This window comes from Armigeres subalbatus, chromosome 2, assembly GCF_024139115.2.
Source record: "Armigeres subalbatus isolate Guangzhou_Male chromosome 2, GZ_Asu_2, whole genome shotgun sequence".
Lineage (NCBI taxonomy): Eukaryota > Metazoa > Arthropoda > Insecta > Diptera > Culicidae > Armigeres > Armigeres subalbatus.
The window spans coordinates 172,956,217-173,100,395 of NC_085140.1; the positions used below are offsets into that span (position 1 = coordinate 172,956,217).

The 144,179-nt window shown below is 38.9% G+C and overlaps 2 protein-coding genes across 2 annotated transcripts; both read left to right on the forward strand.

Annotated features, from left to right (window-relative positions):
* Positions 1-4,615: 4,615 nt before the first annotated feature.
* LOC134209382 (uncharacterized protein DDB_G0271670-like) lies at positions 4,616-84,089 on the forward strand. Its single transcript, XM_062685366.1, has 5 exons — positions 4,616-4,745; positions 34,549-34,766; positions 71,391-71,485; positions 71,551-71,992; positions 83,225-84,089. The coding sequence occupies exons 1-5, from the start codon at positions 4,616-4,618 to the stop codon at positions 83,948-83,950; spliced, it is 1,611 nt and encodes a 536-aa protein (XP_062541350.1). The 3' UTR covers positions 83,951-84,089.
* On the forward strand, positions 43,900-44,484 carry LOC134215503 (uncharacterized). The gene is made up of 2 exons (XM_062694683.1): positions 43,900-44,288; positions 44,351-44,484. Exons 1-2 carry the CDS (start codon positions 43,977-43,979, stop codon positions 44,378-44,380), a joined length of 342 nt encoding a protein of 113 aa, XP_062550667.1. The 5' UTR covers positions 43,900-43,976; the 3' UTR covers positions 44,381-44,484.
* Positions 84,090-144,179: the final 60,090 nt, after the last annotated feature.

Here is a 144,179-nt window from a genome sequence, read left to right on the forward strand (position 1 = left end):
TTATTTACTCTATTATTTAATGTGTTTTGTTCCTCCTAAAGGTGTTTTTAGTGGCCATGCAAAATTTGAACAATTTCTCCCGATAATGACCAAAAATGCGTCGAGGTCGAGCGTTCAATTCCAGGCTCGTTGTTCAAGAATCTTCATAATTTTTGTTTCGTTTTCTACCAAAACGATCCGTACACACTACGAAAAAGTCCTGTAACATTATGTCATTTAAGACCGACATATGCAAGCGAACCAAAAGACGCATTATTGCTTATTATTATTGCGCATTATTGCGTTCAAATTAATTTTTACAAGGCTCTGAAAATGTGTATCCTAAATTTTACACAGCCAAAAAAACTAGTGTATGTTGCCTTATCTTATGATTGGGAGTCTCATACCACTCCACCATTCCCATTCCTGTTGCTTGGCAGAAGGGAGATCGAAGCTTAACATGTTCTACAATTTCATGAATATGGGGAAGCATCAGCCCATCTATTGCTTGTTCCTTGCAACTGCGCTGAAGGTGAAAAAGGAGAAACGAAAACAGTGCTCAGCTGGTGCGTAAAGAATCTTGTATTCATGAGTCACTTTGTTTGTTTCGGGGCGCTTTGGATTTCAGTCATTCTTACTGTAAATTTAAGCCATTTGGTAATGAGAAGCATTTAATGGCTAGCATTCGGTATTTGAAGACAGAATGATACTGCAAATATATTGTTTTGGGTGTCTGAAGCAAATATGACACAATATTATGTTATGATTGGATATGCATCTCAGTTGATTACGTCAGCTTAAGGATTGCGTCCTTTATAAAAATGAGAATTTTTTGGTGTGTACTGTTGTTCCTGTCACACTAAAAATTACAAAAACTTCCGTGGCACAAGTGACAAATCGTAGAATTCTCTGCTCTATCTAAAGTAGGTGTTCAGCTAATCCAATGATGGTAATTTTTACTCATTCTCAAGAGAAGAGAATGCTCATTCTCGCAGATTTTCGCCGAGAAATCATTTTCGGGAAAGAAAAACAGGTGTTACAAGTGATAACCATATTTTTTTTATTATATATTTGATTTGCTTGCAAGACTACTCATAGTTTTGAGTAGTCCTGCTTTTGGTTTTGACTGATATTGAGTAAAATTTCCGTGGGGTTAAAAGAAAGGGCAATAAAATTTTACTTAGTCAGATAAAAGCTAGCGTGTACGATTTTCGTTTCTCTTCTGAGTTTGTTCTAAGATAAAAGAGTGGTGAGTGAAAGATGTTTTCCGTTACAAATTACCCAAAAAAATTCTCCTTCGACCCAAAAATGATTGATTTCGTCTCATTGAACTTGCAACTGAAATTGGAAGTCACTATTTGGTCACTTTTCCTGCAACTGAAAGTCACTATTCGGTCTCTTTTTTCGTCAGCTTTGGTCACTAAAGTCACTATTTTGAGTGGCTTCGGTCGCTACCAGCCCTGATATTGAAAGCTAAATTTAAAAGAAGCTTTTATTCCAGAGCCCTAAGCCTTGCGTAGATTCTCAATGCGTTGGATCTGCAATGCTTTAAGAACAGGACAGCTGATTCAGCGTACCGGAGAAAAAAATCATACCCGTCATGTGTCAAATTCGATGGTGAAGCCCAGTCGATTTGAGCTATAGAGTGATTCAGTGCTGTGAAATTAAATTTGTGGAGGTCAAATTCAATAAAAATTCAATTCACACTCTTTGTCGTAACGTAACGTTAAATATATGTCTAGTCATTCTGACAGCCATTTCGATGTCTCATCATATCAGTCTGCACCTTATATGTCTGAACAAACTTGCAAATATTTGATGATTAGATAAAAATTGTACTACGACCTTATGTTCATCGGCTACCTCCAGTTGAACAACCTAATTATGCTTAAGAATTATGCGGTATTGTATTTCGACCTCAACAGTATGGTCGTCTTCAGTGTATCGTACTTGACTCGACTGTCGAGTCGAAAAACGTATCAGTCAAGGTACAATTAAGAGGTGGAATTAAACGGGACTGTACAAACGCGTCTTATGACAAGTGAAGATATTTCACTAAAAAGCTCAAAATAATTTTCTTAACAATAAATGACAAGCCATTTGGATCAAATACAATTTGTCAATTCGATCAAATAGAATTTGTCATCATGAAAAGCTGACCATCTTATTGCGCTTATTTGACCAATTCATAATAGACCTTCTACAGTTATGATGCCAGGACAATGTTCGTGCTGCGTCATAATTGCTACCGACCAGCATTGATATCAATTTGTCATTAAAGTCAGGTGATATCAATCAAATAATGGTGCCACTAATCTATCATTGTTCACCCATCAAGCATTCTTGCTAAATGATTCAGAAGACAAAGTTGTTTTCTATGTAATAAAAATCTGTTAAATCTCGCCCAAGATCGTCGATAGTATTACTAACCCATCTGAAGAAAACATAAAAAAATCCATTCCCAACGTATAGGTAGTCAGTTGATAGATAGGATTTTTGACCCCTACACGCCCAACATAAAGCGCACCAAACAACACACAACGGCCAAACATTTCCGCCATCGAAAAAAAAACACGAGACCTGCTTCTAATGTAGCTGACTGGGCCTTTTTTTTTCTTGTTTTTACTCTCCGGTCCTCCTTCTTTGGTGCACATACTTGGCTGCTACTGGCGGAACAGGCCTTCCTCGTAGGATGAGCATTTTCCAAGCTCTGACTAAGGAAGCGGAAAAAAATCTAAATCAGAATAGGCCGGCTTAGAGGGCAAGGAACCTTGAATGAAAAGAGCAAACGAATAAGAAAAAGCTTGCATATAAACAAACGTCTTCTTTCTACTGGGTTTTCTGGTGGCTGAGTAAATTTTCGTCAGCGAAAAATGGGACTTTGAATTGTTTTTAATCAAAGGCGTTCGGTAGAATTGTGGAAAATTTTATTTCAAATTTAAAAAATATATTTATATTGTTACGTACAGAATGTTTGATTGATTTTTTCCAGCATTCAAATTTCGAAAATCTTCCTTATATACACTTTTTAATCAATAGTCTGCAAAGCGGGAATCGATTCAAAATCATTTCAATTATGTGTTGAATAAGAAAAAATGTATCCAACAAGTTGAATCATATAAACATCTTCGACACAGACGCTTCTCTAGTTTTGGTCAAAACATCCCACTCTAGCCTACCTATCCCATTTTGTTTCGTCAAACTGCTCAGTTTGTGAGTTGGTAACAGCGACTGGCGGCACGGTGGTGGGCAGAAGCGTTTAGAAAAAATGTTCGTGTGTCGCCAGCCATCCCTAGGCCAGTTGGGCATCCGTCAATTTGGAAACGGCGAGGGGTTAGATGTGGGTGACGTGGAGCCGGAATGTGAGGCAATAAAGCAATGACCGTGATCACGGTGGGATGATGCCTACGAATATCCATAGAAATTTAATTGATCCAATACGATGAGTGTTGTGGAAATTGAACAAAGACTAAACGATTACTACTCCATACCGAACTTCACAGAGTTGGCGTGTTGCGACCTTCGTCAATGAGAATTACATAGGCAGGGGTCTAGCATCAACTAGCTTCCAATATCAGTACTATTCCACCTAATACAAACCCACCGTGCACCACCTTACTAAGCACATAAACAAGTGTCGACCAATCTCCGCTAGGCCTGAAAAAGCGCTTTTCCATGCCGCCGATAACCGTTGGAGCCCCAACACGTGAATGTTGGTAGGTACCCATCACGACAGGCCATTGAGGGCCATCCGAAAGAGCATGCCCATAAAAGCGTGAAGAAAGCCGGGAGGAAAACCCCGACAAAAGCGGCTGCTCCGCCGGCGACAACGAAGACCGGCCGACCAACATGGACGCGACGGCAGTAAAACCAAAACGATGAATGGGTGACGTGAGTTGAACCTCGTGTAGGTAGAGACTGGTGGCGTAGTTTTGCCAAGCCTAGAGAAGAGGAAAACCGCCAACAGCAAAATTTATGGACCATGTTATTACCGCAGATGGGAGACAGCTTTTCTAGCAGTGCCATCTTCCAAACCAGGAGGCCAAGTAGGGGTTAGTCGGTATGTGTGGTGGTGCGCTGCCTGCATGCGCCTTGTTTTCGGCGTTATCTCCGCAGAAGCGCAAAAACAACAACGCCAACGGATGACTCAATTTCTTTCTCTACGACGGACCACATCGCCATATAACATAGCTTGTACGGCGATGATGGTCCTCTTTCGGTGGCGGAGCTTTGCCGAGGCAAAAATGAAGGTTTCTCCTATTTCTTGGAGTTTTGTCTTGATGTCATTGAACTTTGTGTATTATGTTGGTCGTAGCATCAGATCCGAACTGTTTTTCCTCGCAAATTGGTGCTATGTAGTAAAAAGCAAGATGCACGCGACCGTGGATCACCTGCTTTTGCGGAGCGTTTCCATTTGAAAATTGATCCAAAAGAGTATTTGAAACTTGAGCTTGATGAATGCAGAAAATGGAATCTGTTGAAAAAATGTATTTGTATTTCACCTTCTCAATGTTTCGATTGTTTTCTGACTTCCCAACCAAATTTATCCTCAAATCACGAACTCACCCCAAATACGTGAGCAATTAAGGTGAAATCAAACACCTCTTCACTAGAAGCAGAACTTTTTTGTTTCGCCATGTCCTACATCAAAGCACTTTCGTCGGTCGGTCACGACGGCGACTGTCCTCTATTGATCTGTACAAAATGGCAACGAGCATTCCTCAATCACATCTTCCCTGTTGAATGGGGTTGTTGCTTGGGCTCAAGTAGGTACGCTGCGCACAAAAAGTTTAAACGAATCATAGAAGTTTTATAGCGCCGAGCTCGCTGTCAATTGGTTTATTGGGAATGGGTCTGTGTCTGTCACAGATTATGTTTTTTTTTCTGTTTCGTCTATCACTCTTGGCGGCGGGCGACAACGACCGACGACCACTCAATGACGTACGAACACACTGACTGTGGGCCGCAAGGAAATGGCACAAAATCGGAGCATATTAGATGAAGTATTAGTCTAATATTAGATGAAATCTAGACCAATATTCGAAAAAGCGTAACAATCCATATTTTCGTCTGCATATTTAGCATGGTAAATGTAAGAAAAGCCTTTTCAAATGAGGGTCTAGAAATAGTCTGATTTGCTCTCAATCCGTCAACGGTAGAATTGTTTCATATTTTTTCAAGATTTTGTTGACTTTCTTCATATTAATAACTTATTCTAATATTTAAAAAGAACTGGTAGTTCAGTTCTTAGGGAAAATCATTTCAACCAGAAGTCATTTTTCCACCAGATTTTTCAAGATTCAAAGCAGGACATTCAAATGCATCTTAATGAATTGCTTAAAGAAGTCCTTAAGCATACACGATTGAATCAACTAACGGCTGCTAAAATGGCAAATATCACCTCTCGTTTTCGAATGTCTATCTAAATAGACGATCAACACAACTGAATTTTTTTTCATGCATGCTGCATTGCAGAAAAGGCGAAAAAATGGTTTCCGTCGTGTTCAGATTTTACTTTGTAGAGATGTGCGCTTCTGAAATTGTGAGGAGAGTTCGCACCTTTTACCTTAAACAATTCATCTGAGTTTTTATTTGGGGAGTTCTTTAAAAAATCTTCTAAATGTTTTAAAGAAAAAGTTTTCCAAGAGATTTCTACCTTCAAATGGTTTAGGGTCATTTGGCCGTACGCCATTTGTTCGAATCCCATCTGACCGGAAGGGTCATTTGGCGGAACGCCATTTGACCAAATACCGTTTATTCGGCCAAACGGTAGTTGAAATTTGTTTCCTTATTACATGTGAAAAGTGTAGAGTGGATAGTGAAAAGTGAGTTGTAAATAGTGAGAAGTGAGATGTTTGAAGTGAGAAGGGAGATGTGAGTACTAAACGAGAAGTAAGTAGTGTGTAGAGAAATGTGACTAATAAGAATAAGAAGTAGGATGTTCGAAGTGAGAAGTAAGAAGTGAAAAGTGAAAAATGAGATGTTTGAAGTAATGAGTATCGAAAAGTGAGTTGTTAGAAGTGTATGTTGAGAAGTGAGAAGTGCGAGAGAAAAAAAGTTAAAAGTGAGTAGCGACCAATATGAAGCGAGAGGCCTGCAAGGAGTAGAAAGGTGAGGGGTGAGAAGCGTGGCTTAAGAAATAAGATATGAGTTTTTTTTTAATCTTTGTTAAGGTGTTTTTTTAATCTACAGATTTAAGTTCAACACCGGTAAGATATGAGTGGAAAGAAGTGAGACAGAAATGAGGAGAAAACCCAGACTAATCTACCTAGCGGCGATGATGCCTTTCTCGTGCATCGTAAAATGTACTGAAAAAATCTCATAAGGAAGGTCAAAAAAGCACTTTAGGGGAATAGATCGCATATTTTCTATCATTTTGCATGTTTTTGCATTAATTACTATGCATTCCCACTATCCTTGAAAAAAATTTTTTTTTTATTTTGAAATTTTTTTCCAATGGGGGACCCTTGGGAAAAAACAATGATTTTTCAATAATTCCGAAATGCAATGTCCGATCGGGCAATTTTCAATAGCAAACAATGGGACCGCATTCCCCGTCGAATGCAACTTGTTGCGAGTAAATCGGGTAATGCTAAGTTCCATAAAGTGTGTTAAAATTTGTACACATACTCACATACACACACACAGAAAGGAAAAGGAAGAAGGCAGAACGAAGAAGGAAGGAAGAAGGAAGGAAGAAGAATGAAGAAGGTAGAAGGAATAAGAAATAAGAAAGAAGAAAGGTATGAAGAAGAAAAAAGATGAAAGAAAGAAGTATAAAAAAAGGATATGGGACAGTGCCTGCAATGACAATAAGCAATGATAAAGAAAGAGAAAATTACAAAAAAAAGATAGAATGAAGAAAAACAAAGGAAACAAAAAGGAAGAATAAAGGAATAAAGAATGGAGAAAAACGAAGGAAGCAGGGAGGGAGAAAAAAGAAGAATGAAGAAAAAATAGGGATTGTTCTGATTTCTTACTTTTTAATTTTCGATTTTTGACTACTCACTTTACACTTCACACTTAACACTTCAAACTTCTCACTGCACATTTCTCACATCTTACTTTTTACTCCTCGATCCCCATTTGTCACTTCCGACTTCTCACTTCTTATTTCTTATAAGTAATGGAAAAATTCTCATTCCTTACTTGTCACTTGACACATTACAGTGTCACTACTCACTTCTCATTTCACACTTTTCGCTACTCATAATCTAAGGACAATTATTTCACCTTGAATGGCGTTCAGCCAAACGGAATTCGGACAAATGGTCTGCCACCATTCAGTGAACTCCAACAGAAGGATTTATATAACTATGAAAATTACATTTCTTCAGGAGAGTTTTTTTTTCAAAAAAAAACTGATCGCAAATATCCACAATTTTCGATCAATTCTGAAATTCTTCAAAACTCCTCCTCGAATTACATGGTTTTCCTGGTACTCTTTTCCATATTTTTGACGTAATTACATTTGACATTTATCGATAAGTAATTCTGAATTCTTCTGGGCGTTGCTGTCAGATTTATTTGAAATATCACTTCAGGGTAGGCTTCAAGTGAGGTATTTAAGGAGCTCTTTCAATAATTCATTTCTGAGTTATTCTGTGCGAAGTAGTCCAAAAAGTAGGTCATAGAGGAAGGTTCATGAAAATTGACGATATTTGATAATTTTTCCTAAAAGCAAAATACTTTGAACTCCCCTTACTCGATGGTAAAGCGAATGTATGTTGATACCACGACTATTTCAGCAAATGTATTCAATTTTCAATTTTTGTATTTCCTGCTGCGCAATTGCTTGAATTTCGACACGGAACGTCAAAAATTCCACTCCATTTAAATGCCATGCGGACCAAAATCTTGCGGAAAATCTACCCCAGTTAGAAGACGACCTTTGCTGTGCTGAAATTGGATATCGATGGCAGTGTTGGGAAAAACTTAAATTCTTAAATCTTTTCCAAAATTTAAATCAAGCATGAGTCAAACACCACCCGACTCATGGCACAGAGAATCGTTCATGATTCGACTCGCGGTTTGCATCATTGCTTGATTTCTGCGTGTTATTCTCCGTCGAATTAATCGAATTTACTTTCTTTGCTTAAAACAATGGAAAATAAATCTATAGGTAACATAAAATACGCTTTTACTGGGATTTGGTGCTTTTGAAGCGAAATCTATTTTGGCAAATGAGCGGAACGATGCGATTCTGCATGCAAAACTCAAGCACGATGCTCTCCCTGCAGAATTGCAAGCGATCTGAAATGGGACGGAAGTTTTGATTTTCTGAGCAGATATCTATTCAGTATCACCTGTTTGGAAATTATAAGGACCGTGGACCATATTCCTGAAGGTGAAAGCTTCAGCCAGAATAGACTTTTAAAAAATATGATCTAATTAATTCATAATCACAGTATCTACTTTTGATTATTTATTTTTATTATTATTTATTATTTAATCAGACTAAGGCCGAAGTGGCCTGTGCGGTATATAAGAGTCTTCTCCATTCGGCTCGGTCCATGGCTACACGTCGCCAACCACGCAGTCTACGGAGGGTCCGCAAGTCATCTTCCACCTGATCGATCCACCTTGCCCGCTGCGCACCTCGCCTTCTTGGGCCCGTCGGATCGTTGTCGAGAACCATTTTCACCGGGTTACTGTCCGACATTCTGGCTACGTGCCCGGCCCATCGCAGTCGTCCGATTTTCGCGGTGTGAACGATGGATGGTTCTCCCAACAGCTGATGCAATTCGTGGTTCATTCGCCTCCTCCATGTACCGTCCGCCATCTGCACCCCACCATAGATGGTACGCAGCACTTTCCTTTCGAAAACTCCAAGTGCGCGTTGGTCCTCCACGAGCATCGTCCAGGTCTCGTGTCCGTAGAGGACTACCGGTCTAATTAGCGTTTTGTAGATTGTCAGTTTGGTACGGCGGCGAACTCTATTCGATCGGAGCGTTTCGCGGAGTCCAAAGTACGTACGATTTCCAGCCACTATGCGTCTCCGAATTTATCTGCTGATATCATTTTCGGCAGTCACCAGTGAGCCCAAGTACACAAATTCTTCTACCACCTCGATTTCGTCACCACCGATGCAAACTCGCCTTGGGTAGCTCACATTGTCTTCTCTTGAACCTCTTCCTATCATGTACTTCGTCTTCGACGTGTTGATGACTAGTCCGATCCGCTTAGCTTCCCTCTTCAGTCTGATGTAGGCTTCCTCCATCTTCTCAAAGTTACGTGCCATAATATCTATGTCGTCGGCGAAACCAAATAGCTGGACGGACTTATTGAAATACGGGCAGCAGGGACTATGTCCAAGGGCTTGACGATCCCTCCCCAGGCCATCTGCGAGTTGTGGGGCTTGCCTAGGATGTGGTGGGGTTTGACAGTGGGCCCTGTTAAACCTGTTAAATGGAATTGCATGTCGCTAGGTTTCGCAGGTTGCGACAGGATGATCTACGATGAATTACATCTACTTTTGATAGGTATTTTAAAAAGAGTTATTTAGGTTATTCGGAAAACAATTTTCCGGGTTCGATACCTATCATTGCTTCTATCATTACATACAAACATATTTTCTAACGAAATTCTATACACCAGACGATCAACAACTGAAAGTCATTAAACTTCAATTCTATAGTTGCAACAGTCTTGCAGATATTGGACAGGGAACCGCTGAACTTCAAAACTATACGAAGCTCCATGGCAGCTACATTGAGCTGCACATTCAACGTTTGAAAAAAGCTTTGACTTCTAAAATGAGTTGCCGTTAATCGAAAAGTTAGCAAACTAAGCATTGGTAACAAATTAAAAATTGAAAGATTTGATTTAAGCGTTTTTACTAAAACATATTAAAATATGAACTTTAACTCACATTAACTATGAACATAATTTGTGTTGTGACCGCTCGAATCAAATTTAAATCCATCGAATCACGCAAACAATCTGCGTACTGAACAGAAGCACGATCAAAGACGCACTAATAAATTTCCATTACAACTACATAAAGCCGAACGAAAACTTTATGCTAACGATCTGCGTGATTATTAGTTAGCCTAATGATTGTTAAATTTCTGTTCAGAATTAACAGCAGTCAATAGAAAAAGGAATGAAATATTTCTTTAACATTTGCTGCTACTAAACCCTAGCGTACTGGTTTCGTGGGACCAAACCCCAGGGAGTGGTTACCCTCCAATACTTTTTCCGAACTAAATCTATCACATGTTGTGCATATGCACACCCAAAAAATAAATCTGACAATTATTGTATAAAATCTGGGCATATACAATTCTGTAAGCTTTTTATACAAATATTGTATTAAAATAATACAAATCTGTATTATTTCAATAAAATAATTGTATTAAAATCTTCCGAAATTGTATATGCCCAATAATCTCTGATTTCTGTAAGGTTCTTATGCAGAATTGTATTAAAATCTGCCATCCGCTGGTTGGGTGCATAAATAGAGTCCTAAAATATTTGTTTATTATTAAGAAACCTACCAAACTTCAAACATATTTCTGTCTACTCAGTACATTACCACCTAGAATGCCCACTGTAAAAAAAAATCAGTGAAAAAAATTATAATTTTCAATTTATTAAGTCGCTCCATAACCAGCGCGAATTGGCCCATTGTACATCGATGAGTCGGAGATTGATCGAGACGCTGCAGACGAGTGTTGAACCAAGCGTATATGTGTCAGCATCTATCTAAACATCACGAGTATGACCAGACATGAATGGGAATCAGAATTGCGTGTTCATGTAGATTAGGGTGTCCCAGTGCGAATATTATTCCAATCACTATTACTTAAGCACATTTGAATGTTGAAATAATTTGTAAAATGATGCTCTTTATTTAAGAAGTTATTTCGAAATCGATTTCATTAACATCACAGCATTGCTTCAATGTCAATCAGACCACTATTGCACATAAATTAGCAACACAAAGTAAAAAAAGGGATCACCTTAATACACATATTGTCGACAATTCGCATACATGTGAGCACGGCCAAACAAACTAGCGGATGGCACTCGAAGTCGCGAAAGATGTCGAGGTCATGCCAATCTAATTTGTGTGACAATAATAGTCGGCCCCAGCCAGTTGAGAATAGCACCACAATTGAATTCACTGCACGTGCGTTCCAATTTCTGCTGGTTACTAATGGAGATTTCTTTTCTCTTTCCATCTCTTTGCAGGTATCTACTGGTTAATTTTGTAAATTATACAGGGGATGCTCATTGTTGGTAAGTGAAAATGACGGAATCAAGCGAAACAGGATACTTTTGCGATGTTCATTACTTCCAAGAATGGTGCGACACTCACTGGCAAAGTTTATGCACCTACTGAATCATTTAAAAAGGCTATTTATAACAAGTCGTTTTAGATTTCACCTCCAGTTGATTTCAACATATTCATTGAAAAAAAACCCTCTGTATAAGTTTGATGACTCGTCAATTTTCTCCAGCCAAGCATATGATGTTGCAGCCCCGGATCGAATCACAACAGCGCAAAATGTCTCCTAAATATTTGATGGTCCCTTGGGAAGTGGACGAACGACCGACTAATGTCAATTGCATGCATTCCTGATTTCGCTTTACGCTCCAACGGCTATGATTGGGCGTCGTCGTCACCGCCCGACCAGCAGCCTCGATGACGACGGTGACCAACATAAAACGCGATGGATGCGCGTGTGCCCTCCATATCCCTGTTCACAAATCAACCTGGTTCGGTTGGCAACTGTCGTCTAGATGTATGTCGCGTTATGTAACCTGCATTTGAAATTAGTCCACGGCATGATGGATGGGATGCAGATGGAGGTTGCTTGAAGGAAAAAGCATTTCGTCTACCTGAATGAACGCAAGCTAATTGGATAGAGGGGAGTATTCCAGGAAGAAACAGAAAAGTTCGAACAAATATTGCAATCGATACAGATCAATCACGAATTGGTGAATTAATTATCAATTCGGAAGAATTCTGTGAAAATACACTTGATGCATTTCACATAAAAAAAAATATTTCACTTACCTCAAGAGTGTATAGCTCATCAGTTATATTTCAAATCAAATCAAAAAAATCCTGAAGATTAATTCAATCGCAACAGAATCCTTCATTGGTGTCTAGGTTGTTGCGACTAATACGTAGATTGTGTAAAAACAACAATACCGCGACTATGAGAATACCCACGCACGACACGACTATCGGAACCTTTACCCTAAAATTGTTTTTTGTTTGTTTCAAGTTGTTTTTCTTCTCTGCAGATAGGGACAAAGACAATATTAGCAGCCTCCTTTGTTTTTTAGTATTCTAGTAGCTTTCTAGCAACAAATACACTCTTCTTTTTTTGTTTCACAGTTTTACAACTTAATGCTTGTACATGAGTGTTAGATAAAGTATTGTACTTCCAGTTGAAAACCGAAGTGAGCTCTCGCGACAATCGAATTTTCTCCCGTTTCCTTTTGTCGCAACTACGTCGCGACTAGTGCGCATCATGGCGCATGGCGGTGGCATAGATGCGCACTAGTCGCGATGCAGTTGCGACATCAGGAAATAATGAAAAACTCAATCGTCGCGAGAGCTCACTTCGGTTTTCAACTGGAAGCACAATATATGGTTAATTCAAGGATAGAAAATATAATATTACGTTAGGAGAGATAACAAATCAAGATTATTTTTATGTTGGTGATGTCTTTTTCATTAGTGGATTTGTGCAAACATTTTCTTGTGACGGGAAGAGTAATTTAATAAAATATCGAATATAAATGCCGTATTTCGGTAAACAATACAGCGAAACTAAACAATATGAGTTCCATTCGAAATAAGTCGATGAAAAAAAATGTATAATAATCCGGATTAGGATCCTTCTATTGATTTAACCTTTTATCAATTTTAATGACGAACACCACAAATCTAATATGGGCGATACATTTTGTCAAATTTTCGTGTAATAAAAATGTTTGTCTTGGAAAAAAGAGCTCGATGAACACAACACAAAACATTATAATTTATATTTTAATTTCACATTTCATCATGCTAGCCTCATGTTATACGAAGATATACGAAATTAACCATTTTAAATTGTCTTAGCAACCTCGCAGGTAATAACTGTGGAAGTGCAGTTGATTCAAAAGTATAAGATTGCTAATGTCGTTCCTGTTCGGGTGACTAACATCTAGGTTAATTTGACCAAGTGTCTCACATATATTTCTCATTTCCTCTTTTTAGTGTACACTTCTCACTTCTTACTTCTCATATTTTACTTCTTCCTTTTTGCTTTATATTTCTCACATTACATTTATCCCTTTTAATGTGTCAATCCTCACCTCTCAATTTTGACTTTTAACTTCTTGTTACTCACTTTTTACCAGGCATTGCAATATCATCTGAGCACAGGATATTATCTTTGTTTATGCAGAGATATTATCCCTAATCAAAGAGCGCTCTGGAAATATATTATCATTTGAGCATTAGATGATGATCCTGATACCCTTCTCTTCTCACAACTAATTTCTCACTTTTCGCTCTTGCTTCTCACACATTTCACTTATTGCTTCTCACTTCCCAAATCTTATTTCCCACTTTTTGCATCTTACTTCTCATTCTTCTGTAGTGGTCGCTTTGATGCCAACAGAAGATACACATTTCATTCGAGTAGGAATGTTTTTGCAATGTTTCGGTTCCTATGGATTGCATTGGCCAGTCCAACTAGTTTTCCGTCACTTCTCTAGCATGTGCGATCTTCTACTAATCCTATAACGCCACTGTTGACAACTTCGATTGATTGCATGCAAGTCTGTACAAGTTACACGATTTGTGTTATTGGGTGTTCCATGTTCTATTGTATCAAAATTTCTGAATTTGCATCTTTTGAATATTGAATCTAGAATCATTATATTTAACAAAGAAATTTATATTTACAATTAAAAAAACATATTTACAAAATAATGCAAAAACACTTCTCGCTTTTCTTTTTTTTGTCTTCATTTGAGAGGTTTTCAGCCCTAGGCTGGCTCACCTCTGACAATCTCGCTTTTCTGTTATCAATTCTCCAATTTCAATTCTTGCTTCAATATTTGCTCCCACCTATGCAATCAAAAATGATAATTTAAAAAGGCAACGCTGACAAGTTCAAACTGGAAATAAATATTTTGGCTCTTTAAGTACATTTCTCCACGAAAAATTCTTCGGAATTTCCACAGGATTTTTTTATCGGAATTTCCACGGGAATTTCCACGGGAAATTCTTCGGAATTTCCACGGGAAATTCTTCGGAATTTCCACGGGAAATTCTTCGGAATTTCCACGGGAAATTCTTCGGAATTTCCACGGGAAATTCTTCGGAATTTCCATGGGAAATTCTTCGGAATTTCCATGGGAAATTCTTCGGAATTTCCACGGGAAATTCTTCGGAATTTCCACGGGAAATTCTTCGGAATTTCCACGGGAAATTCTTCGGAATTTCCACGGAAAATTCTTCGGAATTTCCACGGAAAATTCTTCGGAATTTCCACGGGAAATTCTTCGGAATTTCCACGGGAAATTCTTCGGAATTTCCACGGGAAATTCTTCGGAATTTCCACGGGAAATTCTTCGGAATTTCCACGGGAAATTCTTCGGAATTTCCACGGGAAATTCTTCGGAATTTCCACGGGAAATTCTTCGGAATTTCCACGGGAAATTCTTCGGAATTTCCACTGGAAATTCTTCGGAATTTCCACGGGAAATTTTTCGGAATTTCCATGGAAAATTCTTCGGAATTTCCACAGGAAAATTCTTAGGAATTTCCAAGGACAATTTTTCGGAATTTCCACGGGAAATTTTTCGGAATTTCCATTTTTGGGAATTTTCACGGGAAATTCTTCGGAATTTCCACGGAAATTTCTTCGGAATTTCCACGGAAATTTCTTCGGAATTTCCACGGGAAATTCTTCGGAATTTCCACGAGAAATTCTACGGAATTTCCACGGGAACATCTTCGGAATTTCCACGGAAAATTCTTCGGAATTTCCACGGGAATTCTTCAGAATTGCCACAGGAAATTCTTCGGAATTCCACGGAAATTCTTCGGAATTTCCACGGAAATTCTTCGGAATTTCCACGGAAATTCTTCGGAATTTCCACAGGAAATTCTTCGAATTTCCACGGAAATTGTTCGGAATTTCCACGGGAAATTCTTCGGAATTTCTAAGGGAAATTCTTCGGAATTTCCAAGGGTAATTCTTCGGAATTTCGACGGGAAATACTTTGGAATTACCACGAGAAATTCTTTGAAATTTCCACGGGAAATTCTTCGGAATTTTCATGAGACATTCTTCGGAATTTCCACAGGATTTTTATCGGAATTTCCAAGGGAAATTCTTTGTAATTTCCACGGGAAATTCTTCGGAATTTCAACGGGAAATTCTTCGAAATTTCCACAGGAAATTCTTAGAAATTTCCACGGGAAATTCTTCAAAACTTCCACGGGAAATCCTTCGGAATTTCCACGGGAAATTCTTTGGATTTTCCACGGGAAATCCTTTGGATTTTCCACTGGAAATTCTTCGGAATTTCCTCTGGAAATTCTTCGGAATTTCCTCTGGAAATTCTTCGGAATTTCCTCTGGAAATTCTTCGGAATTTCCTCTGGAAATTCTTCGGAATTTCCTCTGGAAATTCTTCGGAATTTCCTCTGGAAATTCTTCGGAATTTCAACGAGAAATTCTTTGGAATTGCCACGGGAAATTCTTCGGAATTTCCAGGGGAAATTCTTCGGAATTTCCAGAGGAAATTCTTCGGAATTTCCATGGGAAATTCTTCGGAATTTCCACGGGAAATTCATCGGAATTTCCAGGGGGAATTCTTCGGAATTTCCAGGGGAAATTCTTCGGAATTTCCACGAAATTCTTCGAATTTCCACGGAAATTCTTCGGAATTTCCACGGAAATTCTTCGGAAATTCCAGGGGAAATTCTTCGGAATTTCCTGGGGGAATTCTTCGGAATTTCCAGGGGAAATTCTTCGGAATTTCCAGGGGAAATTCTTCGGAATTCCCAGGGAAAATTCTTCGGAATTTCCAGGGAAAATTCTTCGGAATTCCCAGGGAAAATTCTTCGGAATTTCCAGGGGAAATTCTACGGAATTTCCAGGGGAAATTCTTCGGAATTTCCAGGGGAAATTCTTTGGAATTTCCACGGAAAATTCTTCGGAATTTCCACGGAAAATTCTTCGGAATCTCCTCTGAAAATTCTTCGGAATTTTCACGGGAAATTCTTCGGAAATTCCAGGGGAAGTTCTTCGGAATTTCCAGGGGGAATTCTTCGGAATTTCCAGGGGAAATTCTTCGGAATTTCCAGGGGAAATTCTTCGGAATTTCCAGGGGAAATTCTTCGGAATTTCCACAGGAAATTCTTCTAATTTCCACAGGAAATTCTTCGGAATTTCCACGGAAATTCTTCGGAATTCCAGGGAAATTCTTCGGAATTTCCACGGGAAATTCTTTGCAATTTTCGCTGGAAATTCTTCGGAATTTCATGGGACATTCTTCGGAATTTCCACGGGAAGTTCTTCGGAATTTCCACGGGAAATTCTTCGGATTTTCCACGGGAAATTCTTCGGAATTTCCACGGGAAGTTCTTCGGAATTTCCACGGGAAGTTCTTCGGAATTTCCACGGGAAATTCTTCGGATTTTCCACGGGAAATTCTTCGTAATTTCCAAGAGAAAGTTTTTGCAATTTTTACTGGAAATTCTTTGCAATTTTCACTGGAAATTCTTCGGAATTTTCATGGGACATTCTTCGGAATTTTCACGGAAAATTCTTCGGAATTTCCACGGAAAATTCTTCGGAATTTCCACGGGAAGTTCTTCGGAATTTCCACGGGAAACTGTTCGTAGTTTCCACGGGAAATTGTTCGGAATTTCCACGGGAAGTTCTTCGGAATTTTCACGGGAAATTCTCCGGAATTTTCACGGGACATTCTTCGGAATTTTCATGGTTTTTTTTCGGAATTTCCACGAAAAATTCTTCGGAATTTCCACAGGATTTTTTTTTTCGGAATTTCCACGGGAAGTTCTTCGGAATTTCCACGGGAAATTCTTCGGAATTTCCACGGGAAATTCTTCGGAATTTCCACGGGAAATTCTTCGGAATTTCCACGGGATTCAAAATTCTTCCACGGGAAATTCTTCGGATTTTTTACAGGAAATTCTTCGGAAATTCCACGTGAAATTCTTTGAATTTCCACGGAAAATTCTTCGGAATTTTCACGGAAAATTTTTCGGAATTTCCACGGGAAATTCTTCGGAATTTCCACGAGAAATTCTTCGGAATTTCCACGGAAATTCTATACAATTTTCACTGGAAATTCTTCGGAATTTTCATGGGACATTCTTTGGAATTTCCACAGGATTTTTATCGGAATTTCCACGGGAAATTCTTTGGAATTTCCACGGGAAATTCTTTGTAATTTCCACGGGAAATTCTTCGGGATTTCCACGGGAAATTCTTCGGAATTTCCACGGGAAATTCTTCGGAATTTCCACGGAAATTCTTCGGAATTTCCACGAAATTCTTCGGAATTTCCACGGGAAATTCTTCGGAATTTCCACGGGAAATTCTTCGGAATTTCCACGGGAAATTCTTCGGAATTTCCACGGGAAATTGTTCTGAATTTCCACGGGAAATTGTTCTGAATCTCCAAGGGAAATTATTCTGAATTTCCACGGGAAATTCTTCGGAATTTCCACGGGAAATTCTTTGCAATTTTCGCTGGAAATTCTTCGGAATTTCATGGGACATTCTTCGGAATTTTCATGGAAAGTTCTTCGGAATTTCCACGGAAAATTCTTCGGAATTTCCAAGAAAGTTCTTCGGAATTTCCACGGGAAGTTCTTCGGAATTTCCACGGGAAGTTCTTCGGAATTTCCACGGGAAATTCTTCGGATTTTCCACGGGAAATTCTTCGGAATTTCCATAGGAAAGTTTTTGCAATTTTTACTGGAAATTCTTTGCAATTTTCACTGGAAATTCTTCGGAATTTTCATGGGACATTCTTCGGAATTTTCACGGAAAATTCTTCGGAATTTCCACGGAAAATTCTTCGGAATTTCCACGGGAAGTTCTTCGGAATTTCCACGGGAAACTGTTCGGAATTTCCACGGGAAATTGTTCGGAATTTCCACGGGAAATTGTTCGGAATTTCCACGGGAAGTTCTTCGGAATTTTCACGGGAAATTCTCCGGAATTTTCACGGGACATTCTTCGCAATTTTCACGGTTTTTTTTCGGAATTTCCACGAAAAATTCTTCGGAATTTCCACAGGATTTTTTTTTTCGGAATTTCCACGGGAAGTTCTTCGGAATTTCCACGGAAAATTCTTCGGAATTTCCACGGGAAATTCTTCGGAATTTTCACGGAAAATTCTTCGGAATTTTCACGGGAAATTCTTCGGAATTTCCACGGGAAATTCTTCGGAATTTCCACGGGAAATTCTTCGGAATTTCCACGGGAAATTCTTTGCAATTTTCACTGGAAATTCTTCGGAATTTTCATGGGACATTCTTTGGAATTTCCACAGGATTTTTATCGGAATTTCCACGGGAAATTCTTCGGAATTTCCACGGTAAATTCTTCGGAATTTCCACGGGAAATTCTTCGGAATTTCCACAGGAAATTCTTCGGAATTTCCACAGGAAATTCTTCGGAATTTTCACAGGAAATTCTTTGGAATTTTCACAGGAAATTCTTCGGAATTTCCAAGGAAAATTCTTCGGAATTTCCACGGGAAATTCTTCGGAATTTCCACGGGAAATTCTTCGGAATTTCCACGGGAAATTCTTCGGAATTTCCACGGAAAATTCTTCGGAATTTCCACAGGAAATTCTTCGGAATTTCCACAGGAAATTCTTCGGAATTTCCACAGGAAATTCTTCGGAATTTCCACAGGAAATTCTTCGGAATTTCCACAGGAAATTCTTCGGAATTTCCACAGGAAATTCTTCGGAATTTCCACGGGAAATTCTTCGGAATTTCCACAGGAAATTCTTCGGAATTTCCACAGGAAATTCTTCGGAATTTCCACGGGAAAGTCTTCGGAATTACCACGGAAATTCTTCGGAATTTCCACGGAAATTCTTCGGAATTTCACAGGAAATTCTTCGAATTTCCACGGAAATTCTTCGGAATTTCCACGGAAATTCTTCGGAATTTCCACGGAAATTCTTCGGAATTTCCACGGAAATTCTTCCGGAATTTCCACGGAAATTCTTCGGAATTTCCACGGAAATTCTTCGGAATTTCCACGGAAATTCTTCGGAATTTCCACGGAAATTCTTCGGAATTTCACGGAAATTCTTCGGAATTTCCACGGAAATTCTTCGAATTTCCACGGGAAATTCTTCGGAATTTCCACGGAAATTCTTCGAATTTCACGGAAATTCTTCGAAATTTCCACAGGAAATTCTTCGGAATTTCCAAGGAAATTCTTCGGAATTTCCTCGGAACATTCTTCGGAATTTCACAGGAAATTCTTCGTATTTCCACTGGAAATTCTTCGGACTTTCAACGGGAAATTCTTCGAAATTTCCACGGACATTTCTTCGGAATTTCCACTGAAAATTCTTCGTAACTTCCACAAGAAATTTTTCGGAATTTCTACAGGAAATTCTTCGGATTTTCCACGGGAAATTCTTCGGAATTTCCACGGGAAATTTTTTGCAATTTTTACTGGAAATTCTTTGTTATTTCCACGGGAAATTCTTCGGAATTTCCACGGAAGTTTTTCGGAATTTCCACGGGAAATTCTTCGGAGTTTCCATGGGAAATTGTTCGGAATTTCCACGGGAAGTTCTTCGGAATTTTCAGGGGAAATTCTCCGGAATTTTCACGGGAAATTCTCCGGAATTTTCACGGGACATTCTTCGCAATTTTCACGGTTTTTTTTGGAATTTCCACGAAAAATTCTTCGGAATTTCCACAGGATTTTTTTTTGGAATTTCCACGGGAAGTTCTTCGAAATTTCCACGGGCAAATTCTTCGGAATTTCCACGGGAAATTATTCGGAATTTCCACGGGGAGTTCTTCGGAATTTTCACGGGAAATTCTTTGGGATTTCCAAAGCAAATTCTTCGAGGTTTCCAAGGAAAATTCTTCGGAATTTCTAAGGGAATTTCTTCTGATTTTTTTTCCGAAAATTCCAAGAGAAATTCTTTGGAACTTTCACGAGAAATTCGTTGGAATTTTCACGTTAAGTTCCTAGGATTTTTCACGTATTTTTTTTTTTTGAATTTTCAAGGAAAATTGTTTAAAATTTCCTAGAAAAATTGGTGATGCTGCACGTCGAGCACATCTTCACTTACTGTCCTTTCCAGATAAGACTGATTTACGATTAACTGCAGTATGGGCTCATTAAACATCAAAAATTAATTGAGCTTCCGAAAAATTCTGAACAAGTTAGTCAAATGACACGCAGATGAAATTTTACAACACAAGGGCTAAAAACCTCACTAAGAAAGATTATGCTGATTATGCTGAGGGTGGCTGGGTTCGATTCCAGGTGCCGGTCTAGGCAATTTTCGGATTGGAAATTGTCTCGACTTCTCTGGGCATAAAAGTATCATCGTGTTAGCCTCATGATATACGAATGCAAAAATGGTAACTTGGCTTAGAAACCTCGCAGTTAATAACTGTGGAAGTGCTTTTAAAGAACACTAAGCTGCGAGACGGCTCTGTCCCAGTGAGGGATGTAATACCAATAAGAAGAAGAAGAATAAAGATTTAAAAAAACACATTTCACAACACTGGATACCACTCTTGTTTCATCCCAAGCTACCTATTTTTTATTGAACAAAATAGAAAATTTGTACTACCTCTACAATATCTTGATTAAGAGGGTCTCCGAGTCTTATAAGGACGGACGCAGTATCAGTTTTAGTACAATTGCTGTGATGCGTTCTTTGTGAATTGAGAGCTCGTCTGAAACTCATGAGGACGGACGCATTATCCTTAGTCTAAGGTCTAAGCCTAAATCAATCTAAGGCAATAATTGTAGATTGTCAGCTCGTCGTAGTCCCATGGTGGCAGACATAATATTAGTTTGAGTACAATATGGCACTAAAATGTTGAAAGAAACCCCCAAAAATGTCTAAACTACATAATACAGTTATGGAATCTGTAATTTTCGAATATTATTGAAACTTAGGCTGCCCTAAATTATTCTGATCCTCATATCTTAGTTGATGCCTTTAATTTCACAGAAGTTTTGCCTGGTATTCGTATGATATGTACCGCCTATCCTATTTCCAAGTTCCTACTGCTTTTCGTTATCTAATGAGTACTGGCTTTTCCCCCTGAAGTTATGGGCAAAACCTATGGCGTATTCCACGTCCACCCAAACAAATTTTCCAAGGTCGCAACGGACAAATGCAGCAGACAGCAGTCCGCGACGACGGCGTCAACGTCGCTGAAGAATGACGCTAATCGTCGATAATGAAAGCAGACAGAAAACGAGCCGCATCGTGTACCTAACCAATGTTGTTTGATGTTCCAGTCGGAGTACAAACAATAAGCCCCCAAACAGACGCCTCGCGCATGATACGACGATGAGTGTTGCTTCTCTTTTGCAGCGTCTGCATCACGAGCAAGCAGCGAATAACATCGCACTGGAATGATAATTACGGCATCAGACATTTACTACTGGCATGTGTAGTAGCAGCTCCTCCCTCGCTTCGCCATCGTGGAGGCATCGTGGTGCTTGCAATGGATTTTGCATTCATATCCGTTTCGATGCATAGGTAGCGAATCCGCGCGACTAGCGGCAGTTTGAAAATCGGAACACGCCACAGACAGATGGGTTTAGGTTTAGGTGCATGCAGCTAAGTTGTTTTGTTACTATGCAGTCCCAGGGCTGTTTCGAAATTCTTGAGAAATGTAAAATCGTTATTGTTGAGTCTGTAACGCCATACATGGCAATACAAATGATGGTCTATAAGATCCTACATAATGAAGCTTTGGAATGTTTGCTTAAAAGATAATGTAAAATCAGAATTTTAGTAAAAAGAAGAAGAAAAATATTGTGCGCGTCATCAGCATTTTTACGAATCCAAGTATGGCCGCGTTCCAGTAAAATTGGGAAACTCGTCTGGGTATGATGCTAAAACAATTCGCCTCTACTAGGAACTGTTTTGACCAACTCAGTCCAACTCCAATGATCTGAATTAAATGGTGATTTGATACGATAAGGGAAACGTTCCATTTTCCACCTCATCGCAAAATAAAAGAATAAATCACCCAATTCGTCTATCTTTCGGTTTCTTTACTTTTCATTGTTCGTTTCGTTGTTCTCGAATTAGGAAAATATACGTCTCTTAACAAAGACATCTCAATAAACCACCAGTTATAATAGCCCTGCAGTTTGCCAGCCGCATTAGTTGCGGTAGCAGTATATTTTTATTGGTTGGTAATGACCAAACTTTGGACGTGTGTCACGGTTGTCTGCCCCGGAAAGTGAGAGTGCCACCCATGTGTGAGGGTGCCATTTTTTCATCTGTTTTTGATTCTACGCGGCAGACAGGTAACTACTCTCCGGTCAAACGGGTGAACGCCCACAATTGTCTGCCACCAATATTGCGTAGATTAGTTGCCGACAGCTGTCGAATGAATTTTTAATGAGGGCTGACGGGGACAAATCCTTCAAAATAGACTGACAAAGCAAATTATTCAATGAATCCCAAGAGTTTAATACAAAAATCTTATTTTCCACTATTTTAGTGGCCTCTTTTTACATCCAACCAAAACCCGTCTCTACCGAGGCGAGCAACAACGGTCGCTACAGCAACACCTAAATGCGACCTGAATATTGATTTTTCCATTCCAGGCATTTCATTCGCCAATCCAAAACCTATCCTTTCGCAAATTTTCCATGCAAAAAAATAAAAATAAAAGAAAAACCACCCGCTCTATCCGATCGACATCCTTGCAATGACGTTGTTGGCGGTAATGACGACAATGATGATGATGTTGGTGATGATGACAGTGAAAAATGGGTGGAGAAGACTTCTACGACATTATCCCGCCGCCGGCACATATATCCAAACTTGGCTTCAGTAAAGTAGAATTGCCGGAGCGGAGGTCGATAGACACAGAGAACGGATAACGCAGTGGGTGGGTGGTTGGTTATTGGAGGGACATTCTCAGTCGCAGACGGGCAGGACATTGCGCAAAAAACGCAAGCCTGGCACCAACACAAAGAATTGCTGACGTAGGTATGGAGCAGCATCACGGAGAAAAAGGCCGCCCGAATGTAATGAAGTTTTACAAGGCTCAGTTTTGCACTATGGGACGTAATGGAGAATTGCCGTCTCATATCCACATTTGAATATGTAGTATACGTCGATGAAACGTTTTCGAGCATCCATTCCATTGGATGACTATAACACTATAAGCATCATTCATGCACGGAGTCCCTTAGAATAAAATAACAACCATCTCTGCGTTCTTACTACTTATGAGAAAATTGCATCCTTGGTACTCTGAGATAAGCACGGCATACACTTAAAATTCCCATTGCTACGATTGTCGCGAATCCACCAGCTATGATCTCGGCAATCATCTCGAAACATCTCGGTAAATATTTTACCAATATTTAGGCAAACTTCAACAATACAACAAAACATTGTTGTAGAATTTAGGTAAAATATGCACAAAGCTTTTGTTAAAAGATTGCCAAATTTCAATAAATTGATAATCTTCCAAATGATTTTTATGCTTCTCTTTTTTGTACTTACAAATTATATTGCTGCCGCAAGCATCCCATATTAATATGGATTACATGGGTTATGCTTTCAGCGTCAGTACAGTGCTTCACCATACTTCCAAAGTCCCCTTTCTCGCACTCTGTAAAAGTATTTGTATTTGAGGTTGAATTACATTCGACACATTGGACGCTTCCGTCCCATTGTGCAGCTTGGGACTCCCCAAGTATCCTATACGTCTAGTCTGTCACGTTGTTGGGGCTTGCGTGGCACTGGCGTCGGCTGCCGTTTGCTGTGTGCGTGAAATTCGTGGAACCGGATGGGAAGCTGCCAAAAGTGCTCGCCGGTTGCGGTGGTCAGGGGCAGACAGCGATGACTAGGCATGAAATTTCCCTCGCCAGTGCAACATTGTTGAGTTGATTCTGCGCCAAGGGGCCGATCGATGGAAATTCTTCCGAATGGGAAGACAATCATGCTGTATTATTTGTTCTATTGAACCAATTAGGATTTCGGAACTGATTACTAAATACGATTGAATTGAAATGAAGCAAATAATAAAAACCGGAAGATCTCTTCTGTTATAATTAGTTCAAAGGTGATCGTTGCATTAAAATTTCCACCCCGGTCCATATTACAACTTCAGCTAGCCAGAGAAGTATAATCGATCCAGGAATGTGGTGTTGCTTCCCTTTATCCAGATTTCAGGTTTGTGGTGGAGACAAAAGCGCAAACCACCCGTCGTCGTCTGTCTGTCGGCATAAATTTTTCGGGACGAGTTTTGCTCATGCCATCGCATCGGATCGGCCCGAATGCGTGCACAAGAGCGGGTAACCGCATCGTTGCCGGTGTCTCCGTTGTCGTCATCCGTAGGGTAGAAATGTTAAAAAAAATCGCCCATGAGATAAAATGTCCCAACGCATAAACTTAGAATCAGATATGATTTTCAATTAATTTTAACGATTTGCCACTTTTTCAGCTTAGGCGCTGGCTTTCAATTCCGTTTTCTCCGGGAAACAAACAACGTAGCTTCAGCAATTCGCTAAATGGCTTATTGTCCCACTCTTGACCCGTTTTGAAACTGGCTCAATGTTTGTAAACCATAAAGAATCATTGGTAAATATCACATCTTTATTTCTATTATTTTATTTAGTGTCCGCTTTTTAAGCTTAAGAGTTGCATTTGGCACCATCTTTCTCTAGAGACGACGTCTGATGCAGCTTGCTATGTAATTAACTCTGTCTACTGTTTAGCAGGAGTCTATACACAGAAATCCTAGTGTGGCGTAACATCTAGAGGACGTGTGTATTGTTATCTGGGGCAGCCCTTAGACGATACGCTGATTTCGTCTCATGGACCACAACATAAGCCCGATGATTAATGAATCGTTCGTGTAACCGCTCCAAAGGTGAATATGATCCATAAAGGCCTCGTGATCTAAAATACTAGACAATTGCACCAATAAAATCATAAACTTGAAAATTGGCCGGAAATAAAATGTATGTGGAAAAAAACGTTTTGCCGTTATCTGGCCGAGCTGATTTTTAATCTATCTTTGGTCAATCGATGGGGTTCATAAAAACCATCATTGGTGTACAATTGTTGTACGAAATCTGTTTTGCAAACGTAAAGAGGAAACTTATTTATTCACATTACATTGACAGTACTTCCACACGTATTTACTGTGAGCCAAGTTACCATTTTTGACTGATGTCTGATTCAAATGATCTGATATTGATCCAACATGAATCTACAATAAATAAACTTAAGATTATCAAATGATGTTATTGCTGCTCAGAAAACGTGAAATGACCCATTGGACCCGACTCCGCAAAGCATGTGAGCCAGATAATATTTGTTTGTTGACTTCCAAGTCCTAAGCCACGCAGTGTGTGTTTTCTATCCGCATCCAAACAGTGTCGTTATCAAATCCTGTTATCGGCATTTGACCTATGATGGAGCACTAGATAAAATGGTCCTCTGTGAGACCAACATGAACAGATTTTAATCTACTTGCCCGGAGACTTTATTCAAGATGTTGATTGAAATTAAGGGGTGGCACTTGGAATCTGTAATACTTTTCGAAATGGTGAACAAATCCAATCAATATGAAATATGTTGATTGTACTTAAAAATTTGGCTTTTTTTTAATTTTTATTGAGGTCTGTTGGAAATATTAAGGGATGAAATTTTTTACGGCGAGGGCCATACTTTTGAAAATGGTGAACAGGTCCAAATCTGATCTGTTACTTATGTCCTTTTGTAAAATTGAGTTAGAATCTCCCTATGGCATTTGTTTATTTTTTTATTCTTTTATTGGGAGCAGGGAAAAGCCCGCTAGAGTTGAACAATTAGAAATTCATTAGCTCTCACTAAAGCGAGCGCAAAACATTCTAATCTTTTATATGCATCAACATAGAAATCATTTGGATATCAATATTATACTTTAAAAATATTAAATTAAAATATTAAATTAAAGTATTAAATTAAAATATTAAATTAATTTTCTTTCACTCGTAATTTTACCTTTATCGTATACTAAGTATACGTAAAGGCTATATGTTCGCTCCAAAAAGAAACTTTTTATAGAAGACCCGGAGACCCATAGTGTTATATACCGATAGTCATTAGGCCGAATGGCCATAAGGCCGAATTAGCAAAAAGAAGCTAGAAGTGAAAAATGGAAGTGCTTTCTGCACCTTACTCCCTTCTTGTATCTTCCTTCTTCTTTCTTCCTTCTTCTTCCTTCTTTTTTCTTCCTTCTTCATTATTCCGTCTTCCTTCTTCCTTGTTCCTTCTTCCTTCTTCCTTCTTCCTTATTCCTTCTCCCTTCTACCTTTTTCCTTCTTCCTTCTTCCTTCTTCCTTCTTCCTTCTTCCTTCTTCCTTCTTCTTTTTTCTTCCTTCCTTCTTCCCTATTCCTTCTTCTTCTTCCCTCTTCCTTCTACCTTCTTTCTTCTTCTTTCTTCTTCATTCTTTCTTCCGTTTTCTTCCTTTTTCCTTCTTCCTTCTGCATTCTCTCTTCTTCCTTCTTTCTTCTTCCTTCTTCCTCCTTCCCTCATCCTTCTTCCTTCTTCTTTCTTCCCTCTTCCTTCTTCTTTCTTCTTCCTTCCTGCTTCCCTCTTCCTTCTTCCTTCTTCCGTCTTCCTTCTTCCTTCTTCCTTCTTCCTTTTTCCTTTTTCTTTCTTCTTTCTTCTTTCTTCTTTCTCCTTCTTTCTTCTTTCTTCCTTATTCCTTCTTCCTTCTTCCTATTTCCTTCTCCCTTCTTCCTTTTTTCTTCTTTCTTCTTCCTTATTGCTTCTTCCTTCTTCCTTTTTCCTTCTTCCTTCTTCCTTCTTCCTTCTTCCTTCTTCCTTCTTCCTTCTTCCTTCTTCTTTCTTCCTTCTTCCTTTTTCCTTCTTCCTTCTTCCTTCTTCTTTCTTCCTTCTTCCTTCTTCTTTTTTCTTGTTGTTACTTGTTCCTTCATTTTTTCCTTCGTCCTTTCTTCCTTCTCCCTTATTTCTTCTTCCTTCTTCCTTCTTCCTTCTTCCTTCTTCCTTCTTCCTTCTTCCTTCTTCCTTCTTCCTTCTTCCTTTTTCCTTCTTCCACCTTCTTTCTTTTTTCTTCCTTCTTCCTTTTTCCTTTTTCCTTTTTCCTTTTTCCTTCTTCCTTCTTCCTTCTTCCTTCTTCCTTCTTCCTTCTTCCTTCTTCCTTCTTACTTCCTCCTCCTTCTTCCTTTCTACTTCTTCCTGATTGCGCACTACTCACTTCCCATTCCCCAGTTCTCATTCGGCCTAATGTCCGTTCGGCCTAATGGCCTTCAGCCTAATGACCTCCGGCCTAATGACCCAGCATCCTTATCCTTAACCGATTTGCTCACAACAAAATGCATTCAACGCAGACACCATCACCGCTAGGTGGATTAATCTGGGTTTTTTTTATTCATTTTGTATATAATACAAAAAAAACTATTCAACAAAATTCGGCGGAAAAAAAAATTTCGACTTCGTTTTGTTTCGTAAAATTCCGAATGAAATGGACCTCGATTTCGTTTCGAAGTCTAGGAAGTAAATCTGAATTTCGTTTCGTTTCGTTTCGTAAGGAAAAAAAGTGTTATCGTAAACCCTTAGAAGTAACAAAAAAGAGTTCAAAATGTAACGGTAAATGCCTCAAATCAAGATACGATTTTCAAACGATTCTCAATCGCTGGGTAGTTTTATCACTTAATAATTAAACAGTAAGATCGTGGGTGAGTGTTGATCATCCTCGATTTTTTGAAAATGAGATTTTCCTCATCCCTGCATTGAACCGATAGGATTTCACTCATTCCTTTAAAAGCTATTACAGGTCTTTTCGGTTCTCCAAAACCTCCTGGAATTCAGAATATGCGATCTACCCGATCAACTATGTCCAGAATGATATATACGTGCATCGTTAAACATCCCAGAAGTTCCATCGAGCTGGAAGGTCTAGCAGCACACATATTCCTCATAGGTTACTGCAAATCATATGTGACCATATTTAGTCGCAATCAAGTTGCTGCAACCTCATTGCGCATCCCCTTTCGACAGCTCTTTCGTATGACAATTTGCATGGTTTGCTCGTTTCGAATCGAGGTGCGCAATGCCACCCCTGATTTGTCTGACTTGTGCTGCTCGGGGAATTTTACTTTTTTCTTATTATAACAAAATTATTTTGAACTTTTAATGGAATGTCTTCACTTTTCATAAGACGAGCTCGTTCAATTCCATTTAATTTCACCACTTTATTGTACCGTGGAAACAAATGATGCCATATTGAAATATTTTCTCGGTTAATTTGAAAGTCCTTTCGAACAATCTTCCAAGAAACTTCTTTTCCACATCACGATATAGACTGTATTACATTTCGAGGGTCGACTGTATTGCAAACCCTTCTTGGTCCTTCGAAACATCCTGGAGCTCAGATCATTTGACCAATCCAACGATCCAACCTATGAATGATTTTAGGTATGCTATTTCAGTAGGACCATTCCCAAGCAACATTTTAAGTTTTATAACGCACTTGAAGACCATTATTTACTCGACAATAGTGTTATAAAACGAAAATGTTACTAGGGTTGAGCTTATATGACTTCAATTATCACTTGTTCTAGCCATTAAAGGGCTCTATGGTTCGTAAAAAAATCATAGAATTCGTTTTGTTTGATGAAATCATCCAAGTTCGCGAAAGCAGCGGTTATAGTCCACAAAACAAGTCCAAAGCCACATTCAAATGGCATTCATCGACAAAACATGTCCTTAGTTATTTTGCATCTGGTTGATATCTTGATCTCAACTCAAGTTCGTTTTGAAGGTCCTCGGACATCTTATATTCATGGAAATCAGGATCATATATCTTTGGACTACATTGGGTACATACTAACGATGAGAACATTGCAAAAGTCATGATTGATTTGGAAGATACTGAAACTAACTTTTGACCCCGGGAGTTACTTCTGCCTCAGAAGGGGACGAGCCTAGACTCCGAACTGTTGGTCTAGAGCCAACGATAGCTCATGGGGTGGCCAAAGGCCTCTTTTGATGCCGGGTCCCAGGGCGTTGTAAGCGTGGGGTAGTTTTCGGCAAGTGATTCTTTGACTAGGGGAGAATAATCAATTTTACTTACCTTTATTATCGGGGTGGACGAAAATTGGCAAAGCACAGGACTAGCTGGTGAGTTATCCGGCGATTTGATGAGTTGGTCGTTCCGGTGTGCTGGCGATCGTGATAGAACTCCACCCCACATGGTTTGTTCTTGGTCAAACAATGGCGTTCACATACAGGCTGGGTCTTAGACGTCGAGCGGTGAAGGGGAGGGGCTTGTTGACACTGTAGCATGGTCGTGCCTGCCACCAAGTAGCAAACACTTTCTGGGCTCTCGGTCACTACCGATGGAGGCAGGTATTGTTTAACGCCGAAGTGAGCCTAAACTTCGGACAGACAGTTGCGAACATCAACCGAACGTCGACATGATCGACGTTGTTCACCGCACATGAGTATTGGTATTACTCAACCGACGTTGCCGACGAACCGATACCTACTGCCCTCTTCGCACTTTCATTCTCTCAGCATCCGCCACTCATCCTTATGTGCGTTATCGGTATTCGATCGGCTGCGCATGTAGCCAACTTCAGGGTGTTGTTCATCCTCGACTGCTTCAGCGACTTGAACTATTTAGCCCACACCTCCGTTAAAAGGACTCACGCAAAATTATTACCAATATTTTGATGGTACCGTTTAGGACGGTAACAAAACAATGGACTGAACTCGAAAACGTGTTCGAGTATCATGCAAACCTTGTTTTAATGGTAATCAGGTTTACATTATGCGCATACGCCCATTGAACCGGATTGGGTCTGTATGCGTGTTAAACCATATTGACCCATTCGGCCAAACAACCCTTTCGGCCAAACAACCCTTTAGGCCAAACGACCCTTTCGACCAAACGACCCTTTCGGCCAAATGACCCTTTCGGCCAATTGACCCTTTCGGCCAAACTACCTTTCGGCCAAACGACCCTTTAGGCCAAACGACCCTTTCGGCCAAATGACTCTCGGCCAATGGTCTGTTCGGCCAAATGATATATTCAGCCAAGCAACTTTCATTCATCATTCAGTGCTTTCGGCCAAATGACCCTTCCCACAAAAGTTGATCAAATCAGGTATCAGGTATCAGAACGTCGGCTCCAGGGGCACGTCACCTCAATTTGGGAGATTTGTGCCATCGCCTTCACAGCCTTTTTCATCACACACCTGACGGAAAAGGAAGTGAACAAAAAGGAAAGGAATGTGGATGGGAGAACAAATGGAATGTTTGGAAAAGGGCCCTAGAAGAGGGCATACAACGCATAAGCATACAAGAGCTTATAGCTCCTTACCACAACGGGTTATGAACAACAAAACACTCTAAAGGTTCAGGTTTCTGAAGTCAATTTCACTAAGTAAGTGTTTACCAAATATTTGGAAGCGCAATTGTGCATAGACTGGACAGTTACATATTAGATGATAAGAAGTTCCATAATCGGACTCACAACTATTACAAACAGATGATTCAACGCGTTGAATATTTTCCATGTGATAGTTCAGTCGGCAGTGACCTGACCTGCCTTGACTAAGACACTGCAATTCTGTTTAAACAGATTAGCTAAATAGCTTGCTACTACCGGAGATGGCTCCCGGATGTGTAACATTTTGAAAAGACATGAAGTCTTAAGTTACTTATTAATAAACAAATAATAATAATAATAATAATAATAATCCAGACTACTCCAATACCATTTGTGCTGAGTGACAGCCCAAGAGTTGATCAAAAGCTTCACCCAACACTTGGGGCATGTTTTCCAAACAGTTATCACGAATGTGATGATCGATAATACGTTCTAAGCATTTCAGAAGAAATGAGGTCAGACTGATGGTTCTAAAACTCATACGAAGCACGTCCTCCTTTTGGGATAAACTTTACAGTGACATCCCTTTTGGCTAAATGACCCTTTCGGCAAATTGACCCATTCGGCTATATGATCCTTTCGGCCAAATGACCCGTTCGGCCAAATGACCCTTTCGGCCAAACGACCCTTTCGGCCTAATGGCCCTTTCGGCCGAATGACCCTTTCGGCCAAATGACTCTCGGCCTAATGGTCTGTTTGGCCAAATGATATATTCAGCCAAACAACTTTCATTCAGTGCTTTCGGCCAAATGACCCTTCCCCCAAAAGTTGATCAACTCAAAATCAACCAAAAGCTGTAGTTCGTCCAGGCAATCGCGGAGGAAGTCCTTACAGCGAAGCAAGACGAACTGGAGGATGCTTTTAATGAAAAGAAAGACCGATTCCATGCGGTGTATATGAAAATCCGTCGCCAAACGAGACAAATGGCACTAATTACGTCTTCATCCCGATCAATCGACAAGACAACAACAAAGCAAAACGGACGCTGAATAAGGTTCACCAACATTCCCGTCGCGTCAGGGAATGAACTGCTCGCCATTCACGAAAGTGAGTGACATCGTATTCTGTCAACTGGAAACAGGTTACAGAGAACTTATCAAGACGGCAGATCAGTTTCGAAGTAGGAGGATTTGAAATCTCTCTGTTAATAAAGCTTTTAATGCTTTGTGTTCGATTTCGCCTATGTTAGTCAATACGCTCCAAACCGATTGGGATGTTTTCCCGTAGTTTGGCTAGTTGAGATAAGTTATAAAGATAAGCAGATGTTGTGAAGATGATTTGGCAAGTATTCTAGGCTTCCGGTAGCAATAAGTCCATTTGATAAGTTTGAGCGCGATTTGCTTCAAAATCCGCCGGAAGAACAACTGTCGTTATCGTTGGAAACATGAAAAAATAATCGAATTTCTACCCTTTTTGTGGAAGTATAACTGATGCAGGATGATGGAGCATTTGTCCATGTAATTTGACGAATGAGCGATTGTACAGCGAATGATTGCCGAAACCGTTTCAAAAGATTGGAAAAAGAGCATTTTCAATACAGTGTCAATCTTGCGAACAGGAAAATATGTTCAATAGCATAGCTTTGTCTCCCGATGAATATCTGGAATTAATAATAAAAAAAGGTCTCGTGCTGCAGACATAAAACTCCTACGAACTCTGTGATATTGAATTTATTTTGAATGCCATTCATGCATTCTGGTACTCTGCAACTGTTGCCAAGAACGTAGGCAACACATAATAATAATATACCACCACTTGAAGATTCTTTCTGCTCCCCACTTTCTGCCCTTCTCTGAATTCGCCCATATCTGTAAATTGACCATTGTACATAATCTATGCGATAATATAAGATTCTGGATGCAATTACAGCTAATTTTAATAAAATTTGATTCATTTTAATCAATTATTATGGATTTTTATTTGAATTTTGCCCTCAGTCAACATTGTCAACTAATGCTAATTGAAAATCAATCTACATTCGTGATATGAATATTAAAAAATTAGCTATGTTATGATGCTGAAAGCTCATGCATAACTCACGTCTGCTGTAATTTATTATATAACAAGCTACCATGCGTTCGCTTTCCTTGTTTATGTTTTATTCTTAAAACGATTGTATCTTCGATGGTTTTGTCACTCCAACCATGTTCTCTAACCTCAGATTTGATAGGTAAGACCTATTTTTCGCATAGTTTTAGTTATTTTATCAATTTTTACACCAACAAATTAATTTAAAAAAACCATTCAGCTTGGTAACGGCAAAAAAATAATCAATTTGTTTCAAGGTAACAACCACACACAGAGTTTAGTTTTGCGAACTCCATATTATGATCTTTTTAGTTTCAGCAAAACAAGTTTAATTTTCTTTACGTTACAATCAGCTTGCACCTGAAGGTCAGACGGTAAAGTTCCGTTTTACGCACTGCAGCAACATTCTGACGTGGGCGCTTCTAAAGCTTTACTTTACCCGTTTCCAACGCGTTCGTTCCATCGTCATCGGATGAGGAGGTTGGGGTGCCGGTGTTTGTTTTTTTTTATATAAATTTCATACATTTGCTTCGTCTGGTCTGGGCTTGTGGTGCGGCAGTCAACCACCAGCGCGCGGTGGCCGTCGCTCGTGATAAGATAAGCATTAATCTGTCTGTCTGGCTGCGGCTGAGCTCCGACCAACAACCGTCTGATGATGGTGCGGTGCCACCTACCTACCCACTTACTTGTAGAGTGTCGGTCGATTTCCACTGGCTGTCGATGCCGGCGCGCTCTATCTCTCTCGCTGGGGGAGAGAGGGGTACACGTGTGATGGGCGGCTTGCAAATTGATTGTTCAAGTGCACATGTAATTGTTATATTTTTTTGTTCAGCTTCAAACATCAACATGTGATACCTACGTGCCTGTATGTGCGCGGCCGCGCGGTTGCAGGAGGCGCCTCTCCGAACGGGAGTTGGCAGCTAAACATCTCGTGCGAAGCGATTTTTGATGGTTTTAGTCACGCATTTTACATGCAAACAGTTTTGCCATTTCGAAAAGTTGGTCTTGTTTCGCTGCCAACTTTAGTCGCCCCGTCTGTCTGTCAGCGGCGGTGGCATAGCACGTGGAATTTACGAGCAATTAGTTTATGAGGTCTGCTGCTATCATGATCAGCTTGAAACATGAGCAAAGAGGTGTGAAATTTCGACACAGACGCCTTGAAATTTTGTTACTTATCACGAGAGTATAACGTCTGGGGCGTAGCACGAAAGCAGGTCAACCGGAGAGCAAATTCTCCCAGTTTGGAGTGGATCATGAAATGGGGAAGATAAAAGAGAATTGCCGCAAAAATCCATTCTATGAAACCGTGTTTATCAATATAGACCAGAAGGTGTATATTTTTGAAAGGGTTTGCGTTATCTAATGGCAATTAAAGTATGGTCGATATATTCAGAAAATCATTTATTTGTAAGATTATAGATTGTAATTATAGATGTGATTATAGATGTGACTAAGAAAAGCGTTTTAGATTTTCCATGTTATTTAAGTTATTTTTAGTATTTGAAATTAAACTGGATAGGATTTTCTTATCTATTTCTTTTCTTATCGTTTTTAATAAATCGGAAAAAAACGTTTCACGTGCTATTAATGAAAAGTACAGTTTGAATTTTTTTGATAATTTACAGACTACTATTACACTAATTCCCCCAGTAGATGGATTAAAGAGCTCATGCTATGAAAACCCAAGCCAAGTCTTATTTCTGAATCACCTATACAGTCTCGCCTCTATTGTGTACAACATGCGAGCTTTTTCGCTAGTGTTGTACTTTTTACAATGGTACGAGACCTCGAGGATTACCGCCATTAAAACTTAAAATTATGTTTCTGTCTAGATTGACCAATCTAACTTTTTGCTTCATTTTCCTTTTTTTCTCAGGATACGTCTACTTCCTGCTGTCGTTTTCAGTAATCGGCGCCATTGTGTTGGGCCTATTTGGTGCGTATCGGTGTCTCCGTGTGGCCGCTATCCGGGCACCGCCACCCGAGGCTCTGGCCCGGCCGATTCAGTTCATCAGCGACGAACTAGCCGCGGCGGCCGCGGCAGCAGCTTCTGCAGCACCTCTAAGCGCCGACCCGAACCATCTGCCTGTACCCGTAAGTTTTGATAGCAGTTTTTTTTTTATTTTTCAGAATTATCCAAGAACTCAGCTATATGGAAATGAAATGCAGTTTTTATTGAAAAGGTTTTGCTGGAGAGGTATAGCGATGGCCTCATTGACCCCGAATGACATTTTGCGGTGGAACAATAACCCTCGTCTATCTATTTTACTGATTCGCATTTATCGAGCAACCAATCTACAACCACCACCACACCGACCAGCTTCTGCCCTGTCATCAAAGAAAGACTTTCTTCTTCTCTCAGATTGTCGATTTATTCCTGAGCGCAAAAACATCATTTGGAAGATGTTGGAAAAACCACAAGCTTGGAATCAAACCATCAAACCCGCGCTACCCATTCCGATCCTCCCCGACATTTCTTTGTCGTCATAAATTGTGTACTACCGATTTCCAGAAAGAGCAAAAAAGATTTTCCTTCCATCTTCCATCGCCTTCAAATGAAATGCGTTGCGATGGTCTTGTTTGAACCCTGCTTCTGATAAGATCAAACAAAGGCTATGTTCGTTGGAACATAAAAACGGCCTTTGTGGCAAGAAAAAAAAAATAACGACACAAGGACTTTGACATATGTCCCAAGGACGGTGCTCATGGAACAAATAGGGCTGACGTATCTGGCTGTGGGTCATTGAACTTTGCGTTTAGGATGAACGGGTTGAAAGTTTCTGAGCAAAAAAATGCTTATTTTCTTGTAAAAAATATAATACTTTCTTGTGGTCAACAAAAATACGCTACTCGATATTTGTCACTGTTTGGACCATATCCCCTTTTAATACATTTTAATAATATTTTTGTATGGATCGTTATGCTAAGAATCCCCTCTTCTTTGAAAGCGTAGTATTATTTAGAAAAGCGCAGAATAATTATGATTCAGAATATAGATAGAAACACTTTCTTTTAGGAAAACAAGAAATTCCTAAAAAAAATGCTTATATAGAAATCAAGGTATGTTCAATTACTAAATGTAAAATATAGGATTCTATAATCTACATAGGAATCTATAAAAACTAGGCATATGCGGAAATACTAGATTCTTATACAAATTACACCTTTCAATTTTCTTTACAATTTTTCAAGCTTTTCTTACAACATTTGTCAGCTTACATTTTTTGTATAAGAATCTAACAATTTTGCATATGCCCAGTTTTTATACAGGTTTGGGTAGGATGTTACCGTGAGGCGTCGAAATCCGTACACTTAAGCACCTTAGTATATGAAAAAGTCATTAGAAAATAGGAATGTAAATAAAACGTTTGTCATTGACACAGGCGCATGAAGGCTTCTACTTTTGAAGTGTTTCACATTTTCTCATTAAAAACTACGAAATGATGATAAAATAATGAATTAAATCAATTACTCCTGACACGAAATCCGTCCACCGTGAACGGATTTCGAATCAAAGAATCAAAATCCGTACAGCTATTTACTATTTACTATTTACTATTAACTAAATATTTAAATTGAAACAGCCTGATTGACTAAACTACCACTGTAAATAGTTCGTTACGCACCTTGAGAAGCGATCCCTTCGATTTGTATTCCGCTTAACTTGTGTAATGATTTGCAATTAGAAATTAAAACACAGTTACTTTTGGTGCAATTATGCTCTACCCGAAAACAAAATAGCGGCACAAACTCCGCGTTTGGTGGGTGGAGATTTGTTTTTGATTTTTGTTTTAATTTCAAAGCCTTTTCTTCAATTCTATGCCCTTAAAGCTTACTGTCAAGTATCTGAACAGGATAAGATTAATTATTCCTACATTAATTACCTTTAACCTCCTTTAATTTATTAATATCTCATGAGGTGGACGGATTTCGGTGCTGTACGGATTTCGGTTCCGCACGGTATACAGAATTGTTAGAAAAGAAATTTTTGACGAAATTTTGAACTTGCCGTGTAATTTGCGAATAATATATCGAGGGTATTGCGAATTGCCGAAAAAGTAAAGAAGAATTTGCTGAGAAGATTCCGAAGAATTTGACCAAGAAATTTAGAAGATTTTTCCTAACAATTTGCCGAAGAAATTAGGAAGACTTTTCAGAGGAAGTTCCGAAGAGTTTGTCAAGGAAATTTTGCAGAATTGTAAAGAAACTGCGAAGAATATATCGAGGGTATTGCGAATTTCCAAAGAATACCTTAAGAATACTTTGCTGAGAAAATTCTGAAGATTTTGCTGAGGGAATTGCTAAGAATTTTCCGAAGAAATTCCGAAATATGTGCCAAAGAAATTCCGAATAATTTGCCAAGGAAATTGCGAAAAAATTGCCGATGAAATTGAGAACAATTTTCCGAAGAAAACCTAAAGAATTTGCCGAAAAAATTTCGAAAAAAAAATCCTACGAAATTTCGAAGCATTTCACCAGAAAATATTAACGAATATGTCGAGGAAATTTGAAAAAAAAAAATCCGAAGGAATTAGGAAGAGTTTTCCAAGGAAATAGTAAAAAGTTAGCCGAGGAAATTTCCACCAGCTTGCCTGTGGGCTTGTCTCCGATTTGACGTTTGTGAAGGTCAACTGCACCCACCGTTCCGAGCATTTTGATCAATGTGGTAAATGAGAAGGCGTGAATACACTACACCAGCACCTTATTATATGCCACGTTGGTCAAAATGATCGGAACGGTGGGTGCAGTTGACCACCACAAATGCAAAATCAGAGACAACCTTAAGGTAACAATTGTAGGCAAGCTGGCGGCCATTACCGCTCGTGGAAAACTGGATACAATTTCACGTTAGCAAACTTCGAAGGATTTCCCGTTGAAATCAAACAAAATACTCGTAGAAATAAAATTTTTGAACACAGAAGAGTCTTTTGGCAGAAAGCTATTTTACTGAAGCCCAGAATCCAACAAACATTGAAGGTGAATAAAGCGCTTGTATTGCCAAAAATAGTCCTGTATAGCTTATATAGCAAATATTGTCTGTTGGTAAGGCTGAAAATTGTTTGGCCCAATATGTGGTTTGATCAAACAAACCTTAAATTTATTAAAATAAAATTAAAAATTATTTTACCGTAAATGTCATTTAGTCAAACAGTTCCTTTGGCTGAAAACACATTGGCCGAATGAATTGAAGTCGAGGCATGTACGCATGTTTGTCATTTGGCCAAAAAAACGTTTAGCCGAATAGGTCGTATGGCAAAAATGCCGTTTGGCCGAGATGATTGGTTTGCAGAAAGAACATTTTCGGGCCAAATGACTTTTTCTGCCAAATGGAATTTTTAATCGAATGACTTTTTCGGCCAAACGATTATTTCGGCCGAATGATATTTTCAGCCAAATGAACTGTTACGGCAAACAACCTCTCGGTCAAATTACCAGCTCGGCCGAATGTGCCTTTCGGCTGTTTGCCGCTATAGGCCAAATGTCATTTTCGTTCAAACCATTTTCAACCTAATACCGTTTCGGACAAACGTTTAATTCGACCTAATGGAATTTGGCTTGATGGCTTTCGGCCTAACCAAGTGGCATTCGAATTAATGGATTTAGGCCAGACGACAGGTAGGGCCATTTGGCCGAAAAGCCAAAAACCATCTGGCCGACGATTTTATTTAGCCGAAATGGACATACGGTCAAAAATGTCGTTCGTCCGACTGGTTATTTGGCCAAAAAAGTCGTTTGGCCAAAAGTAATCAACATTTCTGACGAAAATTGAGTGGAATTTTGTTAAGGATTACGTCAAATTTTAGGACAAATTTATTACACTGCTTAGTCCTTAAAAGAGGTGAAATTTTAAACAAAAATACTTAGTTGGAATGTTCGATACTGCCTTCTTCTTATCTCATCCTATTAGGATTCAAGTATAATCTGATTTTAACCAGAAACTCGACGAACAATTGGTCTTTCCATCTCTGAAAAACCCATTCATATCAAAACAGTCTGATGTTGAAGAAAGAATCTTGCACATTGAGGACAGACGAATTGAAATTTGGTGAAAAGTTTTGATTGCAAATTATCATAATTTACATTAAAACTATATAATTATATATAAAATATCCATCAGGGCACCTGATTGAAGCGATTTGGATAGGAAGAGTGAAATTGCCAACTTCCTATTGTCAACATTTCGAAGGCACATGGGACATTTAAAGGGCGGGCTCTTCTCCCCATCTATTGAGTCAATCTGGGAAAAGAGGGCTAGATTGTATTATTGTGTGTACGAACTTTCTTCTGGAAGGAGATTCTCTATCCATCCCGTGGATTCGCATAAGTATCTCTGCTTATGGAACTACTCCACCCATGTTTGGCCCTTCATACAGGAGTTTGATGAAATACAAACAATAATATAAACATGATCAAATCATTTATCAGATATGACCAGTGCTACTGGCAGGTGCCTTGCTAAAATAGATGGTAGCATGTAGCATCATCATCATCATCATCATCATCATCAAAAGTAATCAACATTTGGTCGTTGGACCGTCGGTTGGGTCGTCGGTCAAATGCCCTTTTAGTCCAAAAACCATTTCGGCCAAATGACATTTTCGGCCAAACGACCATTTCAACCAAACGACGTGTTAGCGAAGAGTGCCAAATTACCTATTCGGTCATATGTCGCTTTGACCAAATGAAATTTTTGGCCCAACTTTTTTTCGGCCAAATCGAATTGCATTTGCTTGATGATTTTCAACATAACGTATTATTCGTATTATTTGGTTCTCGGTTAAACGACCCTTTCTCTTTTTTTCAATAGCTTTCCACTGAATTTCCGAAGAATTTCTTATAGACAATACAAACAGAAATCCAAAGAAATTCATTCAAAATTCATTTTTTTGCCTTTCTCGTACAACAAAGTTGTACCGAAAGGCTATCATTTCACTCTGAAAACGAACTTTTTATAGAAGCCTCGGAGACCCATAGTATTATATACCAATCGACTCAGCTCGACGAGCTGAGCACATGTCTGTCTGTCCGTGTGTATGTGTGTGCACAAAAGCTATAAAAAACATTAGACAACTTTTCGTATAGTAATCCTAAACCGATTTTCTCGCAAACAAGTTTCATTCGACAGGGGGCAAAGCCTTGTTGATCACTATTGAATTTTATAACGATCGGTCATTGCGTTTCAAAGTTATGAAGAAAATTGTACATCGGACCATATAAACCGCATATAAGGTGGGTGTCCTAACTAAATGCGAGAAAGGCACCACCAACGCTAGGTGAATTAATCTGGATTTTTCGTTAAAATATTGAATATTAAAAAAATCACGTAGAAATTCTGAACAATATTAATTAAAATTTCGTCAAATTCGTGGAAATTTCTTTTTCTTTATTTTGTTGATGTCTACATTTTGAATAATCTCCAACGGTAAATCTGAAGAATGTTTTTTGAAAATTTCAAATAATTCTCAACAGAAGGTTTACATAGATTTTGCGAACATTTTCCTGTAGACATTTTGAACAATTGTTGTTGTCCACATTTTGAACAGTCTTCCGCGCAAAATCTGAAGAATTTTCTTTGAACATTTCAAAGAATGCTCAAAAGAAGCTTTTCGTAGATTTTGCGAACCTGTAGACATTTTGAACAATTGTTTCGTGAAAATTATGAAGAATTGTTCAAGTAATTTCCAAAGATTTTTCTACGGAATTACTGAATAATTTTCCTTGGAAATTCCAAAGAATTTTCAGAGTTTGAGAGTTGGTTTATTGAAGTTGAATTTTTCATTTGTCGTTGTGTTATCATCATCAGTGATACAGCGAGTCCGATACAAATACAAAACTTGTGATACCTCTCGCATGATTCCAAAAGTTTCGTCAGGAAGCGCGTACTTAAACCATTCTCGCTAGTATGTACCAATAAATTTACTGTACAAAGCTCGACAACATTCAAAACTTGTGTTACCTCTCTGTAGATAAAGTTCCAAGTGATAAATTGGGGACGTGATAAACTCGAATCGAAATCTACTATTAACAGATCAGTATAAAAATTGTTGATTGCAGTACAAAACTCTGTTTTTAAATGGTTTGTTAGATCCGTTTGAAATGACAGAATCAAGGCGCGTTTTTGATGAGTGAGGGCTCAGGAGTGTTGCTTTTAACTATATGGGTTCTATTTTTGCTGGCGCTTGGTGGGGAGGCTCTGTTGTAAATTTAATGGAAGGAATATTTTTTCGTACAAGCTTCCATACAAACGTAAAAAGGCTTGTGCTTAGTCTTTTTTTTGTGCAAATTGGTTAAGATTTTCGGAGGATCATCGGAGCATGGGACAAATCGAGTGGAGGTGATGGAGCAGGGTCGATTTTTGAACCACTCTACTAATAATCTTTCTTGTAACAAATGCTACACCAATACTACTACAGCATATGAAGGTTTTTATTTCACCAATACTTTCACAGTTTTGTTTTGGGTACTCTACCAACCTTCACCTTAAAAATATATACGTTTACGGAGAAAAACATTTAAAAAAATTTCCCATGGATAAGCCTTTCTTAAAAAACGTTTGTTTTTCAAATTCAATCGCTGTTATTGTTTTTGCAATTATTTTTTGTAATTTTGATTAATTTATTGGAATATTTTAGCCAAAATTCATTTCACTCTTTTTTGTGATTTAAAACTTTAAAATATAATATCTCCTAGTTTTTAGAATTCACTTTTATTATTCTATTTCTTTCTATTTCTTTGGAAAATTGACAATTGTTTTTAGAAAAAATACTGCTCACAAAGCTTTGAACACATTGCGTTGTTTTTCATTATAACAAAAAAATCGGGTTGATATTTTCCAATTTACTGTCATCATTTTTTTTTTTTTCAATATAAATCACTTAACTATGTGAGGAACGATACTTGCACAATTAATGAAAGCCTTATCTGATTGGTTATTAGAATTGAGTGCCACATCGCTGGCGGAAGCACCTCAACTAACTGACCAACAACACCGCCACCTTTTGAACTGCGCTTTGAACCGAAGCCTGTCGATTATATGCAAGGTTGTTCTCTTTTCTATTTTTTCTAAAACAAACGATTCACAGTGGAAAATTTTCCGAAACGTAGACTCGATGCATGTTACATACATATTTGCACGCATACGTTCTTTGCGGTCACGATACGCATTTGCCACGGAATCCATGATGCATATCCAAGACATTGGGCTTTGTTTGCCCAAAGTTTCTTTTTGTAATGTCAAAGTTTCAACGAGAAGTCATGTTTTAATGTGGTTTAGAAATTTTCGCCCAACAATTGTTAATTAGATTTGCACAAATCAGTTACGCAATGTATAAATAGTAGCAACACTGATCATAATGAATCAGTCAAACTGTTGTGATTGATCAGTGGTGAAGTTCAAATAAAAAAAACAGCCGATGTGGTGTAATATATAAGTGCTACGACTCGAAAATGAAGTTCTCCGTTATTTCTCTACTGAACCTGTAGACATTTTGAACAATTGTTTCGTGAAAATTATGAAGAATTGTTCAAGTAATTTCCAAAGATTTTTCTACGGAATTACTGAATAATTTTCCTTGGAAATTCCAAAGAATTTTCAGAGTTTGAGAGTTGGTTTATTGAAGTTGAATTTTTCATTTGTCGTTGTGTTATCATCATCAGTGATACAGCGAGTCCGATACAAATACAAAACTTGTGATACCTCTCGCATGATTCCAAAAGTTTCGTCAGGAAGCGCGTACTTAAACCATTCTCGCTAGTATGTACCAATAAATTTACTGTACAAAGCTCGACAACATTCAAAACTTGTGTTACCTCTCTGTAGATAAAGTTCCAAGTGATAAATTGGGGACGTGATAAACTCGAATCGAAATCTACTATTAACAGATCAGTATAAAAATTGTTGATTGCAGTACAAAACTCTGTTTTAAATGGTTTGTTAGATCCGTTTGAAATGACAGAATCAAGGCGCGTTTTTTGATGAGTGAGGGCTCAGGAGTGTTGCTTTTAACTATATGGGATCTATTTTGCTGGCGCTTGGTGGGGAGGCTCTGTTGTAAATTTAATGGAAGGAATATTTTTTCGTACAAGCTGCCATACAAACGTAAAAGGCTTGTGCTTAGTCATTTATTGTGCAAATCGGATCAGATTTTCGGAGGATCATCGGAGCATGGGACAAATCGAGTGGCGTGATAGAGCTAAGTCGATTTTTAAACCACCCTACTAATATTTTTTCTTGTAATAAATGTTACACCAATACTACCACAGCATATATTATGAAGCTTTTTATTTCACGAATACTTTCAAAGTTTTGTTTTTGGGTACTCTACCAACTATCACCTTAAAAATATATACGTTTACGGAGAAAAACATTTAAAAAAATTTCCCATGGATAAGCCTTTCTTAAAAAACGTTTGTTTTTCAAATTCAATCGCTGTATTATTGTTTTGCAATTATTTTTTGTAATTTTGATTAATTTATTGGAATATTTTAGCCAAAATTCATTTCACTCTTTTTTGTGATTTAAAACTTTAAAATATAATATCTCCTAGTTTTTAGAATTCACTTTTATTATTCTATTTCTTTCTATTTCTTTGGAAAATTGACAATTGTTTTTAGAAAAAATACTGCTCACAAAGCTTTGAACACATTGCGTTGTTTTTCATTATAACAAAAAAATCGGGTTGATATTTTCCAATTTACTGTCATCATTTTTTTTTTTTTCAATATAAATCACTTAACTATGTGAGGAACGATACTTGCACAATTAATGAAAGCCTTATCTGATTGGTTATTAGAATTGAGTGCCACATCGCTGGCGGAAGCACCTCAACTAACTGACCAACAACATCCGCTACCTTTTGAACTGCGCTTTGAACCGAAGCCTGTCGATTATATGCAAGGTTGTTCTCTTTTCTATTTTTTCTAAAACAAACGATTCACAGTGGAAAATTTTCCGAAACGTAGACTCGATGCATGTTACATACATATTTGCACGCATACGTTCTTTGCGGTCACGATACGCATTTGCCACGGAATCCATGATGCATATCCAAGACATTGGGCTTTGTTTGCCCAAAGTTTCTTTTTGTAATGTCAAAGTTTCAACGAGAAGTCATGTTTTAATGTGGTTTAGAAATTTTCGCCCAACAATTGTTAATTAGATTTGCACAAATCAGTTACGCAATGTATAAATAGTAGCAACACTGATCATAATGAATCAGTCAAACTGTTGTGATTGATCAGTGGTGAAGTTCAAATAAAAAAAACAGCCGATGTGGTGTAATATATAAGTGCTACGACTCGAAAATGAAGTTCTCCGTTATTTCTCTACTGGTTCTGTGCCTGGCTATCTTGCCAGAATGTTTATCGATGCGCATTCTCAACTTCCGACGGGAAATCTCGAACTTTAATTTCAACGGACACTCACTGGGAGTGCCGCATCAGGAATACTTCGGACGACAGCATGGCAAGCATGCATTCCGTCGGTGGAGAAGAAACCACGCACCCGATTACCCTGGATATGGATACGGAGCCCCTGGGCACTATGGTTACGGTTATGACGATGATTATCAGCACTATCATCATAAAGGCAAGGGCCTGTGGCGCCGTAAGCGTCATGTAAGTGATGTGGGCAAAAATTGGTGAAAGTGCAACGATTGAAAGTGTTTTATGTGTTTCAGCATGGCCATCGATACGGATACGGTTACTAACGAAACTGAGCTAAGGAAGGCAAAGGACTGATGATGGATCGAGAAAGCGTGATCATTGAATACTCATAGTGTGATAAATTGAATACAATAAAAATAGTTAACGATACTACTCTCTACAGCATGCCTCACTATAATTACTTTATACTTGACTGTAATTGGAATAGCATTTTCACATGCATCGATCCGAATTACAAACAGTACCAAGGAAATGAAGTCATTCATCTTTTTTATTGAAAACAATAGAATCTTTTTATGTAGGGGAACGCTTCGGCACTTCATCTCATAGCTCCTATTTCCATCCCATCAAAAACAAAGCAATGAGAAGGAATTTTGTTGGTTTCCTATTTTTGTGATTTTTTCACCAGTGAGCACGCGTGTTAGCAAATAGAAGCGACGAGATTGGTGCTGTATTTCTTTGTTTTGCGATGAGATGAATACATGTTCAGTGAGATGGAAACTGGAACAGTTCCCCTATATAAAACTCGATTTTACTGTTTCTAATTTTTTACAAAACTTTCGATCTATTCTTTTATTATCATTTTTACATCATATTTTTAAAGAATAATGTGTTGGATTCGAATTCACAATCTCAGCTAAATAAATCGATAATCAGAGATATAATTTCAAAATGAATGAAAACTTTTAAACTCTTCGAAATGTCTCTCCATATAGAGCGTTTGTTTAGCAGACAAACGAGACTTGGCAACAACAACAAATAAACCGATGTCATCGTCTGTCTCGTTCTTGTCTGCAATATATTTTGAACAAATCAATGTACTTCGATATATTGCCAACCGCCCCAAACTGCATTCCACTTTTTACACCTTGCCACCAGCGAGACACAAAAGATTAATATCTTTTCGCGCTTCTCTACATTCAATACGGTACCTGATTGCGAGCGACCAACGACGCGACACCTGAACAATTACACACCCCTTGCGAAAAGCTTTGCCGCGAAGACGCAACGTAGGTGGAGGTTGCTCAGAGGTTGTTGCATGCGACCAGACAACCCCCAAACAACGGCGAATGCATCTGAGGAACCGCAATTAAGTCACCTAGCGTTATAAACAACAGTAAAGACAAATCGTAGTGAGAAATTTTTTTTGCTCGCAACAGTTTGAAATATTGCGATTATAACACTCGACACTTAGAACTTAGAAGAATAAAGAAATCGATCAGAGTAGCCAGGAATCAAGTAGAGATAGAAAAAAAACTTCGAGTAAAGGAGAGCAGGCTTGTAAAATGTCATCTGCATGTCATTTGACTAATTTGTTAATAACTTTCTTCAGAAGTAAAATTCACATCATAATTTAAGATGTACTCATAACGCTTGAGTAGGGCTATATTTTTGTTCCAGGGTACATTGTTCTAGATATAACATCTAAGGCTGAAGAGTGAAAACTCTCCAAAATGTCACGTGTCATTTGACATAATGTCATTTGAATGACATTTTGCCTCCCACGCACCAGATTACATATTTACAGCAATGTCTTGTTAGACAAAGTTGTAGGCACATTGAAGAGCTATAAGTTCGTCATACATCAATAATCAATAGACAACTTCTGAAAAAAGTTCTGAAAAAATTATACAAACGAATGCAAATGACATTTTACAACACTGAAGGAGAGTACCTATATTGTGTTCAGTACAGTCCTTCCGCAACACAAGCTGAAAATCCACTCATTGCCTAAGTGGAATTTGTTAACCTAGAAACCACGTGCCAAAAACAGGAAGAGACTGTAATTATTTCCGTAACATATATTTTAAAATATTCCAAACAAGTAAATTCCGGTTTTTTCTGCGATTCCCAACAATGCCAATACCTTTTCTAGCATACGTTGGTGAAGAAAAGCAAACCCAACAGTCAAATCCACGCACACCCCATGTTTATTGACTTTTGCTGTCTGGTCTGTCTGATTTTAAATTTGCGCTTTGTCAGCCCCAGACCGACCAAATGCAAAAGCGCCAAAGAAGAAGAAAAAATACGACGGCGACGATAAAAACGAAACGCGAAAACATCACCCAACAACAACGATGGACGCGACCAACAACATCGACGTCAACTCGAAATAAATCAGCCAAACGTCGATCGCACTTCAGCTGTTTGGCAGACTTGACCGACTGGAGCTCGTATCATCGTCGGTAATGCTGAGTTATCGTATGGAAGTGCAGTGCATCGTCTCATATTGGGTGGCTGACGATTAGACTGATTTAGAAAACAAAAAGGTTTTTCTTTTTAAATCTTGGGTTGAAAATAAAAATTTAAAAAATGTTCACTATATGCTTGCGAAATTGGAGCATTCGGAATGGGATGAGGAAAAACGACAACAACTTTTAGTCAGGTGGATCAATCAGTCTACTGTATGTCCGTCGCCATCAACGTCCGAGACGTCTGACACCCGTGGTTATTGAAGAATCATTAAAAAAAAAATGTGCAATGTGCATTTCATATTCGGGTGATGAATTGTACTCTAAAAATGGAAGATTTTGCTCGAAGATAAGTAGGTAGACGACCGACGGTGATGGTGCACTGCAACGCGCAGTAAGATGTCATTCCGACCAGCAACGTATAATGAAATGAGTGACGGTTGAAATATGACGAATTCTGCACAAAAGTTCATCAAGATCGGTATTTTTGGCAACATGATCAATAGTTTGCTGTTACTCGCTGAAGGTGAAGTGGCCACAGCTGGAGACTTGAAAAATTTAGTGGCATTAAATGAGGATATGGTATTAAAGCAAAAATGTCATGGGCATAAGAAGTCTGACTGGATTGATACAAGTTTAAAAAGAGAAAACATTGATCAGGAACAATTTAAGTATCTTTGGCTGCCGCTTTATCGGCTAGGGCATCCCTCATACTGATTAGAATGCCATGATTGGTGCGCTTAGCCTCGTGTATGGGTGTAATCTGGTGTATGGGGCACCTGCACATGATATGTACTACCGGATTAGGGACTTCGCAGATCCTTCATGAAGATCGGAAGGGACCACCGCTGAAATTGTGAGAGAGCCGTGTGTGCCCGGTTCGGTGTCTTTAAATGACTCGCTGCTCCCTCAGATTTTTCCTTTCGGTTTCCATTCATTTTCCGCAGTTGCGTAGTAATGGATCTCGTCCATTGAGAATCCCAATCTAACTAGACCACTTTTCCGATTCAGTGTTTGAGATACACTATCAGCACTCCTTCTTATTGGCATTACAGTCCCCACTGTGACGCTGTCGGGAAGTCGAGACAATTTCCAAACCGAAAATTTCCTAGACCGGCACCGGGAATCGAACCTAGCCCACCCTCAGCATGGTCTTGTTTTATAGCCGCGCATCTTACGGCTAGGCTAAGAAGGGACCCCACTATCAGCACAGAGGTGGTAAAAACCTGGCCTTGGTTCATTGCCCCAGCCAGCTGATCGGCGGCGCTGTTTCCCGGAATTTTTCAGTGCCCCCAGTGATCCAAGCAAAGGCGGGGATTCATAGCACATTTGCGTTGGATCCAGGGTTTTGGCGAAGGACTTACGTCTTTCTTTACTATACTGGGTGTCATTCAGATTTTTGGAAATCGAGAGCGTTACGCTGGAAGGGATGATTTCGAACGTTTCTAGCGCCTTTATCTTTCTATGGATTTTTAAGATTTATATATCAATCGACTCGGGCATTCTACAGCAATTTGTCTATTTCATTGAAACTTAAAATTATTAATGATAAGCTATTGAAAATTTCAATTCTTGTCAAAGCCAGCAAAAATTTCATATATAACCAATCCTGTGCATTCCTAACACGGACATCAGAATTCGGTATGTCACGGGCCTTCGGGTCCACCACAAGATTTTCTTTGTGTATAAAAGAAGCAGTGCCTGCCGTGTGCGAGTCATTACAATTTGTGACAGCAGCACGTACTGATGTGCTTTTTGCTCGCGCATTTTTCGTTTCGTTTGTTTGTTCGCTGTGTTTACCTACACAGCATGCAGTCGCCAGCGGCAGAACTGCCGGTGGGTGGTGGTTCTGCAAATATGCATGAAAGTAGAGGGCGGGTTTTTTTATTCTGTGCTTGATGATGCTCGGATGCAGTGGTATCGGTTGCGATGGATGCAATCGCCCATCGCATCGCTCGGAGTTCACGGATAGAGGCCGATGACAGCTGATGCAGCGATGGCAGCGGTGATGGATGAAGAAGAATAAAATTAGCACAGAGAGATTTGGTCTGGTTATCCACGGAAAGTGATTGATTTCATCCATATCACATGATACCGGGATGGGTACGAGTCATGGCATCATAGGACTGATCAAATGTTAAGTTGTGCTCTATATACTATAACAGTTCTGATTCCTCAACAAAAAATCAACTACACTGATGAAAATAAAAACTTGATTAAAATAATTACATTCATTCATTCGCAGAAGGCATTAGCAATTAATAACGCACAATCAGCAATAGTGATAATATCCATTTTAGATTGTGTTACATATAAATGTTTTAAAAAAGTCCACAAAAAATAATTTCCAGAAGAATATGTTAATAAACATTATTTTACACTTTGGTTTTCGTTTTCTGGGAAATTATATTATTAAACTTGACTTAGACTAAAAATTTGGAGCCAAGACATTAAATAATTTTTCGTTGACGTATTAGCAGTGCCTCTTCTATTTTAGTAGGGTTACTTCTTCTTGACTTGTTTCTCATTGTTGTGATTTTTTCCAGCAGTAAGCACGCATGTTAGCAAAAAGAAGCAACGAAATTGCTGCCTTATTTTTTTGTTTGGGAAACGAGACAGTTCCCCTAAAATAGCACATTTTGCCCAAGTCTGAAAATTTTATTAACATTATTTTTAAGCTTTGAATACTACCGTCAATAAGAAATCTAAAAATACCCTACATTTGCTAGAGTAAATAAGGGCTTAATACTTAGAAACAAAGCATTGTTATTCATACTAACAAAAAAATACAAAAAAGGTGTATTTAATTATTAGTTTTATTTCCAGTAATTTTGAATAAACAAATAGCTAATAATTCTACACAGCATGGAAGCTGTCGTTTCCAATATCAATACCTATAATCAAACTCCATAAATCCATAAGTTAAAAGTTAAATGTAAATACGTAACGTTTATACAAGTCCTACGTCTACTCGCGGTTATGTTAGAAACATTACCCATTGCCGGTTTTTTCGGGTCGTCACTCTGCAGAGCCACGATCGCACCAGTTGAGTCGTACACGATCAGAATGGGTTCGTTGGACGGCAGATGAGAGTCGCCACAGCCTCGGCTACAAACACGCTGCATTGGGACGGTAGGCTGACCAATACCGTCAGATCGTTCCCCGATACTGCTATCCCGGCACCGTGATGTGAAAGTGATCAGTCGGTGCATCGATGCTCATGTCCAACAAATACTGTGTTTTCTTTCTTCCCTTCTAAATTACTGCGAGACAGAGCTGTTTACATTGACGCCCCATGTCAACGAGCACTGTCCACTGGGGAGGGATCGATGCCGGCCACCGTGCGCAAAATCCGGTACCTAAGAATGAAATGGTAAGACGCCTGCTTTAGCTTTAGCCAGACCGTTCCCAGAAAAACCCGACCGGAAAGAAAAGAAAGACCGGAAGCCTCCTTCCAAGAGACCCGGAAGCCTCCTTCCAAGAGGCCTGGAAGCCTCCTTCCAAGAGACCCGGAAGCCTCCTTCCAAGAGGCCCAGAAGCCTCCTTCCAAGAGACCCGGAAGCCTCCTGTCAAGAGGCCCGGAAGCCTCCTTCCAAGAGGCCCGGAAGCCTCCTGCCAAGAGGCCCGGAAGCCTCCTGCCAAGAGGCCCGGAAGCCTCCTGCCAAGAGGCCCGGAAGCCTCCTGCCAAGAGGGCCGGAAGCCTCCTGCCAAGAGGCCCGGAAGCCTCCTGCCAAGAGGCCCGGAAGCCTCCTGCCAAGAGGCCCGGAAGCCTCCTGCCAAGAGGCCCGGAAGCCTCCTGCCAAGAGGCCCGGAAGCCTCCTGCCAAGAGGCCCGGAAGCCTGCTGCCAAGAGGCCCGGAAGCCTCCTGCCAAGAGGCCCGGAAGCCTCCTGCCAAGAGGCCCGGAAGCCTCCTGCCAAGAGGCCCGGAAGCCTCCTTCCAAAAGGCCCGGAAGCCTCCTTCCAAGAGGCCCGGAAGCCTCCTTCCAAAAGGCCCGGAAGCCTCCTTCCAAGAGGCCCGGAAGCCTCCTTCCAAGAGGCCCGGAAGCCTCCTTCCAAGAGTCCAGGCCTCCTTCCAAGAGGCCAGGAAGCCTCCTTCCAAGAGGCCCGGAAGCCTCCTTCAAGAGGCCAGAGCCTCCTTCCAAGAGGCCAGAGCCTCGTTCCAAGAGGCCAGAAGCCTCGTTCCAAGAGGCCAGGAAGCCTCCTTCCAAGAGGCCAGAGCCTCCTTCCAAGAGGCCAGGAAGCCTCCTTCCAAGAGGCCTGGAAGCCTCCTTCCAAGAGGCCAGAAGCCTCCTTCCAAGAGGCCAGAGCCTCCTTCCAAGAGGCCAGGAAGCCTCCTTCCAAGAGGCCAGAAGCCTCCTTCCAAGAGGCCAGCCTCCTTCCAAGAGGCCAGGAAGCCTCCTTCCAAGAGGACAGAAGCCTCCTTCCAAGAGGCCAGGAAGCCTCCTTCCAAGAGGCCAGGAAGCCTCCTGCAAGAGGCCAGAGCCTCCTGCCAAGAGGGCCAGCCTCCCTGCCAAGAGGCCCGGAAGCCTCCTTCCAAGAGACCAGGAAGCCTCCTTCCAAGAGGCCCGGAAGCCTCCTTCCAAGGGCCAGAGCCTTCTTCAAGAGGCCAGAAGCCTCCTTCCAACAGGCCAGAGCCTCCTGCCAAGAGGCCAGGCCTCCTTCAAGATGCCAGGAAGCCTCCTGCCAAGAGGCCCGAAAGCCTCCTGCCAAGAGGCCAAAGCCTCCTTCAAAAGGCCCTGATGCCTCCTTCCAAGAGGCCGGAAGCCTCCTTCCAAGAGGCCAGGAAGCCTCCTTCCAGAGGCCAGAAGCCTCCTTCCAAGAGGCCCAGGAAGCCTCCTTCCAAGAGGCCCGGAAGCCTCCTTCCAAGAGGCCCGGAAGCCTCCTTCCAAGAGGCCCGGAAGCCTCCTTCCAAGAGGCCCGGAAGCCTCCTTCCAAGAGGCCCGGAAGCCTCCTTCCAAGAGGCCCGGAAGCCTCCTGCCAAGAGGCCCGGAAGCCTCCTTCCAACTCTTCCTACTCAGTCTTGCACTTATTACAACGAGTTTTTTATTTACCCGACGTTTCGACACGGGGATTGTGTCTTTTTCAAGGGGAAAATACTCGTTGTAATAAGTGCAAGACTGAGTAGCTGTTCAATAAATAAAAAAGCATCAAATGATGTAACTCTAATTACAGCGAAAGTTGTCCCATGCTCGACGTTTGGCGCTGAGTGAGCTTGACAATGTCTCATCGTAAATCGGCTGATGTTCCATCGCCGGCTTTGACTTGCTTGAGATGAACGATGAGCGTGATAACGCCGACGGGGTGGTATCTTCCATCCACTAAAATAACTTTAATAAATCGTGGTTTCAGCAGAACTCGTTTAGCGGTGGTATTTCGTAGAGCGATGGCCACTCCTCCCCCTCTGGAGTTGGTCCGATCCAACGATATCCGGAATAGTTGCACTTACATCATGTCGAAACAGGATTAGCTTTGTAAACCAGCCATAAATAGGCTGAAGGCCACATCTGGATGCTCCGATGTTCACAAGAGTTCGGAATCCTCCGGGGGATGAGGTCGCGTGAAATCCAGAAGAAGGGAGTAACGGCCATTCGCTAGCCACCAGCATTTTCTGTCGTTGTAACGGTAACGTTGTTTCCCATGGGGAACACCACGTGAAATTATGGTCAAATACGTTAATAGTATGCGCCAGCGAGTGGAAAGCTCGACCAAATGTGCTACTGTATCGAAATTCCGGATGAATCAGCCGAATTTCGGCTGGTCAGACGACTTGTTAAAACGTCACGTGAAAATAGAACTAATGCGCTCGGACGCTAGGCCTACTTCCAACAGACACAGCGACAGTCACATCACGTAGATTTAGTGGAATCTTTATCCTGGAATTCACAAGAGAGGACAACGAGGTCTTATTGGCAATGGTTCTATTCTACAATGCATTCAAAACAAGTTTGAAAAATGAATTTAGAATGCTGTTCTTAGTAAAAAATTAGACTCGTGGTTATAATCTGTTTGGCTTAAGTTAATAGTTCTTGATAAGACTTCGAACAATGGTAGTATATTTGATGCATATTGAATTTCTAATCGTAACGAAACATAATCAATGAAAACTAGTTTTTTTAATTCTTAGAAATGTTTCAAAGTTCAAAGTTTTATACCTTGCCTTACTATTTTTACTACTTACTACTGCCTTACTACTATAGCGTGAACCATTAAAGACAGAAGTGATGGTTTTCCATGAGACAATCGCTTTGCTACAAATTGCAAAAATATTATTCGGAATTTGACTAATTTATTCATTACATAGACTACCAGATAGTGTGGAGGTGTGGAGGACATGGTGGAAGATATTGCAGTTCAAAATCACAATTTCCATGTAAAATTTACAAATCAAGTTACCAAAATGACTCGATAGGGACGAAAACCAAAATAGAACAGACATGCCAGTACTGACAAATAAATTGTGTAACATTCTACAGTGACTACTCGGGACATTACTGAAAAATTTATTGGAGGTTGCGTTATTGTATCCGAGTGACACGAGCCCGTGTTTACATTTACCTCTCAGAGAATTAAGCAACCCAACCGTCCAGTAGATACGGTGCGCATCGCTCGTACGCGTCGGTGTGCTGCTTGCCCTTAAATCATCCGCCGTCATTCCAAATGAACGCCATAAAACCGCTCGCAAAACAAATATGCACACATTTTCTGATTTGAAACCATATTCAAGCTGGCAATATTTTGACATCGTCTCGGAATCAAATAAATTGCTTTATGGTCCCCGTGCAGTTTATTCTTTCTTGTGTCCATCCAGGTCCAGCCAATGGGCAGAGCTCGCTTTTTGTTCCACACCCAGATCTGGTTGCATTGCCCAATGCGTTGCACCCAGCTTGCGCACGTCGCCTTCTGTCGGAACCATCGTGCTCCATGCGCCACTCTTGCGGTGACAGCAAGAATGAGGCTAACGAATAAATATCCTCGCTCATCCTGATGGTTTTATAATTTGAAACGATCATGTTTGGCTCGGCAAGAGAATTTTATTTCGTCGAGACTGTCAGCGTAAATTTATGGAAATTCTTCTACCGTGTTGTTGCGGGGCGATGGTTCGTGTAAGTGCAAGAACTATTCGGCAAGTGCTTCCCTGCATTATTGCTGTTATGGAGGGATCAGGCGATTACTGATGGCGAGTCCGGTAAAAACGAAAGACACGATTTCGCTCAATCTGACGCCCTCCTTTCGGACAGGTTGGTAAATTGCAGTTGGATGCAGTGCTCACTCGTTATTTTCTTTCAATTTTGTAGGGTGAGTAATCAATTTTAAAACTTTGCCGAAGAGACTGTCACAAATCAGATGACGCGAAATTGTGCAATTTTAGACCTACTCCACCCCCCTCGTAACACTCTTTGTGTGGATAATTCTATTTATAGCTTATATTGTAATTGGTTTCAACAAGAATTTATTAGTGACAGTTTTTATGTTTAATGGGAAACCTCTAACTAACGCTTCTATTTGAATCTTCACGAATTAGCTGAACGACCATGAGAGAAATTTTGCAAAAGTTTTGCTGAAACTTTCGTAGGTCGGCTTATCCGCATCGCCACAATTCACCAACAAGTGGTCGGAAAAGGGGCATGACGCGAAAACTCATTGCATCCGAAGCATATAGAAGATCCGATGCACGCATTTGCGCACCTCAACGTATGAACCCTGGGCGTTGCTGGTCTGGTCTCACCAGACCAGACTGATGAATGCAGCGAATATTAATTATCGTTTGAATTTGAACACCTGTCAGCTGGGCTGCAGCGTTTGATTGAATGTGTGATGTGGTTGGGGTCATTGACTTGCTTTTTTTATTTATTCGCGGGATAAAGGATAGGGGGTGGATTAGAACAGACTAGGAACAGACTGGTTGGCTACTGTTCTTTGAGTCGAAACTAGTTTTTCAACGTTAGAAAACTTGTCTGACAGGTATGATGGGAGATCAAGTTCAAATGCAAAGGAAACGGTAAACTATTGACTGTTCACAAGGGAACTGATATTGTGTGTCACATATTTGTTTCTTTTGACATAAGCACTTGACGCCGTGATAGAGGGTAATAGTATTGAACCATATGGCAGTCCCGCGAATACATGATTAGTTACGCGATAGATCAGATGGCTCCTCCGCGGATAAGACCACTAAGTAGTCTTGTTGTGTTTAACCCCCAATCCCGCCAGAGAGCAGGAGGTTGTAGTTTCGAGTCCCACCAAGGATTCTTTTTCGCAATATTAACCATCTAATGCACAAGACCACCTTTAGACATGGTATTTTGATTACTTTTTATAATTTCCAATTGATCAAATTTTGAAATATTTTTGATGTTGTTCAATGAAGTTTATTTCAATGCATGTTTAAATGTGGTTTAAAGTCAATTTTCAAAATCCAACACATTTCTAGAAAAAATATTGAAAATTGAAAAATATTTTGTTCCTCTGTGTTTTCGCTCGTATACCTTTGAAGAGTGAAATATTTGTAGTTTAGTATTTTTCTAAAACTCTAAAATATTTATCTAACTCGTTACACGGAAAATAAAAAAATCACTCTGAAAATTTAAAATTTGTAATAATTCAGCATTGAATAGGAATTTTCAAACTCTAAATATGTTGAAAAATAAAAGAAGATTTAGAAATTCAAGTAATTGTTTGATTGAAAAAAAAAATGAAAATAAAAATTCTAGTGTGAAATTGATAATACCGCGAATTAAAAATTTGTAATGCCCAAACCGTGTTTAGATCGATTAGAGAAAGCAAAATATTGATTTTGAACAAAAACAAACATTTGGGTCCTCCACAACCTACAATTTTAAAATCAATCTCTTCATTTCGAAAAATATGATGTGCTTTTGTACTGACAAGACACTTGTCAAAAAATATTGTTTGACTGCTGAATCGCAGGATAATATGCGATTAAATAAATTATTTATTTAGTACTGATCCATTTGACTACAATGTCCTAATGAATGAAAAAGAAACATACATTTTTTGCAATACCACACGAACAATTACTCCTACAACAATGACGAACGACAAATCTTATTTTTGAAGCGAGTGGTTATTTGATCGAAATCGTAGAGATCTTCAACGTGACAACTTCTTCGTGAATGTCCGGATCATCGACGATAGCGGCTCATTGTAGCCGAATGCTGTTGGATGGAATCGGTCCTGTAGCAATGATCGTTGCCAGAGAAGACGTTGAATTGCGAGGAAGTCCAGTAGCGCAAGCAACTGCGGAGAATCAATTTCGTTATTCAGTACCTTGGCAACGAATGTTGCCTGCTGCACTCTTTTTCTTCTTTCTAGGGTGTCCATACCAAGCAGTTTACAGCGATCAGGGTATGCTGGAAGATTCATTGGATCACGCCAAGGCACACTGCGGAATGCCATCCGAATGAACCTCTGCTGAACACGTTCAATCCTTAGGAACCACGATACATCATTTCCACACAATAGAAGTGGTCTCAAGGATAGGTCGTTCAAGCGCACAATACAGAGAGTTGAAGCAATATGGATCGGTAAAATATTTGGCAATTTTAGCAAAAAAGCCAAGCTGACGATTTGCTTTGGAAATGATCGCAGTATAATGAGAGTTGAATGTCAGCTTTGGATCCATCCTGACTCCAAGATCGGAAACCATCTCAACTCTTTCAAGTATCGTGCCGTCTATATGGTAATCGAACAATATTGGCTCCTTCAATCGATGGAACGTCATCACGGAACATTTCGGAACACTGATAATAAGTCGGTTCCGATGACACCAGGCAACAAAGATATCCAGCGAACTTTGTAATCGGCGACAATCGTTAGCCGATCGAATCATCAAGTAAATTTTCAGATCGTCAGCATAAATGATGTTGCTATCCAGTCCAAGTTTTGCAGTGACATCGTTGAAGAATAACGTGAACAACAATGGTCTCAATTTACTTCTCTGGGGTAGACCAGAAAAAATGAAGAAGGACGATGAAACACAGGAATCAATTTTCACTCGTAGTTTCCTTCCAGTTAGGTAAGAGCTCAACCGTGATGAACACTTTGTGGAGCTACCGAGACGAAAAAGTTTGGTCAGCAGCATGCTGTGATCGATTTTATCAAAGGCTGCTTTTAAGTCGGTGTAGATAACATTGTCTTAAGCCTTGCTTTCCATGGCATTCACGCAGGTGTTAGTGAAAACTAGCAAGTTCGTTATCTAGTTATCCCCCTGTAGTTTCTGACTTCCCTTTTGTCACCAGTTTTAAAGACAGGAAACATCGAGTGAGCGGGAGAAAATAGAAGCGAGAGGCTCGACAATAACAGTGCAACAGGGACAGAATAAAACAGATGGAATCCCATCTGGACCCGGAGGCAGAGAGCTTTTCAGCTTCTTGGCGGTTACGATGACCATTGCAGGGGTGACCACGAATGTTGTTAGGCTAATCAAGTCCAAAGGAACGTCTAGCGAGGCGGATTCAGCTTCGGCATCGGTAGCAGAGCTTTGATTGAATACGGAATCACAAAATCTAGCGAAGAGTTCACAACATTCCGCAGATGTTTTTGCTTCAACGTTGGCATACACCACATTCTTTGGAATAGATGAGTTTTTCCTTTTAGTGTTAACGAACTTCCAAAAGCTTTTGAGATTACGTTTGAAATTGGTTTGCACTCTCATAACGTGGGCTTTATATAATTCCGAATTCAAGCTGTGGGAAGTATTACTAGTACGTTGGAAACTGAGTTTGCTCTCGAGAGTCCGTTGGGCAAGATTCTTTCCCTTTTCAACTTTCTTAGTAACGAGGTACTCCAAGCAGGTGACTGGGTGCCGTTGAGCAGGAACATTCGCTTGCAACCATTGTTAAACGATGAAACAGAATTTACTCGCCATTTCATCAACATTCTGACTCGCATTTAAACAGGCCCAATCAACATTTTGAAGATCACCGCAGAGCAACTCATAATCTACCTTGTCAAAATCCAGACCTGGCTTGTCGTCCGCACCATGCGAGTAATCAGTCGGAAGTTCACGTCGCGCTGGGAAAGATATTTCCAACGGAGGATGATGCACATCCACAGGCAACAAAGCAACTACAGCAGAGTTGACGTTTGGTTTATAAGTATCGAAACAGAACACAAGGTCTAGTGTACGGTAGGATTGCTTACGATGGTCCGTCAAACAGTGCAACACAACACGCAGGAACATACATAGTGTCAGCTATCAGCACGTTATCATCAGCATTCAGAATCCCCTGTAGACGGGGCTGGTTATAATCCTCGCAAATCAACACATGGTCATCGAAGGACGTATTGACGCACATCTCACAAACGGAGGCTACATGTTCGTCAAAGAGTTTTACGTTGTGTCTACGATCAGGCGGAATATAGGTGACACCAACCAGCAGATGACCCAATGGTCATATCGGCAAACACTTGCTCAAGTCTTTCACCAAAACTTGTACGGACTTGCACACAGGAATAACAATGATTAACTGCTATCAGGACTCCACCAAAACTTGGCTTGTTGCTGTTTATACGGTTTCGGTCACAACGAAACACATTGAATGACGATCCGAAAATTTGTAGAGAATCGATGCAATCGTTTAATCCGGTCTCGGTCAGTAATATGACGTCGTAGTTGCAATCCGCCACAGCCAAAAACAAATCGTCGATTTTCGACCTCAGTCCCCTCACGTTCTGGTAGCATACGAATACACGATCAGCTCGGGAGGCGATTAATGTGATGATCATCGGCGGCGCCAGAAGTCGGGTAATGGTGGGGCACCAACAGTTTTGGCGATAATTTGGCGTCATCAGTAAGAACTATTACTGGAGGGATTAATAAGTTAACCAACTAAAATAGTCAAGTAGTCAAAAAATCAGTCAAAAAATAGTCAAGTAGTTTCAAGTAGTTTCAAATATTACAAAATTTGAATTGTATTGTATCGTCTAGAAACTATTTATTATTGTTTTGAAAAAGCCTTTAGGAATTCTTCAAAATGTTTCACCAAAAACTTCCAATTCCTGGAATTCCTGAGAACATTCAAAAAAGTTTGATAATGGATCGGTATTCCAGATATTCCTTCCATAATCTTCTACAGTAATTGCTAAGCAATTTGCACCATGAATTCCTTCCAAAATTCTTGGACGAAATTTCAAAAAATCCCCCAGGAACTTTTAAGGAATACCTGATGGAATTTCAGAAGAACGCCTGATGGATTTTGCGTCATTATTTGATATCTCTAAAATTTTTTTTTTCTCCATGAATTTCTTCAGATTTCCCTCCAAGGTTTTCCTCGGGAAATCCTCCGGAGATAAATCCACAAATTTAATTGAAAATTCCTTCAAAAATTCATAAAAAGAATTCCCTCAGAAATTCTTTTAGAGCTTCCTCCAGGCATTCCTCCAAAACCAAAAAGTTTCTACGGAAAATCCTTCAGAACCTTATACAAAATTGAGGATAGTTTTGGAAATTTCTTTGGAAATTTCTTCGGAGACTCCTTTTGAAATTTCTTGGGAAATTCCTCTAAGGTTTACTTCTGAAATTCTTGCATGACTTTTTTGGGAATTCTCCCTATTAAATTTTGCCGGAAAATCCAATGATCATCAAATTCAACTTCCCAGGAAATTCTTCAAATTCCCAAAATGATAATTTGATTCTTTTTTATGTTCCATGGTTAGGATCGAACTATGAGATCGAATATAATTTTTTGGAACTTATATTCTGCTGATTTCCTCGCAACAAGTTGCGTTCGACGGATATTCTTGAAATGAGTATAACCAAATGTGGAGATTTGACCTTTTTCACTTATCAGTGCTTATTTTTACTTTTCTTATGTGCGATTTACCTTTCATATAGTACAAGAATGGGATGAATGTACGGCCAAACTGGTAATAAGACCAAAAAAACCTTTGCCTAAACAGTTCGTTTGACCGAAATAGGTCATGCGGCAGAAAATGTTGTTTGACTAAAATTGTCGCTTGGCAACAAGGACCATTCGGACGAAAAAGGAATTTGGTGAACAGATTGCTGAAAATGGACAAAAATATTGACCGGTTCGGCTAAAAGTCTCTTTCTGCCAAACGACCATTTCGACCAAATGACGTATTCGACCAAAATGACTTCTTCGGCAAAATGACGTATTTGACCAAAAGAAATTTTCGACCGTTGGGATTGCATCAGGAAATCCTTGAAAATTTCATCGGAATATTTACGCGGATATTTTTTTTAAATTTTCAGTGGGAATGTGTCAGATATTATTAAACAAGTTGTTTGGAATGTTCTTCTGAATTTCCACGAAAAATTAAACTAAATTTTCAAAGAAATTTACTCTGGATTTTATTGGAAGTACTTTTGGAATTACAAAGAAAATTCTTTATAGGTTTTACGAAAACTTCCCAAAATTTTACGGGAAATTGTAAATAAATTGTCTAGGAAATCATTGGCATTTTTACGAAAAAAAAATCTTTTAACTTTCAGCGGTTTTTTTAGTTTATGGGTCCTATAGTGGTGCAAAGGACCGACATGAAAGATCTCCATCCTGAACGATGCTGCGCCACAAATCAATCAATTTCTTCGGAATTTCGATGCCAAATTCTGCGGATTTCTACAAATTTGAATCGGCGTGAAAATATATAGATTTTAGCCGGCGGCGTGCTGATACAAAAATGTTGGCGGCGTTGTAATGTCAAAAACTATCGGCGGCGTTGCGCACAACTCTTTTAAAGATTTTATTCGGGAAGATCCATTAATTACGTAAAGCAAAAATTTACCATTTTCGACCCCTCCCCCTTCCCCCCCCCCCTATGTCACACTTTTTGTATGACTCACTTAAAATTTGTGTATGGATTGTCACACTTCGGGAACCCCCTCTCCCCCTCAAAGCGTTACGTACTTTATGGATGCTCCCTTCTCTGGAAATTGATTTAGTAATTCTTTCGTAATTTTCTCATGTATTCTTTTCCTGCTGCAGTTATTTCAGGAAATTCCGAGAGAAACTTTTGCAGTGAATACTCTTGAAATTTCTTTGAAAACTTCTTTCAGAACTTCAGAACATTCTCCTGGAAGTCTTTTAAATTTTCATCCAGGAATTCTTTAGGTATTCCTTCCGAAACACCTCAAGAAATTTCTTCAGTAACTTTTCTTTTACACCAGCGGTTCCCCCCTGGGGGTACCTTCATTGGCAACAGGGGGTACCTCGGAAAAAAATGCTTAATGGTGGATGTATTACCATTCCAATGAAAACTTATTATTAGTTTTTATAATTCTCGCTTAACTTTTCAAAAGGACCTAAGTAACATTTTTTTTCATGAATTAATTTGAATAGTGCAATCAATAGACCAATATGAATGCTTTTAATTGCAGTACTCAAATTAATTCATGAAAAAAATGTTACTTAGGTCCTTTTGAAAAATTAAGCGAGAATTGTTTTATGTTTGATTCCAAAATTTTGCATTATACATGGCGATGCGATCAGTTTATTCCTTTCAAGATGCTCAGAAACCTAATTTCAAGAGGCTCGGAAGCCTCCTTTTTAGAAGCTCAGAAGCCTCTTTCAAGGGGCTCGAAAGCCTGCATTCAAGATGCTAGGATGCTCCGAAGTTTACTTTCAAAAGGCTCGAAACCCTTCACATGTCCTCAAAGACTCATCGAAAGCTTGATGAAACTAAATTTGAAATGGAAAGTTTCACGAAATAACAAAAATTTCAGTCAACTTTATGAAGATCCATACTACCCAAAATCGCATATTTGTCCCATATGAATAGGAGATCCGGCAAAGATGGGATTGATACGCGATCATAGGCAGCATATATCCCGTTAGTTTTCAGTTCCGTTTTTCATATATCTCATTAGTAATGCTTATTTTCATTCACAGCGAAAAAAATAGGGGGTACCTCAATGAAAGTAAAAGTTCGAAGGGGTACCTCTCAAGAAAAAGGTTGAGAAACGCTGCTTGACACCATTGGAAATCCCATTAGGAATTTCATGGGAAATTCCTTCATAATTTCAGGCTGGAAATACCTTTAGAAAATCCTTCAAGAATTTTTTCAAGCATCTCTTCAGAAATTCCTTAAAGATTTTTTTCAAGTATCTCTTCAGAAATTCTTTTAGAAATACTTAAATTATTCCATTTGGAGCGGTTGGGTTGGGGCGCGTTTGCTCGCACAAATGTAAATTTATGGGCGGTTAGCACATCTGAAAACCTTTTTTGTTTACTGCAAGTGGGCAAAGATAAACAACTGCTTTTCACTTTTGCATGTCGTTTGCTTTTGGAGATATGTGCTCCTGAAAGCGCTATGTAGTATTTAAATTGAATTCCAGCGCGTTCCCTCAGAAAATTTGTTGGAATTTCCAATTCTATTTTCCATTACCTAAACTGTTGGGAGTTTTCACATGTAGATCTCTGGAGCTTCCATGAGAAATTCTTTGGAAATTCCAAAAGAAATTTGCTGGAGTTTTCTGAGTTTTTTTTTTCTTTAGAGTATTTTTTGCGTAAATACTAAAATTACAGGAAAAATATTCAATGGGTCACGTGCCTCATCGTGGTCCAGCTCAACTCCACCAGTGATGATGATCTTTGTGTTCATATGGGATCAAAAGCCTCTACCACTTTTGATCCCATTTCGTTTACTATTTCTGCTACTGCACAGAGGAATGCATGCGTACAAACACCTCAATCGGAGCTGCGTCCCCACATTGACTAACTGACTGACGACTGCCTGGCTAGACAACACTTAATAGGCGATTTGCGTTGCAAGCGATAGAAAAAGGCAGCTCGTGATACGCCCCGTAGTTATCGAGTCGATGTACCCACCAGCAGAGGTGACAACCGTGAGTCCAACTCGGGTTTCCTGTTGGCAAACTCGGATAGTTTGAGGTGCGTGAGCCGCAGTAACACCCATCATGTCTGTTGGCGGCGGCTGGTTGGGCGATCGACGAGCTGAATTGAGGACAGCCCAGCCGAACAAAAGACAGGGAGACAATTTATTAATTAGTATGCAACTGCAGCTGCATCGCTTTAAATTGTAGCAAACTTATTGTTATGGATTTTTAAAAATACAAAGAGTAAGCGGGGTGCATCACGAAACACAATGCATTACAGAAACAGCAGCAATAAGCGTTGCCTCAAATCCAGTCATGATGAGTGGCGTTGAACGATCGTGGGTTTCTGTCCAAAGACGTCGTCGTCGTCGTCGGCAAGGCTTAGCGGAACGTGCTGATTGAGAAAAATATGACGATTACCAAACGACCATAGACGGCAGCCCCATAGAAGGATGGGCTTACCCACCAGCAAAAAGTGCAGCTTCTGTTTTGCATATTAAAATATTCTTCTTGATTACTTTTTCAAAACAATTTTCTACTGCTCGTATGTGTTACGCAAATAAATTTCAACTTACCTAGTGAAAGCAGAAACCTTGAATTCAGATCCTTACTTAATTTGAAGTAAATTCGCGAGCCTAGCAACAGTCGTCTCAACTGGTTCATTCAAGCATTCAACCGCTGACGAGGGTAAGCACCGAAGCTTCTTGCTTCTCGAACGGGATGTAAATGCGTCCTATAATCGTACCGTACTTTCACGCTTCGGCAATGCTAATTAGGAAGGTTAGTAAACCATCATCGCCACTAGACGATAACGAGCCAAGCACCTGCTCAAGCGGTGAACCTTGATAGAATCTCCATCATTATCTTCTTTGATTTACCAAGCGGGAGATGATGGTTCGCGCGCTCGCCGACGCAACCTAATTGGGTGAGATTTTAAATTATTCAAACTATTTAAGCGCCCGTCGTACCTAGTCGTCGCCCTACGAAGTCATAGAAACGTGAAATTCGTAATGCGCATCAGCAATTATGCAAACTTGGGCTCCAACCATTGGAGTTAGATTCTTTAATGGTCTTAAAAAAATAATTGTAAATTTATTCACTTTTTATACAAACGGAAAAATCTGAATATCTTTGATATTTCCATTGCTTATCTATCTTGAGAAAATAATGAAGTCCTATATTTCACGTCCCTATGGCGACGACATTTCTATCTATTGAACTTTTAAACTAATTCGATAAGCATGGGACATGGATTGATCAACACTAATTCCGGATAAATTCCGCCTGATTTCAGTCGCTAGAAAACAAAAAAAATGCATTCATTGAAAGTATATGTTCATACTGAATAAGAACAACAACCAATCGAATCGGTTCAGGATGTTTTGTACGGAGCGATTGGCGCGAGCTGATGGTTGCTGATTAGCCCTGAGGAGACCATCCGTCGATGCATCGACACGGCGGCGACAGCGAACTACAGCTCCATATATAGGGGTGCATCGGTTTCGCTTCGTCGGCTGATTATTTTTGCATGGTGCAATTTCATGAGAGTGCAATTATACAGTCTAGGACATCAGACCGGCCGGCTGCTGGCCGGGCGCCCACCCAACCCCTGGCTCTTAGCCGCATGGTTGGCTCGTTCGTGCTGGTATGTGCTTTAAGCTCGCCAGCAGGGGAAGGTTTCTTCGTTTTCGATTCGCTCGTTTATGAGCATGATGACCTCGTTTAGTGCTACATCGCTCCATTCTATTTTTTGTAGCTGCTGCTTCCAACAATATTCCAGCCGGCAGTTGTAGAAGAGCGCAGTCCAAAATGCATCGCATGAGTCATGAAGGGCCTTCATATAGAAACAGTCATGTGACAGCTATAAGCAACTAATATATTGGTATGTTTGAAATTTGAGTTCTTACCTAAGATAAATAATAACTTCTAATGCCAATGTTATGTTATTATAGCATTGTTGACATGTGAATGCCCATAAAAAAAAATCAAATCAACATAATATTGAGTAACATTATGCTCCACTGACCCCTTCCTTTGGCACGAAGACGCTGATTGTCGTCACCAGTCGTCCCCGGCGTCATTTTTGTGCAATCGTTGCTGAATCGATTCGTGATTGAACGTGAAGTCTCAACCGACGAGACAGTGCTTCCGAAATGGTGACGACGACGGTGGCGGCGGCTACTTTCGGACCCTTTGCACATGTTGCCCGAATAGAACGCACCGCAGCCGTACTCAAGTTGCCCTTGCCTTCCGAGAAGCGTACGAGTACTGCGAGCGATTGGTCGACGAGGAAAAAAAATATAATGCGATATCAGACACGCACTTTTTCGTATTTAATGATGTTGCCTACGGGGGCTTATTTTTTGTTTTTTTTTTTTCCTATCTGAAAGACAACGAACCTACTCGCATTGGACTTCCTAGAATTGCTCAAACGACGCTGTCCGGCAACGATAGCTATGGGGACGAAACCATGGGGATCGAATACGGCGACATCTGATAGGTTTCATCAATTTCGCTGATCACGAGGCGGACCACACCGAAAGTGACGGGTTTAAACTTCGCCGCCGGTGCGGTACCTAGACCCGCTGACTGTTTTACGATTGGTGAAAAACAAAAGGATTCAATTTCTGTGCGTGGAGTTATGGTCATCTGGGACTGGATGGCACATTCTCGCATGCAGATAAGAATAAATAATTAACGAGTTCGCTAAACTAATAAAATTAAATAGAGTATAATGAACAAGCGTTCAATCGTGTGTGCAACCCCAGGCTCGTAACTATAAAAAATACGTCAAGGACTACATCACTCTCCTTGATGAACCCTCGGTCTATACTTCAGTTTATCTACCCTACCCAATAACCAAAAAAAAACTTCCTTTCCGTGGTATTGTGGGGATGCAGAGATATTCTCGCTTTCTCGTAGCAACATTAACTACCGTGCGGGACCAAAATCCGTTTAGCACCGAAATCCGTCCACCTCATGAGATATCAATCAATTAAATGGGGTCAAAGGTAATTAATGTAGAAATAATTTATCTTATCTTGTTCAGATTCTTGACAGAAAGCTTTTAGGGCATAGAAATGGGAAGAAGGCTTTGAAATTAAAACAAAAAAAATTAAAAACAAATCACCACCCACCAAACGCGGAGTTTTTGCCGCCATTTTGTTTTCGAGTAGAGCATAATTGCTTCAAAAGTAACTGTATTTTAATTGCTAATTGCGAATCATTACATAAGATAAGCGGAATACAAGTCGAATGGATTGCTTCTGAAGGTGCGTATCGAACTATTTACAGTAGTAGTTTAGTCAATCAGACTGCTTCAATTTAAATATTTTGGTAAAAAATAGCTGTACGGATTTTGATCCTTTGATTCGAAGTCCGTCCACGGTGGACGGATTTCGAGTCAGGAGTAGTTGATTTTATTCATTATTTTATCACGTTTTTCGTAGTTTTGAATGAGTAAATGCGAAACACTTCAAAAGAAGAAGCCTCCATGCTTCTGTGTCAATGACAAACGTTTTATTTACATTCGATTCCTATTTTCTAATGACTTTTTCATATACTAAGGTGCTTAAGTGTACGGATTTCGATTCCCCACGGTACATACTAATATTACCCTCCTTTCCCAACTGACAATAAGGACTTGGTGGGCGCCGTTATTGATCTAGATTTGTGAGCTGCTGATTAACGTGTACTTCGAGAAAAGGCGGTGAATCCCAGTCAAACAAAGCATATATCCACCACGCAAATAAAAATTCCTCATCTCTTAAGCATTACTTTGAGTTGGTCAGTTTGTTTGCGGTAACACGCGTTCAGAGCCAATAGAAGGAAAGCTCACTTTGAAGCGTGGAGTCTCAAGGACATCCGATATCTGTAGGCCTCCCAGAAGGTGTAATGAATATAATTGAATGCATATTAAAGCTTTGAGTACTGAAAAACGATTTTCTTATAGCTGTAGATTTCAAGTCCCGAACTCAAGGACAGTTTGGATTGCCCATAATATCTCGAAACTAACTTACGATAACCGTTGACCTCCCGGGAGATGTAATGGATTTAATTCATTGCTTATTGAAGCTTAGAGTACAGAAAAACGATGTTCTCGCAGCTGCAGATATCAAGTTCCGAATTTGAGGACAGTTTGGATTGCCCAAAATATCTTAAAACTAACTTACGACATCTGTTGACCACCCAAGAGATGTAATGGATATAATTGAATACATATTGAAACTTTGAGTACCGGAAAGAGCTTCTAAGCAGTTATAGATCTCAAGTTCCGAACTCAAGGACAGTTTGGATTGCCAAGAATATCTTAGAACTATCATACGACAACACCCAAGAGATGTCCCGAACTTAAGGATAGTTTGGATATTACAAAGAATACCTCAAAACTATCCCACGATATTTTTTTTTTTGTCTTTATTAGCGAGACTTTCAGCCCTGGGCATCCTACGATATAATTTGACCTCCCGGGAGGCGTAATAGATAATTGAATTCATATTGAAGCTTTGAGTACTGAAAAACGATTTCCTTGCAGCTGTAGATCTCAAGTTCTGAGTGATGAACTTCTTACTTACTTGATGGGCTACAGCTCTTCGATGAACCTACGCCGAATGGAGTATCCTTCTCCACTGGACTCGATCCTGGGCCAATCGCTTCCAGTCGCCCTGAACATTGAGCGCCCTCAGGTCCTCTTCAACTGCAAAAAGCCATCGTGTACGCGGCCTCTTCCGGGTTCTCTACCAAATATTATCTTCGCTTGACGTTCTTCCGGCATACGAACAACGTGACCAGCCCACCGTAGTCTGCCGTGTTGTAACTTCTTCTTCTTCTTCTTATTGGCATTACATCCCCACATTGGGACAGAGCCGCCTCGCAGCTTAGTGTTCATTAAGCACTTCCACAGTTATTAACTGCGAGGTTTCTAAGCCAGGTTACCATTTTTGCATTCATATATCATGAGGCTAGCACGATGATACTTTTATGCCCAGGGAAGTCGAGACAATTTCCAATCCGAAAATTGCCTAGACCGGCACCGGGAATCGAACCCAGCCACCCTCAGCATGGTCTTGCTTTGTAGCTGCGCGTCTTACCGCACGGCTAAGGAGGGCCGTGTTGTATAAGTTTAATAATATCCAGCCCTTTATACACGTGGTACAATTCGTGATGCGATGCCGCCAGTTAACGTTCTCCTGTTTACCGCCGAGTATTGTCCGCAGCACCTTACGCTCAAACACTCCGAGAGCTCTCCAATCAGCCTCCTTTAACGTCCATGTCTCATGGCCGTATAAAGCCACCGGAAGAATCAAAGTGGTATACAGCGCGAGTTTTGTTTTCATTTGCAGACTACGGGACTTAAGCTGGTTACGAAGTCCGTAATAAGCAGCTGCAATACGCCTTTTCACCTCGCGGGTAACATCATTATCACACGTCACTAATTTTCCAAGATACACTAATTCATCTACCACTTGAAATTTTTCACCATCCAGCACCATATCGCAACCACCACCACTAATGAACCCACGTTGATTGCCAGCGACCATGTACTTCGTTTTGCTGGTATCGATCGTGAGTCCAATCCTCGCTGTCTCCTTCTTAAAAGGCACAAAAGCCTCTTCCACGGCACGGCGATCAATTCCGATAATATCGATATCGTCCGCAAATCCCAGGAGCATATGCGATTTTGTGATAATGGTACCGCTTCTTTACACACTAGCTCTTCTAATCGCTCCCTCGAGCGCTATATTGAACAGTAGATTCGAGAGTGCATCACCCTGCTTTAATCCATCTAAGGTAACAAATGACGTCGATATTTCATCCGCAACCCTTACACTTGATTTCGATCCGTCCAACGTTACACGAATCAGCCGTATCAGTTTCGCCGGAAAACCATGTTCAAGCATAATTTTCCATAATTCATTCCGTTTCACTAAATCGTACGCCACCTTGAAATCAATAAACAGATGATGTGTCAGCAAGTTGTACTCCCGGAATTTATCTCAGGGTAAACATTTGATCCATCGTTGATCGGCCCTTACGAAACCTGCTTGGTATTTGCCGTGAGGCCGTCCAACCAGCTAGCAGGCAATTCCTCGTCTTCCCATATTTTCGACATAATATGGTGCAGAACTTCATAAAGCTGCTCACTGCCATGTTTGAGAAGTTCAGCCGGGAGCTGGTCCTTCCCCGAAGCCTTATTGTGTTTCAGCTCTTTAATAGCTTTTCAAACTTCATCTAATGTAGGCAACTCCACAGCTTGTCCATCGTCGCTAATATATTTATTCTGTTCATGCACCGTCACTTCCACTAATCAACAAAGCCTCGAAGGTGAATTATCGATATCTAATTGCAACGAAAAAGCGAAATTTCATTATTATTAGTTAACTAAATAAGTACCAAATGTTATAACCCTTGCACTACCAGTCAGAGAGTATCGATCGTAACTGTCGAGATTTGCATATTTTGCCCAGTTTTATGTCTCAAAGCCCTCATTCTGTCGAGACTGTTGTGAATGACAAACTTACTTTGATCGACGATCTTGTACTTTATACAGCGATGTTAAACCCAAAGGGTTTTTTTTTATCGCGAAAGCTTTACCCAAAAGTTGAAATTTCGGAAAACAAAAATCGAAATTTTAGTTTGATTATCAGAGCCATGGCAAAAAATCAATGGCAAACTGCATTTTTTTTTTCAGAATGATATCGAGATGATAAGCTGCTCAGAAGTCAGAACTTAATTTCTTCAATATGCAGGAAAAAAGGTACGAATTCGTTCTGCTCGGTCACCGTTTCGCTTTAATTTTGGTCCCTGAACCACATCCCGAAAGCATACCCAGACCAAGGCAAACGGATTCATAAATTTTCATTAAACTTATATTAGCCAAATTAGTCGAATGCCAAAAAAATAACTTTTCGAGTGCTCTACCGCCACTCATGGCTAGCTGGTTGCACTTCTGTCGCCAATTTTATCTTCGGGTCACTTCGCCGGGTTTCTGGCTTTCCTTCTGGCCCCATTCAACGCTCACTAATGCTGCTGTAAGTTATAGTACAGAAGATGTCACTCATCGAGTGCAGAAGAGGAGAGAATTACCAATTAGAGCTGCAGAAAAAAAGCAGTCGTATTTTACCTCTTTATCATCGAGTCGAGACGGTACGACAAAAAAATAAGGGGTAGAAACGGAATAATGCAATTTTTCATCTTGCATTATTGGAGCACTAAAGCATTCGCTCCAAGAGGAAAGCATCGTCGTTCTGGTTTTCAGCTCCCCTGAAATGAATAGCAAATAAAAAAATATATAGAAGGAAAACAACAATAAATTCATCTTAATGAAATGCTATTATTTATCCAATGTGTCCCTAAAGGTACCGGGCGCGGATGTCATCGTCCCCAGTGCCACTTCATCCCAAGGACGCAAACACTATGCACGGCAGACGCCAATCTCTCGCCAGTTAAATAATTAAAATTGTATCGAGACAGCAAAGTATCCGAATCATTTTGCTGCAGTCAGTAGTTGCATTAATCTTCCAATCCAATCTCGACAAATTTTCCCCTCCAATGATTCAGCCACGCAATTCCACATGCTTCGGAAGCGTGAAGAAAATGCAAATCTAGTCTTAGCACAGACAACATATACATTGTTGGTCGCCCAACAGGGGTGTAGAGGAGGGTGGATCAAAATGCGCATGAGGATATTTTTTGTTTACAGCATGTTTCAGTTCTGCGAAGAGTAACAAGTAATCGATTCAATCATCAAATTCACCCAAAAGTAAATCATCAAGAAATTATATAGCGAAAGACATTTGAAGTAAATTTTCTCAGAAGTACGAAGTTTGACCAAAACTATATGAGACAGGCAAAATACTAAGGGGACTACCGATGTTATCCATGGTCAAGCTTGGTATCGGATCTAAGGCGGATTGACATCCAGAAATAACTTTTGGACAGTAGTTATGATAGGACGGTTTCAGCGAAACTTACAACGCTCGTTGAACCCCATTTTATTGGTGCTTTTTGAACCATTTTCCCACACTTACCGATGTTTGCCAGGATTGGAATCTAAAATTGAAACTTATCGCTTCTGGCTAACATATGTAGCTACATTTGCACGAAGGTGCTCTGAGATTGTGGGTTATCCAGCAGCCTCTCTTGCCGTTGTTGCTGGCTGATTCGGCCGATGGCATTTATACTGACAAAAAGAAACCTTGTATAAGTGTTATAACGAGAAAACGACAGCATTCAATCAATTCGACTAACAGCGCCAATTGAAGATAATATGCTCAGCCAGAGCAGGGTGTATAGATCTGCAGTGCCAGCTGCAATTCTGCATTAGAAATGTTGTTACTGCTTGTAGTTTTTAAGTGTTCAAAGTGTTGTACTTGAAATGACTGGTCGTCTCCCGCTTTATTATCCACGTCGTATGCAGTTATTTTGAAAGCAAATTTAATTTCTTCGCTACTCAAGATATTGTGCAATAAATTGAAAATATAACGAATTGACTTTCCAGGGCCATGAATGACTATAATTTACTACCCTGTGCATTCAAAAGGCAAATGCTTGTTTTTCAATCTAAAAATCACTGCCCAACGGTATTCGCGCCTCGTCAAATGAACCAGACTTTGTGGCAACGACTGCCATGCGGCCCTTCCCTTCGTTGACGTAGCTTTCACCGCGTGCCGGCAGAAACGCCCAGTATGCAATTAGCAATTAATTAACCAGCCAGTAATTAATTAATTTGTTTATGTGACTTCCATATCAAGGTTAAACAGGAAAGTTAATCAGTCGCGAATTGCATTTGCATTTTTGGCCGATTGCAAATTAAGCCCAATTGAGCGACGTCGTCGTTGTCCGGTACCGTTTATATGCACTTGCCTCTTCGTAATTGATACAGCCGTAAACGGGTTGCAGTCCACCCCAAATCACACCCAGCTCCAGCGAGGAGGGAAAGGGAAACCGCCAGAAAGAATGCAATAATCAAATTTGCCACACCCACCCTTTCAAATGAGCGACAGTAATTCAACAAATGCCCTTTCCTTCGGTCTCTTCCAGATGCTATCGGTACAGTCGCCCGGCTGCGCGGGAATGGAGCGGCTCGGCGTTCCTGCCGGTAGTTCCATTGGCTCACCACCTCTCAGAGATGAACGGTAAGTTGCTGACAATGGTTCACTTTTGGGAGTTTCTGATCGGTTCCTATTTTACCTATTTCCAGAAGCCGGCGATTACGGGTGGACTCCGGCGTGACGGCGAATGCCGCCACCAGCAACTCTTACCAACATCTTCCCAACTTGCACCATCACAGCCATCATGCGCTTCACCACCACGATCATCTATTAGTAAACAGCGGTAGTAGTGATAATAGAAATTATATGAACAATCACAGCCATCAGCAGCAGTACCATCATACGGCGTCGACGACGACGACGACGCCAGGCAGTCGCCACAAGGATGCATGCTCTAGCAGTTCCAGCAGCGGAAGCAGTAGCAGTAGCAGCAGCAGTAGCTACGGCAAACACAGCAACCATCAAAGCACCAGCAGTTTCTACGGAGGAAACAACAACAGCAGTTTGTGCATCAACAGCATCAGCAAATGTCCGCATCACGTGGCACTACCGGATGGTGAACGGGGGCCGGACCGGAATCTGCAGATACCGGTAAGTCAGAAATCGCAATGTACAGCGTAGTCAAGGAAGCTTTTACATCGATGTTTTATCCTTCGTACGAATTAGAGAATTTGTCAAGGCTTTGTCAAGAAAGTCATTGCTTCTAGGATCAAAATGTACCAAATTTCACCTAAAGGAGTCTTCAGAACCACTACTAAAAAGATACAAGCCCGCTAACGCCTAATCGAAAGTGTCAACCGTTTTTTTTTTTTGCATTTTTCGGTCAAGCATCAAACTGCCCATGATTGGACAATTTTAATGTTTGGATATACTGCCGCTAACCGCAAGTCGAGCACATCTGTATATGGAGGCCCATATACAGATGTGCTCGACTTGCGGTTAGCGGCAGTATAGGGACAAGGCAAATATTTCCGTCCATCGTCGTAGGGGCTCAAATCAAGGAAAGCAACACCAATTTGCTAGAACTCCACACCCAACTGGCGGTTGTTAGATTTTCTAACAATTCTGTATAAGAATCTACCAAAACCAGTATAAGAATTGGGCAAATGCGAAATCGTTAGATTCTTATACAAAAATTGTAAGAAAAGCTTACAAAATTGTTAGATTTTTATACAATATTTGTATAAGAATCTAGCAATTTTGCATATGCCCAGTTCTTATGCAGGTTTTCGTAGATTCTTATACAGAATTGTTGGAAAATCTAACAACCGTTGGTTGGGTGCACCATAGCAGAAAGTCTCTCCTGAGCTTACGATTTGGTGCGGATGAGTTTAGCAAAAAAAAGTGTTTTATTGGTTTTCAAGACTATGACGAAAAGACGAAAATGCCTGCCCTACTTCAGAATTGTCAATTGTCTTAAAAATTATCTCTACTTTCAGTTGACTCACCCATTGATGTAATAATTGCTTACAAGACTAAAATAATGCAAATTTAGATGCTTGGAGGATTTATGTGGAATCATAACAAATTCCAAAAAACGAGTTTAGCTTCTTCTTATTGGCATTGCATCCATTCATGGGACATTGCCACCTCGCAGCGTACTGTTCATTCAGCACTCCACAGTTGTTAACTTCGAGGCTATGTTACCATTTTTGCATTTGTTTATCAAGAGGCTAACACGATGACACTTTCATGCCCAGATAAGTCGATTTTCAACTCGAAAATTCTGGACTGGACTACGAATCGAGCCTTTCAACATGATTTTGTTTTGCAGTCACGCATCTTACCTTACGGCGAAGGAATGTGAATTAGTTCCCTTCTAATTGGTTTTATTACGTTATTTGTATTTTGACACACATATTGATGTCTACCATGATATTTTTTTTTAAATCAGTTATGTCAGTAATCAGTTTTGAAAATCAAGCAATGAAGCATTTCAAAATCCTTGACGTCATGAAATAGTATTAAAAAGTTTACAAGTCGGTTTACGTGTAATGTTACTCCATTCATGAAATGATAAATGTGTAAACCTATTTGTGGAGAACAAAGAAAGCCCTCAACAATACAACTTACTTTTCAGATCAAAGGCGCACTTTGTGTTGAAAATTCAATAGTTCAAGATCTTTGTAAATATATTGCAACCACTCTCGTTGATAGCTGGATGCCGTCAACATTAAATCCTGCTAATTGATACCCGCAAGGAAAATTACTGAACTCCCTCAACTCACAGGATGAGAAGAAATCAACCCTTTTGCCTCCTTTAAATGCGAAAAAGATTCCACGTATAGCCTGCCAGTGTTCACCGTTGCTGCAAATCGACTGCATAAAACAGGTCACCATGTATTAAAAATAGCCAAGGACTGCATCAGCAGCATCACTCAACTACGGTCGCTCAAAAAGGGCTATCTGCTGCTATGCCAGGCTAGGTACCTACTCTTGCATGTAGGAAAAATGGGGTTGCTTTTCTATGTAGAACAAACACATGCACAGCAGAAAAAGAATATGTTGCTATGCCCCAAGAGGGTGCTTTTGTTCTACTCGTATCACCTACTTTGGGGGAAAGGAAAAACTCGCATTACAATGCCCGGCTGCAGTAGAACCTGAGGGTTACCAAATGTGTGGCTTGTAGGCCCGTTACTAAAACGCGTAGGTGCACGTAAAAACAAATGCGTTTCTGGCGCTGACTTCTTCAAAAAATCATGTTGTATTTCGATCGAAACTACGAATTTACAATCCAATCCTTTCAAATGAATTCGATTGTGGCAAGATACTATTTATTCTAATGCTTCTTGATAAAATTAAATAAATTGAGATGAAGAATTCTGTAACATGATCATCGTGAAAGTTTGCCTATGCGAAGAAAATCGGCTCAAAGTTAGTGAGAGAAGCCTTTGTTTGCCTTTGGCTTCTAAGCCTTAGTAGCGGATTACGCGAGAATTAATTTTCGGTCGAATAGAAACGCGAATAGAAAATATTGAAGAACTTATCATGGCCAAACATTATTTAGACGAAGAAAGTCCACAACACCACGGGAGGAAAAACGCCTTTTGGTATTCACTCATATTAATTCCAGAAACGCTTTTTTATTATTCCATAGCATTTATCGTGCTTAGGATAGGAATGGAAAATGTTGAACAAGAAACAATTTTGTGAAGAAAACTTCCACTCTAGGCAATAATGTATCACGCGTCTCCACGTTACATCCTTTATTGAAAAAGAGAAAAACGAGAGTCACAGTCACAGTTACAAAAATGGTTTGTGTGATGTTATTGAAGCTAGGATCTCAATATTTTTTACAGCATTACATTCCTCATGCTTACAGCATTACGTTCCTCATTACATGCTAAAAAAAAGACCGTTAACACGACCGTACCAGGCATTTTTGTGGCTGTGTAACTTTCGCTCATCTAAGTGTTGTTTTAAAAGAGACCCGTTTTGTGTGAATGAAATACAAAATTGTGTTCATCATTTAGAGCTTCTTAATTTAAAACATGTAAAACATCTTCCAAAACTGTATATTCCAAAATTTTATACAGCTTCTGTAAGGTTCTTATGCAGAATTGTTTTAAAATCTGCCATCCGCTGGTTGGGTATTTAAGCAGGAAGAAACAAATAAAATGTATTGATTATCTCGAGTAATGCCGATCTGCGTTTGTCTCCACCATCGCATTTTCGTTCAACAGAAGCTAAATAGGCTCCCAACATTTCGTATAGAAAGGTCAAAACACTTGTCTCTGATTATGGAGAAAAACATCTACTTAGAATCCGCATTATTCGATACACTTCTGCACCTTCTTCCCAGTCAACCTGCATGAGTGAGTATCTTGCCACGGGCAGCCTGCCAAGTTGCTCGTGCTGGTGGATGGCTTTTGAAAAAACATCCTTGGCATGGAATACGAAAGCCCGTCGCCATCATCGTGCGTTGTTGTAGCCGTGGCATATCTGATGACGACAACACCGATCAGGGACGAATTGCACTCTGTAACTTGATATGGGCGCTGAGCTGCAACGATGACGATGGGAGATGTGCAAGAAAGTTATGCACTCGGAACGAACGGACCTCGGCTGGAAAGGGAAAATCTAGGTCAATGCAGGTGATTAATTTCTCCCATATGAAAAGGATGTGAAGGGGTCTTCAAGGAGCTTCACCGTGTAAAGCATGAGCTTTATTTAGTTGTTGTATATGTGAAGTAAACGATCGGCATCACAGTATGAAGCTTTTCCAGCAATTCGTTCTTGGATTTTGAGTAATACTAATATTAGATCAATATTAATGGACCGTCAAATCTTCAGAATTAGGTTTTAATTTGTCCCGTAATTATGGATATTTTTTTAGATTATTTTTGGGTCGTTTTTTACCTATATGGTAAAATGTTATGAAATGCACCCGTGGGGAAAACGACCAAACTCTATATCTATATATATATATATCTCATAATATTAAGGTTTTATGGAATATAAGTCATGTTTTGGATTTTTCCCTTTACACTGTTTTGAGCACACATTAAGTAATTTCTTCAAATTCGTCATCAATATCCATACTCAATCCATTGCATGTTCATTATATTATTTTTCCAAATATTACATTTGAAATTCACAGCGAGGTGCTCTAAACAGTGTCAAATAAATGTTGTTTCCTATAACATTTGTATTAAAAAAAAATAAAAATTGATTTTTTATGGGTTTACCTTCACACGCACTGACGAAACTACCAATGCAGCATCAATTATAGTAACCCATGAGTCAGTAGACAAAATTTGACAGCTCTATCAGTAGAATTCTAACCGTGATGGCACAAACAGCGAAGCAACTCTGTTCAGAAGTGTGCGCATTCAAAGAACGACACCCCCCGCGTCGAAAACGGGTATCGTGCAGCACCTCGTGGACGTCAGATACACCTGTTCCGGCATCTATAACATATTGGCACTATTAGACAACAATCAGAGCATCGAAAGAAAGCGCGGTTCTTGACGGCCGACTACCCTGAGCGACAAGAAGCTCAAAAGGAAGCTACATCGCTGCACTTGGCCAGGAAGTCGGTGCCACCGGCCAAACCAAGATGAATACACAGCTAGGTGTTGCAATGTGCTTAGTTTGTGTAAGAGAAGAAGGCGGGGGTGAAAAATTCATTTTCAGTGCAAAACAAAAACAAACCGGCTGGCTCTCCCATACTAAAATCCAAGATGGCTGAATCGTGAGTTTGGCACATTGGAACACTTAGTGGTGTATTCATCTTGGACCAAACAGTCAAAAAGTACCTGGAAAACATGAACATACATGTCATGAAGCGGGTGTCGCGTCCACTGGCTTTGGAGCTGCAACCATCCTTTTTAATGCAAACATTATAACATGTTTTTTTTTGCTTTTCGCAAATTCAGGATAGCGACTTTCGTCTTACTTTTTACAATGTGGGAAACGATACTGAAAACCGATAACATGGGTCTTTAAAAGAAGAATGTTTATGAGAACTGCCGAAAAAAGAATCCTCTGTCTACCAGTGGGAATCGAACCCACACCTTACTGTATGCTAGACGGATTTTTTTAATGTTTTATTAGTTCTAGTGGTGAAAACTAATAAATATGATTAAAGTGTGTTAGATAATATTTACTATGCTCTAAAAAGGCGGGTACGAAGGTGCTGTTTGCAAGAGATGGAGCCACAACATTAGTAGTAGAGTGAGAATCACTCGTTCTTAGCAACTACGCATCACATAAAAACGAATCCTAGGAAAAGAGATCTCATTGTATATTCATACTAAATTCAAGCAGTTTACTTTAAATTTCTTTACCACTGTTCTCCACCTGGTGTGTTTGGAAGGAATATCGAACAAAACATGTCACTGATGTATATGCCAAATCTCATTGCTTAAAACACTCAACATCACCACCTGTTTGATATTGTAAAGATTGCAATTAAACCTACAGATGGAGCAGCTGATTGTTTTGAAAGGGCATCAAGCGAATTTTAGCTAGAATACTATAATATTTGTATCGAGAGCTGTGACGATACCCAGGCTGGTGTTCAATCGGTTATTATCATTTAGTATGTTAAATGATAGTAGCGTTTCACGCTGTAAATATTAGACATAGAGCAATGTACCCTTAGACAAAGTTGTAGAGGAGAAATAGCACTAGAAGTCCGCCATACAACATTTTCCGGAATTTCGCCTCTGGAACGAGTTATTGGCTGAATACTAAATGATAATGAAATGATAAGTTCAATCCATGTTTTCAAGTTCCAACAGATTGCTATTCAGCTTCTAAAGCGGACATCAAAGTTCACAGAAAGCTCGATGAGAGTCCTATACTGCCATAATCTGAAAAAGTGACTTTTTAACCATTTCCCGAAAATGGTTTTAACGAGTAGTACTCATCGTGCTCAATAACAGAAAAATGGAAAACTAGTATGTTGTAATTTGGCGCATACGTCACTTTTTCAGATTACGGCAGTATATAGCATGCTCTTCAGCTAGCCAATGAACTTAAAGTGTACTTTATAAAATAAATAAAAACCACAAGGCCATGTACTGTAGGAACTATTTTCATTTTGTTTCAATGATTATTCGCTAGAACGTAGATGCTGTTCTTATTTAGGATGCGAGACTCAACGTGGCGGCTTTGAACAGTTTGACGTTTCACTTTTTTTTTGTTTTTGTAACAGTGTTCAAGTTCGTACAAGGTATTATTCAAAAAATTTTTGTACTTATGAAGTGAAAAAATTGTACATCAAAAATTATTTTCCGAACTTTTGTGCTAACAACTAGTTTGTTTTGTGCTATCGTGGACAAGTTCCAAAGTTCCAAAGCATGGTGTGAACTTTATAGTTCGGAATAATATTGATTTTTCAAGCTGATTAGAAGTTCGGAACAAGTTCCAAAGTAGCATGGTGTGAACTTTATAGTTCGGCATATTGATTTTTCAAGCTGATAGGATGTTCGGTTAGTACTTGAACTGAACTTCTTGTTGGAAGTTCGGAACAATAATTTAAATAGCATGACGTGAGCGTTAGAGTTCATATGAAGAGGAATTAGAAACTTGTTTTGAACTTTCAAGTTCATTAATAGTATTAATTAAGAGTCAAGTTCGGTTTATGAACAATGGAACTATGTTCGAACTAAATGTGAACTTCTTAGTTCAATCCCCAAGTCTAATCCGAACTTTTGGTTGCTTGGGATATTCTTTCATTCTCTCAAAAATATTTGCCCAAGGAGTTATTTGACGGATGCCAATTAAACGAATACCGTAAAATATAAAAAGTTATTATTTAATTTAGTTTAGGAATAGTAAACATTTATTTTCTTATTTTTTATGAAGTGAGAAATGAGGTGTTTGAAGAGTAGAAGCCCTCCTTAGCCGTGTGGTAAGACGCGCAGCTACAAAACAAGACCATGCTGAGGGTGGCTGGGATCGATTCCCGGTGCCGGTCTAGGCAATTTTCGGATTGGAAATTGTCTCGACTTCCCTGGGCATAAAAGTATCATCGTGTTAGCCTCATGATATACGAATGCAAAAATGGTACCCTGGCTTAGAAACCTCGCAGTTAATAACTGTGGAAGTGCTTAATGAACACTAAGCTGCTAGACGGCTCTGTCTCAGTGTGGGGATGTAATGCCAATAAGAAGAAGAAGAAGAAGAAGAAGAGAAGAAGAAGAAGAAGAGTAGAAGCGAAAAGTTGAAAGTAATAAATGAAAAGCGAGAATGGAAACATGAGAAGCGAGAAATTAAATGTAAGAAGTATAAAGCAGATAATGGGAAGTAAGACGCAAGAGGTCGAAAAGTGAACGATAATAATTGGGGAAAGATGCTTGATAAATGATTCGTGAGAAATGCCACAGGAGGAAAAAAGAGAAAAAGTAAGAAGGAAGATGGAAGGAGAAATAAGGAAGAAGATAGAAGGAAGAATGGAGGGAAAAAAGAAGAGAGAATGAAGAAAAAAGAATTAAGAAGGGAAAGATGAAGTATTAAAAAGAAAGAAGGAATAAAAAAGTTGGCAGTTTAATGTTCAGACAAGCAAGAGTATCATTGTTTTATGCAACGAACGTTGATTCACTGTTTTTAACGAAGGAGAACAAAATAATCGCTCATGAGTTTTGGAATTGTAAGTTTTTCCCAACACTAGCCATGTTCATTATCTTCGAATAATTCACAATAAGCGACAGGCGAAAAAAAATCAGGCAAAAAGTTCGGAAAAAGTTCGAAAAGTGGTGACAAAACCTGTTATAAAAACGTGGTAAAATTATGGTTTCATTGCTGATTAGCAGGGATGGGAAAAATCAAATTTTCAAAAAATCGAGGATGATCAAACTCACCCGCGATCTTATTTTCAAATTATCAAGTGATAAAAACTCGCCAGCGATTAAGAATCGTTTGAAAATTGTATCTTGATTCGAAGCATTTACCGTTACATTTTGAACTCTTTTTCCTTACTACCATGAAACCATAACGCCAAATAGAAGATATAACGGGACAGTTGACAATTTGCTGATATTAGTAAAGAATAATCTTTGAATGAAAATTCTGTGTTTTTTATCGCTTGATGACAAAATTTGAGAAGTTGTAGCCGGCGACAGCTCGCCTACTGTTTTCACGTGAAAAGTTTTCACATGAACATTGCATTCATTATCGTTTGATGATGATTCAGCACAACACTGCTGATTAGTTCTTCTTCATTGGCATTATATCCCCCCTACTGGGACGTTGCGCCCGGCAGCTTAGTGTTCATTTAGCACCACCAAAATTATTAACTGCGAGGTTTCTAAGCCAAGTTACCATTTATGCATTTGTATATCATGAGGCTAACACGATGATACTTTTATGTCCAGGTGGAGAAAATTTTCTAGAATCGAGTTCCTATCCTTGCTGCTTATAAATTTTTGAATAGATGACTTTGAAATTGCTCTCCATATTTCCGTTCCCTGAATGTCCTAGTTAGTATCCGAAAATTGTCGTGATGAGCCAATATCTTGATATGGTAGATCGGACGATAAATTTGAAAAATTATAAAACTTGAATCTAAAAACGAATTGTTTGATTAATGCAACTGCTTAAACATACTAATCGTTGACACGGACGCGACGAACGAAATGAAAAAACTATTGATAATACTTTCAGTTTCTTCTGTGGAGCTTCACTTTTGGGTACATCCGCTTTAGTTGTTAAACTCCAATTTTACTTACAGAGCGAAACAAGACAAGGCCTGTTTTCAAATTGGTGTAACAATTGACCTTTACCGTCGTACATTTTTATTCGCTTAATCAATTCTTTAATTTATTTGAGGTTAAGATACCCGTATTTTACCGTATTTTTTGAGAAACAAAGATTAAATTCTTTCAGCGATAGCATTCTTCCCACGCAGCACACATGTTGTAGAGAAGTTTCAGTAACTCGTATGCAACCATATTTGGTCACATTTGAGTTACCGCAACCAAAACAGTGTGAGCTGTGCTTCTCAGGTTGGTAAGTAGCAAATACTTTGTTGCTCCTACATCCGACGTTCTGAAGGAAAGTTGACCTTAAATAAGTCAAATATTTACTGAGACGATAAAATGAAATAAAATTATTGACAGCAAAGGTCAATAAGTTACTTTAGGGCTTTCGGAAGTACCATCGAAATCCTTCAGGAGACGAAACTTGGAACAAGAGTGCCGTTGCTGATTTAGTGATTTGGCTTCTCTTTCATCACATTGTCACATTGTATGATTGCATATGCATAGCCTCCTCACTCATATGGTCTGGAAGTGGTGTCTGCTTCCGATGCTGTTTCCAAGATAATTCATGAAGAATTACGAAACACCAAAAATCATCCGAATATACGAAACAAATCTCCGCAGCAACAAACGTCTGGGCTCACTGTTTTCCTTGTCATAAGGGTAGAAAGCTTTTTGGAGCCATTTAAACACACATACGAGAAGAAATCTTCATAATGGTTGTTCTTATCAAAACGCATACATTTTTGCCATTGCGTTGTTAGAATGAAGCGCATTTGACATTGCATGAGAAAATTATAACATGAAACTTATACAGAAAAATATATTAAGCTCTTTTAGTGGAATGTATTAAACCGTCTAAGACGAATTAAATTCGTCTTAGACGGTTTATGAAACTTATACATGTTATGTCAGGAGCCACCACTTTCATATGAAGCTCCATACAAGCGCTTGATTTTCAAACATGAACATTTTGTATGAAAATCAGCTGATGCGTTATATTTATTCCGGGGGTGTATTATTAGGTTTTGATCACAATCATATAGTTTATTCTAATATTAAAATCATTAGTTTCGTTCATGTCTTTCATCATTACTGATTATTAGTAATAACTCGATATTTAAAATTACAAAACAAATTGTTTTATTATGCTGATTGTTGGATATGGTCGATGTATAAAACTGGATGAAACATACGATACATAAGCAAATAAGTCTAAGTAGATCGTGGAATGGGTATGAAGAGATCCGGCGCAGCATGATGCTTTTAATCTTTATGTCCATCACCAACAGAACAAATAATCCGTCAGCTATATGTAGTTATTAAAATGGTGAATCACTGGTCATCGACGTTGTCTGATTTGATAATAATTGCTTGCCTGATATCACTGAACTCACCTGTGGTTTATTCGCAAAAATAAGATAATGTGTAATGTATCAAATAATTATAATTACTTCAATATTGAATAATATAATTACCGGATCGAAATCCTAATCCTAAACTAATTATTGAAACGATTAATTAAGATGCGGTTTTCGCTGAGTGAAATCTCGTGAGCTTTGTAGGTTTTCAGCCATATATGTTTTTTAACCTGCGATTAATGAGAAAGCATCATTATCAGAATAATGAAACAATAAATTTCCCCATACTAATATGCACGCAAATTTGAAACGTTTTGTGCTAAATCAATGCTTATCTAAATGAGCTTATATTTTCGGAGGACACTCAGAACAAGATAAAGAATTAGATGAGCGCTGTGGAGCAAAATCAATTTTTTGAACCACCCTACTGCATATATCCATTTTACACAATTTCGTGAAAACAACACAAACTTTTTTTTTGAACAAATTGGCACCGAATTTTCCGATTTTTTCGATTCAGATCAATAATTTTTGGCAAAACTTAAAACCCTGGGACACTTCCAGTGCAAAAACTGTAAGCAGTACTCCATAATAGCTTTCAAAGTGCATGCACATATGAAGTTTCTCAAACAAACGATTTTTTTTTTCATACATTCCTGATCAAAAAGATGTTGTTTTCGTATTTTTTGTCAGAATGCCTATTTCTGTACGATGATTCAGATTTTCTTCTTATTTTGCCCAAAAATATTACATATGCAGTTTCTCGAACAAACGGTTCAAATGTAGAAGTGCTCAATGAATACTAAGCTGCGAGGTAACCATGTCCCAGTGAGGGATGAAATGCCAATAAGGAAAGGAGAAGATACCGTAGTAGTAACAAAGAAGACAAAGAAGAAGGCCCAAGTAATCATGTTTCACCAAACCGCCATATAGGGCCAATATACGACTTTTTTTAATTTAGATTTAGGCATTGAAGTACTCACTATGTGACCGATTTGAAAAAAAAACATACGGCTTATTTCTTAATTGAAAATTCTTAATTGTTTTTGGAATTTTTGCATTATTTGTAGAAATTTTATATTTATTTGTTGCTCATACCTGATTTCATTATTGGCATTTTCCTATTTTTTTATGGAAAATTCCTAAGCTTTTATTTTAGGCCACAGACTAACTAATATTCCGTACACTGCGCAATAAACTTTAACAGGGATTGCCCACAAAACTTAAAAACACTTTTCTATTCTATCCTCTTTCAGCAATCGGAGATCCCCCGAACGTACGTCAAGGCTCCCCCGAACAAAACGGTACGGGACGTCCCGCCGCAGTACCAATCGGGAGCATCCTCCACATCGTCGTCCATGAGCAATCTCAACAGTCACCTTCGCGGAGCAGCAGGTGGTTCGGCAGCGATGAGCCACTCGCTCAGCGGGGGTGTCAGTCTGGGTAACCGGGCCATAGTCAATAGTCTGTCGGCGTACGGTTCCTCCAGCAGTACGGCTGGCGGCACCACCAACACCACCGCCAAACCCAAGTCTGAACTGAAACTGAGAGATATCCTGCGAACGATCACAGGTAACAAATCATCAAAAACATCCACTAGTGGTATTAGCAGTAGCAGTAGTAATAACAATAATATTAACGGAGCTATAAGTAGCAACACTAGCTGTAATAATAATAACTATAGAAACAATCCCTACGGGAACACTGGTTCAGTTGGTTCGAGTAGCAGTCGGAATGGATTGAACTCGTCGAACGGTGCAAACCATCTAGCAGTAAGCGGAATACATAATCATAATCATCACTACCGGCAATCGATAGCGTCGTCGGTGCAGCAGAGGCATCAACAGCAACAGACCCAGCAAAGTGGGCTATCCTCGTCGGTTCCAAATGCCTCCTCGGGGTCCTCGCTCGGCGGCGGTAGCACAACGCCAATGTCCCTGTCCGCAAGTCCTAGTCCGGACACGAGCTCACACTATATGTGACCGGAAGGCCGCACGCTGCAGGATAGTTGAAATGTCGACGCAGGTCATTCGGATGATCTTTTTCCTTTCTTATTCGTAAAGCTAGCTAATCGATGTCGTGATAATAATTGTGATTTTGAGTATGAGAATGAACAGGAAAGAGCACACCCACCCGGACACAGGGAGGGCACCCCTGCTGCTGGGTCCGACACTGCTAGCGGTGAAGTACCGCTTCGGTGCCCATATTCTGTGGCATGCCGAATTGGCGCCAACGGCTACGGACGTGTTCCAAAAGTAGGTCGGAGTAAGCCAGCAGCAAAGGGCGGTAATGATGCTATCCGTCGCTGTACCGACGCTGGCGCCGGTTGCCAAGTGATGGAACTCGAGGCCGATGACAGGTTGTAAAAGAAAGAGCTAGAAGTGCTTAAACTTCACGGCACACAGCTTGTTGTAGGAAGCTACTTACTGCTTGTTTAAAACGTCCTACGAATATTTTGAAAAGCTCAAATCGAGCTACTCTTTCTTAGGGTTGGTCTTCTGTTTTATTTGTCTATTTAATTTGTCATGTTAATTCAAATATTCCCCTTAAACTGAATAATGTGCGGGAAGTAAGAAGCATGCTGCAACAAGTGCTCAGCTGGATAAATTTCAAAATTCGAATATAGTTTATTACCAAATTAAAGACGCTTACAGGGCATTTTTCATTGACTTCTCTTCATAACTACTTAATGGTCTAGAAGCCAAAGCGTCGTAACTATTTCTGGTCCAAATAAAGGTTTTCAAAAACGAAATCGCGAATCGTAACAAAACGTCAACCAAGTACAAATGTCATCTCTCGTATTCGTAGTAGGCTTCGGACAAACGATCTCGCTGCGATTTTATTACCACATAGCTAGAAATAAATTATTTTCTATTCCGCTTGGTGAGTTCAATCAAATTAACACCTGCTCCAGAACGAGACCGACTTCTTTTCAGGAAAAAAAAACGAAAGCAAACTGTTACTAGAGATCCTATATTGAGAGACATACGACAATCTCATAAAATAATATCGATGTTGTTTCTGCAAATAGAAGCTGTCCAGACTTGCCGCAGTGGAAAATCTTCAACGATGCGGCAAGAGGTTGATCTTTGTAAACCAAATGTCTGTATGGATGAAATGTACATCATTTGTGCACCTTGATTTTTGTGTTATGGAACCTTTGATTGAGCAAAATCTACATTTGTATCGTTCTCCTTACGGGATTGACACTAAATGGTTGCCTTTGTGTGTCTCTGAATATAGGATCCCTACTGTAAGTAGCAATCAAGAATAGAAACTTCCAGTATAAATCAGTTGTAAATTTTGTTTCTTTCGTGCATAGCTTAGATAACCACGCTATCCCAGAAAATCCCTCAACAATTGAAGGTAAATATATTTTTACAGTAGTGCGTAAGACAGTAAATAGAAACCATGCGAAGAAGTTTCAAATCTATGTGCAAGACTACCATTTAGTAAAGTGTGCAACCAAAACGACGAACGAGTAACTATCAGTAAAGAAAGGATTGGGAAGCGAATATTATGTAACATAAATTACATTTTAGAAAGGTATCAAAAAGTCAAGTAAAAATGACAACCATTTAGCCCTTCGGAGGAATTGCCCAATGGAAAATACTAGTGAAATTTGATTATTTGTTAAGTTAAATTATTTAATTTTAAATCAATTGTATTGGCTGGAGTGAGTTAGATACTCGTGAATAGTCCTAACATAAAAATACAAGCTAGTGCATTGATGAACATATAAACCAACAATAGGATGAATAACAATTCGCTTCTTTATGAATCCAGTTTATGCAAAATTCTGAATAATAAAACAAAAGGAATGGAAATAGCTCAAGTACTACCGAAACACAATAATTATGTAAAGCACACAGATGATAAAATATAAACCAATACATACACGTTCACATAGATACCGAAAACAGGCAGACCCGTACGGCAGCAAAACACACATACCACACATGCTACAATACTACACGTAAACAATAAAACAGTATACCACAACAAAGCAAAACAAAATAAACGGAAAGCTTTTTTGTCAATAGCAGCAAACGATAAACTACAAATTTTACTATTACAAACTACAATATATACTTCAGAAGCAACCACTACTACAAGCAAAACTATTATAAATAGAACCGCAACAAACAAACAAAACTACTACAAGCAACAGCAAACAAACTACATCCACACTACTATACCACATACATAGATCACATGGCTGGGAATGTGTAATCTTTCTATAGAGGGAAAAGTAAATCATCCGCGAACAAGAGAAAAGAACGATGAGCGGGCGGAGTACGCGAAATAGTTTTAAAAAAAGTAGGCAAAGGAATCAAGTAAACTAGATAAAGAACTGGGAAAGTTTAGGTTTAGCAAAGGAGAGAGAATGAATGAATGTATGCGTTTTTTGTTCGTATTTCCTAGCGTAGCAAAGTGTATACTTTGATTTCGTCGAGAGGCCTTTTGCGCGAGCAGAAGGCTTTGTAAAAGTAAAGCCGGCCATATACACTTTTTGTTTGTTTTGTTTGAATCAATTCAACCGAATCTGGTCAGAGAGATTTGGTCAAAGTCGAAGATGGGGGGAGGGCAAAATGACGGTAAGAGGGAGGGTTTTCGCGAATAAATTGTGATAATTTACCAAATTGAACATAAAAAAATCATTTTACTCATACCAACCCTGCGGGAGGAGGGGTGTTCAAATTTATAGTTAGGAGTTGTTTTTTTTTAGTTTTGGAACAATGCCACGGCGGTGGAATAAAAATGGTAAGAAACTTTAGTAGTAGGTATTAGGAAAATGGATATTCAAAATTTGCAGCTAAATATCAACCAAATTATCAAAAATGAAAACGCAGCTGGCCAGGCGTTCGACGGAAGCGTCAAGGTACCCGTACACATACATGTAAATGACCGAGGCTCTGCTTAACCGCACAAGGCACCAAATAATCATTTTTTCAACTAAATTTTCATGTAGCAGATTCAATCGATCACAAATCAAGCCCATAATTCTACAACAAATTTCCCGTTAATCGTAATTACGGCTTATGAATCAAAGGTAAAAAAACGCCTTCTGTTACTGATTCTGAGTTATTTTTTTTTTTTTGTTAAGGCGATCATGTAGCGGAAGCCTTCATCTCTTTGATTGTGATGTTGATTAGCGTGAAAAAGTCATCATGGACTCAGAATCTTCAAAACAAGGCATTGTTTTCGTTTTACGAACAAAATATCAGAAATCAGTCAATAAGCCGCTAGGTGCGGTTTGGTAGAACCTCGACCAAATAAGAAAAGTTCCACACAGGGGGTTCATAGATGAATGCTTAGTATCGGATCGAAGTAAACCAGAGAGAGAGAGAGAGAGGATTACGATAGTGTTGCTTAAAAGAGAAGGGGAATAATAAGGAAAAGAATGGAAGACGCGAACAGTTTATTTAATAAACTAAATTTAATCGTAAGAGAAAGTGAAATTGTGATATATACAAGGTAAAGAATAAAAATACACGGAAAACTACTAAGCGGTGTTCATTACGTATAGAACGGAAAACCAGTAATAAGGGAATGTAGCATTAACTAATTTTTAAATGTGCAGTGTTTGTGTGACGAAATAATGTGGCTAGAATGCGTTGTTGATGATCTAATGTTGAAATCACGTCAGTAAAGTTGAGGGAATCAATGTCAATGCTGTTCAATGGTCCGAAGTGTAACTGATGGGAACTTGTAAATTTAAGCAAGACGTTTGATTATTTTTAATTAAATCTCGTGATCATTGTTCTGTGCGATTTATAAATTTATGAACTGATAAACGTTATTCATGATTTTCAGAATATTGGCCATGCGCAGAATAGCCATCAAAAATTCACCTAATTCATACTCTTACACATGGATTGCTGTTCCACCAGGAAGAACTAAAAAGTCAAAAGTTAAATCATATTTCAATTAAAAAAAAATATAGTACACGAGGGACGTCTTTTCACGCGGATTTTGTGATTTACGCCTATTTAGGGCGAATTTTGGGATTTTTGTTGTTATATTTAATGGGGATTTTTAACTTTGTATAATCATCATTCATAATGGATCAACTAAGGTAATTTATGCATCAAAACAACGTTTTTGACGGAACTGATCTACTGTGGCGTCAGCTGCTCGTCTCATAATGGCCTCTTTCGACAGATTCTTTTTTTTCGATTAAGCCAAAAACATGTGAAATAAAATTGGCAATGCTTGGTATATACAGCAGTATTTTACCCTTTGTATCTTGAATGATACATTTTTTTGAATTTCATTCATTTATTTAGTTTACATCTAAACAGATAAAACTGAATCAACAATTTGACGCCACAATACACGGTTCGAGGCCGCATCTCACCATCCTCGAATGCGCCCCTCGAATGCGCCCCACGCACGTCATTTTGCTCCAGGTTTGCCCACCTTGCTCGTTGTGCTCCACGCCGTCTCGTATCTGCCGGATCGGAAGCAAAAACCACCTTTGCATGATTGCTGGCCGCCATCCTTGCAACATGTCCTGCCCATCATATCCTCCCGGCCTCAGCTACCTTGTGAATACTGGGTTCGCCGTAGAGCTGGGCGAGCTCATGGTTCATTCTTCGCCGCCACACACCGTCTTCTTGCACACCGCCAAAGATGGTCCTAAGCACCCGTCTTTCGAATACTCCAAGTGCTTGCAAGTCCTCCACAAGCATTGTTCATGTTTCATGTCCGTAGAGGACTACCGGTCTTATCAACGTCTTGTACATGACACATTTGGTACGGCGGCGAATCTTTTTCGACCGCAGTTTCTTCTGGAGCCCACAGCAGGTCCGACTTCCATACATGATGCGCCTTCGTATTTCACGACTAACATTGTTATCAGCCGTTAGCAAGGATCCAAGGTAGACGAATTCCTCGGCCACCTCGAAGGTATCCCCGTCAATCGTAACACTGCTTCCCAGGCGGGCCCTGTCGCGCTCGGTTCCACCCACAAGCATGTACTTTGTCTTCGATGCATTCACCACCAGTCCAACTTTTGTTGCTTCACGTTTCAGGTGGGTATACAGTTCTGCCACCTTTGCAAATGTTCGGCCGACAATGTCCATGTCATCCACGAAACAAATAAATAAATCAATAAATAAATAAAAAAAATTTTGAATCTGACTATTTAAAAAGTCTGTAATAATCACCGTCTGCAGTTAAATTTATAAGCTTGTATGATAAGGTGGCTCAATTTTTTTAAAAATATTTTCGATAATGATACTGTGGACAAAATTGTATGCTTATCGGCCAATGTTTGGGCGGTGCTTAATTCATTTGATGTTTATCTTTGAAAATTTATAAAGGAGCATCAATATTCAGTTTGACGCTATATGGCGCTACTTATTACTGAGTAGCAATAAATGTGGTGTTAAAAATAATAGTTTTGGTTACTCAAACAGTCAAACTTGTTTTATCTGGTTGTATAGCGAAGATGTCCAAATTGTTATCGGTGATAATGAAATCTAAAATATTGCCCAAATTAAGTGGAAGAAAAAATCTTTTCTGGTCCGTTCCTTTCACGGCAATCAGGCTGTAGAAAAACAGTTGGATACAAAGAAAGTGCGAATCCCTTTGACAGAAGCATGGCAGTGAATCCAAAATACCACCCGTGGGTGTTGCGATTCCAACTAAATCATTAATGTTGGCCTCGGTGAAAAACAGCGAACAATGTCAATCCAGACAGCAATCACCATGCAACCAACATGCTCCGGGGCATCGCGAATAGATTTTCCTAACGAGATGTTTTAACTCGCGCAATTTTACGAAAGGAAAAACATTCACAGATCACTAACTGTGGGAGCCGAAGAAAGCGAAATAATGGTGCCAAGCGCGCAATTGTTGTTTTGACAAAAACCTGAACGAGACTTCTTCGATGAAGGTATCCAACCAATCAGGACCAAATCGCTGAGGGGAACACGATGTCTAAATAGAAATGCTTTTATTTTTACTAATTGACAACGAAAACATGGACGGCATCGCTATTGATCTTTGTAATATTCATTGTTTTAAAATTTGAAACTTGGCCAATGATGAGTTTTAAAAAGCAAAATAGATGTTTTGGAATTTTTTATAATTAGGTATGTCCTTCCTAAGGAAAGTTTTAAATTACTATTGGCGTTTGTACGCGGTTTCTTACGCTATTTTATTAGCTCAAGTTTTATTGCGGCAGTCGCATTTTATACAAGTTATATTCCACCATAGTTCACAAACACCAAATACCTGCGTAGAGACGATTGCATTATGCGAAAAATCTTACTGAATATTTGGGATTTGAATTAAGAATTAAAATAAATAATAAGGATGGACCACCGACAGTAAGCATTGCAAACAGAGTTGGATTCCCTTTGCCCATCTCGCTTGTCAATATACAAATTTATAAACAACGATATAGAAATCTTCAATTTAAACACTGTTGAAAAGCTAATTAGGACTCCATGTTAGAAGGCAGGCCAAGTTTCAGTGAGAATTCGAAACCACGAAGTAGTTAGAGCAACTTCCTGGCTAACAAACTCTAATCGGTCATTTTTCTTAGATTCGTCATTATTGTATCGCTCATAAAAAAATCTACTCCTTCGATTATTATTAGTCGCAACAAAAAAGAAACGCCAGAAAGTCGCCTCAGAAAAACATACCTCCAGAAAAAAAAGTTACTTCGATATTTTTGAAAATTTGGCCGCCACGTGGTGGATTCTAACGGTGAATGCTTTGATAGCACGTGCTTTTTGTACTGCGGATAAATGAGAGCCTCAGAAAATGATCACGAAAGTTGGCATTATGTTGCAAGGCACAATACTTACAGCACTAAGAATGCGATGATTTTCTGCCGTCTTATAGACCAAGGCAAGATCTTGATCTAACCTCACTTATTTGACAGTTCACAGAGCTTGTTTACAAGGTGTTAGAAGAAAAATCGATGAGGAGAAAATTAAAATTCATATTTTTATTTTAAAATTGCTGCGATCCGAATATTTCAATGATATTCTTTGCATTCAGCATGAAATCAATCGCAAAGGACATCTACATGCGAATAAAATGACGAAACAATTTTATCGGAAGCTCCGGTCCCGGTGAAAAAGCTCTGTGAACTGTCAACCTACGTCATCATGCACTGGTCTATAGGTATGCGAATGAACTGTACTGGATACATTGCACTGGATTGCTAACTCTTATGACACTCAATGATTATTTCCTAATTAATATAGAAAACATTTCAAAATTCAAAATTGAAGGATGTAAAATTTTCACGTTTTTTTTTCACGCCCTACTTTGATCTTCTGCGCCTTTTCATTTCTTCAATAAATAACAAACCCACACAAATTAATGGCAATAAAAATTAATTGAATCCCTTTGATTGAGGCTTTATCTGATGCATAAGATGCCGTGATAATGCTGTTCGAACTTTAAATAACCACAGAATATGAGACTGTCAACACTTTATATTTGAAGAAACAAGACTAGATAGTGAGATTTGAAAGTAAAAACTGAACATATTATTTCACGAATGTCAGTTATTGTTTAGAATAGCGGTTCTCAACCTGGAATACATGTACCCTACCTTTGCGGGTCTCAAGGGGTAACTATGTCAGAAATACGTAATGGCGGTTGCAATATCGGGGAAGGGTCGTATGGCCGAAACCCATTCGGCCATATGCCACTAGGCCGAACAAACCATTAGGCCGAAACCCATCTGGCCGAAAGTCATTTGGCCGAAAGGGTCATTAGGCTGAAAGGGTCATTAGGCCAAAAGGGTCATTAGGCCGAAAGGGTCATTTGGCCGAAAGAGTCATTTGGCCCAAAGGGATAATTGGCCGAAAGGGTCAATTGGACGAAAGGGTCAATTGGACGAAAGAGTCGTTTGCTCGAAAAGATCATTTGGCCGAAAGGGTCATTTGGCCGAAAGGGTCATTTGGCCGAAAGGGGCATTTGGCCGAAAGACTGTAAAAAAAGAGGAGCGCGAAGTGAGTAAAGAGACGTCTAACCTAATCGGCCAAATGACCCGTTTAGCCTAATGACACTGTCTGCCAAACGACCCTTTCGACCAAATGACCCTTTAAGCCAAATTACCCTTTCGGATTCTATCACAAACGCCCGAATGACATAAACCCGAATTCCATTCGCCCGAAAAAAACATTTGCTCGAATAGATCATACGCCCGAATGGGCCACACGCCCGAATGCACCATTCGCCCGAATTGGTAATACATCCGTAACATTTTTTTTAGTAGAATAATTTGCCACTGAAATTAATAAGTCGTCTATGCGCATTTACGTGCTGTGGAGTGTGGGTTCGATTTCCGCCCTAGTAAGGAGCAAACTTTTTGTAACGCGTTGTCCGTTGCCGCCTAGAAAAACAAAGCTAGATAAAGGCAAAAGCTACTTTGATATTTTTCGAAAATGTGGTCGCCACGTGGAGAATGCTTTGATAGCACATACTATTTGTGATTTATTTGTTTTATGGAATGATCGCTAATGAAAATCTGCTAGCAAAGGATCGTTAATAGATAAATCATCTTTCTTTTGCCACACGTTCTGGGATAGAAATACTTTGAACGGTTCGGATAGTATTGAAAGCGACACTATTACGGAGACTGGCATTCCAGATTCATGTGCGGATCAATGTTATTTGAGGCTTGCTACCCTCAATTGACGTTTGGTACGGGTCATGGCCTTCAAGGCGGATAGACATCCTTTCTTTTTATATCTAAAGCCTTATTTGCGATCATCCGGAACACTCTTTTGACGATTGAAATGTCTGTCTGTTTTGAGAAAATTTTCGCACCGAATACTCTGCCACTGAGAGAATCGTTTCGTCTCATGCACAGCCTATTAAGGTAGATATGAGTTATAGTTTTGGTGAATCAGAAATAAAACAAGGTGTGTTTTAGGCACAGGTTAATCAATAACTTTATTTTTGTGATGATGCAAACATAACTCGGTGTATCAAATTCCCCAACTTAACGTCTACCGCGTCTAACGTCTTTTGTTACCTGACTGAAGTTGCAACTCAACTATAACAGCATGTGATTGAATGCAGAAAGGAACTCAATTTCCAGTACATCCATAAACTAGCCACACAACCAAAACGCGTATAAACTCCAATAATCAAAACGAATATCAATCATAAACCCGTCTGTCGTCTTCGTCTATAACTAAGCACACACTATCGTCGAAATTAACTTCCAGTTGTCCTTACTACCAACCTAAAAAAACGAATACTATTACTACTGCAAACACCAAAAACAACTATCAAATTTAATCTATGTCTAGTGCAAATCAGTGTCAGTCCCCACCCTTTTGTAGTTTAATCCAGTCTGATTCATATTAAGCAAAAACAATAATACTAAAAAAATCAACATCAACAAAGCAAACACACACTTTTTTCTCTGGTCGACAGAATTTCCTTACAGGCGAGTAAACTACAGAAACACGTGTAAATATTGTATCATAGCCATTTTAATAGAATAAAATAGTAGTAAATGCAAAACAAAAGTAATCGGATGCTACAAACACAGGAAACAGGAAATCAAACTAAAACGAGAACCGAAACGCATTTACAGAATCACACACGTACCCGTACTCTGGAGCTGAGCTGCGAAAAGCATAACGATCAGTGAAAAAACATCACAGCAGAATATGTTTGCGCTCTGGTGGATCCGAGGGGCTATTTTTTTCGGACATATTTTGTGTCTCTAGTTCCGAAAGTAGAGCAGGGAAACACTTGAGATTTGCATTATAAACCAGATTTATGACATTTTACAATCGCTTTAATCAGGCTCATGATGGATCGTAATCTTAAAGATCTTTGAATCTGATTTAATCGCTTTGGAAATCAATTTCAAAATTACATAGCGATTTCAGGGGAACATAACTCTTTGAGTAAATGACACGCAACGGCAACAAGCTATTTTTTTTACGTTTGCTCACTTGCAGCAGACATGAAAAATGGTTTTCAGATGTGTTTATTGCCTATAAATCTACATTCGAGCGGAAAAAACGCGAGGTGAGGGCTAGGACGGCCATTGTGGCAGCCATTATTAAAATCTGTCGTGATTGTCCTTAATTTCGATGCAAAATTGAAAACTTGCTTATTTTAAAGACTATAACTATCAATATTTTTATTGCTTCAATCGCCTGGATTTTTAAAAAATGTTAATCACTCAATTTGATTCAATCAATTTGGAATTTTCCTTAAAAAAAAGAGTTTCCAGTAAAACAGACTCGTGCTGTATACCGAAAGCATCTGTAAGAGATGCGTATGACGTGATGGCGTATGCTGGGAATGGCCAAGGCTTTCGGGTTTTAGAGTGAATGAAGTTTAATTTTTTTCGGGTTCGTAGCTCGTCAAAGAAAACAGTTGATGGGAGTTACGTGATAGACTGGAAAGGATATTGCGGTTCGTTTAAATAAACACTACGGAGTTACATTTTCTACAATTCACCTGCAAGAAGTTAGTTAAGACGACGAGTGGTTCCAATTCTTTACTAATGGCTGAGAGAGTTTTGACTGCTGTGAAATCGAAGGCAAATCACAGCAGACAACTCGCAGGAGCTCCAGCGGCACACCATAAAACCACCACACCAAAATTTGGTTCGTTTTTATTTTTAACCGGAATGAAAGGGCCCGTTCTGTGAATGTCTGGCTTTAGGAGAAAACTTGAGAGATTTTGTGTTATTCTGGACCGTCCAGAATGTACGGGAATATTTACTATCCAGTCTAAATTTAGTTCAATCAAAATTAACAAAAACTAGAAAGCTAAACTAAAATAAACCATTAAGATTAATCAATGCAGCAAAGACCGAAAACAGAAAAAATGCTGACGCTAGGTTCGATTTCATAATTAATCATAAAATGTTAACACCTCTCCCCCAAAACCGCAAACCAACACACATGAAAAACACTTAGAGAGACTACATAAAAGTACGCGATGTGAATGTTATTCTATTGTTTATGTTTCGATAAAGAAAAAAACGGATTCAGAGCGTGAAAAGTATGAGCGCCAAAAAAAGCGTTGGTTGTCTATGATAACAGTAAATGGGATTCAAGACCATACATGCAGAGAATGCACCCCAAAAAGAGAGAAACAAAAATGCAAATACGAAAATCAATCGAGAAAAACCTGTAAAAAATACATCAATCTACTATAACACACGTATGCAAAACAGTAAACAAGAACATATTTTATGTCATCTTTTTGTTTTCTTTATCGTATCGTTTTATTTTATTATTTTTTATTACGATGATAATAAAAATGTGAAATTTTAAATTATATATTAAAGTATAAATAAATAAATGAATAATATTTATTATGCAATGAATGCAGAAAAAGTGGACAAATGGAATATATATTGAAAATAATTAAACAATTATTAAATAATAAATGAAATTAACATTCCCCAAACCATCAGCCAGTTATTGCGAATATATCACAGCCTTTTGATAAACGACCACACAAAGGATGTCCACGATTAAATTGCAACACACTGAAGGAAAAGCGCAGTAGCTTCCTTTCCTATAAGTTTAATTATTGGAAATTGTATGCCTAAACAATCCATCGCCAGTTAAATTTGAATCACTATCTCTGTATTTTAACTTTCTGAAGAGGAATTTAGCTATTCGGTGAATTGATCGACCTCGTGAAATAGAATGGATTCAATTGATTTAAGTCTCATAAGTGGGCATCAAACAGCTCAGCAATTCTTTGGTATATTTCTGCATAGTTCCATGATGATCGACGTCTTTTGGAGCTGGAATCGTCGTCTTCACTTCAAAAACATTAAGTTTGCTGCGGCAACCATAGGATGACACTTTAACTCTCTAATTTGGTCCTACGTCGCTCCTATAGCCAAACGACTGGTTTTCCTCGGAACTACACGCCTAATTGTTCCTCTAGATCTGTTGGGACCAATGCTTGGTTTGAATAATCAATCTTCGAAGCGTTATAACTTTTTTGCAGACGTCCTAACAACGTATCTTATTCAGCAAAGTCTTTTGGCACATTTCAGACTAGGATATACTAACGTATTGCGTTACGTGTTCGGCGATAAATTGAAACCGCTTGGAGCAAAAATGCAAAAATGTACCATACAACTGGTCCCACTCTAGTGGGTACCACCCACTGCTACCCGTTTGTCACCTTCGGCAGAAGCACTTGCACAGTTATTCTGCGATTTTCCTAAGCCAAGTTACCATTTTTGTATTCCTATATCACGAGACTAACACTATGATATCTTCATGTCCAGGGAAGTCGAGACAATTTCCAACCTAGAAATTTCTTGGTCTTGCTTTAAAGACGTGCATCTTACCACACGGATAGTCTTCTGTTTTTTTAAACAAATATTATTCGCTAAAGATCTTATTACATTGCAGTTAAGATTTTTCCTCTGGTTGACCATGTAGGAATTACAATGTTTTTAATTTAAACTAAACTTAACTTATCAAAATGTTACGAGACGAGCCAGCCTTGAACTGAAAGTCTCGCTAATAAAGACAAAAAAACATATTAAAAGCAAGGGTCTTCTTCTTCATCAAATTGGCATTACAACCCCTACTGGGATATTGCCACCTCGCAGCTTCCACAGTTATTAAATGCGAGGATTCTAATCCAAGTTACTATTTTTGCATTCGTACCTATATCATGAGGCCTACTCTATGATACATTTATGCCCTGAAAAGTCGAGTAAATTTCTAACCCAGAAAATTCCTAGACAGGACCGGGAATCGAACCCGGTCACCTTCAGCATTGCTTTGTAGCCGCGCATCTTACCGTAAGGCTATAGGTGGAGGTGAAGGCCTTACCACACACTCCCCAAAAATACTATGGTTAAAAGGAGCGAATCGTTGCAATAGAATTTATCGGCAATCTCAAACCGCAACCCATCCATTTCAACCTCGGGATCAACACCGTTTTGACTGCCACTTTCTCTGCCAGCCACCAGGTACTTAGTTTTGACAGAGTTTGATGATCAGGCCTTTTCTTTCAGTCTCCCGTTAAAAAAGCACGAAAGCCTCTTCCACTGCTCTGCAATCTACACCAATGGCGTCGATGTCATCCGCAAAACTAAGGAGCATGTAAGACTGGTTAATGATGGTTTTGCCCCGGGGGTGCATATTACCCCATTTTCCCCTACATCAGATCTTCGAATTGCACCTTCCAGAGCTATGTTCAATAGCAGATTAGAGAGCGCATCGCCCTACTTGAATTCATTTAACGTCACGAACGAATCGGATGTCTTACCAGATATTCTGACGCACGATTTGTATCCATCGGGCGTTGCACGAATCAGCCAAATAAGCTTTCCCGGAAAGCCATAGCATTATATCACAGTTCGTTGACAGATGACGAGTCCGCAAGTTATATTCCAGGGATTTATCAAGGATTTGTCGCAGAGGAAAAATCTGGTCTGTTATTTATCGTCTTTCTAGGAAATCGCTTAACGCCGACAAAGTTCTCCGCAAACGGACACAGTCTGCATAACAAAATTCGGAAGATTACCTGGTATACGATATTGAGGAGTTTTATACCTCGATAATTATCTGTGCCCTTTCATGTAGATAGGACATATGGGGCCATCAAGCCAGCTCGAAGGCATTTCTTCTCCCTCCCAAATCATTTAAATCACTGGGGGGATTTTTTTTCGTTCAGCCATTCACTTTCAAATTAAGAAGCTCGGCTTCCGTCCTTTCCAGCGGCCTTACCATTCTTTAGCTCTTGAACAGTCTTTCTCACTTCGCCTAGCGTTGGTGGCTCCACTGTTTGTCCATCTTGCTCAATCTTGATTCTGTTTGTCTCTTCTATCCGATTGTCCATTCAGCAATACCTAACTCAAAGTGTTCCTTTCACCTAGCAGCCAACCCTGCTTGGTCAGTCTGCAAATTTGATCATGACTGACGACGATGCGTTTTTATTGCGCATGCCAGTTGGAAACATTTGTTGAATAAATTAACCAAAAAGGATTATGATCTTGATTGAGGATGTTTTGAAAACTCCTCGTGACCTGATAGACTCTCAAACTACTGAGCAAGTTTTTGAGACTTTCCCCGACAGATTTTTATTTCCTTTTTTAGCGCTGGAATTGGTCTTTGAGGCCAATATGACCTATGACCCCAGGCCACTTTGAAAGGCTGCCATTTTTTAGTTTTCAATCAATTATCCTAATTTTTGGTAATTTAGTAAAATTCGCTGAGATCTAGGTGTAAATTTGCTTGAAAAATCTTGAAAATAAGTGCTACAGTGTGCTTTTATCAAAAAACTTACGTTGTCTGTGTTCTGTGGTCATATTGACCCCAAATTGAAATCGTTATAACTTTTTTGCTGTTTGACCAATTTCGGATTTTTGGCGGGTATCTCGCGGGGAGGGATGTTTGTTAATAAGGATACAAAAACAGGGATTTTTCAAGCTTATTTTACTTATATCTCTAAATCATACCCATTTTGAACTGCATATTTTCAAAAAAGTTATGCAGGGAGGTGTGTGCTTCGACATGAGGCATTGGTTAGTTTAGAACTTGGCCACTGGATGGTGGTATACATCAAAGATGACAAGAAGCAACAAGATAACCGAGTTCAAATCTTTTCATACATCTCACCGGAGACACTGAAATCAATGAAAGTGCTTCCATCTGTTGCACAAAAACTCAACCATTAATATTATTTTGAAGGTTTTTATTTATCGTGTACCGAGAATGTAAATAAAAAAGAACACAAACGTCAGTAACAGTTACTCGGCAACACCATCTGTATTTGTTGTTTTTTTCTGAAACGAGATTGATTCGTGACTTCTGTTTAGACATATTTTTCTTATAGCTTTTTATTTTAAAACTCTGTTCTACTCCTCCACGACAACAAGTCGCTCCATAGAATTTATAACTTGTTCCACATCCAATGCGTAATCATGATCATGGGCCGATCGATATCGAAATTTCCCAATTCAATTTCAATTTCAATCAATTTCTAGATAAAATTGCTTCTTCGATCGATTAAACATCTATTTCCATCGTAGTTGATATTATTGCTGCTGGTTTATCCGGGAGAAGCGATGGAGCTGCAAAATGCCTTAAGCCAAAATGGATTTAATAGTTGGACTTTGTTTGTTCTTATAAACATACCCTTGGGATTTATTTCTGTGATTTGTAGAATCAGAGTTGGCGAAATGATTGAGCAGATTTGACTGCTTTCATTGATACCCGGTTTTGACAAAACTCGATCCAGGGTCTCAAATCCCTAAACATAATTTTAATCTAGGGCCTTCAACAAATGAAAAAAAGATGTGTAAACAGCTTGCCAGTTCAATTTTAAAGAAACTGTTTTTGGCCATCGCCTTGTGTAAGTTGTTTGCATGGTGCAATGGCTCAGCTGTTAATGTTTTATTCTTATGACATTTCTTCAGAAGATGATCGATTAAAATTAACAGTGTATTAGTTCGGTTTTTGTTCACTTGTGGCGCTTATCGTGTCTCCATTAAATCATAGAAGTCGGGTATCTTGTTGCTTCTTGTCATCTTTGTATACATGAAATCATTATTTGGGAATGGACCGTCTTGTGGTGGAAAAAATAGGAGTTTTACAAATAGGCAGCGCTAATGTGCTTGCAATATTCTTGTATGTGTGAAATATTGATCTAGCTTGAGATCCCTCGTACCTACTACTACTTGTACTAGTTGTATTTGGAAAAATTGTTCAGGAATAAAAACAGTGCTCAATATGAAACGATTTGACCCCGGGAAAGATTGCTCGGTCCCAGAAGGGAACCTGCCCAAGCCCCAAGCAGCTGGTCTTAAGCCAACGGCCGCTTCCGGGGTGGGTACCAAAGACCTCCTTTTGTCTCACGGGTCCCAGGGCGATATTAAGTAGGGGAGAGCTTCGGATCCCAAGTAACAATTAAGGTTGTATCAGAGTTTTATAGCATTCTTCAAAACCTAATCTCAAAACCTTCCATGCAGTCCTCGCAGTTTCCACAACCTTTTGTAGATTTCTATAAGGGGCCGTCCAGAAACCACGTGGTCATATATGGGGGGAGGGGGGGGGGTTTGGAAAATGACCACGATAAGCCACATGGGGGGAGGGGGGGGTGTTGCTCTCGAACCACGTGGTTTTTTTTTACACGAATAACTTTTGGTGAATAACAATAGCGGTGTAGAAAATACAAATCATTAAAATTTAATGATTTAATCATTAAACGCAAAGCGCATCTCAGGGCCGATGCCTACGTAGCGTCTTTTCAGCTAAGCGTTAAAAAGACGTAGGTGTGCATCGAGAAAAACCAGTAAAGCAGCATCGGTCGCAACGCTGATGCATATCCGCGTTATTTGACGTCTTAGCCTTAGATCTTTTTTCTATAAAAAAAAATAAACGCAAAAACAGGTTGCGATTCAGTCTCAATTCTCACAAAAAAAAAATTGGAAAGAAAAAATGGAAAAATATTAAAAAAAAAAATACGCCGCAGATGGTTTTTGGCATCACGTCGCCGACACTTTTGCATCAGCGTACTGCGGCTACAATTTTAGAAAATGTTCATGCTTTTACAATAATCCAAGAATAAAACTTCAAAAATTTCTTGTGGATATTCAGGAAAAATCCAGTAAAGAAATTTCCTGAAAAAACTTTGACATTACTTCATACAATCCTGATAAAGTGCTGACATTCAGTATGATTTTTGAACAATTCTCTCTGAAAAATTTTGCTACAAATTGTTAATGAAAAAAAAAACAATACATCTCCAGTGTAAATTCCAAAAAATTTTCTTTAAAACTTCGAAAAAAAAAATCCATGTGAATTCTGTCTGAAAATTCAAAACAGTCCCGTGGGAAATACATATAATGTTCATATTTTTTTTACATTCTAATGAATTTCTTCGATAAGTTCTTTCGAATCTTCACCAGAAATTCTTCTTAATTTCCAAAAGAAGTTTTTCGAACATTTTAAGGAGTACACTTCAAAATGTTCATCTCCAGTTAGCTTTGCGAGCAAAGGCGTAGGATTGCCAATCCGGAGATGACGAGTTCGATTCTCATTCCTGTCTAGGATGTTTTCGGTATAGTGTATCCATCGTACTTGCTACACAAGATATATAATCGTCTACTAAGTTGAAAAGCAGACCAACTTCCAGTTGGAATATGGAGTCATAGAAAAAGAAGAATACTTCTAAATTTTTCAAGAAAAAATCTTCTGAATTTCCGAAAGATATTGAACAGCCAATGGTTCATGAAACACTTTGATATTTCCATTGATTTTCTGTTTTTGGATTTTTTTTTCAAATTTGGAATTTTGAAATGAAAATTTTTCGGAATACTTTTTTACGCTCTTTGTGAATTCTATCACATTTTTTTTAATTTTCTAGTATTTTTTATTCGAGGCATTATTTGGAAATTCTTTGAATATTCATAGAATAATTCTTTAGAATTGTTTTTTTATTTGCATCATAAATTCTTCCAAAATTTCATCGGGAATTCATTCTTCTTCGGGAAGTCATTTTGATTTCTTTGTAGGTTCAGCTAAACATTGCTTTAAATCTTGACCACGCAAAGGTGCACAGGAAATGATTTAGAAATTTTAAGGAATTTTCACATCAGAAAATCTTTAAAATTTTGATTTAATTTTTTAAAGAATTCCTACTGGAAATGCTTCAAAAGTACAACCTTTACAAGTACTACAAAAGTACAATTTTTTCGTTATTTCCACTTGTAAAAACATCGGAATTTCCTCGGGAAATTCATTATTGGTGTTTCAAATGAACTTTTTTCGATTTTCTACTGGAAAATCTTAGGAATTTCCATCGGAAATATTTTGTCATATTCCGAATAATTTCTTTTGGAAATAAAAAAAAACTGCTGAAAATGTCTAAGAATTTCTTTTGGAAAACGAAAAAAAAAATTCCATTGGAAATTTAGAAGAATTTCCTTTGAAGATTCATTAAAGTTGCCCAGGATTTTGAAAAAAAAACTTTAGAAATTCTGTAAAAAGTTAGCTGGATTTTTTTTTCTAATTTTTACTGGAAATTCTTCGGAATTTGATGTTTATTGGAATTTTCATCGTAAATATGCATTTCGGGACCTTCTACGGATTTTTCTAGTTCTTCATATTTCGGAACTCTTCCACAGAATTTCGGAAAAGAATGTCGTTGGAATTCTAAAGATTTTTCCGTGGTGACTCCAAAGAATTTCTTGTCAATATTCCGAAGGGTTTCCCTTGCAACTCCAGAATAATTATTCTTGAAAATTAAGAAGATCTTGGAATTTAAAATTAATTCAAGCAATAAATGTAGGTAATAATTTAGGCTTAAGAAGCCTAGTTTTTATGATATTGAATAATTAGGATAATTGATCGAACAATTTAATAATGCACCTAAATGTTCTAAAAGCACAAATTTCTAGTAGTGCGTATAAAAAGGTTATGACATAGAGAAGCTTGCATTCAAAAAATAAACACGAAATTCTAAATAAAATGCTTTTTAAATTCATAAAGGGTCTTAAAACTAAAGAGATTCCTGCGATATGAAAAAAGTGGCAGTGTTCCAGAAAAAACACTCCAATTCCTAAAAAAATCTAGGTTTAAAAATAGTGTTATAATAACGATTGAAATTGAATTCCAAAACAAATCTCAACCCTTTCAGGAATGATGGGTCATATATGCCCAGATTGTCTATAAAATCACAAAAGAGAGCTAGGCCACCAATTTCTTCAGTAAAATTGTTCATCTAGATATTGGCTTTACAGAAAAAATATGGGAGTTCAAATTTCACTGACCCTGAAAACTCAGATATCCGAAACCTTGGGAAGATTTCGATTCTAAGAGCATGCAAATGAAGTTGAAATGTTCGAATCATTCTGAACACTCAGATAAGATGGGTCATCCTGAACGTTAAGCCAGTGATTAATATTCAGGAATACGAGATGCTCAAGGTATTCCAAAATGCTCTTAAGTTCAGATATACCAGATCAACCAAGACATTTGCAATGTCCTCATCATCGGTATATACCCAATCCGATGAAATAAGCATATGATTCTAATTTCCAATAACATGAGATCCAAGAGACAAGGTACCTAAAATTATCTTGAGTCAACATCAAGTTGCTACACAATGACTATGAGGTTTGTTCGCAATTTTTTTTTGTACGGCATTAGAAGCACTGGGTTCACGGACTTGAATAATTAAGTAGTTCAAACATTACGACTTCCAGGACGTTTTGTATAACCTGAAAAGTCTGTAGTAGCTTGCATAAATAATAATTGAAGTCATATCAACCCAATGGACCTACTGGAATATTATATCATACATAGTTCATAAGTTGGTTAATTGGATAAATCGAATGATCCGAACTCCAAAATAATAATTGGTCTATAATACATTCATTCCTCTATGAATCGCTTATGAAAGGACCATAGAAACATATTCGAGATGTAGAATAGAAGTTCCTTGGAAAATTATTCGAAAGAACCATCGTAGTGACCGAGAAAATATTTTTAGTATGGTATCATTGGCTTCCACGAGTCGATATCAAAATAAAATTTCAATGAAGAATTAGAAATTTTGAAAGATGAGCCAGCTCTGGATTGAAAATCTCTTTAATAGGGAAAAAAAAAATAGAAAATTTCCCATAATAAAATAGGAAATTGCCAATAAAGAAATCAGGGTATGAGTATGGGTTAAATAAATATAGATTTACTACAAATAATGCAAAATTTCCATAAACAGTTGAAAATTTTCCACAAAACAATAATAAATTAGCACTTGTAAAAGAAAAAAAATGCAATTATGCAATAAGAATTTTCCATAAAGAAATCAAAATGTTCCACGAAAAAAATACAAAATTTCCATGAATAAATCAATATTAGCAATAAACAATTACAAAATTTTTATTCTGTGGAAAATTTTGTAATTATTTATTTCTAATATTGATTTATTTATGGAATGTTTGAATTTTTTCCTTGGAAAATTTTGATTTCTTTATGAAAAGTTCTTCTTTTATATTTGCAATTTTTGGTTTTAAAAGTGTTAATTTATATTTGTTTTATGGAAAATTCTTAATTGTTTGTATGCCCTGAGAAAAACCTATTAATATTGGAAGGTAAACTAATTTGATGATTCTGAAAACAATACTGGAATTTCTGCAGGAATACTACTAAAAAACAACAATAGGAGGATTTATTTGCATCTCTAAGATTACATAATAACTTTGTGATTCTCTGATAAACTTTTTGTTGTAATAGTTCATCAGTTCAGATGCTTCGCTGAGGTTAATATCTAAAGAATTTCCAGTATCTCCAGAGCTACGGAAGGTTTCAAATATTCTTAGGAATCTATAGCGATATTCAGTGATGAACTTTATAATTTATAATTTTTCTCGAAATTTTTATAACATATTCGAGTCCACATTTTTTTGTATCCTCCTGATGCATCGAAGGTGTGCTAGTTCTAGATATCCTAATACCCGATACACATTGCAACATGATATCATCATCTAAATTTTCGAATTCATGAAAATTTATAATTTCCATGCTGGGTTTAGTTTGATTTTGAATCAGTTGAAATTGTCTATCTTCAAAATTGATCGGATTAACCATATGTTTTAGTTAGATATGGTTCTTTTTTAAATTTTTGTACTTGAAAAAAACCACGTGGTCATAGGGGGGGAGGGGGGGGTCTGCCAAATGACCACGATAAGCCACATGGGGGGAGGGGGGGTTGAAAATCTTCAAAAATATGACCACGTGGTTTCTGGATGGCCCCTAAAACCATGTTACAGCCAGTTGGCCCAGTTTTATTGCAATCATTAAAACCTAATATGCGTTCCAGTTCAGAACCAACGGTTTTATAATATACTTCAAGTCTCACATAAAACATGCAACATAAAACCTCCTCTAGACTTGGTGGTTTTGAGAACCACTATATAACCATGATACAACCTCTTCATGACTATGATACAACAACAAATAAGCCGATAATGAAACAGTTGTCAACTCTCAGGTTGATTATTTGTTTATTGTTTGCACTCGAAAAAAAATATGCTTTTCTTCCTGCAATACATGGATTACATGTCAACAACAAAAATAAAAGAATTATTATCAGCCAGTTCAATAAAAGTTCATATCTGGCTTTGAGTGTTCTATGCATGTTTGAAGGCATACCAGGGATTTTTCATGGTGAAACCATGATAAATAATCAGTATTTTAACAATGCGCTTCGTTATTTATTATTATTTAGAATTTTCCAAGTTTAATTAATTGCCTTAGTTAATTACTTTAAAAATAATTTCAATGAATAACCACTTTGGTTGATCAAATAATCAAAGCATCGTTCCTAAAACTTATTAGGATGTCCATTTTTTACCGTTTAAAAGGTGAAACAGAAATTTGCATGATATTTCGATTATGAAATTCATTATTTTTCTCATATCGGCGACATTTTTTCGAATAAAACTTTGATTGCATAAAAAATGCCTCTATATAACCATCACTCCTGAACTGGTCCTATCTGGGCATTTCAAACACCTAGAGGTTTTATCTTGGCCTTTTTCCAGACCGTGGTACGACTAGCAAGTTTTATCTTGGTCATACTTAAAGCTTGGTAGTTTTATATATAATGACAACATGACAATGTAGACAGATATAAAAAAAATCATAAACAAACTTTTTCTGCCCTCGGCATCGAATGCAAGTACTTTTAAAAATAAGTATTTCAATTAAAAAGCATATAGTGGCAATTGTTAAATGGTATATTTTGTAACATAAAAGTGTTTTACTCGTGTTAAATTGGCAAAGCATGTATGGATTAAATACATATTATCATACCCCTCATGAGCAAATGCTGTTTGAGCAGTTTTTTCAACGACTTAAATATATAAGGGAGCTGCTCCTGGATTTCAACTCATGGCTCCGATGTTCATCCCATTGAAAGCAGAGCAATGGAAAGGTATTTGCTAATGTTTTTTTTTTTTCATTTTCGACTGAAAGCAAAATGAAAAAACTTCCGTGGGTCAAACATTTTGTGCTGAATTTAAAATTTCTATCCATTGTAGTAGTTTCAAGCTTTGTATTCCTATGCAGGTCTTCTTCAGGAGTAAAGGTTATATGTGGGTTTTATACAGGACTCTACGAAGCTTGGCAGCTTTTATAAGTCTTGATCAAAACCAACATATAACTTAACTGTTGGCTTTATGTCAGTTCCATTTTTTAGCTCTGAGGAGGAACACAGGAGCATTATAAAACCTAAAGAGCTGTGGTTTTATATTGGAATTCAAAACGTAGTTCTCAAGTACTCTTGCGGATCTGATTAAATGACAACTGAATAAAACCAAAATAAAACTTTAAGCATTTCTGCATGCCGTAATAAAACCTCTATAAAACTAGCATAAATCTTCGAAGCATTGAGATTGTTACTTGGGATGTGGGGTCCTAGAACAAAAAAGAGTGGAGTTTGATTTACTGTTTTATTGTAACGGCAACGGTTGGCGGGCGGCAGGGCGGTTATCGTTGGAGTCGAAGCGTGGAACGGTGGCAAAAACGGCTTTGGTTGAAGAAGGTTGAAGGGTTTCTCGAAAGCGGCACCACCGACAGGGTATACAGCTGGGTGGGCCGTTTGTATCGGCCGGCAAGATGGTGGTAGCCGGCGTGCTTACGAAGCAGGTGGCCCGGACCGGGTTTCTAGTAGTACGGACGCTCCGGACGAAAAGATGGCGTTTTGCGCCGATGATGACGACGTTTCTTCAAGACTGCCCAACCGACCGCTCAAGGTTTCCTGGTGGTGTTTCTCAAAAGCGACACCATCGACGGGTGTACAGGGTGGGCTCGGTGGGCTTGCGAAGCAGGTTGCCCGGATCGGGTTTCTTGTAGTACGGGCGCTATGGATGAAAAGATGGCGTTATGGCGATTCTTGAACCACCGACAGGGCAGGCGGATGGTCGAGACAAACTCGGCGTGTTCGCCACTGAAGTCAACCCAACGATTTCCTGGTGGTACGAACGGATGCCAGGACAAAACGTGGTAGATTGCCACTATGTTGGACGACTACCCGGCCGAAGAAAAGCGGTAACCGTTGATAGCTTAGCGTGTTCAATGACAAAGGCGGTATTGAACGGATAGGCTTGATGTCTTGATGCCGATGATGTCTGGATCTCCCGATTACGGTACTGTCGACCGGGTCGGCAACTATGGGGGCCGAATGAGTCGATCAAAAACAACCTATTTAGGCGTAGTAGTTTGAAGTTGGCCGTGTTCACCAACGAAGGCCGCCCTGACCGGGTTTCACGTGGTACTGGCACTGCGGACGAAAAGATGGCGGGTTTGCACTTCTAGTTGCACAGTTCACCAAATCGTACATCTGCCTGACTCGAGTATCAAACTTCTACTACTCATCGTTTGGCAAAATCCCCGCCAACCGAACTCTTTTGGCACTCAATTTTTCATTTTGCATCTATCCGTATTTTATTTTTTTTTTTACAAGGGGGAATGCATTTACACACTAACCCAGTACACGTGCATTGTAGTTGCCAAACTACCACACGGAAGTGTACTGGAGTGTCGGACTCGACCATACCGGTAATACCGACTAAACTCCCTTGGGCTCCACCATCGTTTCCCCCAGGAACTACCTCGCAGTACTACTTCTGGGGGGATGGCAGTACTAAGCGTACTCGCTCATTATCGCTCACACAGGCACTCGTCCCACGCGAGACTGACTTGGGTGCTCGCACACCATTCACTCCATTTGAGTCTTACTTGGATGCTCTCCCGGGCGCTCCGCTGCCATGCCTCGAGGTGTCAATAGCGGTAACTGCCTGGGCCTACAGATATTGCGCTACGACACTCCTGCCTCAGCACGAGCAGATCAATCACACCACTGCCGAAGCAGACCACACGCTACCCTGCCGAAGCAGGGACACTCCCCATGCACCACATGTGCACAACTGTAGGTGTGTGGGTACAACCCACTGCTACCCTGCCGCCGAAGCAGCTTCTCCAAAGACCATTCGCTCCATGTGACCCTTTTTCGGGTGCTCATTCTAACGCTCCACTGCAATGCCTCGAGGTGTCGATGGGTACCTCGACTCCTACCTCAGCATGTGCAGTCCATACTCAGACTTCTGCTGCGCTTCGAGGTGACAATAGCGGTGACACGCTATGACACTCCTTTTTTTTTTTTTCTTCCTAAACAATGGAGGGGGAATCTGCTCAACAGACATCCTGGGTTGACCAGGAAGTGCTGGGTTAGGGGCCACCTCCAATGAGGGAGGCAGGGCTGCATCCCCGACCAGCTAAACCGTTTCCATTGCCGCCAAGCCCATCGCCCCTTCGGTACAACCAGAAAGTAATGCTTCAAAGGGGGGCCAGTGCATGACGCACCCTCGAGGTTAGCTGCGTGTCCTTGCAGCATCGAACATCGTGACTCGCTTTTTTAGAAGAACACCATGGTATCGTGCCAGCGCATTGCCGGCTTTCCAGGTGGCCTTACCACGCCCTATGTCCTCGGAAGGTGGGCAGGGTCGACTTCGCGCCTGCTTCCCTCTGCACGACTGGTATCAAGAATGATGATGCCGCGTGCACCCCAAATTGACCTTTCTGCGATAGGGCCTATTCGCCAGCACACAGAGGGACTTGCCGACGCGAGGCCTACGCCTGCCCCAGCCTTGACGAGGACCCCTTTCCGTCCTCGGGCTCGGAACCCGCCCGGTTGACCGACGCCGCGAAAGCGACGATACCATGTTGTTCTTCGCGCGGCCACTTGTTCGATAAAAGGATCGAGTTCGACCACAGAGCATGACCACCGGTATGACCCATGAAGCCGACTCCGATCCCTTGGACCACCTCTCATTTGCGCCTGAACTAGCCATCCTTGAGTCCACGCGCCACTTTCTGTGTAGCTCCGAGACGATTTGGGCGATAGCCGATAAAACGGCGTTCCAGCCAACTTCGTCTTTACACATCCTCCGAACTAGGTTGTCCGGGGTAGTGTCCAGACCACATGTGGCAAGCATGTGGTCATGCATTGCGCGAAAACGTGAGCACACGAACAACACGTGTTCCGCCGTTTCCTCTAAACCTGCGCACACCAAACACTCGGGTGAAGCCGAGCAAGCCAGCTGCTTTACCTGCACTTTGATTTTGCAGCACGCTTAAACGCCGGGCACATCGAGCCCCCCATGGGGTGCTTGCTGTTCACAGCTTTGCTGGAACAAATCAAACAATTGGGAGGGTTCGTGCAGCATTGTGCCTTATGTCCCTCCAATCCGCAGCGTCGGCAGAGATTGCTTCTGTCAGGGCCTTTGCAGTCCCATTGCTTGTGCCCCGGTTCCAGGCACTTGAAGCAAACCTCGGGTTGCTCGTATATGCCCACAGGGCATACCGACCATCCCACCTTGACGCTCCCTAACTTGACTACCTTGGAGGCGTCCGCTGCAGATAGCCGAACCAATGCTACCTGCGTCCCTGCCGGACCTTTCCGTAGCCGAACGTCTGCGGTGGGCGTCTCCACTTCACACTGTCGCCGCAGTGCCGTGACGAGCTCTTCGACTTCGGTGATCTCGTCCAGGTCTTTAACCCTTAGATTCACCTCCGTCGTGAGTGCCCTCACCTTGACCGTCTCGCCTAGGACCTCCTCCGCCAACTTCTTGTAGGCGGCGCCCTTTTGCGAGACGCCCCGCTTCAGCTCGAGTATCATCTCGCCCATCCGGGTACGTCTTATTCGACGTACGTCGGCGCCGAGTTCACCGAGCTTGACGTCACTCCTCATCGCCTTCAAAACATTCGAGTACTTAGCCTCGTCCGCCGTGATGACTAGGGCATCGCCCCTGGAGCGATTGGCGCCTACCCTAGACTTCTTGCTACCCTCATTCGCCTGGGCCTTCTTTTCGGCCCTTGACGTCTTCGGTTTCCTCTTGTTCTTGACCAGGGTCCAGGAGGCGTCATTCCCCTCTATTTCCCTGGTCTGGTGCGGCTGAGAACTTTCAGCCTGCCTTACCACCGTCTTGCCTGAGTGGACGGACCTTTCCAGGTCCTTCCTCCCCCGGTTTTGGAGGTACCTGACCAGGGTTCAGCTTCCCAGCCCCACTACCCTTGTTCGGGGTAGTAACCCTCCGCGTTTTGGAGCGGCCCCCAGGGAGCTCATCCCCTGGAGACTGTCTCCCCCGTTTTTGTGTCTGCTCCGTTGGAGTAGTCACCCCCGACGTACCCGCAAATACTTGAGCCTCAGTCTGGGTAGACTTTGGCACCACCGTCTTAGCTGGCACGCCTTCGGTCGACTCGACCTTGCCCGAGTCCGCGAATCCTTGGGCCTCAGTCTGGGTAGACCTCGACTCCACCGATTTCACGGGTTTACACTTGGCCGTCCCGACCGCCCTCTCCAGCTTGGCGTCCAGCATCGACTTTCGAAGTTTCTGCAAGCTCCTCTTGAGGTCCTTGCTGATATTATGCTTCGATGACGCAAAGTCGATGATGGCGTCCAGCTGTTCCGTCGCCACCTCGAAGGCCGAAAGCCCATCGCGTTTGCGGTTCATCGCCTTCACAAGCCATGGGCCGTCAATAACGGCGTTTTTATAGCCGAGAGGAAGGTTGAGTGACCCACGCTGGCGCTGCGCACTGAGCTGCCGACTATTGCCTCTGGCCTCTAGGCGGAGACCTGAACAACCCACCTCTTGCGAGGGGTTGTCGCCTACACTACTACCACTAATTGAAGAATTGACTTGGTTTTCCATTTTGGTCCCACGAGTTGCTCGGGAAAAGAGGTCCACCACGCCAGAGCCCAGCATAACGCGGTAAGGGACAATTACTGTGGAGGGTGCCCAGGTACCCCACAGGCTCCGTTAAAGGCCTAGCTTATTATTTCACCCCCCTGGCCATGCATCCCCTCGGCACGGATCGCTTGACGCCTTGGGATTAGGGGTTAGGGACGATGGTCCTAGGTCTAACTCGCAGTGGCCATGGGGAGGGGTCGTCAAGCCCTTGGACAAAGTCTCGGCTGCCCCCGCTATGACACTCCTGCCTCAGCACAAACAGATCACTCACTCCCTGCCGAAGCAGCTCACGCGCTACCCTACCGAAGTAGGGACACTCCCCATGCCAATTGGCACTCCCTGGGCTTGTGCTTTTGAAGCGGCACACAGTCGCTTTGATAGAGTCTGATTACGGGCACTTGTGGTTTTTTGGGAGGGATTTTAGCAGAGCCCACAGCTAAATCCCACCACGCCCTAGGCAGTTCTCCCTGACTCGCAGACAGCTGGGGAGGGGTCGTCAAGCCCTTGGACATGGTCTATCTATCCGTATCAGGTGAATGTACATTGTACACCAGCCCCAACGCTAATATATGCATTTGATGCGTTAAGAGCCCCGCACATACCATACGTTTGCGTTGCGTTTGACACATTTGCCATGGGAAAACTGTCAAACGCAACGCAAACGTATGCTATGTGCGGGGCTCTTTAGGCCTCCAGCCGCCCACCGTATTCAAACTGATCATTATCTATCTTACACAATTTTAATTGCCTCACCATCCCACATCATATTAATAAGCAGTGTTACCGTACGGTAACAAATATAATGAGCACTTTTTTCCCGAGCAGCACAAGTCAGACAAAAATGGTTGCAGCAACTTGATTGTGACTGAATCTGGTCACATATAAGTTGCAGTAATCTATATGGAACGTATGTGCTGCTAGGGTTAGAGAGGCATAATGGACGTTTGGCATAATTCTGTCTTCTTTATGTCATGGGCTGTTCTTTGGGTCATTTTATGCCTAACGTCCATTATGCCTAACGTACATTATGCCTAACGTCGGTTATGCTTAACGTCCATTATGCCTAACGTCCTTATGCCTAACGTATTTATGCCTAACGTACTTATGCCTAACGGGGTATACCCGTCTACAAAAAGCTTTCCTTGTATTCAACCTGCCCTAACAATGCAAAAAATAGAATGCGTTTAAAGAATATGTTTTAGGTCATCTAACAAAACCCTAGAGAATACAACTTGGGTGTAGGTACGGGGGATCTAAAGCTAGATCAATATTTCACACATGCAAGAATATTGCAAACACACTAGCGCCCCCTAATTGTGATATTCCCAATTATTTTTTTCCACCACAAGACAGTCCATCCTCACCAAACGAACTTTGCTAGACATAATTTTTACAAGTTTCAAAATTGTAAAGAGAAAGATCTACTGGAAGATTTGCGCTGGAAATTTTTTGGCTTTCTCAGTCTTATGTAAGGTTAAAAGTTTTGATTAAAGCCAAAATCTGCAATTTTCACTTTCCCTTGATTTTTAACATACATGGGGCAAGTGAGACATATTTGAACAACATTTTCGATAGGGCCATTTTACCTGTTTTTAGATTGTTGTCTAGTGAAAAATAACTTCGACACTCATATGTCATATGGATCTGAATCATATGCAGTTGATATCGTTGGTTTAGTTGTTGAGAAGTAGTGTACAGTTGATTTACCTAATGTGTATTTTACTTTCTGAAAATTATCTCCCTCATGGAAAAGAGCAATGGTTATATCTATGCAAAATTTTCCGTTTACAGTGCAAACAATCTACTTATTCTAAAATAGATCAACAGGTTTTGTCTTGTGTTTTGTTATTTTTAAACTTCGCATCAGATTAACAGATTTTAAGATCAATAAAGTGCTTAAGACATGTATTGGCCATTTCGTTCTATTACAAATTTACAACACCGCCTGAATAAAAACGTTCCTTTTGAGGTTCTAGTTTATGTAATAATTTGTGTTGAACAGAGAAACATTTATTCGAAAAGTGAACAAAGATTTGCTTATCTCTTCCATCTAACACATTTGGTAAGAAAGTAAGCTAATGTAAAGCCAGACAACAGACAATTAAACGGTAAATCGGCTGTTGCCTATCTGCTAACATTGTAATCCCTTTCTTTTGCCAAAAACAAAAGTCTGACAAGCAATAAACCTCCATCCATGATCTGAAATACTACGACTCAGAAATTACATGAGCATTATATCTACATTTTTCAAATTAGTTTCGTTCGACAGTATAGGGCAGAATAGGTCCCACTTGCCCCGTTTGAAGGGGTAAGTGGGTCCCACAGGTAAATTTATTTAAGTCACTACCAATATGTTTGTTACTGAATAAATTGCTCACAACACATCTACACTTCAACAACGGAAGCATATAATGATGTATCCGTGGTTAATGTCCTGAAATACCTTGTTTTCTAAGTATGCTTTGGCGATTTTGCTGAACTAGCGTTTTTTTAGGTCTCACTTGCCCCGGGGTACCTTATTCAAAACGATGATTTTTGTTTTGTCCTGTTTTGGGCAATTTCCATTTCAAAATTGTGTCATAGGAATATTTACAATGCAGAAAATTTCATACATCGGAATATCTTGAGTTAGTCTAAAATAATGATGCCATATATACCACCACCTAGAGGCCAAGTTAGAAACTAATCAATACCTCATGTCAAAGCACACGCCTTCCTGCATAATCCTTCTAAAAATAGGCAGGATTTTGAGATATAAGCAAAAGAAGCATTAAAAATCACTCTTTTTGAGCCCTTTTTCACGAAAATCCCTGCTTGCGAGGTACCCGCCCACCTACAATCAACTTCCTGGAATATGATTAAATAATCTTCCGAAACTGCCCAAAAAATCCAAAATTTGGGGTCAATATGACTCCAGAGCACATATAACGTAAGTTTTTTGATCACAGATAATGCTTCGTAAAACGCTACCGTAAATCAATACAATACGTCGAGAATCCCCATAAAGATTAATTTTATGATCCATCACTTCGCTAAAATAAAGCAACTATTAGATACGAGAGATACATTGTCAATATCACTTTATATAGTACATAGGAATATCAATATTAAATTTCAATCGATATATGTTTTATATAAATCCCAATCAGCTCTATGGCAATGAAAAGTTGAGCTGATTGGATTATTAATGGCTCCTTGTGAGATTTCGAACGTCACAAGAAGGAGATCTCAGTCAAAGTCAGCATGAGTTACCAATTGGCCTCTAAGCTGACTTGTTTCAGTCGAAGGATTTCGAGAGGATTAAAAAAAAACAAGTCGGTCTATTGGGATATTGAATAGTTTTCTCGAAACGAGTGCAAAAACGTACGAATCGAGTGATTCGATTCGAGATGCACAATGCCACCCCAGCTCTCAACAAATTATTTTGCACGATCTTTTTTAGGGCAAAAGATCCGATAGTCGTGGGTGTTCCTATAGTTGCGGTAGTGTTATTTTAACAAAATCTACGTATTTAACGCAGCAACCCATATTGTCTATCAATTTGTTGACCTGTCATTACTCGAAATAAAAGAAAACAGATAAGAAAATCCCTCCAAATCGGTAAAGTATCACTTAATTACCATATCTTTTTCTCGGCTTTGCACCAATAGTTACGGTAGTGTTCCAATAGTTGCGAGTCCCATAAGAAAACAATGGGATTCGTAACTATAGGAACACAAATTAAAAAATAACGCAACTAATGGAACACTGCACCAATAATTGGAGATATCATTTTAGGTAACAATAATGGTTTCTGCAGCGTTTGGAATACTTTTCGTTTAAAATATAATTGATGAGCTGTTGGATAAGTACTTAAGGTAAGCGACATGAAATATAGATGTGGTTTTAGCGAAGAAATAGTGGAGGAACGTGCTTAGTTCCTCCACTATTGGGTCTTTTACCCAATAAAAGGCATACAAGTATCATCGTGGGAGCCTGATATTCGTATGTATGCAAGAACAGTAACTTGACTATGAAACCTCGCAATTAATAACTGTGGAAGTAGTCTGAGATCAAGTTGCAAGGTGGTAATGTCCCAGTGGGGGGTCTAGAAAAGCAGATGCTGAGCATTTGTCATAAATTTGCCTGCTGGTAATTTTTTAACCCTTAAAGGCGCAAGGTGATTTTTTTAGAAATATTTGTAAATATTTTTAACGTAAGGACCATTGAAATCATTAACATTAAACGTATCTTCGGTTTGTTGTTTTAAAAAATACTTTAAATAAATTGTTTGACAAAGTAGCTTTGCTTACCGATGATGTTTGATTACTACTGCAAACTATTTCCGAAATCCAAAATCTAATAATCCAAGTCGATATCTCTGCAATTGATGTTGTCTCCTCCGTACAAAACATCGCACACCGACTACTATAAAGAGTTTCATCGTCTCCCATCGTGTGCTTTTGATGGTTGCTTTATGTGATAATGCCCTATAGAGATTCATTACCGGCATGGCAATTGCCTATCAATCAGGCGCTATAGAGTGTTGCCATACAAAATGTTGTTTCGTCTCAATGATCAATTTGGTGTTTATAGCAATTATTATATTTTCGTATGCCTATCTTCCAACCGTGGATATGGTATTCTACAAATGAAACATCTTAGCTAGCAACAAAAATCGATATGTCATGGAGCAGCATATTATAGACTTAAGCTTCCAGTACTCTATTATATCATAATTGCATCAAACTTTTAAGGATACATCAGAGAAAAAACGGATGCCTACTATTGACGCATTTTGTGCAAACTTGTGTTGAATTCAATTTAGATTTTTCTGCAATATCATTATTCGAAAATTTGACATATTTTGAAATAGTCATCCATACAACACTTTCATATAGAAAATAGGTAAAAAGAAGATGGACCCTTTCCAAACGATATTCTAGAGAAAGTTCTGAAAAACAAAGTGCAAGGTGGCTTTTGGTGATAAATTCTGCAAGGCCCAAATATTTGCATTGGAATTGGAAAGGGTATACCCTACTACTACTACTCCGTATACTACCTACTATGAAAACGATTTCGAGCAATATGCTTATGTTTCAGCTCTTCATATCATAGTTACAATGCATCTTATTTAAAAAAAGGGAATCGAAAGCATGGGGCCAGCGAATGTGAAACAGGAACATTGCTTACGATAACAACATTGTGCTCTCTCGTGTAAGCGATGGTTCCATTTAGTTCCACCGCTCGATTGAATTAAATTTTTGATTTTTACCCTTGGGTCATTATACTAATTTACGCTTTTCTCTATTTTATAAATGTACTTTTACAAATCAAATCGAATAAGTTTTTCTGCACATGTCAAAGATGTTCTCCACATGTTCACAGTCTGAACTAATTGCACTATTCAGTTAATTATTGTGACATTTGGCAGGATTTGCTTTAAAATCTGAAGTAATTTCCTCGCCATACACAGACCTGATTTCATAGCACTTCCAGACGTGCACAAGTTGTAAGTAGAATATTAAGTACATACACAGCAAAAATAAATCCAAACAAACAAACATTCGAAAAATAATTGAATTGGATTAAATTTTACAAGTTAGCGTAGTTTGAATTTATTGCGGATTGAAATTTTGGACTCTTGTGTAGATTTGCATGATCCAATATGAGAAAGAATATGCATTTTAAATAGCTGAATGTTTTCCCCCGGTGTAGATATTCAACAAATTATTCAAAATAATGAAAAAAAGTGCATGGCTGCATGGTCGTATTGGTCCCATGTTTGAATTTTCAAAAATAAAGACGTGCACCACGTACGCACAGTTTGATGTCCTCGTCATTATTTATGATAGCCAACATTGTCATCCTCATCGTTGTCGTCGGTGTATCGGGTATCGGCTTGGACACTATCGGGGTAGAGTTGCACTGTTGGATATACTGCCGTGAAACGCAAAACTGTCCACTCTACATAAGCATTTAAAGAAACGTAGGACAGGTATGCGTATAGCAACGGTATGGCTGCCTAGATTGGAGCAAGAGATTCTCGATTGAGGGAAGAGTGACCCTAATATGATTATCAATTCAATTTGAAATCTAAATTGAACTCATTTGCAACATGTGGAACGTACATAAATGCAATTATTGATGATGATTATGCTGACAGAATTTCAGCAAGTTTGAAATGCAATTACAAGTTAACGTTTCTGTCAAGTAAAAAGATGTACCGGTGAACCATTGAGACTTGTGAGGTTTGTTGGAAACATGATAGGGTATCCAATCATAGTTTGAACCAAATTACAGGCGTTTGAATCGTCAAAGCTAAGCTCATTTATTTAATTATTCTAGAAATATAATGAAATAAATGTTACTGCTGCAAACTCTAGTTCATATGAAAGTTTAGTTAAGTTTATCCTAGATTCACATATTTATGCTTCATTTCATTGTACCATGGTTTGAACTAAATTCCACCATGGTTTGAACAAAATTCATACCATGATATGAACTACTGGCAGCAGCTCTCATTTCTTGCGTGAAATGCAGAGGAAACCTATAGAAACGCAAGTTTGATTATCTGTTCATCACCTCGCTTTACACTCTTCTTCTTCCATGGCTCTAAATACATTCCAAGTGGAACTTGGCCGGCTTTTCAATTTAGTTTTCTATTAGTTTTTACCTTGTATCAATTTTAACTATTCAAAAATTGTTTTTCGCTTATAGTATGATGTCAATCGCTTCTAGATGAAAATGACTTCCTTTTGATATATTTATTTAACTCATATGTCATGAAATGTGTATTTTATGAGCTTTTTGGAGATTGTTTCACTGGTGGCGGAAAAATGGTGCAAATTTAGAACATTGCATTATGGTCCAGGATACAGATTTACGCGAAAAGATGCATTTTACATCAAAACTATATTTTTCAGAAAAAAAAAAACAAAATTGTTCGAAATAGTAAGGCCATCATTATGGTGCTACCAAAAAATAGTGTAGCCCATCATAGAAAAAAAATTAGAAAATATTTTTTTTATTTCTCGGAATATTGACATGTTATGTTCTACAAAGTTGTAGCGCAGCTTATTCCAATCAATTTTGCTAAAAAACTTTTTCTGTAGCTCTTAAGTTGGCTGATTTAGAGCAATTTTACCTAATTGGATTAGGGTGTACCTTAAAAAAACAGTATTTTTGTTTTAGATTTCTCGAAAAAGTCGTCTTCAAGTGACTTTTAGAGCTCAAAAAATGCAACTTTTGATGGATAAATATGCTCAAAATCTTTTTCTGATCAAAAGTTATAATCGTTTTTCAGTCAAATTTACATTTTTTCATAAGTCGATATCTCCGGTTAGGGCAGACCAAAAAAATATGTTCATACGGCATTTGAAAGATAAATTCATATTCTTTATTATGTCAAAACATTGGGAACATGTATTTTTTTTATCTCAAGTTTTACCAATTTTACTATAACCGTGTTTTTTCAAATAAATTTATATAACTCGACAAATGGAAGAAAATACAGACGATATTCTTATGGCAAAACACGCGTTTTGAAAAGTCCTAAAAGTCTTCAGAAGATGACATTCGTGAAAAATGAAAAATAAAAAATCTACAGCTTTAACACTTTTTATGATTTTTATCATCATCACCGTATATTTTTCGAGAAATCTAAATCAAAAAAAGGAGATCAAAAATACTGTTTTTTTTAGATACACCCTAATCCAAATAGGTGAAATTGCTCTAAATCAGCCAACCTAAGAGCTACAGAAAATTCTCTAATTTTTTTTCTATGATGGGCCACCCTATTTTTTGGTAGCACCATAATGATGACCTTACTATTTCGAACATTTTTATAGAACAACAGTTTTTTCTAAAAAATATAGTTTTGACGTAAAATGTATCTTATTCCGCGTAAATCTGTATCCTGGATCATATTGCATTGCCGTTTTGACTCAAATTCCGAACTGGTTCAGGCCCTGACCAGGTTAGACGGTTTTTCTGCGCTTGTTTTATTTTTTTCTCTGTTTTCAGATTTTGGGCTGCAACTTGGAGCAAAGCATCACTGCGTGAATGCGGTTGGAGCTGTTTTAAAAATAAAAGTTTTACAAGGGGCCCCAATTAGGAAGAATTTGTCCCAGGATTGTATAAGAATTTGTATTTTATACCTTTTCTTTCTATTAAAAATTTTGTTTTATTGTTCAGGTAATTTACTTTTTCACTACCCCTCAATTTTCCGTGATTGAGACTGATGGCGGAGTAGTTATTGACAAAAATTCAAAATCGATTAAGAGAAGTCCATCACTACAGTTAAATACGTTCCTATAATTCTCAGCACGAAATTTGTTAAATTTTAAATTATTTTTCAATTCCTAAAGTGTATACGCGCTATGACTCATGTGAATTAAAAGGAATTATTTATGATGAATTCTTAGATTGTTCAGATGGTGTAAATGGTAGCTCAGGAGTTTTCAAAAACAAAACTATTGAAACGGGGAAAATATTAGATTGTAATTGTTTATCAAAATTGAAATGTTCAGATAAAAGACCTAAATATGAACACTATAATTGTTTGAAAGTAACATTTGCTGGTTCTATACTTCCCAATTATGCTATTATTGATAATGATCCTTTCAATGTTAGACTATATTTTCCTAAACTAATGCACTGTAGGCGTTGTCTTCTTTTTGGACACACATCGCTATTTTGTTCCAACGAACCAAGGTGCTCTAAATGTGGTGATGTTCATAATACATCTGACTGCGAAAAAAAATCAGACGCTTGAATTTGTTATAGAAATAATCATAAATCATTCAAAGATTGTCCAGTTTTTCTCGCTAATAAAAAAAATTGATCTGAATATAAAAATTAAGAATCAATTGTCGTATTCTGAAGTAATTTTTTTTTTGTCTGTATTCGAGAGGTTTTCAGCCCTAGACCGGCTTACCGCTTTTCTGAAGTAATTAAATCTTCTGATAATTCCATTCCTCCCAACAAATTTGAACCTTTATTAGCAGTTAAATGAGGATGTAAATGGAAACAATAATAATTTTGTTTACAAACCTCGTAATAGAAGAAAAAGAAATCATATGTCACCTAGCAGACATGCTCATAGTACTGTCCCTTAACCTTCAACATTTTTTGATAATAATTTTCCTCACCTTGATCCTGCTTCTAATTGTTCTACTTCTTGAAGCAATATTAATTTCTAAACATAATAACCATTAATCCAATACTAATGTTTATAATGATGAAAATAATGACAATTCTGTGTTGAGTATAAAAAAATATAGAGCTTTTGGGATTTGGCGATTTTTGGAAAAATATTGATACGAAATGCCTTTCCTTATTGGCATCGGTTCTGGAAAAATTAAGTTCATTTTTGCCCCTAATTTGTTCTTTATGGCTACTAACAAACACAATTTGAATATTTAACAGTGTATTTTTCATAGTAGGTACAAACAATATCATCTTATTATTAATTTAGTAAGAGAGGGATAGAACCAACGTACTCGTAGTGACTCGAGGTTAGATCAACATTTTTTTTTTGGATTGATGAAGCATAGGATTCGGGATTAGGGAATTACAGCAGCTCAGCCTGCTCGAGGTGTGGTTCGACTGGGAGCATTTTCCGGATGGCCAAGCTACGAAGCTCTACGACAGAGACAATACACAAAAAAAAGCTTTGAAGAAAGAAAAAAAAACAAAAGTATTTAGATCCGAAGAACAAAGAAAATTATAGGTAGTCTGCATATAGACTACATCACGATCCTCTAAAACACCTCTTATCTTCTGGAAGGGTTGTTTACCTCGGGCCACTAGGGTATCCAATACTTGCTCTCTGGAGTCGTCGCTTTTCGAGCATAACCAAACTACGTGATTGATGTCATCGTAACCGCCTCCACACCTATAGAAGTTGCTATCGACAAGGTTTATTCTATACAGATGTGCGTTTAGTGAATAGTTATTGGACATAACCCTCGTTATCACGCATCACGATTTTGTTCCACCTTTGCTTCACCTTTTCAGAATTATATTATTTTTTAAAGATGTTGAACCAATATTTACAAAAAAAAAAGTCTTACTAAAATGATACGTCTTACTTCCAAGAAAAAAAATCCTTCTTTCTGGTGGGATGACGGTTGTTCAGTTGCATTTAAAAATAAATTGAATGCTTTTACAAAATTTCGTCAACTAGGATCCAGAGAACACTATGTTTTATATTGTAGAGTAGAAGCACAGTTGACGAACTAGGTGGTCTAGTTACTATCGCTTCTGCCTTATAAGCAGGAGGTCGTGGGTTCAATTCCAGGCTCGTCCCTTTCCTACTTTTTATTTCTATCTTAGTTCTTTCTGTGTGTCACGTTATACCAAAACGTTTCCTACTGTTATAACCTTCCACACAATCCCAAAACCTCCCGTGGCATCTATGAGAAGTCGTAGAGTTCTCTGCATCTTTCTTAAGTAGGTGTCCAACAAACCATCCTTCCCCTTCCTCAGCATTCGCAAGGACGTGGCCAGGACAGATCTCGACTATTGGAGAGTGCATTGCTTCCATCTAAGAGTTAGTGATTAGTCCCAAATCAATATCTGTGGTAACGGATGAAAGTGATACTAGTCTCATACAATAGTCTTGGCGTGTACCACCTACGAATTTGTGCGAACTGCTAAATGCTAATGCTAATGCTAATGTAGAGTAGAAGCACAGTTTATTAGTATAAAAAAATCTAAGAAAAGAAATTATTTTAAAAATTTCATACAAAATCTTGATAATGATACCTCTTAATCCACGTTGTGGTCTGTTGCACGTTATTGAAGAAATTGTAATTATTCTTCTCAACCTATTTTAGAATATACATACTGATTTCTCCCCGGAATCCGACGGAATGGATTTGGCATTATCAGCTACCAAAAATGCTACTCCTAACATAGACAATATAAAATTTATTATATTGCAAAAATTACCTTTTGACCGAAAATTGCATTTACTTTCTTTATATAACACTTTTTTATTTCAAAATATTCTTCCTACAGAATGGCGATTATAGTTAATATTTTTAAACCTGGTAAAGAACCATCGTTAGTAGATAGTCGCAGACCAATAAGTTTATTATCATGTATTGTATACGTCAACTTATGCAAAGAATGATTTTAAATAGTTTAGAATTATGGGCTGAAAAAATCAAATTTTTCCCTCAACTCAATATGAACTCAGGAAATGTAGTACCACGAAATTGTGTTGCACTTTTATCGTCACAGATTGGATTGAAAAAGTTCTCCAGATAGTGATTAAAGCTTGCTCCACTAAAAAAATGGCTAGCGGTTCACCGCAACTGCAACAACAATCTGCCATCATCGATTTACAGTTTGTACACCTTTAATATCGCAGGAAAATTGGAAAAAAGAAACTTCAATTAACATACAACACGCGTGAATGAATCCATTAAGCCATTTGGTTATAAGTACGAGCTTTCAATTATTCACGGATCATATAAACTTAGCTTCATTACCCAAAAATAAATACCGACTTGTTTGCTCAAATCATATTTCATCGATGACTGAGTATTATTTTGTAATAGCATGGTGATGCCCGATGAAAGCACTGCTTTTGCTCAGATCAGATGGTGCATAAATATTGATTATTCGAACTATTTATTTTAATGTCTGATTGATTGTTACGAGCCATTGCTTCCCATTAAAAATTAAAAAACATTGCTATGTCGAAAAACATCTACTGCACTAACCTAATGTAAAAAATCACGGAAATAAAATATTAAAAAAAAATCTACTTCACTAAAATCAGAATCAATTTTACTAAGAATCCCATTAGAATTATACATGTAAAGGAAAAAGCATAAAAAAGAAGATTAATAATCCACATGCACACAGATGTACATGGATCAATTTAGCCATATTGCCAATTTGATGTAGTTATAAAAACAGAAACGGTATGAAAACTGATATTTTACAAGATCATTGGAAAAAAAATTACAACATGATTCCCTTGCATCACTCAACGCAGAGAAACTCAAAAGTGCCCTCAGGAAAACAACTTTCACTTTTCACTCCAATGGTATTACGACTTTCCGTTGCCAAACCGTCTAGTCCTTGGACAATACTCCCAACCTGACCATATTATTTATAGCTTTCTGCCACAAGATGGTTCCGATGTGTACACAGACGTGTTCATCGTCCCAACATCTTCTATGTGCAGTGGCTATGACTAAGGTTGTAAATGACTGCCACGTAGTGTACATGGCCTTGCCCTTGGGAGTGTGTACCACAGTGCATGTCTGGCAGCCAACGAACAAGCATGGGATGTGATCCGAAGAAAACAAATAAATTTCAGGTATTTCACTAAACTGTGGTTTGACAAGCTTAGAGGTGAATCTCGCTGTATGTAAAACTCGTGCAACTCCATCTACAGAATAGATTGGTTGTAGAAGCACCGGTGCACGAAATCATGAAATTTAACGGGGTTTGTCCATATATCAATCTTACCCTATAAGTACTACTTCTTCTTCTTCTTATTATTGGCATTACATTCCTACTGGGACATTGTCGCCTCGCAGCTCTTCCACAGTTATTAACTGCAAGGTTTTTAAGCCAAGTTACCATTTTTACATGTGGATATCGTCAGACTAACACGATGATACTTTTATGCCCAGGGAAGTCGAGAAAATTTCCAACTAGTAAATTTCTTATACCGGGCCGGAAATTGAACCCAGCAACCTTCAACACAGTCTTGTTTTGAAATCGCGCATCTTACAACACGGCTAAGGAAGGCCCCTGTACAATCTTCCAAATGATGTGATTTAGTTGGGAGCAGTTCACCATGATGGACATTTACCACTTTTACTGCAGAAAAAAGTTTATTTGCTTAGCTTAGTCTATACAATTTACTGCACCTCTATATTCGCATAAGTTCGGAAGGATAGAGCTGTTAAGTACCCACCTATTTCCACGACGGAGTAGGTGCTCACGTACGGTGACCGAGGTCCACCCACAAATTCATCGACCCTTCGAATCGGGCTCTAACGGCACTTGTTTCGTATTTCACCGATGACTGCGCTGAATGTTTCCTACGAACAGAATCATTCGGTCTTTGTTTGCTCTTGTGTAAATTATACGTCAGAGCTATTGAATAGGGCAGGACTCCCAATTGTAATTGGAGAAAGTTTTCGGGTTCTTGTGAAATCCTACACTATGATACTATAGATAAGGATGATAGAAATGAAAGCTTTTTTTGTAAAATACTAACCGAACTGAAAAACTTCATCTCCCCCAAAATTGATTCAGTTTCAGAAATAATTCCAAACATTCATAAAATAAATAAAAGAATGTGTAATAATTCGTTTCATCGGTAAAGTTCTATATTGATCTGAAAGCATTCTAGTCCTGTTGTAACATTTTTATTGTAAAAGGAGATGAAGATGAACAAAATCGTTTATCATATCATAACCTTACAATTCGATCTCCAATTAGCCTTGCGAGCAAAGGTGTAAGATTGCCAATCCGCAGATTATTATTAGGATCTGTTCAAATATTACGTAACGCGAAAAACATCGTTTACCTCATTACCTCATTACCTCAAAAAATATCGCAGAAATCCAAAGGATGATCGTTTAGGTTCACTTTTCAAGCATATTTTTAACAAACTCGAGGTATCTAAACAAAAAGCCAAACAATCTTATTATGAAAATCTGTTGAACAACACTTCGCATTCTAAATTTTGGAAAAATATTAATTATATTTTAGGGCGCACTACAAACACACCAAAATTATCATTGGTCTATGATGGGGTTGCTACTTCTGATGCTAATACGATCTGCGATGTATTTAACAAACATTTCTCCACTATAGGACCGAAACCGGCGGAAAAGATTGGTGCTACCAACAGTAGTCCTCTACGCTATATACATCCAATCAGCGATTCCACGGGAAAAGAATAGAGTTGAAAAAAAAAATTGTCCAATTTTGCTCAAAATCGCTTGGTATGTTCTTCATCGAAAATAATTAGACCCGTATTTTTTTTATTTTTTTTTTTATTAGGGTGACCATGTTCGATTAGGGTTACCAGAAAAATCGCTATTTTTCGAAATTTTTTATTTTAAAAAAATCATAACTTTTGAACCACTGGATCGATTTGCAATATTGTTTTATGGATAGAAAGCTTATTATTTCTAGTTCTTACTAAAATTTTTGGTTTGGTGTATTGTTGTACTCAAATTTACTAAAATGGTCAAAATATTCGTTTTCTAAGATTTTTTAAATGTTGGACCACAACGACTATATATTTTTATATTTTTTTATGAAAATTCTAATATTTTTACATAACATATCAAAAAATTAGAAATGTTCATCGAGCCGTTTTTGAGTTACATTTTTTTGAAAATTTCAAGTTTTCTGGACATACACACATGGAATGAGCATAATTTTCCATCACTTCAAAATAACTGCGGGAATCATTCTGTTGAAGTTATCAAACTTATTCCTAATAAATTCATGATAACCATGTTTACAAATCTAGTTTTATTTGTGAAGTAATGTACCTATCAAAAGTAGGGGAGGCTTGTCCAATTCTGACCCCATTAAATGTAAGAACTATAAATCACCCTCAAATTGTTTAAAAGCAGAGACCAACATTGCTAGGGTTTACTCAACCATGGTTTACGCTTTAACTGGAACCACAATGGTCCGTTAGCGTCCCAATTCAGCTTGAGTGCTCATAAGGGTTGCAGAGGCACTCATGCCGAATTTGAGTGGTAGCGTAAACCACGACTGAGTAAACTTAACTATTTTGAATTATTCCACAAAAGGGTCATTTTGAGTGAACCGAACTGAAACTAGAATTTATTTTTTTTTAGCTTGTAGAATTTTTTTTATATTAAGTGAAGTTAAAAAATCAATTTTGAAGTCCAAAAAACACACGCTCTGCTATATTGAGGAATGGTAGCTCAAATCTCAAAGCTTTAGACTACAAGCAATGGTTTTCTCTGATTACCTTCAATTAAAACTCAGCATTTAATTTGATTATTTTTATTTTTCATAATTCATCAAAAAAAATATTACATAGCAAAATTTTTACAATTTAACACACTTTTCTTCATCTGAAAACGAAAACCGTTTCACGATAATGTAATTTTCATTTTGTGGCTTAAAGTAATGAAACGATTGTGTCCCAGAGATTTGTTTTACACGAGTATAACGGTTCTTTATTTTCTTTTCCATTGCATTGTAATCTTTTTCCGAGACTCGTGATAAATTTTGGAATCTACTTTAGAAACAGCCCAAGAGTAAAGTTCGTATGCAGTTGTAATATGATGGCCTTGTAAACTTGCTTTTGAAGCGTTTCGCTTTAGAACACTTCCTAAAGCGTCACAAGGCCCTTTTCCATGGCAAGTGGCAAAAAAGTTCCACTCTGCTTTAAGACCGAAGTCTTTGTACATGTGGCACAAATTGAAAGCAGTCATCTTATTTTTGTATTGACTGCCTGATCCATCAGAAAAAAAATGGATATTTTTCAGGTAAGGTAGCTTTTTTTTAATGAAATTCACATGGCAACATGGTTATGTTTAGTAAATTCTGCGATTGCTATGAAGCTTGTAAACATTAAATTTTGTGCTTCATCTTTATAATATATGGCAAAAGGATGGATTGTGCATTGAGCGTTTGCCCAATGAAAACCTTGTATAGCGTCCTGAATAACAAAAGAGTAATTTTCAGAGAAGTCAGCAATTATAATGCAATCAGTTGCTTCCAAATTAATTTTAAGTTGTTTTAAGTAGTTTCCTTGTTGCTCTGCAATAAAATTATGCGGAGATAATTCGCTTAATTTTTCTAAAAATGTTTCCCATACTCTTCTGCATCAATTCGCATTGAATTTAAATGACAACGATCTGTTTGCTTCCATTGTTTAAATTCTAAGGAATCGACATTTTCAAGAAAATTCATCAGGTCATTCTCCAGTGTCTGCGTACCCGGGCAATGATCACAGGTTTTCAACCAACATTTCTCTGTAGGATTTTCACAAAGTATTTTAAAAACAAGTCATGATACGTTTTTAAATGGTTATGAATAAGTTTCTTGTCCTTAAGGGTTTTAAACATTAATTTAACATTCTGATGATAAATGCATACGCAGACAGTATGCGTTCCACTTGAACCAGCTAGAATACAATTTTTTGGCGGCTGCTGGAAAACATTGAAAATCAATTTTAAAAGTAAAATATTGCTCTTTGAAAATTGAATAAATTTCACGAAGGTTACATAAAGTAACCTGCGCTGTACATACAATTTTTCTCCTGCCATATTTTCAATAACGAAATCCCTTTTCCCAGGACATGCTCTGCTTATCTCGTCACTATTATAAAAGTCCCTAACTACAGTTAGAGTATCATCGCTCAAAGACAACATATTTACTCTGGTCTCCGGTGTGCTCATAAAACCTTTTTCAATCTGTAATTTCTTTGCACGTTGAGCAGTTCGTTGCGAAACACCGAATTCTTGCATCGTTTTGTATGCAGTCCAGGATTTGGGAAGGGAAGTTAGAATCCTATATCGATCGTTTCTGTCAGATATTTCATCAAATTTTGTCTTCATTTGTTGAAGAATTTCCTGACCGTCTCCGGGTTTCTGGGCACCAGCGCTACCAATTGATTCAGCACTCGTTGATTCCAAAGAAAATAAAGATTCTGAAAACAAAATGGAAAAATAACTATTAGTTAGGAGCATGTTTCTTCATATAATGTAATACATATTGTATTCGATTATTCTATTTTGTTGCATGATAGGCAACTGCTCTACAAATTAAGCTACTAGGTCGGATTAGGTAAGATTATACGGAACTGATGTTTTTTAAATTTTCTGAATAATCGAGTACAACTAGTATAACGTAGCTCATGATGTCTGAATGAACAAAAAGACCCGAGCACCACAAGTAAGACAAAAATGGTTGCAGCAACTTGATTGTGACTGAATCTGGTCACATATAAGCTGCAATGACCCATGTGGAACAAGTGTGCTGATAGGGGAAGAGATTATTCTACTCACGAACACTAGGAACAGCGTCAATTTCCGATGATCCAGCGGCATTGGGATCGATTATTTCGAAACCACCATTATTGATGTTTGCTGGTGCGGCGAATTTGTTCACTCTAGATGGTCCCGCCACGGCGAAATTATTGGTGCCTGATGGTCCGGCAACGGTGAGATCATCAAGTTTCGATGGTTCAGAAACGGTGAGTTCTTGATTTCCACATTCTATATTACCTGCACTTGGAGCTGCTGGCTCGTTTCCTTTCTTGATAATGCGATAAAGTCGGCAATAGCAGGTATTACAAATGTAGAAACAGCTTTTATCCTATTTTATTCTCCTTTCCGCTGCATAATCATACAGTTTAAGAGTAAGTTTCCTGTAACAATTACTCCAAACATGGCAATTTGAGCATTCGTGCTTCATTGTATTAAATGTTTCTTCAGTAAGGCAACTGGACAATTTCACTGATTTTCTTGACTGACATATACTTTATCTTATAGACCACTTTAAATAGTCCCTTTGGGTATCATTTAGGTAGAGTGAACAAGGAAAAGGAGACAGATGAATCATAATCAAAAAAGAAAATACAATGAATTACCTGCATCAAAAATATTGAAAACATATAAACAAAGCAGGTAACCTATTGTATGGATCGCTGAAAACCAACCTTTTTGAAAAACGACATATTGCTTTGCCGATTTTGGAGAATGAAGTCATCAATAACAACACCAGACTATTCCGATTGAATTATTTTCAACTATTGCGATTCGTAAATTCTTCTAATAAACGAGACCAAACAAACACTCTTGAATAACATTTTCATACTTTTGATTTAATTTGAGCTATTTGAAATAGTGGAGAATAACGTTCATTCCATGTGTGTATGGGCAGAAAACTTGAAATTTTCAAAAAAATGTAACTGTAAATGTAATGTAAAACGGCTCGATGAACATTTCTAATTTTTTGATATGTTATGTAAACATATTTGAATTTTCATAAAAAAATATAAAAATATATAGTCGTTGTTGTCCAACATTCAAAAAATCTTAAAAAACGAATATTTTGACCATTTTAGCAAATTTGAGTACACCAATACACCAAACCAAAAATTTTAGTGAGAACTAGAAGTAATAAGCTTTCTATCCATAAAAAAATATTGCAAATCGATCCAGTGGTTCAAAAGTTATGATTTTTTTAAAATAAAAACCCAGATTAATCCACCTAGCGGTGATGGTGCCTTTCTCGCTCGTTCAAAAGGTTTGGAAAAATCTCAAATAACACCAATATGTGGATTGGTCTTATTTTTCATATTTGTTTATATGCATAAAAAAATTCTCGCCAAACGCAATTTGTTGCAATCAAATCGGATGAGCATAAGAGCAAAAAAATTTATTTTGTAGTTTTAAAATTAGTATTTTCGCCATAACTTTTGACCCAATTGTACGATCCGGCCAAGTTTCTATAGGAAACAATGGGACAAGATTCTGCGTCGAATGCAATCTGTTGCGAGCGACCTAAGAAGCACACATGTTGCACATCAATCACAGTAACTTATATATGACCGGATTCAGTCACAATATGGTTACTGCAACCAGATTTGTTGAACTTGTGTTGCTTGGGGAATAGATGAAGTCTAAGTGCTAAAAAAGTGAGCTAGACTTTTTTGAACTCTTTTTCACAATAAATAGTAATTTGACCATAACATCTAAGCCCATAGTCAGATCTGGCCAATTTTCAATAAGAAAATATGAGACATTCTGCGTCGAATGCAATTTAATGCGAGCAAATCGGTTGAGGACAAGTGCCTGAAAAATGAGTGAGTTTTTTTTAGCGATTTTTCCATAAAAAACCCGGAGTAATCCACCTAGCGGTGATGATGCCTTTCTCGCTCGTTCAAAAGGGTTGACAAACATATTTTTCACATTTGTTTATGGCAGCCTTACTTTGTACCGTTAAATGCACAAAAACGATCCATAAAAAATGAAAAACGATCCATAAACATCTGAATGTTCCATAAAACGCTACCTTAAATCCAAAAAATAGCTCAGGCGTATCCAGAAGTATCATGAAGAATTCAATTATTCTTTTTGATTATGATCGTGATTATGATCCAATTCGGTAATATGGTCCATAGTTTTGGATATATGATCCATAATGTTGGTCATTTGACAAACTTTCGAGTGTTTCTTGTTTTGAAGTCAGAATCCAGCTTAGGCTTCTGGCACCCATCAATAAGTTAGCCTTTTTAAAATTATTGTTTTGAATAGTATGATTCTTCATATAGATAAGAATTAATTTTTTGCTGATAGCAGTTCCGTTTTTGTCATTAACATTAAACCACTTTTAACTAAGATTTACGAATTTGATCCGACTTAATAAAATTTGAAGGGAATTCTACTATGGTTGCTTTTCTTCATATGGAGAGCATTTCGGAGTGATTAACCGAAGGTTTTATTAAAATTGATTCATATTAATTTGTTTTTGTATATATTATAATGAACCGATCTAAAATTATTTATCAGATCACTCTGCACAGGTAAACTATCACTGCAAAAAATCTGATAGATAACTCGTGACAGAGCTGGTGTTACCGAAATCAGCATACTTGGGCCAATAATGTGTAATACTTTATATCATACTGATTGCATACCTGATATTATTCTATCAGGAAATCAAAAATCGTTGATTGCCTTAGAGTAATTTGTTATGGATTATAGCAAGGATGTTTTCGATCATTTAGTAATATAGGTTCAATAATTTAGTAGTTTGTCAATAACTCATTCCAGAGGATAAATGTCGAAAAATATTCGCACCAGAAGTCCACCATAAAACACGTTTAAAATTTAACTTCTGGTATGAGTAATCGACAAACTAAATGATCGAACTTAGATTACTACATGATCCAAAACATGCTTGGATTGTAGAAAAGTTTGGATACATTTTTTATTGACTTGCTAAAAAGAAAATTTTTCTTCAAATCCTACCGAATCTCAGCTTCTCCCACAAAATCCGAGTGCTATTTGAAATCTTCAAACACAGCATCCGGTGCGTTGCCGCACGAATGCACAAGCAGCCTATGATAAGTGCAAATTGCGTATAAGGTGTTATACTTCGATCACCACTCATCCAAGAAGTAAAGATAGCTGAGGAGTAACATTCTAGCCTCTCTTTCAGAGAATCTGTGTTCGACTCTCGTTCGGTTTTCATTTTTTTTTTTCAAAAACATATTTATAAACAATTTTTATTTTCTATAACTCAATACCACATTTTTAAAACTACTTCTCTGCGTTTGTAAACTAAGATTAAAACATCGATTCGTCAAATCTGAGAGGCGAGAGCACTCCCACGCAATCCAACACCACCAACAGGTAGCCGAAGTAGTTAGGTAGCCGAAGTATTTAGGTAGCCGAAGTATTTAGGTAGCCGAAGTATAACATATATATGTTAGACTACATATCTACACATGTCTTTTAATCGAAATAATTAGACTTTAATGTTGCCAATCTAAAAGAAAATGAAATTTCAAACCCGAAAAATCTAACTATTTTCGGCTAAAATGTGTTTTAACATTTTAACAATCATTTTAAAATTGACGCCCTTCACCCTTGCCGGGGTGATGGGCCAATAGAAACGTGTTGGTGATGCTTCCTTCTGCAATATTCATCCAACGGCAAGCGACTCAAGCGAATGCAGTGTATTAGCATTTATTTTAGTATTACAAAAACATCCCGGGATATAGAACAAAAAATGTTTCCAGTTGGCAAACATTCGAGTGCTTCCCAGTTTGAAGTCAGAATCCAGCTTAGGCTTCTGTCACCCAATCAATAAGCTAGCCTTTTAATTATTGTTTTGAATACTACTTTTCATATTGGTAAGAATTCATTTTTTGCTGATAGCAGCTTCGTTTTTGTCATTGACATTCAACCACTTTTCAACTAAAATTCACGAATTAGATCCGACCTTAAAAAATCTGAAGATAATTCTACTATGGTTGCTTTTTTTCATATGGAGAGCATTTCACAGTGATGGTACGAAGGTTGAATTAGAACTAATTAATTTTAATTTGCTTTTGTATCCAAAATCTAAAAGATCCAAAATTATTTATCAGTTCACTCCATACAGGTAAACTATCCATGTACACAATCTGATAGATTACTCGTGACAGAGCTGGTGTTACCTAAATCAGCATAGTCGGGCCAATAATGTGTAATACTTTATATCATACTGATTGCATACCTAATATTATACTTAATTAATTTATTAATTATCAAACCTGTACATTTAGTAGTTTGTCAATAACTCATTCCAAAAGTTGAATTTCAAACGAGATGTCCACCATTTCTAGTGCGAAGGTTTATACAACTCTGCCTTATTGTTGTTTTTTTTTGCACTAATAACAAAATGATAGCGCTGGTTGCAGTAACCTATACTGACTAATAATAACTAATAAAAAAAATTGTTATCATTCAGTATAAGTTATTACAAACTAGTGCTTTAAATCGATTATTAGTTGAATTAAAACAACAAACTGTAGGGCAGAGCTGTCGAAAAATTTTCGCACCAGAAGTCCACCATAAAACACGTTTTGAAATTTAACCTCCGGGATGAGTCATCGACAAACTAAATGATCGAACTGAGATTACTACATGATCCAAAACATGCTTGGATTGTAGAAAAGTTTGGATATATTTTCCGTTGACTTGCAAGAATGGAACATTTTCTCCGAATCTTTCCGAAACTTAGCTTCTCCCACATAATCCGAGTGATATTTGAAAACTTCAAACATATATGTTATCACTATGAATGGGGTTCCAATTAATTGGTCTAGCGAAGTCCAAGATTTAGGACTTATGTATAGCATGAATTAATTAAGGCTCTATAAACCGTAATCAATTCGATAATGACGATGATTTTATTCGAATCCGCACTAATACTAATAAAGTTTTGAACTAAATTCAATATTTTGGGGCTATTTGCCGACTTACCTCCATCATAGCATATTCATTGCATTTTCATATTAATTTTTCACTTATCTAAATTATCAATTACTGAGGAATTGCTGAAAAAACGCTGAAAACTGCCTTTTTTCCTGGGCCGGCATTCGTATTTTTTCGAACGCATACTAACTCCGAACGTTCGGAGCAAACACATACACACGCACTTGATTTTTCACTTGATCTTTTTCCACTGTTTCCTTGACTTAATCACTCCTAAAACATATTCACTAACTGAGTTTCACCTTCACGTCCAAAAACTGTCAAAAACTGCTTTCCGAAAATCGAAGTGAGAGACAAATTTGACGACCGTATTGTAAATGCAATAAAATGCGGAAGACTCAAATTCACTAGCGCAATAAGTGAAATGGTGAGAACAAAATCTACGCGATGCAACTTCATTCAATCCGAACAATACAACGTATACGCCAGCCAGCACGCAAACAAAGGTGTGCATACAAAAGAAAATAATCATCTCCTCTCCGTTGCCAGATTTATTTATTGAAAAAAGTCATTGTTGTTTGTCGGACTGAACAAATATACCAGAAATAAATATTTAAACATGTTATGTAAGCTTCTGTTGCATTCCAAGTGGTGAATACATGTTTTTAACCCGATAAATACCCATATAATTGATACATCGCGAACATGTGTTATGATATAGAATAAACATTTCGTCAAGTCTGGCAACATTATGCATCAGCTGGCATATTTTAACACCCCATTTCCACCCACCCCAGTTATAAACAAAATTTATCTATTGCTGCTGCACTTTTCCGTACCAATTGCCTCACTATTACAAACAAGCGATACAGTCATTAATTTTCAAAATATTGTGATGGAGTCTTGAGCCTTAACTATCACAACAACACAGAAGATATACAAGCGAAAAGGTAGGAATATAGTAAGTTAATATTTGTAGAAAATCAAAACCATTTCGGTTCAATCAAAGTTAATTGCCTATTTCCGGGGATTAAACCACCCGACTTGGACGTTAATTTACAATGTTATGGAAACTCATATGTGAATATGTACGTTATGTGGAAGATATTGATTTGAAAAATGTATTGGAGGTAACCACTTTCCCTTCGATGGGACTCGAACCCATGACCCTACAGTACGCTAGACTGGTGCTTTAACCAACTAAGCTACGAAGGACCTCCGTCGGCCTTCGCAACCTAGCGGCTACTGAACGAGCTCGAGATTCCCAAATTGGACGCATAGTCAAATCACTCGCAATCCATTTCTCAGGCCAATACTTCCACATGTGTATTGTACACGTCCACATTAGAGGAGCGTGAGTATTTAGAATGTCTTTTTTTTTTTTTTTTTTTTTCTTGAGCAAGGGTAAACGGAAATCTGCAACCAGACACCTGAGGAGGTACTCAGGTAGTGTGGGGATGGGTATGTCATATGTAACTCTTACCCGACCCACTAAAACCAAAACCCTTTCGCCAGTCCGTACCCCCGGCCCGCAATTAAGCAATACATCAGGGGGGGACTATTGAGAACGCTCACGCCTATGCTAACGCACTTGACGTCAATACACACAACATCGACTTCAAGGGTGGCATGGATACAACCCCGGACAACCTCGTCGAGAGGATGTGCCGGGAAGAAGCTATATGGAATGCGGTGAACACAGCATCTCAACAGATCATGTCGAAACTGCAGCGGTGGTGGCGTCTTGAACAAAACCAACGAGTGCAGTAAGGGCACCTGTGATGCAGTGAACACCCTGCTCACCCCGACAACCAACATGTCGCGGGTGGGCTGCGGGGACCTCAGTATGTAGATATAGAGGTCATTGCGGTTCACGCGCGGTGGTTGTTGTCGGGGTGCTCGTCTCCAACGTGAGATTATGATACGGACCGTTAGGTTACTATCATAGCTTGCGATCGACGGGTGGTGAGGTAGCCACCCTTGAAGTCGATGTTGTGTGTATTGACGTCAAGTGCGTTAGCATAGGCGTGAGCGTTCTCAATAGTCCCCCCCTGATGTATTGCTTAATTGCGGGCCAGGGGTACGGACTGGCGAAAGGGTTTTGGTTTTAGTGGGTCGGGTAAGTTATGGCTACCTCACCACCCGTCGATCGCAAGCTATGATAGTAACCTAACGGTCCGTATCATAATCTCACGTTGGAGACGAGCACCCCGACAACAACCAATATTTAGAATGTCTGGCGGCTATACACATTCTTCATCAGCAACGGTACTGATCAAGTGAGGTTGTGTAAGCATTTGCCAGTCGGTCGTCAAGCTCAGACCCGACCGCATTGCGTAGGCAAGAGCACGCAACTCAGGTTCAGTTCAATCAAAGTTAATTGCCTATTTCCGGGGATTAAACCACCCGACTTGGACGTTAATTTACAATGTTATGGAAACTCATATGTGAATATGTACGTTATGTGGAAGATATTGATTTGAAAAATGTATTGGAGGTAACCACTTTCCCTTCGATGGGACTGCTTACACAACCTCACTTGATCAGTACCGTTGCTGATGAAGAATGTGTATAGCCGCCAGACATTCTAAATACTCACGCTCCTCTAATGTGGACGTGTACAATACACATGTGGAAGTATTGGCCTGAGAAATGGATCGCGAGTGATTTGACTATGCGTCCAATTTGGGAATCTCGAGCTCGTTCAGTAGCCGCTAGGTTGCGAAGGCCGACGGAGGTCCTTCGTAGCTTAGTTGGTTAAAGCACCAGTCTAGCGTACTGTAGGGTCATGGGTTCAAGTCCCATCGAAGGGAAAGTGGTTACCTCCAATACATTTTTCAAATCAATATCTTCCACATAACGTACATATTCACATATGAGTTTCCATAACATTGCAAAACCATTTACTAAAATAAATTGTTTTATTTTCTACATATACTGTGCCAATATAGATTATTTGCTGTAACGCCAGGAAGACTGCATTACAGAGGATTCAAATTAAACGTTGAAATTGATGTTGCTTCCCTGCACATCAAAACACTATGAATATTAGGTGACATATCTGAATGAATTGACACAAAAGCACATAACGTAGACTCAATCATATATGTTTTTCAACGTCAGATGATTTAAATATGCCACGGAACCTAAACACAGCAACACAGCACAAGCAGACGATGATCAGTGCAAATTGCGTATAAGCTCTTATACTTCGATCACCGCTCTTCCAAGAAGTAAAGATAGCTGAGGGGTATCGTTCTAGGCTCTCACTCAGAGAGTCTATGTTCGACGCTCGTTCGGTTATCTTTTTTTTCGAAAACATATTTATAAACAATTTTTCTTTTCTATATAACTCAATACCAAATTTTTAAAACGACTTCTTTGCGTTAAAGGTTAAAACATCGATTTGTCAAATCTGAGAGCCGAGAGCACTCCCACGCAATCCAACACCAGCAATAGATAGCCGAAATCTTCACCTAAATGTTAGGCTACATATTTACACATGTTTTTAATCGAAATAATTAGATTTTCATGTTGCCAATCTAAAAGTAAATTAAATTTCGAACTCGAAAAATCTAGCTATTTTCGGCTAAAATGTGTTTTAACGTTTTAACAATTATTTTAAAATTGACGCCTTATATCCCTTACCGGGTGAAATAAAAAAGCATCACCCGGCCCCCATTTTGTTTACTCAGGGCGTCAGGGCCGTTTACGTCAGGGCCAAAGCGGTGTGTTGGTGATGCTTCCTTCTGCGATATTCATCCGACGGCAAGCGACTGAAGCGAATGCAGTGCCGTTCGCTCCCGCCGAAATGTGCTTGCATAGCGTCCTCACGTTACACCAGCTGCGCTCCCATACACTGATTGAACGCCACAAAAATAGCTGCCACGTGAGAAGTTCACTCGTATATAGGGTATGCGAGCACATGATAGCAAAATAATAGAAAAAATGGGCCTGATTACGTTTAGTAAAGAGAAACGTTATTAATTATTGAACAGTTTTCTCTTCGTTAGAGGTTACCCAAATAAACACTTATAGGGCGATCATGCCTTCAGTGAAGACAATGCACAATGGTCCGATTCAGTTATTTAGCAGGAAAAAACTATTTTCCTCCGTTTTCGTTCTATTTAGACACTTGGTGTCTTCAGTGAAGTTGTTTATAATAAAATATTGCTTCTTCGGTCAAAAAGTTCGATAGGGTGGTCCTTATCGTTTCTTAAAACTGAAATTAAACTTTTTTATTTCGGGTTTTTTGTGGATGACCTCTTCAGCAAACTTGCAGTAAACATTATTTGATGCAACTTTGCCGAAGACACCTTGTGTCTAGCACATAAGTTGAGTTCAGTAAATGAAATTTTCGATTTTAACCTAGGGTGGCCCCAAAAAAATCAGTTTTTCTATCCTATCTTTTTTGTTTTGAGTTTTACGAGAATGCGGTCTTCAGAAAAAATGAAGAGCAAGTGATGGTGCATATTTTTGCTGAACACATCATGTTTATAAGTCTTACCATTTAAAAGTTATATGCAATTTATATCAACAAACTATGCAATCTCAAAATGCCTATATCTCATGGAGATGGTTCGATTAATTTTTTTTGAAGGTGTTATCTGAAAGGGCACATATATAGTAACTCTTACTGCAAAAATTACGGGAACGTATTTTTTTTTAAATTGAATAAATCGACTTTGAAAATTTCTTCGAAAAAATTTTAATTTACTAGTATTTCACTGTATATTAAAATTATGAGTAAATTACCTTCGGCAAAAGTTCAAATTTAAACTAAAAATACATATCCGATTATTATTATTTAATCAGACTAAGGCCTGTGGCCTGTGCAGTATACAAGAGTCTTCTCCATTCGGCTCGGTCCATGGCTACACGTCGCCAGCCACGCAGTCTACGGAGTCATCTTCCACCTGATCGATCCACCTTGCCCGCTGCGCACCTCGCCTTCTTGTGCCCGTCGGATCGTTGTCGAGAACCATTTTCACCGGGTTACTGTCTGACATTCTGGCTACGTTCCCGGCCCACCGCAGTCGTCCGATTTTCGCGGTGTTAACGATGGATGGTTCTCCCAGCAGCTCATGCAACTCGTGGTTCATTCGCCTCCTCCACGTACCGTCCGCCATCTGCACCACACCATAGATGGTACGCAGCACTTTGCTTTCGAAAAATCCGATACAAAACTGCGTCGTAGCATGCGTGAAAAATAAAAATGACAGTTTGTGCGTTGCTTCCGTATTGAAAACGCCTTGAAAACGCGAGTGAATTTAAATTCGGATTCCATGAGGATTGTCTTTAACCTTTAAGTATATTCGTGCAATGAAGAGTGGTATAAAAAAATCCTTTGTACAGGAAACTGAAATACAATTCATTCAATTACATGTATTAATTTCCAGTTACTTATAAAAATATAGCAGACTGGCTAATCACAGGAAGCGATTACAAGAAGAGCCCTGTGCAAAATTTGAAGCATGTGAAGCAAATGTCTTCCGTGTGGAAAATTAATGAGAGTGCTTTGCCGAAACAATTTCGATGGATGAGCATTGAATTTAACAGAAAATGGAAAAATAGTCATTTTGACCGCAAACGTTTTTTTTTTCATCGAATGCATCTTGGATGAGTAAGAAAATTTGGCTCAAAAATAATGATCAAACGCCAGACGAAACCACAAAAGCCAGAAAGGGCGGGCGTCCTTCGAAACCATTTTCGGAAGTCGGAAGGAAATCAAAGCAGAATAAGTTGCGTACGCTATTGTTAATAAAAGTTTTGTATCGGATTTTTCGAAAGGAAAGTACTGCGTACCATCTATGGTGTGGTGCAGATGGCGAACGGTACGTGGAAGAGGCGAATCAACCACGAGTTGCATGAGCTGCTGGGAGAACCATTCATCGTTCACACCGCGAAAATCGGACGACTGCGGTGGGCCGGGCACGTAGCCAGAATGTCAGACAGTAACCCGGTGAAAATGGTTCTCGACAACGATCCGACGGGCACAAGAAGGCGAGGTGCGCAGCGGGAAAGGTGGATCGATCAGGTGGAAGATGACTCCGTAGACTGCGTGGCTGGCGACGTGTAGCCATGGACCGAGCCGAATGGAGAAGACTCTTGTATACTGCACAGGCCACAGGCCTTAGTCTGATTAAATAATAATAATCGGATATGTATTTTTAGTTTAAATTTGAACTTTTGCCGAAGGTAATTTACTCATAATTTTAATATACAGTGAAATACTAGTAAATTAAAATTTTTTCGAAGAAAATTTCAAAGTCGATTTATTCAATTTAAAAAAAAATACGTTCCCGTAATTTTTGCAGTAAAAGTTACTATATATGTGCCCTTTCAGATAACACCTTCAAAAAAAATTAATCGAACCATCTCCATGAGATATAGGCATTTTGAGATTGCATAGTTTGTTGGTATAAATTGCATATAACTTTTAAATGGTAAGACTTATAAACATGATGTGTTCAGCAAAAATATGCACCATCACTTGCTCTTCATTTCTTCTGAAGACCGCATTCTCGTAAAACTCAAAACAAAAAAGATAGGATAGAAAAACTGATTTTTTTGAGGCCACCCTAGGTTAAAATCGAAAATTTCATTTACTGAACTCAATTTATGTGCTAGACACAAGGCGTCTTCGGCAAAGTTGCATCAAATAATGTTTACTGCAAGTTTGCTGAAGAGGTCATCCACAAAAAACCCGAAATAAAAAAGTTTAATTTCAGTTTTGAGAAACGATAAGGACCACCCTATCGAACTTTTTGACCGAAGAAGCAATATTTTATTATAAACAACTTCACTGAAGACACCAAGTGTCTAAATAGAACGAAAACGGAGGAAAATAGTTTTTTCCTGCTAAATAACTGAATCGGACCATTGTGCAATGGGTTCTTAATAATATTGTCCATCATTGCATTTCTTAACTGATACGACACGTTGTAATTATGCCATTATGAATACTAATTGAAAACAATAATTTCCCCAACAAAATGGCTTTCCTACCTATATACTGCCGCCGCAAGCGTAACTGTTCCATATTTTCTTCCATGCAAAATCAATATTGGACGATTATGCTTGCGACGGCTCATTTTACCTCCAAGAAATTTAGATTAATTATCAAGGCGAAATGAATCCAATTTCATGTCTAGCAAATTCAAAGTTTGTCTATCAGTTAATGCATTAAAACTATCAATTTAGAACCACTATTGATTTTATCAAATATATTTTCTTTCATTGATTCAATAACACTTCCAATATTGGTACCGTTACCCTAGCAGAGTGAACTGTGGCTTTGAAAAGAAATGAACGTATACCAATTTGATGAATACTGTACAACTTATATTTATTCGTACCATGTGTCTCCCGATGGTTTTGTGGTATAGTAAGCGCTTTCCACCCCAAAGGTCAGCAGTTCGAATCTAGGAAAATTCAGTGCAGAATATTTTGCTGTTTTTTTATACGCAAAAACAGTTTTTTGGCCATAACTCCAGATTGCGATGAGCTATTGATCTAATTTTCAATAGCAAACAATGGGACTGAATTCCGCGTCGCCTGCAACTTGTTGCGAGCAAATCGGACAATGGGAAGTTCAAAAATGTGTGTCTACAAAATTTGTACACATACACACATACACACATACACACATACACACACACACATACATCCACACATACAGACATCACCTCAATTCGTCGAGCTGAGTCGATCGGTATATAAGAATCGGCCCTCCGGGCCTCCTATCAAAATTTTGTTTTTGAAGCAGTATTATAGCCTTTACGTACACTTAGTGTACGAGAAAGGCAAAATGGTATAATTTTCGATCCCATAGTCCGATCTGGCCAATTTCAAATAGGAAACAATGGGACAGGATTCTGCGTGGAATGCAACTTGTTGCGAGCAAATCGGTTAAGGATAAGTTCCCGAAAAATGAGTGACATTTTTTACGCGATTTTTTCGTATGAGTTTGTATTTTGGCCATAACTTTCGATCCCATAGTCCGATCTGGCCAATTTCAAATAGGAAACAATGGGACAGGATTCTGCGTGGAATGCAACTTGTTGCGAGCAAATCGGTTAAGGATAAGTTCCCGAAAAATGAGTGACATTTTTTACGCGATTTTTTCGTATGAATTTGTATTTTGGCCATAACTTTCGATCCCATAGTTCGATCTTGCCAATTTCAAATAGGAAACATTGGGACAGAATTCTGCGTCAAATGCAACTTGTTGCGAGCAATTCGGTTGAGGATAAGTTCCCGAAAAATGAGTGACATTTTTACGCGATTTTTTCGTATGAATTTGTATTTTGTCTATAACTCTCGATCCCATAGTCCGATCTGGCCAATTTCAAATAGGAAACATTGGGACAGGATTTTGCGTCGAATGCAACTTGTTGCGAGCAAATCGGTTGAGGATAAGTGCCCGAAAAATGAGTGACATTTTTACGCGATTTTTTCGTATGAATTTGTATTTTGGCTATAACTCTCGATCCCATAGTCCGATCTGGCCAATTTCAAACAGGAAACATTGGGACAGGATTTTGCGTCGAATGCAACTTGTTGCGAGCAAATCAGTTGAGGATAAGTGCCCGATAAATGGGTGACATTTTTTACACGAATTTTTCGTATGAATTTGTATTTTGGCCATAACTCTCGATCCCATAGTCCGATCTGGCCAATTTCAAATAGGAAACAATGGGATAGGATTCTGCGTCGAATGCAACTTGTTGCGAGCAAATCGGTTGAGGATAAGTGCCCGAAAAATGAGTGACATTTTTTACGCGATGTTTTTGTATGAATTTGTATTTTGGCCATAACTTTCGATCCCATAGTTCGATCTGGCCAATTTCAAATAGGAAACAATGGGACAGGATTCTGCGTGGAATGCAACTTGTTGCGAGCAAATCGGTTAAGGATAAGTTCCCGAAAAATGAGCGACATTTTTTACGCGATTTTTTCGTATGAATTTGTATTTTGGCCATAACTTTCGATCCCATAGTTCGATCTGGCCAATTTCAAATAGGAAACAATGGGACAGGATTCTGCGTCGAATGCAACTTGATGCGAGCAAATCGGTTGAGGATAAGTGCCCGAAAAATGAGTGACATTTTTTGAGTAGTTTTGCGCACACACACACATACACACACACACACACACTCACACACACAGACATCACCTCGATTCGTCGAACTGAGTCAATTGGTATATAACACTATGGGTCTCCGGGCCTTTTATAAAAAGTTTGTTTTTGGAGCGATCATATAGCCTTTACCGTATACTTAGTATACGAGAAAGGCAAAAATTTCGAAAAATAGCGATTTTTCTGGTAACCCTATATCGAACATGGTCACCCTAATAAAAAAATAAAAAAATACGGGTCTAATTATTTTCGATGAAGAACATACCAAGCGATTTTGAGCAAAATTGGACAACTTTTTTTTCAAATCTATTCTTTTCCTGTGGAATCGCTGCAATAGCAGATTCCATATTTTTGCAGCCTGCATCTGTTAATGAAGTCATTTTAACGATTGGCGATCTAAAGTCCAACAAAAGTCCTGGTCCAGATAATTTACCCGCAAAGATAGTAAAAAAAATGCCATTTCTTTTTCACGACTACTTTCCGAAAGTTTCAACTTGATCATCCAAAATGGTTCATATCCTGACTGTCTTAAAATTGCTAAAGTTTTTCCGATATTCAAGTCTGGAGATCCTTACTGTGTTGATAATTACCGACCCATCTCTACATTATCGGTTTTTAGCAAATTTTTTGAAAAATTGTTGATGAGTCGTCTAATCAACTTCTTGGAAAGGCATAATGTACTGTACTCACTCCAATACGGTTTCCGCAATGGTAGCAGTACTGATATAGCGATTACGGAGCTTGTCGACCAAATAGTCAGAGACACAGATTCGAAGAAACTTATTGGTGGCCTGTTCCTGGATTTAAAAAAGGCCTTCGATACTCTAGATCATGGAATCTTGCTTAATAAGCTAGCACTTTATGGAGTCCGGGGAGTGGCAAATGATTTTATTGGCAGCTATCTGGAGAGTAGGAAGCAGTTCGTTACTCACGATGGTTTAAATAGTTCCCTTAGGCATGTCACAACAGGAGTTCCTCAAGGAAGTAATATTGGGCCGTTATTGTTTCTCATCTACATCAATGATATAGAGAAGTTAAATCTCATGGGTAATCCCAGATTATTTGCTGACGACACAGCCTTGTTCTATCCAGACACTAGTGCTGCTCAAATTGTAATGAATATGCAACATGATTTAGGACTGCTTCAGAATTAATTCAAAGAAAATCTTCTTACCTTAAATGTGCAAAAAACCAAATACAGTGTTGACCCGATTTTGTCACTCCCCGATTTTGTCTACCCCCGATTTTATCACGTTTTCGACCCGATTTTATCACGTCCCGATTTTGTCACGTTTTCGACCCGATTTTGTCACCCCAAAAAATTTTGTCATTCTTTTTATTTTCGTAAATAATACCAAAAACAGCATTGATTTTCATGAAATAACTTTCACCGCCTGTAGTTTATTACGAAAGACTTCTGAGTACCTGGGAAATATTCTGTAAGCAATTTCAACAAGAAATAACGGGTACCGTTCACTCAATTGGCCTTTCCAAGGCATGAAATGATTCATGTTTGTGGAATGAATTAAAAAAACGAAATTTTTTTTTCCAATTTTGTCACATACCCTGTTTTATCACCCCAAAATTCACCAGGGGGTGATAAAATCGGGATATTACTGTATATGATTTTCAGATCTCCAAGAAAAAATGTTCCAAATCTATCACACCTAATTGTGGGTGCTGACCAAATAGAGAAAGTTGAATGTTTCAAATACCTCGGAATACATTTGGACTCTACTCTTTCTTGGGACTATCATATACAAAAGGTCGCAAACAAAATGTCCTCTATGTGCGGAATTTTATACAGGGTTCGGAGTTTTCTTTTCGTTTTTCATCATTTGTACACAGGATGTTTTTATTTTCGAGGAAATTGATTCGTTTTCGCGATAGCTGAACGGTAAATCCTAGTTAATATTGCATTCCGTGACCCTATTCAAATTCCATTACTTCTAAAAAAGCACCCACCGATTAGAAGTGCGCGTCAATGTCGGAATGATTTGGTATCTCATTGATCATAAATCAAAGTGCAAATGCGCACACCGTTTGACGTTGAGCGCACTTTTATATGCGATACTCAAAATTGCCTCGTACAAATAAATGCGCATTATTATTCGTTCTTGAAAACTGGATGATATTATCGGTAATCCCGGTAGCTATCAATCGCACAATTTCGTTTATCTGGTCGTTGTCTAATTTCGAGCAATCCATCTCCCATAAATCGAGTTCAATCCATCGATGTATTTCAATTTGAATCTATCCACCCGCCAAGTTCATTACCAGCTACGCAGAATAAAAACTGACACCAGTTACCCGCGTCTGATCCGCATTTCTTATCAAAATTCCCCAAACGAGGTCGCTTTGTCGATGAACAGTCCTGC

Excerpts from the sequence above, each read along its gene's own strand:
- LOC134209382 (XM_062685366.1), top strand. The coding sequence starts at position 4,616 with ATGTCCTACATCAAAGCACTTTCGTCGGTCGGTCACGACGGCGACTGT. Across the intron at positions 34,767-71,390 it reads CGAACCATCTGCCTGTACCC|ATGCTATCGGTACAGTCGCC; the intron begins GTAAGTTTTGAT and ends GGTCTCTTCCAG. Across the intron at positions 71,993-83,224 it reads ACCGGAATCTGCAGATACCG|CAATCGGAGATCCCCCGAAC; the intron begins GTAAGTCAGAAA and ends ATCCTCTTTCAG.
- LOC134215503 (XM_062694683.1), top strand. The coding sequence starts at position 43,977 with ATGAAGTTCTCCGTTATTTCTCTACTGGTTCTGTGCCTGGCTATCTTG. Across the intron at positions 44,289-44,350 it reads TGTGGCGCCGTAAGCGTCAT|CATGGCCATCGATACGGATA; the intron begins GTAAGTGATGTG and ends TATGTGTTTCAG.